At 47.0% G+C, this 144,179-nt stretch overlaps 1 protein-coding gene and 1 pseudogene across 8 annotated transcripts; both read right to left on the bottom strand.

Annotated features, from left to right (window-relative positions):
* Positions 1 to 36,609: 36,609 nt before the first annotated feature.
* BCAS1 (brain enriched myelin associated protein 1) lies at positions 36,610 to 109,460 on the bottom strand. Of its 7 annotated transcripts, none has more exons than XM_084776753.1 (12): positions 109,382 to 109,460; positions 107,585 to 107,663; positions 93,062 to 93,639; positions 75,840 to 75,992; positions 75,143 to 75,187; positions 72,997 to 73,131; positions 65,661 to 65,867; positions 57,678 to 57,719; positions 52,167 to 52,334; positions 43,824 to 43,889; positions 40,489 to 40,767; positions 36,610 to 37,589 (listed from the first exon to the last, which is right to left on the bottom strand). In XM_084776753.1, exons 1-12 carry the CDS (start codon positions 109,451 to 109,453, stop codon positions 37,515 to 37,517), a joined length of 1,899 nt encoding a protein of 632 aa, XP_084632879.1. In that variant the 5' UTR covers positions 109,454 to 109,460; the 3' UTR covers positions 36,610 to 37,514. The 7 variants fall into 7 exon arrangements, with proteins under 7 accessions (XP_084632879.1, XP_084632880.1, XP_084632883.1 ...); XM_084776754.1 differs by having other exon boundaries at positions 72,997 to 73,128; XM_084776757.1 differs by lacking the exon at positions 52,167 to 52,334.
* Positions 109,461 to 123,229: 13,769 nt separating this feature from the next.
* On the bottom strand, positions 123,230 to 123,766 carry LOC311595186 (small ribosomal subunit protein eS10-like; annotated as a pseudogene). The gene has a single exon. The product of its transcript is annotated as a small ribosomal subunit protein eS10-like (transcript).
* Between the last annotated feature and the right edge of the window lie 20,413 nt (positions 123,767 to 144,179).

Below are 144,179 nucleotides of genomic sequence, written 5' to 3'. Positions count from 1 at the left end.
TTAACACGTGGGCCCTTTGGGGAGTGCTGAAGATCTGCAGGATAGCACCACTTTCAGGAAGGGTTCCTCAAGTAGCCAGCTACACCAAAGAACTTTCCTTCTAAAGGAAAGGGCAGCCCGAGAGAGTAACGGTTCCTGGGTTTCCTTTCCTCTCTGAGGTCTCTAACCCCTGATACCCTTGACCCCTGAGTCACGTCACAGGAGGAGGGCTCCGGTTCCCATTAGCTGCTTCAGGGAAGGACCAGAGCAGTGATTCACTCTACCCGTCAGATGAGGCCAAGTTGAGTCTGGCACTTGGTGCAGCAGCGGGATGGCTCTTAATGCTTAGTCAAGTCTCTCCCTGCTCTTCCCCCCCATCCCCCCCCCCCCTCCCCCCGTTTCTTCCCTCAACAGGTGGGAGTTGCAGGACTTTCTTCACTCACCACTTTTTACTCCAAGCCTGGGTTCCAGGGTTGTCTGGGACAATAGTAACAGGGTGTGAAATTATGTCATTGATGCTTCCCCTGGAGCTGAGGGCTTTGTTTGTTTGTTTGTTTGTTGTTTTTGTTTTGTTTTTTTCAAGACAGGGTTTCTCTGTGTAGTCTTGGCTGTCCTAGTCTCACTTTGTAGACCAGGCTGGCCTCGAACTCACAGCGATCCGCCTGCCTCTGCCTCCCGGGTGCTGGGATTAAAGGCGTGCCCCACCACGCCTGGCTTGGAGCTGAGAATTTTATCACACAGCCTTCTAGCTAAGGGAGCTTGTTGAGGAAGGGCAAGCACACCCCACCCTGTCAGGGAGGAGATGCCTGGCCCTCCCTCAGGGAGGAAGTTCTCTCATGCTCCTCAAAGTTCAAGCTCTGGTACAAACTCAGTTTTTCTCCTGCCACAACATCTAACATCTAGTGTCCAGAGGAGTAGTCATCTCTGCTCAGAAGCTCATGAATTCAGCCTGGCTAACCAAGGAGCCTAGCGTCAGTGAAAGACTCTGTTTCAAATGTATGAGGTGGCAAAGCAATTAATTGGATAAGACACCTGACATTGACCTCTGGCCTATACGTGTGAACACACACACACACACACACACACACACACACACACACACACCTGTTTATGACATACCTTGAGATAAAGCAGCACTTCAGATGTCTGTAATGAGTGCAAATGGCTTTTCATAGCAGAAGTGAGAAGTCACTGTGAGGCACTGGCTGGCTGACAGCTCTCTCCCTCCCTCACATGGCTCTTCACCCATATTTGAGTTCAAGGCATGCACTCTCAACTCTGTCTTTCATGAGCCACTTTGCAATGCTCTGTCAGATGTGATGTCACCCTCCCATCCAGTGGCCCAGGTGTACTCAGGTGCCAGTTTCATATGGCTACCCACAGAGTGAGTGGTGACTTTGCCATCCATGGCTTAAGCCTTTGACTTGTTTTTCCTGCAGAGACCATGCTCCCTGCCAAGTCACCCACGGAACAGTGTGCAAACAGGGACAGGGCTGAGCTGTCAAGAGGAGCTAAAGAAAAATTTGTAAGCCGGTTGCATAACTGTCATGGTCTGTTCCAGCCTGTGCCTTTGAGGACTGTCCTTCTTCCTCAGGTTCTCAGAGAGCTAGTGGCCTGGGGAGCAGGGAACATGGGATCGAGCTCCAGAAAGACAGAAACTAAGCAGGTGCAGGGCCCTGAATGACCCAGATATTGGCAGGGTTGAAGGCATAGCAACTCCGTGAGGCTTCTGCGGTTACAGGAAACAGCTTTGCAGGGATGCCGAAACAAAAATCAAGAAGAGGCACAACGTATTTTCAGTGTTTACATTGAACAGAACCTGGGGGTGTAGCTCAGTTGGCCGAGTGCTTGCCTGGCATGCATGAATCCTGGGTTCGGTCCTCAGCACAGGATGCACCAGGCCTGGAGACAGCCGCTTGGTATCTCCATGGGCTGAGGGGGAAGGATAAGAAATTTAAGCCGGGCGTGGTGGTGCACGCCTTTAATCCCAGTACTCGGGAGGCAGAGGCAGGCGGATCGTTGTGAGTTCAAGGCCAGCCTGGTCTACAAAGGGAGTCCTGGACAGCCAAGACTACACAAAGAAACCCTGTCTCAAAAATCCAAAAAAGAAAAAAAAAAAAAAAAAAAAGAAAGAAATTTAAGATGATCCTCAGCCACACAAAACATTTGAAGTAAATGAAAAAACAAATAGATAAGAGCTGGAACACACAAATACACACACACACATGTGAGTGCACACACACATGCACATGCATACACACACACACACACACACACACACACACACACACACATACACACAAACCTCACTGCAATGACATGCTGAATCTGGAACCATAGGACTTACAGGAGTGGTAGGTGACATTGTCTGTGGATGGGTCACTTTTCCCATCCCTTTGTTGATGTCATTTACTCAGTGAGGACTCATGGGAATTCAGTGCTTGCCTTGTGGCTTTCTCCCACTTAGCCACGTGAGCCTGTGGGTACCATTTGCCGTCTCTAGGTTTCCTTGTCCATAAGAAGGTAAGTGTTGGGCCTTAGGCCCAGGCAAGCTCCTCTAGGCGTTTATGACCACGGTCAGTTGCGTAGGTATCACCTCAATCCTGGGGATGGAGATCTTACTCCTAGGGAGCTTATGTTCTATGCACAGGTGAAACAGGAAGAAGATAGAGACATGGAGAGAGGAAGGGTTGTCTGTCAGGCATGTGACATGACATGGTTGTCTACCAAGTTCAGTCATGTTTGATTTTGTTGAGATGACAGTAGCCCATGGGGCGATGGGTTAGACACATCTGAATCACTATATGTTGAGAATCAGAAAAAAAAAAGCCAGGTATATAATGCCAGGGCAGGCATATATGCAAAGAACAACTCAACAATGAAAGAAGAGTGTGCTCTACAGAGCCTCAGCCATGAGTGCCTCCCTGTGCTTTTAGCAGGACATTAGTAAGGGATGTGCCATAGAGATCATGGAGGACTTAGGGGGCAGAGAGGCCACTGAAGGATCTAATGAAGATAGGAAGTGACTCCCTGGTAAATCAAGAATAAGAGCTGGGAAAGAGGAGTCTCCAGTAGCACCCTGAGCATGTCTTCAGGAAGGTCTGGACAGGAATCTCTACTCTAGCCAGCTAGCCACACTGTGTCCCTAAGTCTCACCATCTCTGACCTTCCACTTCCTCATCTGTGGGAGGGATGTAAGTAGCAGGTCCAAGGAGGGTGACTGGAGTGGAATAGCCTTGGATGAGTTCACTTCAGGCAGGCACACAAATAAAGGCCTGACTCATAACCACCATAGGACTTAGTAATGTTGGCAGGGCACCAGCCAAGGAGCACTTGATCAGACCCATCTGCCATGCCCTGTCCCCTCCCCAGACAAGCCTAGGAAGCAGGCACTACTATGATCCCATTTCATGGATGAGGTAAGTGATTTCATCATGATACCAACGTTAGTCATTATTATGCCCTCTGGTGGCATCATGGGCTTAGCCAGAATGGGCAGAGCCTGGCAGCACCCGCGGAGTGGCTGAGTTTGTCAGGAGGAGAAAAATAAAGGATGCCATATTGGATAGGAACACAGCCACCGCCCAACATGGGAGCGTTTTATTTGGCTATCAGTTTATCTGTGCTAGGCCTTGTTTTGAGTCATTTAAACCATCGCCCCAACTGTGACACTGACCCATTTGCCCTGTCATCATGACTGTGCCTTTTCATCTGTTCTAGAGTTTCCTATAGGTGGCATCAGAGGCTCTCGCGGAATCGTGCCTGCCATTGCTGGGCAATATCTGTTGCCAAGCAGACCTGTGTACTTCATTTAGTCAAGCGATGGCCACTTGCACCCTTGCTCCCTGTTCACCCCGAATAAAGCAGTGTGGACAGCTGACTCCAAGTGCTGGTGAATAGTATGTTTTGCACATTTAGGTCTGTTGGTTCTGCCATCATTTCAAGTTCATGTTTTACTTTCAAAGCCCACTCTTCCTGTCTTTGCAGGAGGATATCCAATTGTCTCAGTTGAAAAGACTCACTAAGTTTCAAAAATTAAATTAACGGCAGAAAACTTGCCTATATTTGGGTGTCTTTTTCTGAGTTGTCTTCTGCCAGCAACACCTTGTTAGTCCCTCGTATTGGGTCTTGAACTCAAGACAAGTGAAATCTCCCCGTCCTGTCTTCCTACCCATTCACGCATCCACCTCTGCTCCTTTGTTCAGGATTGGTAGATCACCTGGGGGCCATCAGTTGGTAGAGTGCTTGCCCAGCAGGCGTAAGTGTTGGCTCTGTTTCTTAACAATTAGACTTTATTATACAACCCAGCTGTCCTACACAAGAAGGGGAAAAGGTTAAAGGGAAATAAAAGTAAACTTTCTCGTATCCGTTCCATGGGATGGATCCCTAGGTGTCGCCGGCCTGCAGGCTGGTCCGGCCTGTACACTGGTGTCTCTCCTGCTCTGAACCTGCAGCCTACTCCCGACCTCTCCACCTGCGTCTGGCTCTCTTGCCCAAGGACCGATCTCCTCCCAGGATCCCTCCGCCCATCGATATTTGATTAGAAACACAATCACCTGGCTGGAGTCTCTGGTCCATTTCCTGAATTCCAGACCTAGGATGGTTCCTCTCAGTCTTCAGTAAAGTCCATCTCAGTGGGGTATGGGTGGTGTTTCCAAGCAGCAGAGCCTCAGACAAGAACCAACCTAGGCTGCCTTCACCTGGGGTATCGTCCACAATCCTTCCACACATAAGGCCCTGGATTTGATGCCCAGAACTGAGTAAGGCATGGTGGCACATGCCTGTGCTCCCACAAGGGACATCAATGCAGGAAGATCAGAAAGTTCACAGTCCTCCTGAGCTACAGATTGAATTTCAGGCTAGCCTGGAGGATAAGAGTGATCCAGGGAAGACTCCCCAAAACAGTGAGAACAGAGGCTATGTGAGAGGAAGGGAGGGACTGGACCACTCAACACAAGTGGGGAGCAGTCCTCCAGACTGACAGAGGGGACAGGAAGTAGCCAGAACTCCAACAGATGTTTTCCAGGAGGAAGCAGCCATGGTAAAGATGTGGTGAGTGGTCCTTCCCGTTAGCACAGTAGCTAGGGGGAGCTGGGGGACTGTTCCAGCTCAGCTCCAGCTGAGCCCTAGCTGAGCCTACATGCAGAGACAGGCAGCTATGGAAGCCCAGATAAGTACTTCCAGGCCACAGAGCAGCAGATGTGAGCAGTCGGGGGCTTGGCAAGCTAGTAGGAGAGATCTTTCTATCGAAGTAATGGAAGAACTGAGATGCACTAGCTGTCCTCAGAGCCTTGTCAACTAGGGTGAAGCTTGGGCCTCCGTTCTAAGGGGCCAGGGACGCCATTGGGTGACAAGCCTGACTTCAGCGTATGTTACATAGTCAGTTCTATTATTCAGCTATTCTGTGCCACAAATGATTACTTGGTCTGTAGTTCAGAAACTTCTAGAATTGAGAGAAAACATGACATTCTGGCTGCACTAGCTGGAAACTTCCAGCCAGCTCTTGGACCTGGGGTGATTTATGCAAATACTCAGGAACAGATAAACGTCTCTCTGATCTGATGAGCTGTCTTGGATGCAAATATGAGCGCGACAAGTCACAGTGAGTCAGGAGGTGCTGTTTCCACCGTGTGACTAAGGGATGGAATGCTGACTGGAGTCCTTCTTGGCCACAGCTTTTACAATACTTTTAAATCAAAAGTAAGCTTAAAGGCATGCCAAGGTCACACGCATATAAATTGTGTGACGAAGCCGTGTACAGCCTTTCTTTATTACACACTGCCCATGTGCTCCTGGACCCTGGAGGTCTCCATTGCTGTCCACTGTCTTTTATGATAACTGACCTTTTAAAAGAATTCAGTGGTTTCCCCCTCTGTGCCTAGTGCTACCTGGATGCTCCTGATTTGGTTTCTGTGACATTTCTCTGTGACTCTGCTGCACTCCTGGATCACATGAGGACACATACGACGCCTCCATCTCTAGTGGAATCAGATGCCCTCATGCTGTTGTAGTGTTTGAGAGTGTGGCGCAGCGCAGGAGCAGAGGAAGAGGGCCAAAAGTCAAGACTCGGCTGAGCATCTGATGTGTGCCTGAGTCATCCATCCTGCCGGTTTAGCTACACAGGGTGAAAGAGGGCCACTATCAGTATACACACCCCAACACACACACACACACACACACACACACACACACACACACACACACACACACTCAGTTCTACTTTGCATTGTTTGGCTGTGGACCGACACTGCTAGGAAGCGTGTGAGAACCCTCTGGGTTTCTTCATTAAGGTTCACATGGACTTAGTGGTTCCTGGTGATCCTACAGAGCTTGGAGGGTTTCTGTAGAAAGACACAGAAGCATTGGCCTGAGTCCTGGCTGCACGTTAGCCCTGCCTACACAAACTGGGGTTTAAAAATGAGATGACCTTAATGTGAAGCCAGCAGGAGCCAACACAGAGAGGAGACCTACCTAAGCCAACAGTGTGACGTCACAAGGGATGAATGGGGCATGTACTTAGAACCCCTGTACCAGGTGTGCCTGGCGCTATCTTGCTAGCTTCTTTATTTAGCTTTGTGTGTATTAATATTTTCTGGCATGTATGTATGCACCATATATGTTCCTGGTCCCTGTGGAGGCCAGCAGAGGGCAGTGGATTTTCTGGAACCGGAGTTAGACACAGCTGGGACCCACAGTGTGGATTCTGGGACTTGAGCCTTAGTCCTCTGAGGGAGCAGCCAGTGCTCTTAACTTCTGGGCCTACTCACCAGCTCCTAGAAAGTTTACTTTCTTAGGCCATCAGGATAGAATCCAGGGCTTTGTTCAGCCAGCACTCTGTTCATGAATTTAGAAATTTATTTTTGTTGCTGGATGTTGGTGGCGTACATCTTTAATCCCAGTACTGAGGGAAGCAGAGGCAGGCAGACCTCTGTGAGTTCGAGGCCAGCCTGGTCTACAAAATGCATTCCAAGACAGTCAGGGCTACAAAGAGAAACCCTGTCTCAATATATATATATATATTACTGTTTTGAGACAGTCACATTTTATAGCTCAGGGTGGGCTTGAACTCATGGCAAACCTGTCCTAGTCTACTGGGTAATGATTACAGATGTAAGCCAGGCTTTGACAGAACTTTTAAGCCCCTGAGCCCTTCTGGATATGTGTTTTAAGAATATTAGATATATAGCCGGGCGTGGTGGTGCACGCCTTTAATCCCAGCACTCAGGAGGCAGAGGCAGGCAGATCGTTGTGAGTTCAAGGCCAGCCTGGTCTACAAAGTGAGTCCAGGATAGCCAAGGCTACACAGAGAAACCCTGTCTCGAAAAACCAAAAAAAAAAAAAAAAAAAAAAAAAAAAGAATATTAGATATATCCTTGACTTGCCTTTAATTTTCTTTTGAATTGAAATGCGATTAGCTACATGTCACCTGTATAGGTATGCGTCATCTACATATTCTTCCTCCTCTCTCTCTCTCTCTCTCTCTCTCTCTCTCTCTCTCTCTCTCTCTCTTCCTCTCTCTCCCAGGTATCTATCTTCACATCCTGTGCTGAGGGTCTTGTTGGGGGAGATAATGAGGGAAATTGACCGCTGTGGGTCTTTGGAGAGGCGCTCATGGAGATTGCCGTGTTCCTCCTTGCTCCCTGGTGTTACCTCTCTGAAAGCCACCACCATTTTGTGACCTGGCAGAAGTAAATGAGTTGTTAACCTGGTGGCAGGCCTGCCCCGGCCCCGAGGAGGACCTGTGTTTATCTGTGGGCCACAGGTGCTGCCCTGGTTGTCTCCAGCTTGACTTGAAGCTCCCTTCTTAATAAAAAGTTCTGCCAAACAGTGTCAGCAGAGTCACTGTGCCAGGTCCCCGTGCTGTGCTGGAGTGCCAGGCATGAGTTCTCTGTGAAAGAGGGCCTTGCTCGTCAAACTCCCACGGCTTACCCTTCAAACAGCCGGGGTTATCTGTCACCTTGCATTGCCATTCACATAAAAAGTATCACTGCACACACACACACACACACACACACACACACACACACACACACACGTGTGCAGTTGCCCTCTGCTGGGGAATGAGGGCTGCTGGTGGGGGGTGAGGACTTTGCTACTTGCTAGCATCCTTCCTGGCTGTGGTGCATGACAGGAACAGAAAGGCGAAACTAAAGTCAGTCCTGCTTCTGGGGAACTGACGATTCATGAATTTACTTAGATTGCTTTTTCTTTTCTTACTGCAATTGTTGTATTTGATAGATGGGAAAGGATCAGATTGGGAGGGGACAGGTCTAGAGAGAGGAGGAAGGGAGAGAGAGAGGGAGGAGGGGGCAGAAAACAGGCTACCTTTTCAACAGGTTACCAACCCAACAGACAAAGGTTTGGAGAAGGCGCACTGAGTGGCCAAGCCGAGGGAATCCCAGCACCATGCAGAGGAGAGGTCCAGAGAGAGAGAGAGAGAGAGAGAGAGAGAGAGAGAGAGAGAGAGAGACCTTTTCACTTTATTTCATTTTCCTATTTTCCTGGTGACAGTTACATTTATTTACTTTTAGACAGCCGCAGGTGCTTAGTGCAGTGGTTCTCAACCTGTGGGTTGCGACCCCTCAGCTATCCTGTATGTCACATATTTATATTATGAATCATAATGGAAGCAAAATAACAGTTATGAAGTGTCAATGAAATGACTTTATGGTTGGGGTCACCACAACATGAGGAACTGCATTAAAGGGTCACAGCATTAGAAAGGTCAAGAACACTGCTCTAGTAGCTAATGTGTTGCACTGTAGCCTTCTGGGTACATTATTAACAGTAACAAACCAGCCCCCCCCATTCCCCACCCCCACCCCACCCACCACCCCCAACACAGTGGTGAGGCCCCAGGCTTCCTGGGAGAGGCGCTTGATATGATTTCCTTATGTATTTATTTAGATTTAGATTTATGCAGTCCAAACTAGCCTCAAGCTCATGGCAGTTATCCTGCCCTTGCCTAAGTGCTGGGATTATCCGTGTGCGCCATCATGAACAGCTGAGTTTGTTGACTGAAGGAAACTCCGGTGGGTTGGGTTAATCCCGGCTACTCCGGCTGAAGTAACAGCGACGCAAGTTCAAGGCCTGCCAGAGCTGCAGAGGGAACTCAATCTTGGGACTTGGTGTTAGGATGATAACAGTCACAATAGTAAATAAAGGCTCGGGTGTAGTGTGGGGGCAGAGCCGCTGACTTGACACGACTGAGGTGTCATAGTGCACCTGCCACTCTGCAGCGGGAAGGAAGAAAGGAAAGAAAGAGAGGAAAGAGAGGAGGAAGAAAAGATAAAGAATGAGAGAGATGAAGGAAGAAAGAAAGAAAGGGGAAAAGAAGGTAGAGAATGGGAGAGGAAAGAGAGGAAGAAGGAAAGAGAAGGAGAGCTAGGACAAAGGAAAGAAGAAAAAGAAAGAGAGGACGGGAGAAAGAAAAAAAGAGAATGAGAGGAAAGAAAGGAAAAGGAAAAGAGATTGAGGGGGGAGGGGAAGGAAGACTCCTGCTGAGAGAGACGGATCCTCTTTTATCCGTCCCCTGCCATCCCCCCCCCACCCCCCATCCCCCAAGCACAGCCAAAGCCTGGTGGCATCCTCTGTGCCCTGTTTGAGATAGGGTCTGTCTTAAAGGTCTTAAAGGTCTTTGCACTGCGCTGGCCTGGGCGGTTAGGAAAGGCTATTTTTAGCTTGTTTGCAGAACTGCCTCAGTAGCGTGCTGAGTGGGCGAAAGCTTCTGCCCATTAAGGAGAAGTCTCTATTTGTGAGCTCATCATCAAAAATGCCTTTAATTGTCTCCTGGTGTTCTGGGTTTTGCATTTCTGTTTCTAAGGATACATTCCTGGGTGATGTCATGAAGTCCCCAAAAACACAGTGGGGCTGTTGTTAGACTGGAAAAGACAACATGCTGAGGATTTATCTGGAGGGTGTCACAAGGAAAGGGGAAACAGGGCCACTTGTGGAAATGTCCGCTAGCCTGCCTTCTGGCTTAGCGACCGTGGTGTGGTGGGGGAGATAAGACACGCGAAGTGGTCAGAAGGAGACATGGAGGTCCCAGGAGGACAGCAGGAGGAAGGGGAGAGCTGGGCTGACAGCATGCAGTCATCCATGAGGATGACTTCCTCTCCAGAGGAGATTACAGCATGCCTGAGTTTTCAAGGGTCCCAACAGGGACTGGGGTAGAAATTCTGCGGGTACTGAGACAACTTGACTTCAGCCAGATGGTATTTGAATAATCTGCTAGAGAGAAAACAGATACAGCAAACACGGCCACATTTAGTGACGGAACTCTCACTTTGACTGTGAGCCATGGCCAGAGGTCAGGCTGACATTCGACTCAAAAACAAGTGAGGAATTGAAGCAATTACTCAGATAGTTCCTCGGGCAGCTACTGGAAGGGCCACATCCCCAGAAACAGTGAGGTTGTTAGAAACGGTTAGAGATTGGCACAGTTCTCTTCAACGTATGGAGCAGAGGAGATTGCAGACAAATCTAGAATGTTAATGAGGATACATTCAAGTTGAGTCATCAGTGTGGGAAACCGAGAGACTCCCAACCCTTAAAAGGAACGTTTTGCTTTCAGCCAAAATGGAAATAAAAATCGAGGCTTAAATTTGGCAAATGATTCAGAACTCTGTGTAGGTTTTTTTTTTAAATAACTTTTTTTAAAAAAATAATTTTCATGTTGGAGTTTATTTAGGCTAAAAGACAGAAATGGTGAAAAGCACAGCTAAAGAATTTTGGGATACTATGAATAAAATAATATTTACAGCTACCCCTTAATTAGTACCTCCTTCTGCTTATGGTAATTTACTAGGCTAGTTGAGGAAGAAAAGATCTGCCCTCCTCCTCACCCCCTCCTCCCTCCTTCTATTTTTTCCTTCTTCCTCTCTTCCCCCACTCCACCTTTTTCCTCCTACATCTCTTCTTCTCTTTCTCTTCCCCTCCCCTCCTGTTTCTCCCTTTCTTCCCTTCTCCCCTTCCTCTTTGCCTCTTTGTTTCTTGCTTTCCGCCTCTTCTACCCACTCTTCTCCTCTCTTCACTTATTCACAGTAGCTTTGAATGCCATACAGTTTACCTGTGTAGAGCAGAAAAATACAGGTTCATGCAGCTTAGGGAAGATTTATCTCTACTGTGGAACTCAGAGGTGGGTGGCAGGGAAAGGCCAGAATCAGAGGCCCTTCCTTGATTTGGGCGTGGCACTTAAGGAGTGGGGTCGTGCCTAATCTACCCATTTGTAGCCAGTTATACAAGAGTCGCCTTCGCCTCTAAGAAGTGTTTGGGAAGCTCCCTATCAATGACTTCTGGCATGTCATTGGCCAGAGGCCTCTTAAATGGCACTCGTAGTTGCAAAGGAGGCTGGAACATGTAGTTTTAGATCCCCTCTACAAGGCAGTTGCTACTCTCCCACCAAGAAAGATGAAAGAGAGGATGTGGTTAAGTGTCAAGTAGCCTTTACCACCTTGGAAAGCCTTAATATAAATCAGATAGAGCTAGCCGGCCGAAGCCAGCCTGGTCTACAAAGTGAGTCCAGGACAGCCAAGGCTACAGAGAGAAACCCTGTCTTGAAAAACTGAAAAAATAAAAAAAATAAAAAAATAAAAATAAATAAAATAAATCAGATAGAGCCTATTTAAAACCCAGTTTAAAAATATTTTTAAGTGTGTGTGTGTGTGTGTGTGTGTGTGTGTGTGTGTGTGTGTGTGTATGCCCACTTGTCTGTATGTGCACCACATGTAACTAGTGCCAGAGCATGCCAGAAGAGGGCCCCAGATCTCCTGGGGGTAAAGATACACGAGGTAACGGGTGCTGGAATCTGAGGCCGGCAAGAGCAGCCAGGATTCTCTTAACTGATGAACCACTTCTCCAGCCGCCAAAATAATTTGGTTGTTTTGTTTGTTTGGTTGGTTTTTGGTTTTTCAAGACAGGGTTTCTCTGTGTAGTCTTGGCTGTCCTGGACTCGCTTTTGTAGACCAGGCTGGCTTTGAACTCACAGCGATCCACTTGCCTCTGCCTCCCACGTGCTGGGATTAAAGGCATGTGCCACCACACCCGGCACCCAGGCCCCAAAATAATTTTAATTGCTTATTTTAGCAGACTTTATTTATAACTAATTATCACAATGTAAAACAATGCTTATAGTCTTGTATGCATAGCAAGGATAATGGCTGAGGGGGGCACTTGTGTTCTTCCTGGGTGCATGTTCTCCAACAATGTAAGCAGGGCTTGATGGCCACTGCGTTTCTCTGCTGGGAGCTCTTGTCTTCCGCTATTGGAATCTGAGCTGAGTGAGGTGCTCCCAGGAACTAATCGAAAAGCTTGAGTGGCGTTGTCCTAAGCACAAAGGTCCTGTCCAGAGAAAGCTCAGCTTCACTCATGATCCAAGGAGAGGTCGGGTGAGCACCAGCGAAGCCCTCTCAGAACGGAGCCTGTCCATCTTGGTTTAAGTGACTCGGCCATGAGTCACGTGCAGGTCTGAATCAGTATCTCTGCCAGCCAGCTGTGGTGAGCAGTGCGAGAATGGAAGGAGAGCGAAGAGTCGGGAGTTCAAGGCCAGCCTGGACAACACGAGACCCTGGCTCTAAACAACACTGAAAAATAGATAATAGGTAAAGCCCTTTCCCCAGTGCTCACGGTCACGTCTTGGTTATAGCTGAGACTGCAGTCACTGTGCTCTTTCAGGAAAAACCTGATGCTATAAAACATGTGGCTATAAAATCGGATTTGGCAAATTCGGATAAAATTTATAATGCTGGGCCAGTCAAGTACTGAACAGAAGAGGTCACGATTGGCACTTTGGCTTTGGGGACAACGTGACACCCACCAGTAAGTCTCAACTCAGGGGAGGACTTGGGTACTTCCCCCTCGTCATTATCTTCCTTATCTTCCTCTTCCTTCACTTCCTCCTCCTCCTCCCTTCTCCTTTTCTCCCTCTTCAGTATTGCTTTTCCTTCTTCTTCCTCCTCTTCTTGATGAATGTCTAATGTCTCATTGTTTTTCTCCTTCTCTTCTTCTTCCTTCACTTCCCCCCTCCTGTCTTCTTTACTTCTCTCCCTTCCCCTTCCTCTTCCTCCAACCCTCCTGTCACAGTAGGGATGGCAGGAGTGTTCTAGAACGGAGGCGTGTCCCGTAGGCATGCAAGGAAGCCAGTTAGCTGGGTTGCTCTGTGATGGGCTGTGATTGGTGAGCGATGGCCGTAGTTCTGGTGTGGCGTGAGGATGGAAGGGCGGGCTGCGCTCTGGGGCAAGCTCTGGGCCAGAACCCGAGGCTTGCTTTCTGACTGGCAGGGCACAGTTCAGAAGAGGAAGGTCTGAGGAAGGAAGGGAGTTTGTCTGAGACAGAAGCTACGTCTAACTTCTTGGCAGCGGAGCCCCTCCCTTCCCCGCCCCTGTGTACTTTATTAATCTCGTGGGATCAAATTTTCTTTTACATTTATCTTCAACTCTTAAGACAATGTGAACTTTCACACTGGAATTTAGTTTTGTAGCTCTTATAGGGGAAAAAAATCTTAAGAAATATTAGGCACGGGTTCCTGAATTCTTCTTTTTTTGTTTGTTTGTTTATTCTAGACAGAGTTTCTCTGTGTAGCCCTGGCTGTCCTGGATTCACTTTGTAGACCAGGCTGGCCTCAAACTCACAGCGATTCACCTACCTCTGTCTCCTGAGTGCTGGGATTAAAGGCGTGTACCACCACGCCCCAGCTCTGGGTTCCCGAATTCTAAGAAAGACTTGAGAGCTGGAGCTGTGTGTGGAGTTCAGCTTGATACTGGAAGAGCAGACATTCCTGATGGCACCAGGGTTTTTTTTGTTTTTTTGTTTTTTAACTTATTATCCACTTTTCATTGTTGTTTTTGAGACAGAATCTTGTGGTGTCTAGGCTGGCCTTGAACACCTCATCTCCCAGCCTCTACGTCTCAGGTCCTGTGATTACTTAGCTCCTGAAAGTATTTCTGTTGGGCTCCCTGAAGTTATGGTTGTGCAAACTTCTCAGCCAGAGGGAGACAGGCAGCGACTGCATTTCAGGGCAGATAGAGCAAAGCACAACGGGCAGAAGGATTTAGGGATGACTGACTAGACGGTGGAAAAGCAGCAGAAGTGGGAAAAGAAAGCAGGATGCCTGCTGCCCAGTGACACTCAGGAGCCCTGCAGCAGAAGCACGGAACTGGGCTGGATGAATACATCTGTGCTACTGCTGTGTGTGTGTGTGTGTGTGTGTGTGTGTGTGTGTGTGTGTGTGTGTGGTCAATGCCTATTAATAGTGATGGGAAAATGCACATCCCACAAGTGGTCTCAGGAGCAGTTCTCAGTGTCATATGGCCCAGAGAAAGGAGTGGCCCCTACGTAAGAGACTGGGTAAACGGTGGCCTCCTGCGCATTACTGTTTATTAAAGTGAAGGAGAGATATTTTCCCAGAGGGTTTCAGGTGACTGAGCCACAGTTCATCTGTGCGTGGCGGTCCAGGGAACAGTTAAAAGGCTTAGTCACTGACAAACATCCAAAGACAACAAGGGACATGTGGTTCCTTCCTCCAGCTGGCACAGGAACAGGGGAGCACCCCACTCTCTCTGTAACCCTTCTCAGGGGGAAGACATCCAAAAGTGGGGATAAACGGTTGAAAAGGGGAGTCGCGTACCCTCCCTCGTCTTGAAATTGTTCGTTATTTTAATTGGGAAAATGCTTTTCTGTACTACAGTCCTTGTGAAACTGGAAGTTGGCCCAGGGCACACAGGACAATGGATTTGGTATTTTGCAAGGGCTGATTCAGAGCAGTGAGAAAAGGAAGAGAAGACGATTATAGTGGGGAGGGGTGGGGGTGGGGCAAGGAGGGAGAGAGAGAAGGGGAAGTTGAAATTAAGGGAAGAAGAAAAGACCACAAACAGGCCAGGGTAGGGTAGGAGGAGTCAGTGGGAGCCTTGTCAGTTTGTGCAGCAGTAAACACGGATGTGCACATATGTTTGTGGTGTGCGGGCAGGGGTAGTATAGCTGCCCTATGGTACTTTCGTTTGTTTGTTTGTTTGTTTGTTTGTTTGTTTTTGTTTGTTGAGACAAGCTTTCTCTATGTAGCCCTGGCTGTCCTGGACTCACTTTGTAGAGCAGGCCGGCCTTGAACTCACAGCGATCCACCTGCCTCTGCCTCCGCAGGGCCGGGACCTATGGTACTTCTAACCGCAGTGTTTGCAGAGTCCGTACTGTTCCACACTCCTGCCCGGAGAGCAAGCACGAGGCCTCCTCTTTGCCTTCATCCTCACCAACCTTCCTAGTTACTTGGTTCTGTGATGACAGCAGGAGAGATGAAGTCTCTGTGTTTTAACACGGTGACAATAAGCTCAACCCAGGGACATTTTGCATTCTTGGAAGGCACTGCTTTCATATAGAGCCGTGGGACCTTTCCCTAAGCTGAGGTCATCACTCTTGCCATTTGTACCCAGCTCTTCTGATGCAGAAAGGAAGTTGGTGGGAAAACAGGACCGTTTGCTTGCTGAGATGAACGCCTTCGCCACGCAAAGGCTCACCTGGGGCAAAGGCTGCTCTGCAAATCTGCAACCCTGGGTTCCTGATGTTTCTTTGTGCACTAGACCGGTCTAGAACGCATGGTCCACCTTTCTCAGCCTCCCAGCTCCTGGGATGAACCACTGAACCACCCTGCCTGCTTTTCCTCAATTTTAAGTCATGGGGAGTGGGGAGGCAGAGAATACACTTTAAAGTATTTGTCTGTGTGTATGTAGATTGAGAGCTGGATCCCGCCAAGGCCAAGGAAATGGAGATTACAGGTGGTTAATAAAGGTGCTGAGGACTGAACCTAGGTCCTCCAGAAGGTCAGCATGTGCTCTAGACCACTGAGCAGTCCACATCTCCACTCCTCATTAAAAAAAAGAAAAGTACTATAAAAGCTATGCAATTGTAGGGGGGGGGGAATGGTCATTCTAAGACCCCGAGATCCCCCTCTTTTATATATTTTTAAGCTGGGATGGGTGGTCCAGGCCTGTCTTAGGCTGCATCAACCTCATCAGACCATTCCTTACCCATCATTGAGAGGCCAACAGCTTGATGTCTTTGAAAAGTGGCTGACATCTCTTGTCTTAGGTTGGATACAGTCCCAATTGTACATAATCCCGTCATAGGCTCTGGATCCCCTGGTGCCCTCTATAACCCATCATTGGGTCCAAGGGTAGCCTTTTGACCCTTGGCCCTGTTCTAGGCGGGGTCACCCAAGGTGTGGCCTGCTATTCATCTGAATAGCCTTAGTCTACAAGCTCCAGCCTGTGAAAATGGACCTGTATAGGTTTTGCCCATATGGCATCCACTTGCTGTTTGACAAAAGCCATGAGTTTGTTAAAGAGAAAGGGTCCTGGCGATAGTAATATTAATAAGCCAAGTAAGGGACCTGAAGGGGGGGAGAAGATATGGGAGGAACCCATGGAGCCCATTCCAAAGGGGATTATGTAGGAGCTCTTTTTGCTGCTTTTCCAGGTCTTCTTGTAGCTTTTTAATCTTATCTCAAATGATCCCAGACTTGTTAGCATAGAAATAGCACTTCTCCCCCGACCTCGGGATCATTGGCAAACTCATCCATGCCAGCATCCACTTGACACACAAGCCTCTCAGGCAGCCAGCGTGCAGCGTCATGTTCCTGTAAGAAAACACAAACAGAGCCTCCACCCCATATTAATACAGGGTCGGGTCCATTCCACTGTCCAGTTAAAGGATCCTTCCATGTCACTCTAGCGAGGGATGACGGAGTATTAGTGTGTTGGAATCCATCGGCTGTAGCATTTCCTTTGGCATCAAGCAGTAAAAAAATTTAAAATAAAAAGAGCATGACTCAAAGCATTTTAGGTGATTGGGGGTAAAGTTCCCCCTTCTTTACTTTTTGTAAATAGGTTTTTAAGGAAGAATGAGCCAGTTCCACCATACCTTCTCCCTGAGTACCTAACATGCTTTATGGAAAAAGAGTCACAAAAGTTTTGAAAAGCTTTGCTGACATACCCTGATCCACTATCTGTCTTGATAGCCTTAGGCACACCAGTGTGGGAAAAGGCAGACAGACAGGGAGCAATTACATTTTTTTGTGGCTTCCCCAGATTGGAGAGAAGCAATTAAATATCCAGAATATGTGTCTATAGACACATGAACGTATTTTTACTTTCCAAATTCAGATATATGAGTAATATCCTTTTGCCAAAGTTGGTTAGGGACCAGTCTTCTGGGATTAACTCCCAGATGTGGTACAGAGAGAAACTGTCCCCAACACAATTGTGTTCAGTTGTGCAAACAAAGCAGTGTGTATGCCTGAGAAAGAGAGGTACATTTCCCCCTGGCTCTTTCTAGACCACAGGAAATTGGTATTTTATTTTTCACATGTTTCTGTTGACACCATGACTTTCTATCAAAAACATTATTGCCTTTATAGTTCCCCTAAGGAACTGTTTTTAAAACTGTACTTTGAAAATCACTGTTGAAGGAACAGAGCCAGGAAGAGGCTCCTGCTTGGCAGGGTCAGGCAGCAGGCCCTCGGCAGCCCGGCCTTGGGTTGAGACTCTTCCTCCCTCCCGCTTTTGCTCCAGTATCCAATGCCAGGCTTCCGGTGCACCTAGATGGATCTGGAGTGATTAAGTTTCTCAAGGCTGAATAGCCGAAATCAAGTCTTACCCGGTTTCTCTTCCCCGAAGAGGCTGTTGTGTGTTCTTGAGTCTGCAAGATGCTCAGCTGGGCCTGGTGATGCGGGCAGATCCTCTCAGGACATTACGCAGGAGGATGGCAAGTTTGTGGGAGGAGGAGACTGGAAGGGATGGGACTGACAAGAGAAAAGAAAGGAGAAGAGAGGAAGGCAGGGGAGAAGAGGAAAGAGAAAACAGTGCTCTGATGGTCCAGGTGGCCATCCGTGGTGGCCCAGTTGGGTTGTAATCATTGACCTTGGTACAACCTGGGAAGTGAGTCCCAGTGAGGGACTGCCTACATTTGGGTGACCTGTAGAAGACTGGAGAAATCCAGCCCTGCAGGAACAAGGGAGTGAGTGAACACTCAGGCATTCTCTCCTCTCTGTTCTTGGATGTGGGTGTGATGTGGCTAAAGATTTTAAATTCCTGCCTTGACTTCCCTGCCGTGATGGTCTGTAACTTGGAATTCTGAGCGAAAATAGACCCTGTAGCCCCTTTGTTTTCTGTCAGGATAGTTTGTCACAGTAACAGAAGCAACAGCGGGACACCTTGGTGTCCTCAGGTTAACATTTAAGAGTTTCAAAACAGGGTGAGGAAACAGATGCTCCCCCTTCTCCTCTCTCCCCTCCTCCCTCGCTCTCCAAAATGGCTGGAGGCAATGTCAGCTCACTGTTGAACTTTGAACACCTATTTTAGGAAATCTTTGTAACAGTTCTGTGGCTTCCAGCGAGTTCTAAACTTCTCTGTACTATGTTGTCTCCTGTGCACCAAGAGAATGACAATTCCCTCACCTCACTGCGACCCTCACCTCACTGCGACCCTCCGCAGATGAAATGGAATAAAGCACAGAGTGTGATACGTAATGTGCTTACCCTCAGGCCTCATGAGTTTATCCTCTTCTCACTGTACATTAATGACCAAATCTGCAGATTTTCTTTGGGCATCAAAGCCTCCAAGTCCAAGTTGGACATCATGGACTTCTCTTGTGAAGTACTCACCTCTCCCTCCATAAAGGTAAGGAGCACATTTCATGTAGACTTTCTGAGTTGGAGTCCCAGGATCCCACTGTTGAATGAGGGAGTCAGTTATGAAAAGCTGTTTCCTGTCTTCCACAGATCACACATACGCGCTCGTGGGCACACAGGCACATACACATGCACACATATGCACACACAGGCACACATTTACACACACACACACACACACACACACACACACACACACAGAGAGAGAGAGAGAGAGAGAGAGAGAGAGAGAGAGAAGAAAAACATCAAACTGCCTTCTCTATGCTAAGTGCTTGCATAAGTATGATGTGACTAATGTCAAATAACTGAAGGCATTATGCAAAACTAAGATTGCATCAGGGAGACAGGTTTGTGGTGTGCCGTTTTTCATGTCCTCCATAAAATTTAAAGAAAGCTATTATGGGGGCTGAAGAGATGACTCGGGGTTTAACAGCACTTTTTGCTTTTGCAGAGGGCCTGAGCTCAGTTCCCTGGCCACATCTGGCTGCTCAGAACCACATGACCTCCAGCTCCAGGAGGAGGCATGCTTTCTTTCTCGCCTCCACAAGCACCCATATGAATATGGCTGTACCCCCACAACATACCCACCCCACACACACACAGTTTAACATTTTAATAAAGCAAAGATTCACCCAAAACAGCATATTTGATTTAAAAACCTTACCACTAAGTTTGTGCCTAGGCCCAGCGGTGCACATAGGTGAAGGTCAGGTGACACTTTCAACAATCACGCCAGTCGCACTTTACAGACAGGACGTGGGGATAGGGCGCTGTGTGTCAAGTCCAGTGTTGTGAGGCTCGTACAATAGACCCCAGGCTCCTAGACTCCTGGAGCCATGGAAGAACCACGCCCTCAAAGGGCCTCACACCTAGATGGGCGGGGCTTTCCTTCAAGGTTCTGGGAACCGTTGGCCTCTGGTGTGGGTGCCTAACTTTGACATGGGACCATTCTCTGCTTTTGTTGTTTACAGGTCCCCAGAGCTGGACTCTTGATCAACAGTGAGTCAGTCTAAAATAAACTAATGAATTCCCTTCGTCTAACAGGAGCCAGAAATCAGCCACCTTGTCTTCTTATAGGATCCCCGTAGATGTTTTCTGCGTGCCCATCACTCCAAACTGAGGAGGACGGCAGTAAGTAGCACAGACTGAGAAGGCAACCATGAAAACAGGAAGTTACTGCTCCCTGAGAATAGTCTGTGAATGAAGTTTCTCTAATTGCTTCATGCGCAGCTGGACACAGGCTCAGCCCCAGGTTGACTCACACATGTAAACACTCATGACTAGTCTGCACTGCCTCCCACCCCTTCCTCTCCTTTCCAAAGCACCAAGTGTACAGTGTGAGGGAGTCACCCTCGGTTCAGAGCCTTGGGTCCTCCTCCTCCTCCTCCTCCTCCTCCCCAGCCTGGACTTTTCTCTCTCTCCAGCAGCCTCTGACCCCACCCTTCATTTCCTCCATCAGAAAGGCTGAGCCCCTGAGCTGCGACATGCTCACAGTCTGACCCACACTCTTTGTTTCCAATCAAAGAGCTGACTCCTGACCTGGGAAGATACTTAAGGTGCTGAAGTGCTTAACATGAGGACGTGGCTTTGATTCTAAGAACCAGAGTTGGAGGGGGCAGGGGGGGGGGGAGGGGGGGAGGAGGGAGGGAAAGGTCAGATGTGACAGCATCTGCCTGTAATCCCAGGGCTGGGGAGATAGAGATGGATGAGTGCCTGGAGCTCACTGGCTGGTCAGCCAGCCACATTCCAGGTCCTAGCAAAAAACTTTATCAAAATAATAGTAATAATAATAATAATAATAATAGTAGTAGTAGTAGTAGTAGTAGTAATACAATGACAACAACAACAAAAATAATAAACCCACACAAGGTGGGTGGTCCTTGAGGAGTGACTCATTCAAAGCTGCCAAAGCACATGCACATGTGCGGACACTTACACACATATACTGAGAGACTCTGTGTGTGTGTGTGTGTGTGTGTGTGTGTGTGTGTGTGTGTGTGTGGTGTGTGAGAGAGGGATCCAGGTAGAGAGAGGGGGGGAGGGATGGAAGGAGGGAGAGAGGTCAGAGGAGAGAGGAGAGAGGAGGGAGAGAGTCATTTCCTTTCCTATACTGTGTGCTCCAGGCCACCAGGAACTCACCCATCTTGCCTTCTGGCACAGCCCTGTCTATTGGAACGCCTCTCTCTGCGGTTCTTGAACAAACACAGGTGCATTCGTTTGTCTGTTGTCCTGTAGTAAGTTCTTACAGTCCTAATGCCCGGCAATGGCACTGGCCTGGTTTGATTTCTACCGCTGTGATAGACTATGGCCAGGAGCAACTGGGGAGGAAAGGGCTGATTTCAGCTTAGTATCCAGGTAACAAACTGTCACCATGGGAAGTCGGGGCAGGAACTCATGGCAGGAACGGAGGCAGAGGTAAATGGAGGAGTGCTGCTTCCTGGCTTGCTCCGTGGCTTCTCACTGAGCCCGCTTTCTGGGAGCCCTTCTCTTCACGTTGGCATGCTTGACTTCTGTGTGTCTGAAACTCTTTCAAATGCAGCTTCCAAAGGAGGATTTGAGCTTGCTAAGTAAGTTGGACCATGTTTCACTCTGCGTTACCTTTCTGCTGTCTTTCGTCTATCTGTATATCTGTCTATTCATCCATCCACCTACTGTTCAGTCACCTGTCATCTATCTATCTATCTGCTCAGAGACAGCATCTTACATAGCTCAGTCTGGCCTTAAACTGTGATGTCCACTTCTTCTGCCTCTCAGATTTGGGGATTGCAGGCAATTGTCATCAAGCCTGGCTTCTCTGCCTTGTTTTCAGTTAGCACCTCTCTCCCTCTCCCTCTCTCTCTCTCTCTTTTTCTTTCTGGCCTTTAATTTTAATTTGAAACATCCTGTTTCCTGACATTGTACTGAGTTGTTTAATGCATTCTGTCTTTAGTGACTTATGTGCTCTTTGAAGGCATGTATTTGCCTTTCTACCCAAGCAACCAGAACAGGCGTCATATGCAGTAGAGTCTCAATGTCGGGTGGACGAGCAAGGGGGCATGCTGCTGAGAGGGTGTGTCTCTGTGCGTTATGTTGCTTTGCTTTTCTTTCTCATGACTTTCTTTGGTTATATTGAGCACTTTCTGTTCCTACTTTGTAGATATCATTTGCTTTTCTTTCCCACATTCTGTGTGACAGACACCTAGGTCCTTGATTTTTATTTTTCTCTTCCTTTCCAATAGATGTCTTTCAATATAAAAATTTGCTTTTAAGGGTACCTTTAGGCGAATGTGTTTTGATATGACATGATTAAAGGTTCATTTAATCAGAATGCCTGTGTGTGCACCAGGATTCATGTTCGCGAAGGTCAGAGGGCAAATCTCAGGTGCTGCTCCTAGACTTGCTCACTGCAGCTGCACCAGGTTAGCTGGCCTGCCAGCTTGTGGCAACTCTTGAGGATGAGGAAGGTCTTCTGGGGGAGGTTTTCTCCTACCAGAAAGGCCTGCAGCACCCTGACTCAGATGGGAAGGAGCTAGAACCTTTCCCCCAGGGGAGCTTCAGGGTCCGGTCATTCCCGACACTTGTGTCGCCACGTCCCCTCCCAAGAGGGTTGATCTGTCAGTTTTCTTCAGTTGGGTTATTTGTTCTGTAACTAACGGCCCTTTAGCGTGATACCTGCTGCATGCCTGCCTCTGCTCCCCATCTCACTAAGAGGGGTGGCGTTACAGATGCACACTAGCTTCATGTGGGCTCTGGGGAATTCAAACTCACGTCCTTACCTTCACACAGCAAATGCGCTATCCACTGAGCCACGTCCTGTTCCCATCAAGTGGTTTCTATTTTCCACACTTGGTTTCGAAGCCGTGAGTTTTCAGAATCAGTTTGCTTCATTTCCAACTAGTTAGACATGTTCTCTTCTGCTGATATATATATATATATCTTTCTTTCTTTCTTTCTTTTTTTTAAATTTTTAGCTAATTCCACTGTGGTCAAGAAACATACTGCACTGGAGTTTCTTGAGGCCAAGTGCACACAGTGCTGATCAAAGTTTCCTCCTTCTTAGTGGCACTTGTCTTGTTGTCAGTTACAGATGGCGTGGTAGAGGCTGCCACTGTCTGTGGATTTCTTGACTTTGCCTTTTAGATTTGGCAGCGTCTCCTTCTTTCTTACTGAGGCCATGTTGATAGCTACATATAGATAGAATCGATTCATCTTTCCAGAGGGGAATGATGATTTTTTTTCTATCATAAAACATCTCTATACCTTTATTGCTTCTTTTCATATGATTTACCTCACTTGGTACTAGAATAGCTAAGGTAGCTTTCTTTGGGTCAGTGCATTCATGTAATATGTGTCCATATTAAAACATTTATTCTGTGTGTGTGTGTGTGTGTGTGTGTGTGTGTGTGTGTGTGTGTGTCGGGAGGGTGGTATAGGTGGCACCACGAACACTCATGTAGAAGTCAGAGAACAATTTGCAGGGATTTCTTTTCTCTTTCCATCATGTGGGTTCCAGGGGTCAGGGTTAGGTCATCAGGCTTGGGGACGAGTTTCTTAACCAGCTGAGCCATTTTGCAGGCTTGGGATGGCCTTAGACTCCTAGTCAGCCCGCCTCTACATCTGCAGAATATCGTACTGATGTGTGTCAACCACACTCCACAACTGCCGAGAACAGTTTTTTTTTTTCTTTTTAAGATGTATTTATTTATTATTTGTTCAGCAAGTATCCTGCCCGCATGTGCGCCAGCAGGCCAGAAGAGGGCACCAGATCTCATCACAGATGGCCATGAGCCACCCTGCGGTTGCTGGGAATTGAACTCAGGACCTTTGGAAGAACAGACAGTGCTCTTAGCCTCTGAGCCGTCTCTCCAGCCCCCACCAAGAACAGGGTTTTTTGTTTTTTTGTTTTTTTTAAGTTTTTTGAGACAGGGTTTCTCTATGTAGTCGTGGCTGTCCTGGACTCCCTTTGTAGACCAGGCTGGCCTCGAACTCATAGCGATCCGCCTGCTTCTGCCTCCCGAGTGCTGAGATTAAAGGTGTGCACCACCATGCCCGGCCCGCCAAGAACAGTTTTATCTTTTAAGTTTTCACCTTATCTGAGTATTTGTATTCAGATGCCCTGTAGAAGAATATACTTGTTTTGTTTGCTTTTATATTCAGTCTGAAATCTCTTCTTTTTACTTTCAAATCATGTGGTGTGTGTGTGTGTGTGTGTGTGTGTGTGTGCACGCGCGCATACACGCACGAGTGGGTTATGTGCATATAAGTGCAGGTGTCTGAAGAAGTGAGAAGTGTCAGGTCTTCCTGGAGCTGGAGTTACAGGCAGTCAGGCATCACATGCTGTGTGCTGGGAACTGAACCCAGGTCCTTTGCAGCAGCATTTTGTTTTCTTAACCACCGAGACATCTCCCCAGCCCCTGGGATGAAAGCTTTAAATTGAAGTATTTAGTTTGTTTCTGTGTAACGTAATTATTAGCAACACAATAGTAATGTATTATGTTAACAGTTTTCAAAAAAGATTTATTTATTTATTATTATATATACAGTGTTCTGCCTGCATGTACATCTGCATGTCAGAAGTGGGCATCAGATCACATTATAGATGGTTGTGAGCCACCATGTGGTTGCTGGGAATTGAACTCAGGACCTTTGGAAGAGCAGGTGGTGCTCTTATCCACTGAGCCATCTCTCTAGCCCCATGTTAACGGTTTTTAATTAGTTTTACCTGTTATGAGTCCATGTCCTGACAAGCACCTCCCCCCCCCCCCCTTTGGATACAGAGGCTCCCTATGTGGCACAGGCTGCCCTCCAATTCTAGATCTTTCAGTCAGCCTCCCAGTGTTTGGATTGCTGGTGAGGACTGCCATACTCAGCTCAGTCCTCTATTTACTCTTTTCTTACTTGTTAAGCTAATGAGATCTTCATTATCCTTCTGTTTTTTTTAGATCATTCAGTGTCTCCTTTTATCCCACTATTGCTACATTCTCTCGTCTTTCTTATTGGCTCATGGACTGTGATGATTAACCCTGATTATTGGAATTCAATACACTTAGCACATCTACTGTTTTTCCTGCATCTCGCAGTGGGAGAACACTCTTCATCCCTTTCTCTTCCTTCCTCCTGGGTGGCAATGCTGTGGCGGCCACGCTTTAAAACTGTGCATATCCTTCGATGTCCATGTGACATTGTCTTCTAACACTATTGGTATTCATTTAAAGTTAGTAATGGTTTGATCCCATTGCTCTTTATCTTTCTTGCACTTAGAGTCATCTCTCCAAGATCATTTGTTCCTTTCAGAGAATTTACACACACACACACACACACACACACACACACACACACACACACACACCCTATACCCCACATACTCCTGTTGTGGTGAATTTAAAGGTACCCAATAAGTGCTTATTATTAGCCCTATGATTATTATAGAGGTATTTTCTAACCCACCATCAATCAATAAAAACAGACACCTGTTATATTTTTTAAAAGCCTTGCAAGCTGGGCGTGGTGGCGCACGCCTTTAATTCCAGCACTCAGGAGGCAGAGGCTGTCAGATCACTATGAGTTCAAGGCCAGCCTGGTCTACAAAGTGAGTCCAGGACAGCCAAGGCTACACAGAGAAACCCTGTCTGGAGCAGGGCAGATATTAATCCCCTAAATACCTACCATATATCCCTGCGAAAATCCCCACCTGTTTCTAATGCTTTCTATTGAGCTACCTCCCATCCATTACCCCAAATACTTGCTAATATTTGTCATCTGGGCCAAATCCTCCATCCACGCTGGCCATGTGCTTCTCCTCCACCTAACCCATGGCGGCGGCAGCCCCTTCCTTCCTTCCCTTCCTTTCTCGGCTCCCTTTCTCCTGTCCCAAGATCTTTCACTCCTTTACCCATGAACCTTTACCACCTCTACCTTCTTCTGGCCCTTCCTAAGTATCAGCTTTTTTATTGGTTAAACAGGGAGGCAAGGGTACAAATATCATTTTGGGGTGCATGCGTGTCTGCTCATTTGGGCAGCAACCAGATCTTGGGGGATAATAGCTTCAGAACAAATTGCACCAGACCAACCCCCAACACATACCCTTGTTGGTAGTATATTAATTTGGCTTTTCTGAAAGCATATTTTGTCTTCAGTTCTCATGGGTGCATTTTATTTGATGCAGAATTTTTCAACTTTCCTCCCGTCCCCCCTCCTCCTCTTTTTTTTTTTTTTTTTGAGACAGGGTCTATCTTCCTTGGGTCTTACTCTCTGGCTCTCATCAGTTCTGCTAATAGTCCATTGTCAGCCTAGTTGTTTTCTGTTGTCCTTACTGCCAGGCCCTGGGATGCCTCCAACAACTTTCTGGGTGCATTTTTTTCTTTCTTTTTATTTAACAGGGGAAGGGATTTTTACATATTAACTGACTTTGGTTTTCCCCAGGTGATATTGGAGACTGCAGTGAGAGAGAGAGAGAGAGAGAGAGAGAGAGAGAGAGAGAGAGAGAGAGAGAGAGAGACTGTGTGTGAGAGCTTTACTTAGAGTTAGCATCAGGAGGGGACCAAGGAAGGGTGGGTGTAGGTGACAGGAGGAATGACACTCTTTAAACACCACACGTAAGAGGTGGTGGGATTTCCCTGCTTGCCAGGGAGACACTTCCTGAAGGAGACTGACTGTGAATTCTCCTTCGGGTCTGAAGAGAATTGCCCAGAATGCTGATTTCTTAAGCAAGAGTTTCCCAGAGCTGCCATGCAAAATTCTTCTGCTGCTGGGAGACAAAATAAACCTGTCGCCCCCTTTAGATGTCCTGTCCCCAGGGTTGACCAAAACCACGATGCACTGGCCCAGCTCTTTCTTGGCTAGCCCTCTGCGTGGCTCAGGAGGGCATATGACTGCGAAGAATACCGTTAAACAAATCCTGAGACCTTGGCCATAGAACCTGGATTTTCAAGACCCAAGTTTATGGGCAATTGAAGAAATTTGTCCCTCGGAAGGATTTTGCACATGAGGTTTTTCAGCCCTCACTGGGCTGAGGGCCTAATTTCCTGTTTTCATATTCTCAGAATCACTGCACACTTGCGAGGAATGGCCAGCAAAGTTAGCTAGATAGGGTAGGCGAGCGCGTGGGTCCTGTGAAGATGGACGCACAGAGAGATGAGCGTGGGCCAAGCGGGAGGAGCAGGACTCCTGGCTTTCCAGCTCCAGCCCAGCCTCTAGGGAGGGAAAAGATGCTTTCTTAAGGCTTCGAAGAAAAGTCCAGAGGCAGATCCTAGACGTGAGTAATAAAAAGGAGAAGAGACACGTTTTAGCGGATGTGTGTACGTGTGCGTGTGGGTGCATGGGTAGTGCGCGCCTGCGTGTAGAGGCTGGAGGTAGACTTTTTGAGTGTCAACGTCAATTGAGGCAGGGCCTCTCGTCGAACCTGGAGTTCACTGATTTGTCTAGACTGGCTGGCAAGCAGGCTAAAGGGGTGTGCCTTTGTTTGCCCAGTTCTGGGGGTATAGGCGGTGTCCGTACATCTAGCTTTCTATGTGCGTCCTGGGAATCGAACTCTGGTCCTTAGTGCTTGAGCAGCAAGCACTTTCCCCATTGAGCTATCCTCTCATCAGTGGCAGGGATTTCAATGGCCTGGCAGACCCTTTCATTTTCACTTTCAAACAGCTGACTTTCACCTCCAGCAGTGTTGCCATGGGCACAGCGCTTGGTTGGTACCGCAGCTCAGCTGTCACTCATCCCCTGCAAGTCATTGCAAAACTCCATGAGGTTTGGTGACAGGGCTTTGCTCAGCACCTCCATGGTGTGAAAGCCAGGCTTGAAGACCCTCAGCAGTCTGCTCAAGGCCACATGGCTAGTGAGTTGCAGAACTCAGCTCCGTGGACTCACTGCCTGTGCTCTAACCATGACCACTGTTCTTCTGTGAGTTCGAGGCCAGCTTGGTCTACAAAGTGAGTCCAGGACAGCCAACGCTACACAGAGAAACCCTGTGCCAGGAAAAAAAAAAGTATTTATCTTATTTTCAAGGGTTTAATCATTTTTAAAAATAACTTTAAGTTGGTGTACAAAATAATGGGTTTCATTATGACACTTTCATACCTGCCCTGCTGTCCTTCCCCCCTCCCTCTGCTCACATACCCTCTCCTTTGGCTCTGAGACCCGCCTCTTCCCTTACTTCCCTTTAAGTCCCTCCCCCTCCCACATGGTGGCATTTGTCCTCCCACTTACATCACTTAATGCAATGACCTCCAGTCCCCGCCATTTTCTTGACAATGTCATAATTCCATCTCTTCTTACAGACAGAGCAAGACTGCATTATTTTATACGGCGCACTCTCTCTCCACTCACCTGTGGGCGGCCTCTAGGCGGCTTCCATGGTCTCACTATTGTTAATAGCGCAGCAGCAAGGAGGGCACAAGGTGTCTCTGTGGCAAGCTGATCTGGATCTCCTGGGCATAGTCCCATCACTAACTTTGTTCTGAAGATAATTCGATAGGCATGCCATAGTGACCACTTTACACATCTTCACTGACCCTGACCCCGGTGCAGCCAGCTCTCCCAACCATGCTGCGGCGGCTCCCAGATCCTCTTACAAACTCCTGTTTGACCTGCATCTCCCAGGCTATGTTGCGGACAGCTTCCGGGTCTGTTCAGACCCGGACGGGTGTCTATTTTTCGCCATCCTTTGCAACCACAGAAAGGCCACCCTTGCTGAAGCACCCTGGCCCCAGCTGTCCTCAGCAACCTCCTGCCATGCCGTTTCTCACAGGTACACACAGCCTCGCTGTCCTCCCTACCACACGAACACCTCCTCCCCCCCTCCCTTGGTATCTGGCTTCATTCTGCTTTTATTCTCTGGAGCTCCCTGTTGCAGGCTAGCCTTCTCAGCCTTCCAGTACTTTAAAATCCCCACACATCCCCAGGTTCCACCATCAAGCTGTTGGCATAGTCTTAGCCTTCCTGAGATCCTCTAAGATAGACACATCCCCTGCCATGGAAAAGTGAGATGTTAGTGTTTTATTTGGGAAGTGTATTCCAGTTTTCTAGAGCCGCAGAATTTATGGAACGAATCTCTCTCTCACATCTATCTATCTATCTATCTATCTATCTATCTATCTATCTATCTATCTATCTATTTTCATCATCATCATTATCATCTATCTATCTATCTATCTATCTATCATCTATCTCATCTATCTATCTACCTATGTATCTGGGATTTATTGGAATGACTTACAGGCCTGCAGTCCAGCTAATCCAGCTAATCCAGCTAATCCAACAATGAATGGTAGTTGCTCAGCCCACAAGGCTGGGTGTCTCAGCTGGTCTTCTGTGTATGCTGCAATGCCAGTGAGGAAGTGGATGTACTAGCAAGGTGAGGGCAAGTAGGCCAAGAACAAGGAAGAATTCCTTCTTCCCTGTCCTTATATAGGCTCCCAGCAGAAGGTGTGGCCTGGTTTAAAGGTGTGTCTTCCTGCCTCAAGATCCAGATCATGGTGGTACCCTCTGTTTCTGTAGTTCATTCCACATAGAGTCAAGCTGACAACCAAGAACGAACAGCCACCACAGGACATGATGGGGGCAGTGTGTGGTCCAGAGCGTGTCACTCACTACTGTGGGCATCACTAAGGACCCTGAAGGAATATGGAGAGGACATTTCAAAGTTACCCCACAGAGAGATGGAAGGTTATTATGCCATCTCCCTTTTTCACTGTCGAGAGTTGCCTCTGGGGACAAAATCTCAGAGATTTCCAGAACACACTGAAGGTGGGTTGAGCAAGTTCTCATGGCCTCGGGAGAAGGCCACCAAGAAAAGGAGCAGAGGACAAGGAACTTCTGAGGTGGGAAGCCATTAGTACTTTCTGGGAATGTTGAAGTGGGCTGAAGAGATGGGACTGAGCATCTACAGCATCTGTTGCCATGGAAACATCATATTGTAGCAACCAAGGACCGTCAAAGGCAGATAGATTTCTTCTCCCCAAAAGAACAAATATACTTCAGAATGGGATGTGATCGAGGAGCTCTCCCACCCCCTCTGATGAGCCAGAAAGGGGACAGAATGGGACAGGGCAGCAACCCCAAGACTGAATGACGTCGCACAGCAGAGCACCTGTGCTCGGCCCAGGCCAGATACCATCTGCATCAGGTAATGCTTGCTGAGCATTGTTAACCCTCTGGCCATTGAGCTTGCAAGCCCAGTTTGGCTTCTCACTTCCTCTGCTTTCAACCTCCAACCGTTACCATCCAGACTCAACAGAAGAATGAGTGAAGGTCTCCAACCCACTCAAGCTTTCCAAGTCTTGTATTGTGGCTTTGAATCACCTGGGTGGATGGCTGGCCTTACTGCATTGACATCTTTTTTTTTTTTTAATTTTAAGAAATGAATTTTTTTCCAGGCAGTGGTGGTAAACACTTTTAATACCAGCACTCACAAGGCAGAGGCAGGTGGATCTCTATGAGTTTGAGGCCAGCATGGTCTACATAATGAGTTCCAGGATAGCCAGGGCTACCCAGAGACCCTGAAAATAAACAATAAATAAACAAACAAACAAAAAAAGAAAATAATGTTTTGGCAGGTGTCTTTTTAATGGTTAGATCCACTGAAAGGTTTGATCTAAGTGGGTATTTCTTTTTTATATAAAAGTTTATTTTAAATTATGTATATATGCATGTATATGGGTACATGCATACGAGTAGAGTGTCCCCAGAGGACAGAAAAAGGTTCTCAATCCCCCTGGAACTGGAGTTACAGACAGTTGTAATCTGCCCTGTGTGGGTGTTGAAAACCTGAATCATATCCTGTACAAAAACAGTATGTATTCTTAACCACAGAGCCCCCTCACCAGCCTCTCTGTGGATATTTCTTATAGTCATTACTTAAGCTTTAAAAAGTGTTGCATGTTGTAATTAATACCTAATAGGTAATTAGTCACTTGGTAAATGTTGGTTAAAGTGTATTTGTATTAGACCCTACTTGAAACCAAAACGCCAATTTAAATGTCACCCCCAGTTCATATCTCTTCTAGAGCTGCCTATTGAGAAGGAGGGAGGAAGTGAGGGAGGGAGGGAAAGAGACAGAGAGAGACACACAGAGACAGAGACAGAGAGACAGAGAAAGAGAGAGACAGAGAGAGAGAGAGGGTGCATACATGTGTGTATGTGCGTCCATGATGTTGCAGATCAGAGTCCCGCTTAGGCTTAGCACACTGTCTGCCTCAGACACCGTACTCCCGGCTTACAATAGTCTCAGATTCTCACAGTGGATGCCTTCATATCCTGGAAGATCAGTTCTGTGCTGCCTCCTGGCCTCTGGCTTCTCCAAGGCATGTAACCCCAGCCAGCCATATTGAACAACTTACCGTTCACTCTGGGGGATTCTACACTCTGGCACTTCCTGTTCCTCTGGAAACCCTTGGCTAAGCCTTCTTCATTCTTCTTGGATGAGCTCAACTGTTCCCTTTGTAAAAGGCCACCCTCCACCCAAGTGGCCTGTAGCAGTGCTGCTCTCAGACCCACAACGTCACATCCTCAGACAGTCCTCACTATCTTTTTCCTTCCTGCGTCTCCCGTGGGCTTTTAAAAGCTGGCGTTGGCTGGGCTGGGGCTGCCGCTCAGTTGGTAGAAGGCTTTCCTGCCATGCACAGAGTCCCGGGTTTGATCCTCAGTACTGTATACTGTATAAACTAGGTACAGCAGCACACACTTGTAAACCCCACACTCAGGAAGTAGAGCCAGGAAGATCAGAAGCTACATCACAAGTTCAAGGCCCAGTATGCATGAGACCCTGTCTCTGAAACATAAAAACAGTGTTTAGATTGAGGTTCAGCCTTGGACAACACCGCTTTTACTCTGTGCAGGCTTCGAGACATCTCCCATTTGTAAAATGGGAAGTAAGCAAGGCCGTTGCGTGCCACACAGCCCCTGGCTGCTAGCTCTTATTATCTTTGTCTTCAGGGCCAGACTTCAGACCACAAATTCAGTGCGCTTCGTGGTGGGGTCTCTTTCCGGGGGTTTTCAGATGGCCTCCTCCATTGGAACTGTCTGAGGTGACTTAAGAACACGGGCAGCCAGCTCCCATGCTGGGAACTTTTGGTCAGAGTGTCTGGCTTAGGCTGTGGGGGCCCTAGGTCCCTATCAAGTTTTCCCTCAATGCTGGTTCAGGACAGTCCATTGAGAGCCACTGAGCTGGTCAGGTCAAAGAGGCAGAGCTCTAGAGCCTACTCTGAGCTGTAAGCGGGGCTAGGGGCTGTGGAGCACCTGCCCACCTATCCAGCAGCTCAAATGACATTTCCTGAGTATCTGTCATGCCCAGGCATTATGCTAGGACCGCCCGACAGTGTCCACAAACACGTCAAGGTCCTGATCTGGAGAAGGTCACAGCCTCATGGCCATGCTCTGGGGGCTAAGCTCTGGCTCACACAGGTCTTGTTAACAAACGCTATAGGAATCGTTGGTTTGGGCAGTACTGTTGAATACTGCAGTCATCCCGTCCTGGCTGCTTTCTCAAGGCTGAGTTCACTCAAACACTCAGGTGGACCTGACTGTAATAACCCCACAATCCTCTTGCCTAGAATGGCACTTACCTCCTGTCACTGGTTTTAGTCCAAAGTTAACCCACAGAACAAGGCAGAGCAAAGCCTTTCGGGACCAGAGCCAGGCTGTGGCACAACACCCGCTGTACATAAGGATATATTTAATTATCACAACAGTCTCCGAGAACTAAAGCCGAGGCTGTCACATAACGCTGTGCATGCAATGGTAAATACTCTTACTGCTAGTGTTTGTAGCCGATGTGAGCAGGAGGCATCTACGGGCTCCCTATGCGAGCAGGAGGCTCCCTAAGCTGCAATGGCTGGCATTTCCTGAGCACCTTCTCTGTTAGTCACTGCACTGTTAGCTGCAACCACTGTAATCCTCCCTATGGCTTTCCCTTTATTACAGGAGGAAACAGAGATGCTAACTCATCTGGTCTCTAATTGAATGTGTGTGTGTGTGTGTGTGTGTGTGTGTGTGTGTGTGTGTGTGTGTAGCAGTGAGAGGTAATGCCAGGTCGTGGAGCTTGCAGTCAAGTCTGCTTAAGTGCTCTGCAATCGCACATTCTCCTTAAAGCTTCTTCCAAGGTGGGACAGACAGGAACAGAAAACCTGCCAGGCACATCTTGGGGATCATCGACGGCATGCTACCCATCAACCCGTCTTGTCTTAGTTCTTCCAGTTTTCCTCATGAAACCTGACTGTATTCTAGAAGTTAATCAACAGACAGACCCTTCGTTGTTCAATTTCCTGCCTAGGCAGTGGTTGAAAGCTGCTCGGTCAGTCTGCAGAACCCGCTTCATGGAGCGCCCCCATGTGGTCTGTTAGATAAAAGGCACTTGAATGACAGTCGCTCCTTAGATAGAACTTCAGAGGCAGTTAATTGCCAGACCTGCAGGCAGCTGGGGCCATTTTGTCAGGAAGCAGCTAGTTGGAAATCTGAAACAGATCCAAACAGGTTCCTGCCAATCGGCTCCTACGAAAATGTAACGGAGCGGTTACATTCAGCGCACGGGGGTGGGGGTGCGGGTAGGGGTGGGGGTAGGGGTGCCGGGGAGTGGGGGTTCACAGCTGTAAGTTAGATAATGTATTAGGAAGGCTATGTGTGGGATCCTGTCAGGCTGTGGGGCACTACCCTTATTTCTGTTAAATCACGTGGTTCGCTTCTGCCTGGCAAGCAGGAGGCCCCAGGGTGCAGAGAATCAAGGGGTAGCTTTCTGGGTGGCCAAGCAGAGGCAACGAAACAAAACAAAGCCAAAAACCGAAGGAAAAACCCTCCAACCTCCTGAGAAGCAATCCCTAGCCCTGGCCCTGTGTCTCTGCCTCCACTAAAAACCTCAATGATCAGTGTTTGGAAGTTGCTTGCTGTCTTTTTTTTTTTTTTTTTTTTAGCTTCTTGCTAACAGGCAGTCATTTTCAGTCCTGACCACTGTGCCAAACTGCTTACTTAAGGGCCCTAAAACCGACATGGAGAGTGCTTAAGGCTGAGCCCTGCCAGCAGCCCATCCCTAAGCTCGGGGGGTTTGCACCGTGGGAAAGTGGGTAACTGGTGCCCTTGCCCTTTCCTTCCTCACAGGCAAGCCAGGGAGGGATTTTCTCTACCTTTTGTGTTCATTACCACGCCGCTGCCCCCTCCACCCCTGCAATGCTGGAAAGCGGACACAAGGCCTCATTTGTGCTGGGCCAGTACTGTACTGCTGAGCTGCACCCCAGCTGATTTGATTGCGTCAGGCCCAAGACTAGCCTGGGGCTGCTGCGGGACAGACCACACCTGCAGGTGCTGGATGTTATGTGGACGCCTAGACTTCTTCTGGGTCTTTGATGGAGAGCCAGGGGGTACATTCTAGACTTTTAAAGTCTAATGAGACCTGGACTGCCTAGAGTGTCTGGACTGTTTGCGTGGTGCTTGGGTGTAGAGAGAGGGAGAGAGAAAGTGAGAGGAGAGGAAGAAAGGGAGGGGCAGGGAAGGGGTGGAAGAGGCGGGGGCAGGGAGAGACAGACAGACAGACAGACAGACAGACAGACAGAGACAGAGAGAGAAATACCTGTGTTTAAAGAGCAAAGCGCTACAAACAAAACTGCACCCTCTGGCTTTCCCCTTTCCCTCCCATTTTTGGCAGCTCTTTTGGTTTGTGACTCCCTCCCTAAGAGGAGGACTCCAAGAGTGGCCTCGGCTGCTGGGAACAACTGCTCTTTTGAGTGGATTCTTTTATGGACATCAGTCAAAAAGTTTCTGTCAGCAGGAACTGGAAGGCATCCTTGGCAGTGTGCATGCACATGTGTGCGTGCGTGTGTGTGCGTGCGTGTGTGTGTGTGTGTGTGTGTGTGTGTGTGTGCACTTGCACGGACAGTGGTAGACATTTCATCTCACTAGCTCCATTCTTGGAAAAGCCACGTCTTCTTGGCAAGGAAGAGGAGACACTTCCCTGTGCACCTATAAATAAATCAGTAAATCATTAAACGAGTCGCGATGACAACTGGGCACCTTTGTCCCCTCTCCTCCCGCGCACTTCTTAATTTTGTTCTCTTTGGGGAAGAGTATTCTGGGATGTTTTGCTGCCTGTCAGGTTTGCTTCCCACTCCACCTGCCAGAGCTTGTTAGATTCTGTGGGGTGACTTCTTTCTGCATGGATTTACCGAGTGCCTGCCCTTTTCCCCGTTACAGTAACATGAGGTTAATGTCTGCCGTGAAGGCATCAGAGATGGGATTGCAACTGAAAACACACAACTTTCACAGCAAACACAAAACGTGCTCCTTAAACTACAGCTGGCCTTAGGGTCCCTGCAATAAACCATTTGTTTGAGTTGGGGGCTTACATTTCCTGGCCTTCATAAAAACAAAAGCAAAACCACAATTTCATTAAGAGTGCCCTCTTCTTTGGCCTACGAGAAGGGAGGGGCCAGGGATAAAAGCCAGGGAAGGGCTTTGCTGAGCTTCTTCACAAAGAGCCCTTCCCCCACCCCAACCTGTGTTTGGTTTCCAGGAAGCAGGAGGGTGCCACTGCCTGGTGGCCTGAGTCATTCACTTATTACTGCCTCTGTGCCTCCCTGTCCTGCCTGGAAACATTTCCCATCTGAGCCCAAAGCGTTGGTGGTGCCCTGTAAGGTGAAACTGGCCAAGATACTGTCACCTTCCTCTATGGGCTGCACCGGCCCAGAGGCTCACCAAGGGTCACAGCAGGCAACACAACACCCCAACTCCCCTCTGGGAAGCTTTACAAAGGAATGGACAGCTGAGTGGTCTCCTTGATGTCAAATTGGAGGGCTGGGTAGTGTGGCCACTTCCTCCACCCTTCCAGCTTTCCCAAGATGCTTCTCCGCCCGCCCCCCCCCAAGCCCCCCTCTAGCATGGCATGACAGGAGCAGAGCAGGGAACGTGGGGCCTGTGAACCCTGAAAGGAACAGACAATGATTTTCAAACCAGGTCAGGAGGACCCAGGAAGCAAATTTAGCTCAAAGGAAACCACTTCTGGTCTATATTTGAAACCTAGAATCCAGTCAGGGCTCTGGCAGCCCATAGGTCAAGCTGCCTTTACTGCTTTCACTCCCTGGGGGTTTAGGGACCAAGTTCTTCTTTAGATACATTTTCCAACTTCTCAGTCAGCTTTAGGCACGGCCCCCTGTGCTCTCCTCTGTGACAGAACAGGGTAGCCAATGTTTATTTCTGACCCCTGTGAAATAGTTCTCACATACAGTGAGTTGTTGTGAAACTGTGTGTGTGTGTGTGTGTGTGTGTGTGTGTGTAAAACCTGCTTGGCAGGAATTAATATATTCTATAGGGACATCTGTGATCATCTTTGATTATCAGAATATTAAACAACTGACCCCAAGAAATTGACCCCCACCCGCCCCAGAGAAGGAAGAGGCTGAAACCCTAGGGGTGGGGGTAGGGGTGGGGGTGGGGGTGGGGGTGGGGGTAGGGGTGGGGGTGGGGGGCTGCCAGAGGGGGTTTGCTTCCTGGAGAAAAGCTTACAGCTTGACAGAAAGACTTGCCAGGGGCTCACACCACGGCTGCATATCCTGACTTTATCCAGTCTTATCCTCTTGTTAGGACCCTGACGTTGGACTGTGGGAGGTGGGAGAGACTCTTGGCTCTTTCTCCCTCTTCCTGATGTGGCCATATCGAATAAATCTCTTTTTCTGGTTTTCACTATTAAGTTGGCTCTTTTAATTGATATGAAGGTGTGTGTGTGAGTGAAGGCATATCTGAACATAAGTGGGCATCTGTAGTGGATGCTGTCTTTCACATGCATAGGAGATGAAGCCCTAGCCATCAGAGATGGGATCTATAACGTTTAGAATCAAAAGGTCTTAAAACTCAGTATTTTTTTTACATTAAATCAGAAAAAGTAAAGTACACCTTAGATGACCATCAGTCAGTCATACGCTACTTTGCATTCCCCGACATAATGGACTCATGGTCCAATTCAATTCTCTATACAAGAATTAAAAAAAAAAAAACAACCTCAAGTATTTGCATAATCTTCTGTCAATTTTTATTAACTGGGTTAGGGAGGGTTTTTATCAGAGCACATCATGAAAACATTAGGACATTACAGACAGGCGTGAGATAAGCGTCAGACGGAACAGATGAAGCAAGTCCCTCAGCCATCTGAGAAACATTAATAACGAAATATTGCAGAGACAAATCTTTGTTAGGGGTGCCGGAGGCAAAGGGAAAAGCGGAGGTCTTGGCGCCACCTTGTGTTACAAAATAAACCTGCAACTTTATTTCCTTTCACCCTGTTTTCCTTGTTCCCGTACCTGCTACCTCAGCAATAACTGTTCCTCCAAATCATCGCGAGCCCTCTCCAGCCAATCACTGCCCTTCACCCATAACCTTCAAGGACCCCAGTTGAAAAAGCGCCTCTTACCCATCTCTCTTTAGAGCCCACGCATTCCACTCCAGACAGTTGGAGCTGCCTAATGCAGGCTCCCCACCCTGAGGACTCCTTCCCCAAAGTGTGAACTGAAAAAAAAAATGGCTTTCCCTTCCCCTCTTCAGGGGTAGAGAAAGAATGGACACTTGCTCCAAGCAGACTACTCTCTTTCTCATAAGCATTTTTCTTCGGCAACTTACTGGACACTGCCATTTTTCATAACTTAGCACAAATGCCTTTATCTACCTACTCCCCCTATACCTGATGCTCACCATCTCCCCCGCATCAACTAGTTAACCTGCTAACCCATTTTAACACTCATTTGCCAGGAAAAGACTGGACCAGAGACGTAAATAATACACCTCGATCTACAACAATTTCAGGTTGAAGTCGTAGGCAGAATCTCATTGGCTGGCCAGGAGGAAAACAAATATATACACAGCGTGGGTCTGGACAGGAGATGGACTGGGACGACCCGGTGGGGGCTGGGTGGTTTGTTTACTTGGATTTTCCGACTGGTCCGATGGATACGGGGTCCGTTTGCACTTGAGCATCCAACATCCGCTTTGGTCCCTGGAGAAAAACATAAAGCAGCCAGTGTAAGACTAGCAGCAGCAAGGAGCGCTGACCACACACTTATTGTCAGCTGGGTCCTGTGTAAGCAAATACACCCTATTCATACCTAGGTGGCCAGCTTCGGCATCTGGTGACACCGCTTTCTGGTTTTGTGATTTGTGTGTGTCACATATATGATTTGATTTTTTTTTTCCTTTTAAATGAGAGTGCTCAGACCCATCTCAGAGGGTTGTTTCTGAGGCAAAGTGTGCTCAGACTGTGACACACTTAAACAGTCCTGGGGGTGGTGGTGGTGGGGGCTGGGGGTGGGGGGAGGAGGGCGATGGGGGGTTTACTTCCTGGTCTGGTTCATTCTAGACAGCTCATCCCAAGTTACTGTCATGTAACTCATTCTTTCAGTGTCTCACAAAATGATGCCCTGGCTTATTCCCCTCACTATCCAAAGTGATCTTACTATCTCTTATCTGGCATCTTTTTCTTCTGTAGATTTAGTCTGCTGCATCCTCGGGGCCGTGCAAGTGTCTGGCATGGGGAGAGTGCGCTTACTACTGTCTTGGTGTGGCAGGTGGATGCAGGCAGGTACTGTTATGACTGTACTATGGCACTCAGACCATTTCTGTCACGTGTAACTTAGACACGGTCAAAGTAGTCCTTCCTGCATACAGTTCTGTGAGCTCAGACTATTTACAAAAGGTCATGTTAGCACCACCTAAATCAAAGCGTGTACCTCCCTTGTGTCTGCCAGTCTCCCACTTACAAACCCTTACAATATCTGAACTTTCTCTATTCTACGGCTCTGGTTTTTTTTTTTCCCCTGGGATCCTGTTTCATCTGTTTGTTTGATCTTCCAGATAGCATCTCATTGGGTAGCCTAGACTGTCCTGGAACTCACTAGCTAGCTCAGGCTGGCCCTGGACTCACAGCAATCCTCCTGAGAGTTAGGACTATAGGCCTGTGCCACTATGCCTAGATTTTCCAGGATTTCATACCATGGAATACTAGAACCCTTAGCCTTCCTGTCACACGTGAGTTGAGATTCATACATGTCACATGGCTCAGAGGCACTGTCACTGGTGGCTCTTTTTGCAGTATAAAATAGAACCTTACAACACAGGACTGTGCACAGAGCACTACAAAGGAGGATATAGCACAGTTTAGTACTGTACTGTAGTAAGTTATATGTAGCATAAAAAGTACAGTATACTATAAACGGGATATGTATACTGGACTATATGATTACTATGCACAACATATAATGTATATTACACAAGGTATATACACTATCTGCCACATAGTCTAGCATAGGAAATATAACACAACATAGTTTTTTGTCTGTGTGTGTATGTGTGTTTGTGTGGTGTGCATGTGTTAGTACACACTCAACGAGTTTGGGTGCACATGTGAAGGCCACAGGCTGATGCCAGGTATCTTCCCCAACTGCTCTGACAGTGACTGAGGCTCGGTCTCTCACGTGAACCAAGAACACACTGATTTGGCTAGTCTAGTCAACCACTTTGCTCCTGAGATCTCCTGTGATTGTGGCCACGGCTTCCTGGCACTTACGTGTGTCATGGAGATCACAACGCTGATAACTTTGTGGCATGGTTGGAACAAATCTCATTGCCTTACCACTCTGCTTAAAACTGCAAGAGCAAAAGGATTCCCCCGCTCTCAGCAGTCCCACCTGCTCCTTCAGAGAAGAAGGAGCCAAGCATTTGTATCCCTGACAGGTGTAGACGCAGGAGGTCATCAGCCTGAGGCTGGCTGTTTATTAAGTTCTTATGTCAAAAAGCACAGTGTGACTGAGTGGCTAAACTCACCAAAACCCAATAGAAGAGTTATCTTTTGTGTAGCACATAGTGGGGCTTCAGCCAATCGCAAACACACACAGCATATCATACCATGCCCAAATAAGGTAAATGCCGCATCATACCACCCTGATGCCTCTTGTAGCCAATCAGTGATGACTTTGTATCTGCATTCAACCTGTCAGCTGGTGGCTTGTAGGGCGGAGCTGGGCCCTGGCATCCTCTTCTGGTTCAGAGCTCTGCCTGACTCATGGACGGGCCTACCCTCATTACTCCATATTAAATCTGTTGAGTTTTTCTTTTTAACACTCAGTGATGATATGATATGGGTCCGTGCTTGCTACTTCTTGTTAAATTGACACAGCCAGAGTCATCAGGGCAGAGGGACCGTCAACTGAGGAATAGCCTCTGATTTGACTGTAGGCAAGTCTATGGGGGCATTTTCTTGACTGCGGGTTGCTGTGGGAGGTCCCAGCCCAAAATGGATGGTGCCATCCCTTGGGCTGGTGGTCCTAGGTTGTATAAAATGGAGAGCAAGTCAGCAAGCAGCATTCCTCCATGGTCTCTCCTTCAGTTCCTGCCTTCAGGTGCCTGCCCTGACTTCCCTCCACGAGGGACTCTAATCTGTAAGTTGAAACAAATCCTTTCCTCTTCAAGTTACTTTTGGTCACAGTGTTTATCACAGCAATAGAAAACAGACAGAGACAGAACTATGGCTGTTATAACAGGGAAACTGAGGCACCGAGAGGGGTCGAGTGACTCAGTCAAGGACACAGAGCTAGGATGCAGTGAGCACTCACTCTGGGGTCATTGGCTCTTGGCCTCTGTCTTCTCCCGGTTGTCCCCTGTGCTATTTAGATTTTCCTGTCCCTACCACCTGGTATCTTTATCTTTCTTGCCCCCTGCCTCAATCTCCAGAACAGCCTGTATGACTGTTGCTCTCTGTGCCCAGCACAGTGCCTGGCACTCAGTAGGTGGACAAGAATAATTTGTTTACCAGCTTTCCTGCCAGCCCCCGCCTTGGAGATGAATACATCACCCCTTAACCAAGAACTGAGAAAGAAGCCACAAACACCCTATCTGCTTACCAGGCCCTTCAGGAAACCCCCAAGAGACTGTCGCCGCTTCTCAGACCTCTTCGGGGTCTTGTCCCCATTTTGCAGCGAATTTGCTTCCACCGTGGGCGGCTGCACGCACTGCACAGGCTCCTTGGCTTCCTGTTTGCTGCTCTTCTGCTTGTTGGTCTCAGCCACTGACTTCTTGTCCACCGATTTCTTGTCCTTCGACGAGGTCTCCTTGCTTTTCTGGGCTGTTCCCACGGGCTCTGGCTCTGGGGGCGAGGGTGTCTTCTCCGTGGAGTTTGACGTCTACAGCAATTTCAAACAAAGCCCCTGTTTACTGTCTGAAAGATGATTCTTAATAGCAGAGAGGTAAATGTGTTAAAACAGAGATGTTCAGATGTCGGAAATGAGTTTGGGTAAAATGGGGGGGGGGAATCATCAAGGCTGTGCATAGAAGGGGACACTTATTTACATATTTATATTGTATTCAATACTTAATTATATTTTCCCTGCCGGCACTCTCCGTTCATTGGCAAACTACATAAATAACTTGGCCTGAGCCATCTAAGTCCCGAGGTCCTCTATTTTCCCAACTGTAAACTGAGGAAGTAATAAGAGCTACTCCATAAAATCTAGGCAGATTAATCCTACCCCAGGCACATGGCCCAGATCAGAGCATTCACAGCAGTGTACATGATGAGGCATGTACAGCTCTGATTGGTTCAGGATAGCAGAAGACAGCTCTGACTGGGTCAGGATAACTGAAGACAGCTCTGATTGGCTCAGTGTAGCAGAAGACAGTCTGATTGGTTCATGATAGTGGGCCACAGAAGCTGATCTGATATTTGAACTTTGGTAGAATGATCGAGAGGCTTTGCTTCAGTTCTATCAGATTTGAAGCTACGAAAATGTAAACCCGGCCCTTTGAGACTTTGTTTCAAGAAATCAGTGTGATTGTTAGCGTATGTGACCCTGGATTCAGCCATTCCTGAAGCCCGAAGTCACAGGTCAGTATTGACAGGGTTTCCTGTAATTAGCGCAAGTGACTTATTTCTTGAGAGCTCATTCTGAATTCATAATTATGTGAAACTGGCCTTTTATTTCATGAAATGGTAGTTGAAAAAAAAAACACCCGATGCTTATTTTTTGGTTTGTGTGGATATCTTTCAATACCAAAATGAGATACCCTGCAGGGTATCTACAATGTAAAGGCTTTAAAAACCCAAGTCCTAGACGATTCTAGTAAGACTAGCTACATTTAGGAAAAAAAAAAACAACCAAAAAACCAAAAAACAACAAACAAACAAAACCAAAAACACCCCACAGAATCTTGCAGGATGTTGAAGTCATTTCCTCATCATGTTTTTTTTTAACTCAGATGTCCACTGGTACAGACAATATAAAAGTGGAAAAGATCCCCCCCCCACACACACCCGCACAAGCCTGCTGAGGCTCAAGTAAGGTCTGTGATGTCAGGTGGACACAGGTCTTAGCCACTCTGGCTTTGGTACAGGGGAGGCACGTTAGAGTAGCGGGAGAAATTTGATGAGCTCAGTGCCACACACAGCATCCCATGGGCTAGTGCTGCTCACATCCCAGCCAGGAGACCCCAGGACTCGACATGGCCAGCCCGAGACTCAAACTGGAGATCTTCCAGCCTCTGCCTCCCAAGTGTTGGTGTTAGAATTACGAGCCCATGCCCCAACACACACAAGGCTTCTGAGACCTTGACAATGAACTCTTTTGAAATACAATCAGTATTAGCTCGGAAAGTCACCGCAGACAACTGCTGCCCCGTGGGCCACACTCGACCCCTTGGTACAGGTCTACAAACGCTGGTTCATGAAGTCAGGGAGTCTTGATGGCAGAGCTGCAGTGTTGACCAGGAATAAAAGCAAGCGTTTTCCGCCAGTGAAGCCAGCACAGCCCTGAGAAAGATGCAGAAGGCAGGCGGACAGGCGACTCTAGACCATATTCTGAGTTATGCTAAAGAGTCATGTGATATGAGCCTCACAATACGGTGATTATTCCCCACCAACAGTTTAATAATAATGAGAAGCAGCATCTGCAATTGGCTGAATTATGCAACTCCAATTCATACCTTAAAAGTCCCTTTTGTGACTGTGTTTGGAATAAAGTAATAATTCACATTAAGTGGCATACAGATTGGCTGATGCCAAAGGCTTAGCGTCGTTACAGGAAGAGGCACCAGGGGGCGCTCTCCTCCCGTTTCCCATGCAAGGCGGAAGGCAGCCATTTGCAAGCAAGGGAGGGACCCTTCAGTAGAGACTGAACCTCACCAGTACTTAGATTTTAGCCTTTCCAGCCAACAGCAATGTGAGAAAAGAAGTTTCTGTGGTTTGAGCCCCTCAGTTTTTGGTATTTTGTTATGGCAGCCTACACTGCCAAAAACTATTTATTGAGCCCTCCACGCCAGTGCTGTAGAAAACCCTATGGTGTCTTCTTCCCCTACTTGTCCTAGGTGAGGAAACCAAGGCACTGGGAGGTTGGTGACTCTGTCAAAACACCCACAGCACTCCCCAACACACATACAAATCCCTAAACAAACAAAAAAGCCCTGCCTAAGCCAGGATCTGACCCCAGGCCCTTTGAATCTAAAATGCAGGCTTTTAAGCCTTTCTTAAAATTAACACAAGAGTGTCTGATATTTTTGTAGCGGTGCCAGATTATAAAATGGGGGGTATTTCCCTCCTTCTGCCTCTCAAGTGCTGGAGCTGCCGGCGTGTATTCCCCTGCCTGGTTTTCTGCAGTGCTGGGCTGGAACCCAGGACTTTGTGTATGTGAGAGCGACTTGAGCTACCACCCAGCCTGATGGTCCCATGTTCAAAAGAAAGATCCTGCACAGACATAAAATGGTCTGCTCATTAATAGTCAAGAAAGGAAGCAAGCGAACAACTTTCATGTAATAGTTCCTAGTCTGCACCAGACACCACACAAGGAGATAGAAAACCGGAAGCACCCACTGGCTCCACACCGTCGCGAGACAGGCATGAGAAGGATCAGGAGAGACAGATGAGAGAATCGTTACAATATCACGAAGTGAAGGAACAAGAAGGCAGCAACGCCTGAAGGGCACAGGATCTCTTTGAGGAGGAGACGTTTCTGCTAAAACCTGAGGGCCGGGAAGATATGTTCTATATGAAGAGAGAAGAGCAGGGGCGGCAGAGCTGAGGACTCTAGTTCACACCAGGTCTGCGGAGCCCAACACAGTAGGGTATACCGTGTGCTCAATCAGGAAATGTTTCCCGCGAGGCTGAGGCTTGCATGGACGGTGAGCCTGGAGAACGTGAGCGTGCACCAGGTAACCCCGCCACCAGGCTGAGCCCGCGAAGGTCACTTACTTGGCAGCTGGAGTCCTTCACATTAGTTTCTTCCGAGCGGGTGGTCCCGTCTCTCCCTTTCACTGACTAAAACAACAAACAGACAGCGTCCTTTCAGTGAGCACAACAACACGGCGGCGGCGATGAACAGATGCGAGCACTTCTTCCAAACCCGGGTTTAGAGTCAAGACACTAGAAGAGCAACTGGAAAAGGGTCCCTCAGAGAGAAGTGGGTGTTTGTGTCATTAGACTCCACCGGAATTCAAGCGTTAGCTTCCTAAAGGAGCGGCAAAAGTCCCTTACCTTGGGATTCTATGATTCTGAGATGAACGGATCAGGAGGAAAACGCCAGTGTTGAGACTGGCCCCGATGGGTACACCTGTTGTTACAGAACACTGCCTTCTGGGCGTGACAGGGCTGCCATGGAGCAGCCGTGACTGCAGTAAGAGACCCTCAACATCAGGCCTGTTGACTGTCCCTCACAGAAGTTGGGGGGGGGGATTAGACCCTCACCTGAGAGTCCAGCCCCTCTCTTCCGAGCAGTATGAGATTCTGCCCCAGCTGTTTGTCAGGGGGGTGTTAGGGCACAGTATGTGGAAGGTTAACTGGGCAGAGGGGTGCCGTTCCAAGTAGCTGGCTATGAGGAAGTCATTATCTATGCTGGGGTGAGACCTTCCAACACTACAGCTGCTTTGGGGCCACCCCAGCTCACCCAACAACCCCTAGTTCTGGAAATAAGTCCAACACACTCATCGGTTTGCAACCTAAGACCTCAGTGGAGTTTTTACTGTGCTCAGTCACTGGTCCCCTATATGGGGTGAACAGACATCTGTTCCTGCCTCTCCAGGAGAACACCTGTAATCCCAGCACTTAGGGGCTGAGGCAGCAGGACCCTAAAGTAGCCTAGGCTAAATGGGACCCTCTTTCAGAAGGGGAAGGAGAAGAAGAAAGTAATGCTGGAAGGAGGAGATAATTAAAGAAATGAATGTATGAATGAACGAATGAACAAACGAACAAATAACTAGGCATTTTAGCAGCATTCCATTGGTACTACCTGGCTGCTAACTTTTTTTTCTTTTTCTATTTTCAGCCAATTGAGAGTTGTTAGTGAGCGGTCCATTCTCCACCCTTTAGCGCCCCCTAGAGCCAGTGGCTTCCTTGACAGGGCGGCATCTAGTTGAATCTGCACTTTTGATTCCTTCGACCAGGTGAGCTGAGCTTCTAAATGTGTGGCCACAGGCACAGAGGCATTGACTCACCTGGGGACTTGGTAGAAAGATGCACCTTTTCCACACCTGGATCCGCTGAATCGTTAACTCTGGGGGTTGGCACTCAGCCACCTTGTTTAATAAGCCCCTCGGGGCTTCTGAAGGGTCTAAGTGGTCAGCGCTCTAACTAACTGGCCACGGTTGCACTCAGGCTCACCCCGGGCTGGGTGGCTTTCACTGTGCATACTATGGTGCTCAGTGCATGATGGAATCAAATACCCACATGAAGTGATGATGAACGCTTGGGTCTGGTCAGCAGCACTGGCCCAGGTCTAATGTCTGAAGGTCATTTCTTAGCATCGTCTCCTCCCCACTGTGCAGGGAAGGGGGACTAAGCAGTGTGGGACAAAGAGACTCCCAGCTGCAAGCTTATCAACTGGGCTGTTTCCTTAGCAGACAGCATACACTCACTATGCACACACAGCCAAGAACACTTAATCCTAAGAACAGGAGAGGCGGGTGGGGTGGGGGGTGGGGGTGGGGTGGGCAGCTGGCTCCTTGGTTAAAGCACCTTTTATGAAAGCGGCAGGTGTGGGGACAGAGTTCAGACCCCAGAAAGCTGGACAGGCAGGCGACCACCTATAAATTCCAGGTCACAGGAGGTAGAGGCAGAAATGCTGGAGATCAGGCTAGCTAGGCTAGTCATATCTGAGAGCTTCTGGTTCAACCAAGAGACCCTGCCTTAACACACAAGGAAGACTCCCAACACCAGCCTCAGACACACAGGCACACATATGCATGTACACTCCCCCCACATGTGTACCCATGTACAGGCAAACGTGCATAGAAGCCCACATACCAAACATGCATGACAGAGAAAACCTTACAGGTGCTCCAAGGCATTCTGCATGATGAGTGTTACAGGCTTCAGCTGTCGGAGGTATGGTGCTTAGGGTGTCAAAGAAAAGGCTAACTGTGAGTGGCCGCTGAGTGAAGGCGGTGTGCGAAGAGAGAAAAATGTGTACGGCTGGTTCACCACAGCAGAGCCTTAACAGAGGGGAATCGTCTTTTCTCATTTCCAGAGCAAGCAAAATAGAAGCTCAGAGACACTAAGAGGGCCGTGGAACTAGCCGGTTAGAGTCCCACGCTGTGACAGCGGGCAGTGAGTCCACGCACCAAAGTCTAAGCCACGCCTGCATTCTACCTCCCCAAGGAGGAGCAGGCGCCACTCAATCAACTAGCGGTGATTGACCATCTACTTGAAATTAGATTATTGGCATGAGGTAAACTGAAGTTAGATTAAGCCAGTGGATGCCGGCTTGGAGAAGACAGACACTGATGAACCTCAAGTGCAGACGTCTGTGAGACCCGCGCACTCACAGGGTGGACACTGGTCTTCTTAAGTATGACTTGGTATTGCTGACCAAACAACAAAAGCACCAACTAGGACCATCAAAAGTTTGGACAGAGCGTGAGGGTCGCTGCATCTTTCCTTATCCCTAAAGGCACATCGCCAGAGCACCCCATGCACAGAGAACAGCCTTGATGAATGTCTCCTGATTGGTTAGGAATGGAGACCAGGATGCCGCCAAGCCCCGTGAACTTGCCTTTTCTTTCTTTTTTGAGACAGGATCTGCTCCACTGCCCAAGCGGGCCTTGAACTCACCATCTGTTGGCCTCAGCCTTCTGAGTAACTGGGATTTACCAGCATGCACCACTCTGGTGGTTTAAATAAGAATGACTCCTATAGGCTCATATAGTTAAATGCTTAGTCTCTAGGGTGTGAACTCTTTAAGATGAGAAGAATTAGGAGGTATGCATGGCCTTGTTAAAGGAAGTGTATCACTTGGGGTGAGCTTTGAGGTTTCAAAAACTCATGCCAGACCCAGTCAGTCAGTCAGTCAGTCAGTCAGTCTGTTGCTGCCTGCTGCTTGTGGATGTGGCTCAGTGTCTCAGCTACATCTCCAGTACCATGCCTCCGGCGTGTCGCCATGCTCTCTGCCATGATGCTTATAGACCGATCTTCTAAAACTGTGAGCAAGCTCCCAGCCAAGTGCTCCCTTTCATACAAGGTGCCTCTGTCATGGATGGCGTCTTTTCACAGCAACAGACCACTGACTCAGATGAGCAGTGCTCCTGGCTTCCACACACACATTCTTCTTAGAGCCTTCACTGTAGTGGGAACCACAGAGGTTTCCAAGGGAACTTCGGGTGTGCCCTTCATGTGGCATTTAGATCCTTGGGCTTGGAGAGTGGCTCCTCTTTCCTCTGGGTCTTCTGAGGATCACCTGTGCTGTTCTGAGACGCTTGATCTTGCCAGAGATGTTGAGAAAAGGAATCGAGTCCTTTGGCTGTTGCTGTCGGCCGTCCTACCACCTGCTAATGCTTTGGCACTCTGGGATCTCGCTTGGTCCCCTGAGTTCAGACCGTGTAGAAAGAGCCCTTGTACTCACCCACACTCCGGCATGGCCCTCAGAATGTGGCTTCTGTCCGTATTAGTTAAACCTTGTGGACCATGTATATTTGGGCCTGTAGGTGAGTGGGAAGTGCCTTTGTGTGGCAGTGTGCATGCATGTGGCTGCCCCAGGTCAACACTGAGTGATACTTCCCAGAAAGCATGCACCTGTTGTTTTTGACACAGCCTCTCACTGAACCTGGAACTCACCAACTTAGCTGGCTGGCCAGGGAACCCCACAGATCTGCTTGTTTCTGCTTCTCCATGCTGGGACTACAACCATAGGCTACCATGCCTGGCCTTTTAAATATGGGCGCTGGGGGTGAAACTCAGGCCCCTATACTTGGAAAGCAAACAGTTTACCAAATGAGGTACCCACTCCTTCAGGGAAAACGTTTAGTTGCAGAACATAAACACATGTTTGGTGGCTTGAATGAGACTGTCCCCCATAGGCTCTGGCATTTCAACACTTGGTCCCTAGTTGGTGATACTGTCTGGGGAGGCTTGGGAGGTGTGGCCTTGTTGGAGAGAACATGTCACTGGAGGTGCTTGGGAGTTTAAGGACTCTTCTCCATTTCTGTTCTCTGTTTTCTCCTTTCAGTTGGAGATGTGACAGCTTGGCTTCCGGTTGCAACCTCATGCCTCTCTGCTTTGCCACCATGCACGCATTTCTCTCTGGAGCTATCAGCCCAAGTAAACGTCACATTGTTTTACAATAGCAATAGAAAAGTGGCCAATACAACATGAATGAACAAAATTGCTTTTGTTTGTTTGTTTTTGGTTTCTCTGTGTAGCCCCGTCTATCCTGGAACTCACTTTATAGATCAGGCTGGCCTCGAACTCAGAGATCCACCAGCCTGTGTCTCCCAAGCACTGAGATTAAAGGTGTGTCCCACCAATGAAATAGCTTTTGTTTTTGTTTGTTTGTTTGTTTTTTCAAGACAGGGTTTCTCTGTGTAGCCTTGGCTGTCCTGGACTCGCTTTATAGACCAGGCTGGCCTTGAACTCACAGCTATCTGCCTGCCTCTGCCTCCCTGAGTCAGAATTAAAGGCGTGCGCCACCACAACTGCTCAATTCCATCCATCTGCCCCAAGCCTACTGATGGCTTTTCTGGATTCATTTGGAAGCACAAGAAGCTGTATGTATGCCAAGCTGACTGACTGCTGGCTTCACACAAAGATGTCACTGAGTTCACCTGAGGCCACTTCCTTAGTAATCCTTGTCATGAGAAACAATCCCTCCCACCTACCCTCCCTCACCCCGCTTTTTTCTTCCTAACTCCGCAGAACCCTCTTTAAGCAACAACCCAGATAACCCAGCTTGGGCTTTGCAGTCCAAATGATGGTAGCCACTGAACCTTATTTTTATTTACTGTCAAAAATAGCAGTTACTGTTTGAGGATACTACAGTCCTTTCAGAGACAATTTAGTGCCCTGTAGAAAAGTTTAGAGGCTTGGAAGCCATCTTCGAGCTGTCCCTGCTGTCTGTTGAGTGCCTTGTTTCACGAGTAGTTTTATTCATGAGACTCCAGGTAAAGCGTCTCAGTTTGTAGTTTAGAAGAGACACATACTAATGATGCCAGTTTTCATTGCTTGCATGGTACAATCTGATAATTTGATGCTCTAAGGAGTATTGAGATTGCTTCCAACATGGGTCACTCAGATGGTCGACATTCGAGCAGGAGCATTTGGTGGATGTTCACATTTTGTTTGGAAAGGAGTGCAAATGGATTTTGACCCTTCAGCCAAAGAAGACAGTTAAAATGAGTGGGATAAGTGTGGTGGCACAAGCCTTTAATTCTGGCACTGGGAGACAGGGGCATGGTGGATGCATTAGTCAGGGGTCTTTAGAGTCATAGAACTTACAGAATGGATATCTATCTATCTATCTATCTATCGATCTATCTACCAATCTACCTATCTTATTTATCTATCTATCTGGGATTTATTGGAATGACTTACAGGCCTGCAGTCCAACTAATCCAACAAGTATAGGCTGTGAATGGAAAGTCCAAGAATCCAGTAGTTGCTTAGTCCCAAAAGGCTGGATGTCTCAGCTGACCTTCAGTAGATGCTGGAATCCTGAAGAAATAGGGCTGCAATGCCAGTGAAGGAATGGATGTGCCAGCGAGGCGAGGGCAGGCAGAGAGCAAAAGCTTCCTTCTTCCCTGTCCTTATATAAGCTTCCCAGCAGAAGATGTGGCCTGCATTAAAGGCGTGTCTTCTCACCTGGACTAGAAATAGATTCATCCAAGCAGCAAGGCTAGCCTGGTCTACTTAGTGAGTTCCAGGACAGCCAGGTCTACGTGGAGAATCCTTGTCTCAACAAACAAACAAACAAACAAGCAAACAGAAAACACTACCCTCTAGCCGAAGAAGAAGTAGGGTGATCTTATCTGTCTGTCTGTCTATCTATCTATCTATCTATCTATCTATCTATCTATCTATCTACCATCTACCATCTACCTACCTATCGGGTCTCATGTAGCCCAGGGTTATTATGTACCCAAAGATGACCTTGAACTTCTGATCCTCCTGCCTCCCTGTCCTGAATGCTGGGATTACAGATGTGGGCCAGCACTCTCAGTTTGGGAGTAGAATCTTAATAATGTGAAAAATAATGCAAAAAAAATAATGTTTGCTAACACAACCTCATTACCTCAGATCCAAGGAAATAAATCTACGAGAAATTCCAGGTCCACAGAGGGAATACACTGACATGTTCACTTGATAGAATTGGATGAGTCATATAAATGATCTCTCTGAAGTGACTTTCGTTGTAAGAACAAATATATTTAAGAACTCTATACCCAAGCTTAAGATAAGCCAAGCATTCATTTTCCCCTGTTGTCTTATAATTTTAAGCCAGACTATGAAAACAATGTTTGCATAGGGAACACGAATGAGAGAACCTTCGAGGAACAACACAACGTCATACTATCTCCACACGATCCTAGAAACCAGTGGCCACACAGGAAGCGGCAGTAGCACCGGGGTCAGAGGGCAGCTTTAGAAACAACAATGGACTAAAAGGAAACACATGGCTGTGAACTCTGAGTTTGCTGTAGGGTTTGGGCGAATTGCTCAGCCCCTCTTCGGTCTCTGAGTCCTGATGCTCACTTGGAACAGCAGTGTTTATTACAGCTGGGCCCTGTGTGACCTAAAAAACGTATTTTGTCTTGTCTGTCTGTGTGTCTGTCTGTCTGTGTGTCTCTCTGTGTGTGCTCCTGGATCTGGAGTTACAGGCAGTTGTAATATTAGGAACCAACGTGGGTCTTAACTGTTTCTAACCACTGGGAAATCTCCTCATCACCTCCTTATCAATATTTTAATAGCTGAAGGGAAATTTGGCCCAAAGACTTCTCTATTTTGTTATACAATTCTCATTTCAAACCACCTTCCCTTGCCTTGCAGATACTGCTTCTTGAAGTTTTATTAGCCTATTAGATTGAATGTGATTAACATAACCGGGCTTCTTGGGTGCCTCCTCACCCATGACTTTAGCTACTATTAAACCTCAGAGTCTTCCCATCAGCTTGAGGGTGCGTGCCTGCATTCTTCCGGTTCCACACAGCTTAAGAGCATGGTGAATGCACCAACCAGCTATGCACACACAGCCACTGTAAGATATTAGGTGACCACGACTGCATCCGAATGACTGAGGCCATTCATCTCTCAGATGTCACCTTTAGTCTACAGCTATGGCCTTTCTTCTGCGGTCTGAGTCTCACCCACCGTGTGGCACTGTGTGGCTTTGAACTTGGAATGTGCTCCAGTCTCTTGAGTGCTAGGATTACAGGGGTAAACCACATTGCCTGGCTATAAGTTATACAAATTAGTGTTTAATCCAGGGGGGAAAAAGCCTTATATTGTTTTTAAGGGCCTGCTTTAATTTATTTATGTAGTCTTTAAATTTTCTCTTATTTTAAAAAGGTGTGTGTGTGTGTGTGTGTGTGTGTGTGTGTGTGTGTGTGTTTGCTTGTTTGTGGATCGTATGTGTGCAGTATTCCTAGGAGGCTACAAGAGGGTATTGGCTTTCTTGGAACTGGAGTTACAGATGGTTGTGAGCCACCTGGTGTGGGCACAGGGATCAGAACCCTGGCTCTCTGCAAGAGCAGCATGTGATCTTAAGCACTGAGCACGATCTCCTTAGCTCCATCTTGACATACTCTTTTTTTTTTTCCTGGTTTTTTGAGATAGGGTTTCTCTGTGTAGCCTTGGCTGTCCTCGATTTCACTTTGTAGACCAGGCTGGCCTTGCATTCCCAGCCATCCACCTGCCTCTGCCTCTCCAGTGCTGGGGTTACAGGCCTCTTATGTTCTTTATGTAAACAATTCATTTGAATAAAAGGAAAGCTCACTTCATCACCATAAGGAGAAAGCACTATCATTTACCAACAACTGACACAAACAGTGCAAAGCCAGTAATGAAATGAACTTCCGGGTGGATACTGTTGTCAAAATTGACAACCAAAACTCCTGATTTACCAAAAAGGGAATTATCAGAGGTAAAGTATATAGCAAGAAGCAGGCCATATGATGGAATGAGGAGGGTGAGAGGGAATTTCTTACTGAGCTCATCCAAAGTCCCTATGACTCAACACAGTTACATCTCACACGTGGGGAGGACTGCCCCCTACTCTCAGAAGATGGGCAGGCACATCTGCTCTGCATGATGGACTGACAGACGGAAGTAGCTTACCATTTGTCTGAGAAAGGCCATCAGAGGGGTCCGCCGGGGTTTGCTTTCTTCCTTGACTCTGACGTCTGTGGGGTCAGGCCCGTTCTCTTCTTCATTGAGATCCACAGTTTGTAAGGTGGATTCTACTTCCTCAAACCTCACAGTCTCTACTGGCGACTCACACACCGCCTGGATTATTTTGCCAGGTAATAAGAAAACAAAACAAAACAAAACACCCCCTCCACACGCCCCCCCCCCCAAGTATTCCCCCAAAGCATGCTCTATGAAGGAGTCTTGGTTATTCTGTTTGTAGGGGATCTGTGGGTTTGAACCTAGGACTGGTCTCTATGCAGGCAAATCTTTAAGAGGCAATATTCAGGATGGAAATAATGAGCTCACAGACATGATTGCTGATCACCAGACTGACAGACGGACAGACAGACAGACAGACAGACAGACAGACAGACAGACAGACAGGACTGGAGTTGGCAAATTCCTTCCCCATGAAGGTACAAGACATAGATAAGAGTCTTTTCCACCCTTCCATTCTAATAGGCTTCTCTTTGGTCTGCCCCCCAAGAGCAATTACATCCAGCCTGTGTAGAGATCCTTTGTAGCTTAAATGAGAGTGCCCCCCTCCCCCAAGGAGTGTATGTTTGAATTGCCTGCTTGAATGCTTGGCTCCTGGTTGGTGGAACTACTTGGGAAGGATTAGGAGGTGTGGACTTGTTGGAGGAGGTGAGTCACTATGGTGAGCTTGGAGGCACCCCATTTCAGTTAGTGCACACTCTCTCTGTCTCTCTGTCTCTCTGTCTCTCTGTCTCTCTGTCTTTTGCTCATGGATCGGATGTGATCTCATGGCTACTGCCCCACCACCATGCCTACCTGCCTGCTGCCATGCTTTCTGCCATGATAGTCATGGGCTAACCCACTGAAACTACAAGCAAGATCCCAACTAAATGCTTTTTTTAAAAAAAAATTTAAGTTGCCTTCCTTCGTCAGGGTGTTTTGTCACAGCCATAGAACAGTGATTAAGAAAGGTCAGTAATAATCAGGCAACACATATCAAGTTTTAGTCCTGTAACAGGCACCATGAACACTCAGCCACTGCAACTGGTTCTTACTGGTGTGAACCTTAAACCTGTTAACTCCATGACCATGAGTGACCTGGAGCGCCCAGTGACCTATGGGTCCTTTAGAGATGGTTATATCACTAACACCACTTTCCGTGTCTGCTGTTGTACAAGGTACTTCTTACATATGACCTCGGGACGTAGTTACAATGGTAACATTGTCCCCATTGTACAATGTGGATAATGAACAGCTGGATAACTTTGCTAAAACCCATACCGGAGGGCAGCAGCCATTTTGAGGAGAACGGGGTTCCTGCTGGCAAGTGCAACAGAACCTCTGACAGCAAGATGTCCTTATATCTGTTTCAGGCTCTGCCATCCTTCCCATCCTTTGGCTCTGTCTTCCTCGGCCTTCTGGAATCATCCATACATTTGCTACCTCATGGCCACAAAAGAGCCGTTGCCCTACAGTGGACGGAAGGGTGGAGATGGCTCCTGAGTAGATAAGAACAGACTTTGACCTCCTAACCCTGGATTCAGAATTGTTGTGTCTTTGGAGCATTTTGATCCTCTGTGTACAAGGGCCTAGAGGGGGAGATCACTCCTAATGAGACAGTCTGTGCCACTGATAGGAGCTGTGTGCCAAGTCAGAATGTGAGTGGCTGTGCCACAAGCCACGACCCAGTGGATGCTTCAGGAGCCCCAGCATGGTCCACCTTAGCACTGTTTTCTCTCTGCTCCCTCACTCTGATACTAGCAGAATACCCTGGGGCCAACAGACACCAGCCTAGCAGAATGAATGATGAAACAGAGAGCATGTCACTGACCTTGGGCTGGGGCTGAGACTCCTCAGGTAGAGTGTTCACACCTAGCGTGCAAGAAGGCCTGGGTTTAGCCCTCAGCAGCATATAAATTGGATGTGACAGCTCATGCCTGTAATCCCAGCACTCAGGAGGTGGAGGCAGGGGGATCAGAGCTCAAAGCCATCCATGGCTACATAGTTTGAGGTTGGCCTGGGATACATGAGACCTTGTCTTTTATGAAGGAGGATGTAACAGGGGCACACATTAAACTTTGGGACTATTTGTTACCACAGCAAAGACTGAGTCTCCTTCCTCTAGACTAGCATGCGGCCGTGAAGCTACAACCACAAGAAGATCAGGCTGGGGCAGATAGGGAGCACAGGTCAAGCCATGTTGGAAACCAATGGCAGCCAATAATGCTGTTTTCCTTTTCATCTAGGTTATTGGGTGTTGTTTTTCATTTTTCAGGTACAGCTGACAGGTCCCTGACTAAGAAGAATCAGTCACTTTGGTTTTATAATGTTAGCAAAGAAAGGATACTTTCATTAGTTGTAACAATTCAACCAACTAAGGCAAAAACATTTTTGTGTTATACCTGAGCTATTCCAAAACTGCTATAGTCAAGGTAGATTTTATTTATTTTTCAACTTTTTATTTGTTTGTTTGTTTTATTTCGAGATAGGGTTTCTCTAAGTAGCTCTGTTGTTCTGGAACTCTCTAGACCAGGTTGGTCTTGAACTCACAGAGATCCACCTGCCTCTGCCTTCCCAAGTGCTCAGATTAAAGGTGAGCACCACTGTTTTTAATATTGTAAATGTTCCTCTATTTGTACGCGTTTGTGAGGAGGCCCACACAGGATGGACAACACTCAGGAGTCAGGTCTCTCCTTCCACGATGTGGATCTCAGAGATCAAAGCCACATTGTCAGGCTTAGCAGCAAGTGCCTTTACCTGATGATCCATCTTGCCGGCCCGGATTTTATTTCTTTATAACTTAGGCTTAGAATTAAAGTTTAGAAAAAGTTCTAAACTTTCATGGTCTTGAAGGCATAGGGCCTTCTTTTCATGAAAACATGATGTTGGCATCAGCCTCACCTTCGGCTCAGGGAACCACATGGGCCGCACACTGGCTTTGGAAAAGGGTTGGGCAGAGACATTAAACAAAGGCAAACAGTCCAACCACACTACTTCAGAAGTCAGTAGCCACAAGGCTCTTGTAACAAGGCCGATGGCCTCTATCTATCCTGCAGTGAGGGAGACCGGCCACTGTTGCCGTGAATGCTGTTGCTCCTCCAGAGAGAGAGAGAAATGAAATGAATTCCTGTTTTACGTACTCTTTCACTCCACCTGAATGCCTGACCGGCTGGAAGAAGTGTGATTTCCCTGGGAACTAAATGGTAGGAGCAGGCCTCCGTTGGTCTATCTGCCACTCACCAGCATCTGCTGCTCGGGGCAGCCAGCCTTCCCTGCAAATGGTGCTGCCTGCCTTAGTCCACCTGGAGTGGCACCCAGAGATGGTGCATAGAGGGAAATGTGGCTGACTTCTGATAAAACTGTTGACACTGACATTTGAATTTATGTGTTTTCCACATGCAATGAAATTATTATTTTTTTTTCATTTTTCCCAGCCAGTAAAAAATATAGAAGACTATTTTTAACTTGTGGGACAGATTTAAAAAAAAAAAAAAAGATAGGAGGTAGACTGGATTTGGCCTGTGAACAGTAGTTTACTGATGCCTAAATTAGCATCTCATTTCTTTCTCACCAGAGCCACGAACTTTGTTCCATCAGTATTTCCATGTAACAGATGAGTAAACTGAGGTTCAAGTGGAAATGTGACCTGGAGACGATGGTACCTAGGTCATAACTGTTTAGCCTCATTCCCTCCAAATGATGGGCAGCTAGATGGTAAATGTAGAGTCTTAACATTAGAAATGTAAGGTGTAGGGCTAAGCAAGGGGTGGGTAGGGAAGCAACGTCTAAAACACTCTTCATTTCATTAAAAAACCTCTTGCTTTTCTTCACATCTAGCTTTGTGTTATGCTTTGGTATTAGAAACGTGTCTGTTAATTCAGCCACATTCCTGTGCTAAGTGTATGGTACAAAGTGAAACACGGTTGACTTGTTTCCAATCAACTCCAGATTCTAACTCCGGACCTACAGGGACTACGTTGGTTTTCCTCCAAAAGCATAGAGAACTCGGGCTCTCCAAGCTGACTGATATTTTTCAGGTTCATAGGAGAGAAGATTCTGGGTTCCTAGAAAATATCCAGTGAATTCACAAGAACTTTCTGGAATCACGAGAGGCCTGAGTTTTGCTGAGCTAAACGTTGACTCAAGAAACAAAAGATGAAAGGAATAAATATAGAAAGAAAGAAAGAATGAATGAACAAAAGACTGTATGAAGGGAGGAAGGGAGCAACGAATAACAAAACCGACAGATTGCCAAGATTTTTCTCCTAATAAGAATCAAACACATCTAGGGGACAATGGGACTTGGCGAGAGGAGTGGGAAGAAAGAGGAGGGGAGAGAAGCATGGGGGTGGCACACTCAAAGTATACCATACCCTTGTGTGAAAATGGCCTTATGCAATTTAATACCATGTGAAGTGAATATATATATATATATATATGAAAATAAATATATAAAAGGAATCATACACAGCCATTCCAATGTTCACCCCTATTATGACTAACAGTTCAGGGGAAAATATTTGGACTTCCAACATCCACTTGGCTCCAGTAAGTAAAGAAAAATGAAGGCATGTGCTCTGTTCATGGTAAGTGAACAAGAGACTCCAGAAGGAGCCAAGCACAACTTGCTTTGGCTACATGATCATGTCCTATAGTCATCTTAAGAAGCTGTAAATTCACTCATCCCAATATGAAAATGCCCCAAGTCTGCACTGATCTCAGCATTGAGAGCTGCTGTCCTGGGCCTGAAGCTACTAGGACCACATTTATTAACTTCTCAGGATGACATTTTCAAAAGATACATTTGTGAGTACATGTATACACACAGATATACATATATACAAACATATGAAAGAAAGAGAGATATATTATATCATACCACAATCTCTTTGGACATAAATGTACTACTTTAAATATTTTGCTATCTCTAGAACATTAAAGGCCAGAAATATCTGGCCATCAGCCTATCAGGTGCAGACTCCCAGGGTCAGCTTTCTAGTGGAGTCAGCAGTCTGATTGTTGCTGTAAGACATTCTCATGCCTGGTGCAAATGAATAGACCTGAGTACCACTCCAAGTTAGCGAGAATCTGGATAACCATGGAAACGAAGGTGAAGAAGCAGTCAAGGCAGGACGAAGTGGAAGATGCAGCCCTATCCACTCCTGAAGGATGTGCAAAGCCATTACTATGTGCAGTAGACTCGTTCAGCCCCTAAAGGATGACAAGCTGGGAAAGGCAATGCTCTGATTTTGCGTTTACTTTTGCATAGATTCATTGGGAATGATAAAGAATTGGTCCCGCGTTGGTCCCCTCTTGGTCCCTGATTATGAGAAGGGATGAAAGAGTCTACAGTGGATGCGTAACACAGGATGTGCAAAACAAGGGATCCCCAAGCTGAACACCCAATGACCCAGCACACCGAGATGACAGTGGAATGATTGAAGATGGCGCTGAGTCACTTACATTCTCCTCTGCACCTGTGGGAAGTGAATCCTCTTTAACTGACTAGAGGAAGACAAAACAAAAGAAAGAGGCAGGCTGTTACCAACATGAGTCACGTGAAAGCAACAGGTTATCTGGTCTACTAGTCCAATGGGGTAGCTCTCTGATACCACTCAGAATTGTTAATGTGGACTTTGTTCTAGCAAGAACTCAAAGCAGGCTTGAACAAAGGCAAATGGCGAACAAGATAATACTAGTTGCGTATTTCAAAATGCAACGAACAAAAAATACACACGATGTCACAGGTAGGGTATCCGCAGAACAGCAAAGTCACAGAAAACAAGAGCCACAGTGTTGTGGCTGGGAGAAAGAATAGATTTGCCTCACATTTTCTGACAACCAATAAAAACATAACATTAACTATATAATAATATATAACAATAGTTATTATTAGTATTTAAGAATATCATGCATTTCGGGCAAGCTTTGAACTCATTCTACTGTCAAAGATGGCTTTCAACTTCTCATCCTCTCTCTGTGAGTTCAAGGCCAGCCTGGTCTACAAAGTATGTCCAGGACAGCCACAGCTAACACAGAGAACCCCTGTCTCAAAAATTCAAAAAAGCCTAAAGAAACAAACTTCTGATTCCCCTGCTCCCACTTTCCCAGACTGTGATTCCAAGTGTGCGCTACCTTGTGCACTACTATGCTCACTTATGTGGTGCTGGGGAGCCAATACAGGGCTCCCTGCATACTGGGCAAACATTCTACCAAACGAGCTACATCCCTAGTCCAAGAGAGAAATATAGACCCTTGACACACAGCTACTGTTAGGCAAAACAGAGAAACTTGCTGGGGAGACTCTATAAGAGAGGCAGAGAAATAAGCCCCAGGTCTTTATTGAACAAGCATGTACCCCCATCTCCCAAGAGGGTCCTCAGTCTTATCTGACCGTAGTCCTTGCTCAGCGCTGGAGGCTGCTCCTTACCTATCCTTCAGTCTGGCCTAACTCTATCCTACTCAAGTTCAACCTGACTGGAATAGTCCATGAAAGGCTAGGGCCTGGGATTCCACACACTCTAATTCAGACCTGGAGCCATCTGGCATCTAGGGTCCTGCCCCAAATAGGAGGATTCTTCCAAAAGTCCATGCCACCCTCTGTCAGTTGGCTGTGACTCTGGAGGTCCTCTTGATATCTTTCCTCCAGTGTTCATAAGATTTGGTGTGTGGGATATTGGTGGATAGACAGCTTTGAGAATTTCCTAGAAGCAAAAGAGGTTACCAAGGATACCAGCATGTTCCCAGACCTTTTGTGTCTTTTTCTTGGATCCCAGGCTAAACCCGCTTATGGAAGAGGTTTTAGTTCTGCTTAGTAACAGGGAGAGAAGAAGAGGAGGGATGTTTACACATGGATCTCAGGCACCTGCCATACCTTATCTCCCTTAATGCACCTCAAACAACACATAGATGACCACCGTCTACAGTGTAAGAAACACACAGATAGGCCCAGTCACTTGCTAAGATTAAACAACTGGAGAGAGGAAGATGCTGCTCTGAAAGCTAAGCTCCCTGTTTGGTGACTGTGAACTTGCTGGCTTCCTAGCTAGGGTCATCGGCTTGGACTCCTTGTTTCTCCTCATCTTGTTTTTATACCGATGACGTCTCGGGCACAGAATAACCCCCCGACATTTCTGGAAGCTGCTGTGGGTGAGGAAATGATGCTACAGGCAGAAGCTATTTACAAGGAATGGTGCCTTCTTGGCATGCAAGCTGGTTGGTGTTTGCCAAGTTGACACAAACCTAGACATATCTGGGAAGAGGAAATTGTAACTGAGAAAACGCCACCATAATCTCGGCGGGCAGGCATGTCTGAAGGGTATTTTCTTGATTAGTGATCAATGTGGGAGGGCACAGCCCACTGTGGGTGGTGCCACCTAGGTGGTCCTGGGTACTATAAGAAAGCAGGCTCAGCAGGCCTTGGAGAACAAGTCAGTAGGCAACGTTCCTCCATGGCCTCTGTGTCAGCTCTTGCCTCCAAGTTCCTGCCTTGAGTTCCAGCCCTGATTTCCCTTGGTGATGGAGTGCGACCTGACATAAACTCTGTCTTCCTCAAGTTGCTTTTGGTCATAGTATTTTCTCACAGCAAAAGAACGGTAGCCAAGACAGAGCCAAGGCCTCCCCGTCTCTAGGCCAATGGGAAGCTGTTTAGTATTGTACACAGGTAAAGGTGCAAATGATGCTTTTAAAAGGCAGGCTTTCTCAAGCCCAAACCACAACAGCTTCAGGAGTCAACACACTGTTTACTCTGGGTCGAGGCGATAACCCCTCTATTGAAGAGTAGAGCACTAGGGCTTGAAGTCTCTCCTTCCTGCCCCAGTCCTCTGCACTGAGGCCAGTCTGTAGTTGGATGTTCCTGTCTGCTTTCAGCATGTCAGTGTTCCCCCACTTGTCTGCCCCCCTCCACAGGTACCCATTGAAGACCCCGTGGGCCGGGTCAGTTTTGCTTAAATCTACTCAGTCAATGTTGTGTCAGCATCTTTGCTGTGTCACCTGCGGCACAAATAAGAGCAAATGAGGGAAACAAAGCTCTGAAGTTCTATTTGGAAGTATTTGCTAAAAGGGGCTGTGGAGGTCTCCTATCTTCCATCCACCCCAGACCTAAGAGCGTCCCGAGATAGCATCTGAGGCTCATACACCACTCTGCTGTGACCTGGCATTTCCACCAATGTTTTTCAAAAGCTTGCTGACTTATGACTTTCTTTGTTCTGTTAAGATGAAAATGTCATGAAACTATTGTCATACAGTGTTTCGGGTAAGCCAAATCTGTGCTTCTGGGCCATGGTCACAACAGCTCTAGAGCAAACCCTTACTCCCTTTGAGGTGAGAGCTGCGCATTTTATGTCATCAGCAGCTCAGTCAAGACCCTGCCTCAAACTAAAAAAAAATATATATGTGTGTGTGTATATACATATTTATTTTTTTGTTTTAGACTGGTAAGTGGTGGCACAGGAAAAAAAAATCCTATTACCAAGAAAAGATTTTCCTCTTTGATTGAAAGGACAGAATGAGCTAATTGCAAGATGAAGTTATAATATATAAATGCAGGTTTATTGGAAGCAGCTCTCAGCCTCCATGCAGGGGGAGGGAGAGAGAGAGAGGAGAGAGAAAAGGAGAAGGGGAAAGAGAGATACAGAAAGGAAGGAGAGCAGGGGGTGTGTATGTGTCAGGGAGCCAAAATGTCTGGTTATATAGTGAAGCCTCTGCCCCAGGCTAGAAAGTTCAGGGTAGAGGGCGAGGTATGCCAGCGTGCAGCAGGTAGGGACCAAGGAATGCTGGGGGAACCTGGGAGGCCAGGTTCACTTGGTATGGTCTGAAGACCAACAATCCTAATGTCACCATCAGAATGGAAACATGAAATAGCCTTGTACTGTGTAGTGTTGTAGTGTTAAGGCTTTGTTGTTGTTGTTGTTGTTTTGCTTTTTAGAGTTGTAAGGAAGAACCACTCAAATCTTTCTGAACTTTGTACAAATTCATGAATTCGTCTGCAGGCTCAGCCTCCCCACCAGCAGCTACTGAAGCCTCCAGTTAACATAAAGAAGCAGAAAGGCCAAGAGGCCGCTTCGAGCTACTTCTTCACACCCCAATGTAAGAGAAAAATCAGTTCTGAACACTGTGGCCACAGAGGTAGGCTCAGGCTTAGTGTTTTGTTGTGCAACCTTGCTCAAGTAACCCTTCTCTGAATTTGAGTTCATGCACCCCCCCAAGGTTGTATGCCAGCCGTGGCGTTGTCTCAAGGAATTTATAAACTAAACCAAGTGTTGGGGAAAATGTGGCGGAAACAGAGCTGAGAGCTACTGATCATGGTGCCTGTGGGGGAGTGTCCCCAGGCACCTTTTGTTAATCCCAGGAAGACTCTGATTGGGGGAAGGGAGGCTGGAAGATGTACCCAGGTGAGGAAACAGGCGGGATGGTATTTGTAGTTGTCTACAGACTCTTGGAGAAGCTGGGGTGTCGGAAGCAGAGCAGAAATGCAATGGTCAAGAAGAAAAGAGAATTCACTGGTGCAAATAAGACTCCCAGGGCAGTTTGCTGCTCTGCAGCCAGTGTACGGGAGTGGCTCTAGGTGACCTGCTGGTTCCTGGTGGTCTCAGAGCAGCTCAGCTTAAGTTACCTGTGCTCTGTGGAGAGAAGAGACTTTGCGGATGGAGAGGAAAGGCCTGATTAAATGAGGGACCCAGGAGCCCAAGAAGTGACAGGCAGAGTGAGTGAATGGCCCATGTCTCCCTCTCAATGACTCTGGTGACAGTTCTGTGGATGGGATTGATCCTAGAGATATGTGAAAGCTCAGAACAATTTATGATCATCTGTCTTAGTTTCCTAGACCCACACAGACAGGGCCAGTGGGGGTGGGACACGGATTTGTTTACATCCATCAGCCCAAGGAGATTGATGCATCACATTTGCATATGTAAAGCACCTACCGAAATTAATGAGTCGGCAATGAGCATGACCACATCTTGACCAAGACGGCTTAGCTAGGCATGCCTCTTGCCTTCTACTTAACCACGAACATCACATGGGTGGGGGGCCCAAAGATGGAGTTGGGAGTCGCTGGACCTCTTCGTTTGTTCCTCTTCCAAATGTGGCCATGTTAAATCTCTGCCCCCTTTTTCACTACGGGTGGATTGAGGGTGATTGACCAGGCCTAGCTGTAGTAGTTATAAGAACACTGACTCTGATGCTAACAATCTAAGCATTGTAAACATGGCTTCAATTACACTTGCTCCCAAGTTGGCATGGGGCAGGCAGCCTGTGTCGTAGTCGAGGGGTGCACTGACTTTTGTAAAAGAGCTCTAGGTCATATCAATCTCAGCCTGCTGTGCCGGTTTCTTGAGGTCTGTACTGTCTGATGCTCAGACTGCTGGTGACTCCACTCCTTTTACTGATAAATAAAGTAAACAGGACTGAACCCAGACTCCAGGGAGTTCCCCAAGGCAGCAGCCACAAGGGAGAAGTCACGTTGGGCGCATTCCGTTCTTCTATTGTATTCAAATATATAAGATGCAGCCACAGAGCTTAAAATACACAGGCCTACTACTGATGAAGATTAACACCGTGGTAGCAGCCCACATGGGGGCTGTTGGGCAGGCTATTAAGCACTCCATTTTTGTCCTAAGCCTTTTGTCAATTTCTACCGAGGAGCCAGAAATGTCTCTGTTCTTCTGTAAGAGCCTGTGATGATCTTGTGTTTCACCTGTATTTACCCCTGATATGGTTTCCCAGCTACACTACACACGGGCAGATGAGAGCACTCAGCAACCCCCTGCCTGTCTTCTCTGTCCTGAGGAAAAGTCTAAGGCTGAGAAACCAGAAGGACCAGATTGCAGTCCGGTTCCTTCCACAGCCTGTGAGCAGATGTGGCAGGCAACACCTGAAGAATGGCAGAGATGCCTTGATCCCTCCAGAATGTTCTGTGAGGGCAGTGCAGAGGCAAGCAGGAAAACTGGACAGAGGGGCTGAGAGACACAGGCCCAGCTGGCTGCAAACGTAGAACTTGCAGTGTTTTGAAGGCAAGCCTCGAGCTGTCCAGACTGAACATGGGATAAACAGCCCTGAGATCAGATTCCAGCACCTTCTGGGAGAGAGCGGCCTAGTGATTTAATGCCCCATTAAACTTGAAGTTCGGATCAACAAATAATTTTTCTGCCATAAATATGTTCCAAATACTGCATAGAACACACTTAAATTTATCCTAACTCTATTTCTTTCTTCTTAGTTAATTCTAATAACACATGGGGTGCTTTTCAGTTTTTTCAATCTCTTTGCCATCAGAGAATATCTGGTAAGAGAGAATCATTCAAACCTCAAAAACAGAACCACCCCAGCCTCCCCTTGCAGACCCCTGGCTCTTAATTGGTTAATCTAAGAAGTAGCCCAGCCTGTTACAACAGTAAACACTCTGGTTAAAAAGTTGGCAGGATCCCATTGCAGATTTGTATGTTGCTAAGGGCCAGATCAAATTCCAACATGCAGAGGGGAGGTGGGCAGGAAGTCCCACCCCTAGCCAAGGAGCTGTTGGTAACTGACAGCAGCTGGGAGGCTGGGAGTCAGTTTTCTTCAGAAGAGTAGGCCCTGCCTGGCAAGCTGGCCACTCTCCAGCGGATGGCCACACATCCAGGAATAAATTAGCAGCACAAATTGGACTTGAAAAGCGAGAAAGTTTTAAAAAGGCAGATACAGCTGGGGGGAGGGGTGGATCTGGGAGGAGTTGGGGGAGAGGTTGAATGAGATCAAAGACACCCCCCAGAATTCTCAGAGACCTAATAAAAAACATTAAAAAAAAATGTATAAAGAGCTACACAGCATGTAACTTATCTATGTCAGCCTTATCCACAAGGGCTCTTTTGTTTAAAAGAACGTGTTCAACTCCTAAAAAAAAGTGCCTTCAAGATAGAAGATGGCCCATTTTGATCATGTGATAGCTAGTCAGAGCTCATGGATGTCACACGAACCCTCCAGACCTTTCCCACAAAGCCTGGATGCTTCCTCTCATCTCCAGTGTTTCTGGGAGCGTCCAGCCTTTTGCCAGGGTTTACTAGTCAGCACAGGAAGGTGGGATAGTCTGTGAGAGACAAACAGCCCAGATGGCTCAGGACGATGCACTGGAGGTGTGTCCGACTTACTGCAAGGACAGATTCCACCTGTCACAGTTTCAGCTCTACTGTGCTTTCTCTGGTGACTCTGTCACTGACAGGACATGAAGGGGTCCTGGGTCATGGATTCCTGTCCAGCGTTTGACTTTCACCATGAACAATCTATGTTAGCCTCAAGTTTTAATATGTTAATATACTTTGAGACCAGGTGTCTCTATTTAGTCCTGCTGCCCTGGAACTTGCTATATAGACCAGGCTAGCCTCGAAAGCACAGAGATCCTCTTGCCACTGGCTCCTGAGTGGTGGGATTAAACCCATATACCACCAAGCTGAATATATGTATAATTATCATATGTCCTTGTATATGCAGTATATAGCTATATAGATGATTTGCATATAATACATGTAAGTCTCATATATATGAATATATAATAATAATTCCTTAAATGTAAATATTTAAATATGGGCCACTAAAGTCATCTCCTGTGCCACCAATATGTGCTTGTAAATCATTTGGAAATTGTTTCCTATATTACACTGCCAGCAAAATATTTCTAGATGTGTAAGCGTAGGCAGAAAGGATTAAGACAGGATCAGCTGGCATGTTCCAATGTGTTCATAATCGGAATCAGTGTTCTGGGAAGAATCTAGAAAAATAACTTTCTGCACATCAAGAAATAAATGTGGCTCGGAGGTCCAGCTAGGTGAAATGGACAGGGCAGTATCATCTGGATCTGCCACTGTTTTGTGCAGCACCAAGTGGCAGGGGTTTTGAGGAAGTGACTGAGTTAGGTGCTTCCAGCTGTGTGGGTCCACCGGGCTTCTCATTCGTCTTTTGGAGAAATTTAAAGCAGGTCAGAGTTCTAAACATGTGTTACAGAGGGGTTTGCACTGCACCAATGCAAAACTGCAGCCCTGTCACCATGTCTGTGCATGGTGCACTTCCATCACCTTTGTTGTAGACCACAGACCACGCCCCCTGCTGGTGTTATGGCGGCCACTCAGCTCAGGAGGTTGTATCCGGACAGGGAGGGGCGGAGACAAAGAGAGTGCTGAGGGAACCCAGGTTACAGAGGGACAGTACAGTCACACCACCGTCATCTGTCACTAACCCAGTCATTCAAAGAATGAAATTGTTACTCGTTCGTCTCCCTTTCCCCCGACAAAGCACCCACATACAGCCTGACGGGCGTTGTATTCCATGCAGGAGTACGTTAGGAGCCATCAACTCAATGGCAAGTTGAATTATGGCAGAGGAGGAACATCATCTCTGAGAATCTTCACTGCTGGAAATCATTGCTGAGTCACCAGAGCCCCGAGGACCCGACAGACACCTCACAAACAGGCTCACCTTCTTCCGGAACAATTTCCCCAGGGGGAGCGAGGTGGGCCCTGACTTCTCCTTGTCACCTTCTTTCGTTGCGCCACTGGCAGGTGGCGTGTGACCTGGTGGGCTGCAGCCTTTTGAGCTCTTGGTTGCCCCTTGAGTCTCCTGGGGTGTGAAGTTGGCTTTGTCTGACTTGACATTGGCTGAAGTTGTGGGTGAATTTTCAGTATCCTATAAAGTTTTATTTTTAAAAAGAAAAGTGCAAAATGAAAAAAATAATTTCATGGTTTTAAAAGTAAAAGATCTTCTGTTAAAATAAACGTGGGCTGGGGTCATGCATAATGTTAGTTTTTTTCTTTAATTTTCTGTTTTATGTTAATTTCCATTATGAAGGTAGCTTTATGTTAAAATCTCCTTTATTTTCCATATATTTTTTTCCTTTTGAGAAGGAAAAAAGGGGAGACTTGTTAGTCTTATGTTATGCGTATGTAAGTAACTTAGGTGGGTGGGTTTTGGGGAAAGGCGATGCTGTTAGAAAGTGGATTCTGGGCTGCCTCTTGGCTTAGTGGGTGAAGGAACTGTTCTCCAAGCCTGATGGCCTGAGTCCAATGCCTGGGACGCGCTTGGTGGAAGGAGAGGACTGACTCCTGCAAGTTGTTCTCTGGCCTGCACATGTGCTACATGTACTATGGCTTGCATGTGTCTGCACACACACACACACACACACACACACACACACACACACATACACACACACACACACACACACACACACACGTACACACACATATACACCCACACATACACCCACATAGACACACACACAGACACACATACACACACACATACACATACATACAGACACACAGACACACACACTCATACACACACATACATACACACATACACACATACACACACATACACACATACACACACATACACACATACACACACACACACATACACACACACACACAAACACACACACACATACACACCAATCAATCAGTCAATGTAAAAAGAAAGAAAAGAAAGAAGATAGGAAGGAAGGAAGGAAGGAAGGAAGAAAGGAAGGAAGGAAGGAGAGAAAAAAAGAAAGGAAAGCAAAGAAAGAAAAAGAAAGAAAGAAAAAACTTTTACCAAGGCCCTTTGTCTCCAGTTTTGGCCAGGCTCCCACCAGCGGACACGTTCTCACTGGGCACACAGCCATGCATGCTGGCTTGTCTCTATTTTAATAAACACCATCACTTTACTAAGCCAATCTGGAAACTAAGGAAGAGTGGAGATAATACGACGACCACAGGAGTTCTGAAGAATGGTAGCGAGAGGCTGCATGCTAGTAAAGACCCACAGACTGTACCCCTACACTTTCAGATGCAACACCCGCACCCCACTTCAGAAGGTGATCATTTGTCCCAGCTCACTCGCCCTCTTCCTTCCTTGTCCTCTGCACCCCACCCCTCCTCCCCCTCCCCCTACAGCTGTGCTGAGGTCCGGCTCCAAGGTATCTGATGTTTCTTTCCCTCCTCTCCCCCTTTTTCTTTTCTCTTTTCTTTCCCCTTCTATTTTTTCTTCTCTCTCCCTACCCTGAAAGGGCCTCATGTAGCCCAGGCTGGCCTCAGCGGCCAAGGATGACCTTGAACCTCTGATCCTCCTGTTTCTACCACCACCATCCAAAGTGCCGGGAACACAGCTTTGTATCAACACACTTGTGCCAATACAACAGTTTTTCCTTCAGTGAATTACTGTTAGTTCCTAGTCTCGGCTCCCACAGAGTCGCTGGATAAAGACTCTTAAAGTCCAAATACACGTGGACGTGAGTGAGTCTTGACATTCAGGTTTTAGCATCAGGGACTTCTAAGCTGACTTCATTAACGTAAGCATCTTCATTTTATGACTTTTTCTCTGGACACAGAAACAGAGTGCCTTTAAATTCCCACACAATGTCTAACTAAAAGCTAAATATATGACAATCAAGATGGGATTGAGATAAATTCAGGGAATTTCAAATATTTTTGGTTCTGGATTCTTTCTGGTTGTCGTTTTGTTTTCGAAAGAAGGCTTTTCTCTGTAGCTTTGATTGGGTTACAGGCAAACTGCCGCCCCAGGTTCCCGAGTGCTGGGATTACAGGTGTGCACCATGACACTGTAAGTGATGAGGGTCTTAAAGCAATCTTTCCAATGTTTACATTTTCAGATAAGGAAACTGGGGCCTGTGATATGCCTGACTCTTAAACTGGGAGAGGTGGAGAAAGAACAAGAGAGGGAGAGATAGAGATAGAGATAGAGATAGAGATAGAGATAGAGAGAGAGAGAGAGAGAGAGAGAGAGAGAGAGAGAGAGAGAGAGAGAGAGGCCAGCTCCTGCCATGGCTGGTTTCCATGTACCCCTTGGTTCCTGCAATGAGCCCCAGCCAAGCTTCCCTTCCATTTGCATTCCCCGACAGCCCCTCTACTCACTCCCCCTGCAATGGTATTCCACCAGCATTAAATAATATCCTTTCTGTGGATTCTGTAGGAGACAGTAAAGATTCCAGCCTGACTCAGAGGCAAGACGCTCTAGAAGGTTATCAGACTGCAATGGAAAATGACAATATAGGAAAGATGGCTCAGTGGTTAGGGCAGCATCCTGCTCTCACAAAGGGCCTAACTGTGGTTCCCAGACCCACATGGGGCAGCGCACCACCACCTGTAACTCCACCTCCAGGGAACCAGATGCTCCCTCCTGGACTCCTCAGACACCTGCACTCACATGTGTACATACCCCCCCACACACATATGTAATTGTTAAAAAAGGAATGCCTCATTAAATTTGAACTTCAAATCAAAATAATAACTTCTCTAGTATAAGTTTGTCCCAAACTTATCTATACTTAGATTTATACTAAAATTACTTCTTTTATATTAATAATTTAAAGATACGATATAAAGAGTGGGTTTCATGACCACATAAAATTACTTCATGTGTACCTGAAGTCTGAATTTCACTGTTCATGCTATATTCTCTCTGGTGACCCTATCCTTGGGTCTCTATTGGCTCAGGGACTACCTTCTTAAACTATCATCCCCTTGTTTTTATTTCTGGATGTGGGACACAAGGAAGGATCATCAGTAAGGTACAAACATCATAATAAGAATCCAAAGCAATGGGTATGTGGAAAGCCGAAGAGTCCCAAGGGTTGGACCAGCTTCTAATTAAAAGCTGCAGCTGCCTCACCGAGGGGATGGGCCCTGGGTAAATCCTTTTAAGCCATGTCTGGCCTCGGGTATGTATGAGTTGTCGGTGAACATCGGAAGACACGAGACGGCATTTGATTCTGAAGCATCTTATGTCCTAACCCCAAGGGACAAAGATGCAGGGTGAGGAGGGCAAGGTGATGAGTCTTGCTTCTTCCAACAGTAACCCGGGTGGGGCTGGAGCTCAGGGGTAGAGCACTTGCCTTACATGGAGGATCACCCTAGGATCATCCCTAGACTTTACTGCATTTACTAATTCTAGCAAAAATAATACACGTCTCAGTGAGGGTTTCTATTGCTGCAATGAAACTCCACAAGCAAAGAGCAAGCTGGGGAGGAAAGGGTTTACTTGGCTTACACTTCCATATTGCTGTTCATTATTAAAGGAAGTCAGGGCAGGAACTCACACAGGGTAGGAACCCAGAGGCAGGAGGTAACTCGGAGGCCACGGAGGGGTGCTGCTTTCTGGCTTGCTCCCTGTAGCTTGCTCCGCCTGCTTTCTTATAGAACTCAGGACCACCAGCCCAGAGATGACACCACCCACAATGGGCTGGGCCCTTCTTGCCCATCACTCACTAAGAAAAATGCCTTGGAGCTGGATCTCATGGAAGCATTTTTTCAACTAAGGTTCCTTCCTTTCAGATAACTCTAGTTTGTGTGTCAAGTTGACATAAGACCAAAGAGCACAATACATTTATCTTTTTATTTATGCGTGTATGCCTGTGGGTATGTGTATGTACAGGGGTGGTGTGTGTGTGTCTGTGTGTGTGTCTGTGTGCATGTGTGAAGGTGTGCATAGCCAGAAGAAGGCATCAGATCCCCTGGAGTTAGAGTTACAGGAAGTTATAAATTGCCTAATATGGATGCTGGTAGTCAAAATCTGGTCCTTTAAAAGAACAGTAAGTGTTTTTAACTTCTGGACTGTCTCTCTAGCTCCCTCATTTTATCTTTAACTAAGGAAATCTACTTGTTTATTTATTTGCCTTAAAGAAGGGGTCTAACAAGCCAGACGGTGGTACACACTTTTAATCCCAGCACTTTGGAGGCAGAGGTGGGAGAATCTCTGTGAGTTCCAGGCCAGCCTGGTCTACAAAACAAAACAAAACAAAACAAAACAACAACAACAACAGTGAAGGAAAGAAAGAAAGAAAGAAAGAAAGAAAGAAAGAAAAAAAGAAAAAAAGAAAGAAAAGAAAAAGGAGGTCTTACTGTAGCCATGGCTACTTGGATGCGGCCCAGGCTGGCCTCAGATTTGTTAAGTGGCCAAGGGAGATCTAGTGTTGGTGAGGGTGGAGTAAGCACACAGTAGCACACTTGGCTCAACTTCGCATTGCTTGACTTTCCCCTTTCTGACCTAGAGGGCAGCCTCTTGGAGAGCCCTCTGGGGAGGATGGATGTCTCCTACAGATGAGACACAGAGCACTGGATAGGATCTGGTTCAACCTTTTAATGCCCCTGGTTTGTTTTGTTTTGTTTTCTCTCTAAGGACAACAGAATAATCAACAGAGAGGAAAGAGATAGTTCTCAACACAGGGAAAAGCTAATGACCTCCATGTAGCAAACTGTCGTGTAAGTGAGAACATGAACCTTTGAGAGCGTTTCCCTACTTTAATTAACATCTGCATGGGGAACACATCATATGTGAACCAAGGCACAGCCCTGACGCTTGTGTGTCCGTGTAGTGAGAATTCTGGAATTCTGGTTTCTTTAAAAGACACAGAAATATTATTACAAACATGTTTCTGTTTTAATCCCAGGTGTGGGGCTATGAGGCTGATTTGCAGCAGCTGACTATGATTTGCCTCGTGCTCTAGCAGAGGCATGGCTTTGCCAGCTGCAGATAATTTCTACAACTGTGTGATGTTTGGAATTCTGGGAAAATTTCAGAGGGTATATAAATGTTAGGGCCCACGACAGGTGGGGTTGGTGGTTGTTCAAGGGGGTTGGCTGCAGTTTGTTAGGAGTCATGCTCAAAGAAGAAATTAGGTTCAAAGTTCTCTCTCTCTCTCTCTCTCTCTCTCTCTCTCTCTCTCCTCTATCATTTTTTCTCTCCTCTCTAGTGAGAGGGGGTAAAACCAGGAGGGGGGGTGGGTAAAAGGTGAGAAAAAGAACAACCCACACAGTAGAAAAGTCCAGCAAATGTCCAGGTTACAGAATCCCAAGGAGAGGGCACTTTGTTTCATTTTTTAAGAGTCCAGATGCCATCCTTCTCCCAAACATCCCTGGCTAGCAGGAATAGAGCCATTGGTACTAGGAAGTCGCAGGAATGACATGGACCTTGGGAGGGCCAGCCGTGGTGGGAAGAGCAGCTACAGAGTGAAACTTTGTGACTCGTGAAATGAATTTCCTGATGCAAGGCAGAGGTGGGGTGGAGAGAGTCACACACTTCCACAGACGCTTCTCAGACATTCGAGGCCTCCCCTCCTCACATAAGCCCCAAGTGGAAGTTAGACCAGATTCCTCTGCGTTGAAGTCTTTCATACGCCTCATTAGCTGCCACTAAATTGTATCCCACGCACCCAAGTGGCCATAGAATTATTATTATTTATGTATTTATTGGTCTTTTTAGAGACAGGGTCTTGCTGTGTAACCTCTACCTATTCTGGAACATGACAAATAGCCCAGGCTGGTTTCTAACTTGGGGTGATCCTCCTGCCTCTGTTTCATAGGTTCTGGGATTATAGGTATGCATTACTATGTCCACCTACCTATGCTACTTTTTAATGATTTAAAAAAAATTAGTGTGTGTATGTGTGTGCAAGCACAGGTGCACACTTGAGTCCAGTAACCTCGAAGGTCAGAAGAGGGTGTTGGATCTCCTGAGCTGAAGCTCCAGGCAGCTGTGAGCGGTGGATGCTGGGAACTGAACTCTGGTCCTCTGAAAGAGCAGCAAGCTCTCTTAACCACTGAACCATTTCTCCAGACCCCAAGACCACCTTATAGTGTTCCTTTCTTTCTTATTGCAGAATCTATCTTCCTCTCTTTACAGAACAAAATAAACCTTCATGGAAATTGAAAGTGACCTGGTGTTATTTGCATATGCAAATATAGATTCTGCTTTGTGGGTGTGCTGTGGAAACTCCCATTTGTATACACAATCCTGGGACCACAAAACGGAGCTGGGAACTTTTAAAAAAAGCAGGTTCACTAAATTGGTAGACAATGGCTAATATTTTTAAAAGGAAATTAAAAAAAAAAAAAAAGGAATTTCAAGCATGTGGCCCCCAACTCAGAGATCCTTTGAATTGGTGGTTTTAGATGCCTACTGTATCTTCCTTCATGTATGAAGAGCTTGTCTCCAGAGCTGAGTCCCTGTCACCTAATGCCATTGTCTCTGCTTTCATTCACTACTTTCTTCTGCTTGGCATCTATGTGGGCTCGGTATAAACTCAGTCAGCAGAGGGAACAGGTGAGGCGGATGACAGAAAGGAAATACTGTTATCTTGAGGTTAGAAGAGAATTTCCCAAAGAGTGGCGGCATACCACAACTTTACAGTCTGGAAACGAAGCAAAACTCAAATAGGATACTTTTCCTTTTCTACCTCTCAGTCATTAAAGAACATTCTGCAGGGAAGCTCAGGCTGCTGCCAGGATGGCTCTGGCAGTCTCCGCCGGCTAATTCCTTTCTAGTAAAAGCCTGCAGGACACTGGATTCAGAGCTCTACAGAAATGAGCAAGACTGTGACTCTTAATTAGCCACATTAACGATCATTTTTCTGTTAGGAAAAATGATCATGGGTTTTCACTTATGGATGGTGGAATATGAATTTTTTAAAGGCACATATAAATAGGAATAACTATTCCTATTTTAGTGTAAACTATCAAGTGATTATAGTATACGTAAGTAAAGTGGTGAAGGGTATGCCAACGACTGACATTTGGGAAACACTGGGTGAGAACTTCAGAACCCTGCTCCACACTTGGAAGGAGCCAATCTGGTGTTGACAGCTATGGGGACTTAAATGCCTGAAGTTTAGGCCTCAGTGTCTTCTGTTCCCCCTCACTAATTGCAGCCACCCGAGGCTGGGGAATCCCATGATGGGGAGCTGAGAGGCACTGGATCCCAGACACCAGAGTGAAGAACAGGGTCCTTTTTCCTCCTAGTATGAGGAGATACAGACCTTATGCCTAAAGAACTTTCTAAAGGTGAGTCCTAGCCTGGGGCTGTCCAGGCGTTTCTTCTTGCTCTTAGTCTGCGACTCCAGCATCTTCTGGCCAGCGTGTCCATCGCAGACACTGTCTACCTTGGTTGCCTTCTGGACAACAGCAGGCACGGCTTAGAGATGTGCTTTTAAACAAACCCACTTTTCTTTTCTGTTTCAAAGTATATTTAGACACTGTGACAAGGAGTTCCTGGCATGTCACTCGCATCTCCCAACCACAAAGCATCATGGGAATGCTTACCTTTTTAAAGTCCTCAAGAAAAATGGTTCACTAAACAGTATATTCACAATCTCAGGCACACGTAGTTTTTAACAGGGTCACCTATATACATGATCCAACTCAACATGTCTCAGGACCCCATCCCCCAATACAACCCAAACCGAGCCCTTTATCCCTATTCGCTTCAGACAGTGTCAGGCCACTTAAACTGTGACTATGTGACTTAAAACATCAAATGAAGCATAACCAAATCCAACAAGATAACACTACAGTCCGGGCTAACAGCTTTAACTATGTAACCGCCACCGTCCCCTAGGAAAGGAAAAAAATAAACCACCTGCCGACAAATGATCTTTTGAGTCTTCTTGATATCGTTTTATTGGCTAAATTGTCACCACAAAATGGCCTTTCATCCTCAAGCCAATGTCCTTTGACTCTGTATTTGAACCTTCATGGAAGTAACACGAACATCTTTGAGTGACTTCTACATGGGCAGATTTCCCAGGCAAGGACATTTCTGTCGTGAACCAATTCATTGAGCCAAAAACGGGAGGGGATAGGAATCAAAATAACTCAGCTACAATCACTACACACTGTTGACTCAAGTTACAAACGCTGTGAGGCTTTTCAGGAAACATTAGTAATCAGCTAGAGGCTTGGAGAGATGGCTCAGCACTTAAGCTCTTCCAGAGGACCCAGGCTCAGTTCCCAGCAACCACATGGCAGCTCGCAGCCTCCTATAAGACTAGTTCCAGAGGATTAGATGGCTTCTTCTGACCTCCAAGGGCACTACACACATGTGGTACATTTACATACATGTAGGCAAAACACCCATACACATAACACACACACACTCTCTCTATATATATATACATATGGAAATAAAATTATATATAAATGACTTAGGACCCAGTGGGACAGAGATGACAATATCTCAAAAGCACTCTGGGAATTTCAGAATAAAAAGATGCTCCAAGGGCAAACACAGAACCAGAGAGGCTGGTTCCTGGGCACCACAAACAACCTATAGTTATAATTCCTCATCTGAAATCTAGGCTTTTAATAGGGACTTCTCAGCCCTGTGGGTGGGACATTGAAACTCTATCAACAAAGTATGCCCAGTGGGGACCACATCTGCATTGTGATGGGTCTTAGTGCATGGACCAGCTAAATAGAAAGAGTGCATCAGGTCACTTTGGAAGCCACATCTCCTACTGCTGACAGGCCACTGTGCACAGTATGGAGTTTCAAGAATTGAAAAACACAGAAACAAAAGAGAAACATTTTAACCCAACCATTCATTGAATTTGACCTTAGGTGCCTCATAGCAACTGAGTAATTTTAAGGAATCGATTTTTTTAATGGAAGAAGAAAATTCTAGAAGAATTGATCAATCTAGCACGCGATTTTGGAAATAGGGTTGACTACATTCAAACAGAGCTCTGCAGTTCACAAGGCATTGTGGCACCTCCCCTCTCATCCCTGGGTCTGTAGACAGAATCTACAGCTTTACAGGTGTGAAGACTTGGGTTTGGGTAAGTTATGATCACAACGACAGCATGTCAAAAAGCACAAGCTAAAATTTTCATTAGAATACCATTAGGGCAAGGGGATGGAGCTAAGTGGGTAGAGGGCTTGCCTACCAGGCAAGAGACCCTGGATCTAATCCTCAGCACTGCAGAATCCAAGCAAACGAAACAACAGTCTTAACCTAAAATGCCCTAAGGATAATCCATCAGCGTCCTGACTTTCTGAGAAGATTCATGTATGTGCATATATATAGCACACGCAATTCATGATATGTACATCATCCAACACACAAACACAAACCGAAACCAAATTCTTTGCATGAACCCGGACATATATACACTTCAGGATACCCACCGTGTCTTCTGGATCCTTTTTTGTTTCAGTTTTGTTAGGCGAAACCTGAAAAGTTTGAGAGACGCAAATGTTACAACCCATGGCTCTTGAGGGCCTTTTGTGTCATAGAGACATGACTTTCACTTCATAGAGCCGTAAGGTCTAGCTCGTCCCACCATAAAGTGGGACGTGAGCAGCAGCACCTTTGACTGACTAGAGACCTGAGCATCTGTAGGTAATAAACGGATTACAAAATCAGAATTTTATTCTGAAATTATTTAGAGTTCATATAGTCACCAAGGGTCTGACGACATTCAACGTCGCCTCCCAGAAGGCCACAGCTGTCCCATAAGCCCTACCACCCTTAGTCCAAACACAGCATCTGTGACACGTCCTGTCAGCTTTTTTTTCTTCACTCTACCTTTTGCGTACAACCTAAACACATCTGGGGCGATTACTGGTAGATTCCATCACAGCTCAGCTCATACCCCTCAGTTAAGACCTTTCCCTCACCCCCCACCCCCACACCCCCACTGTTACCATGGCTTCCCACTCTAAACCTTTGTCACTGAAGGACAGATGGACACAGTTCCTGTAGAAGGAACTTCATTTCTTGGCCCCGATGAGAATGCTGGTAGCCCAACATTCAAGCACGATTGATTCTTAGACTTAAACACCCGGACAATGAAACTGCAGAAGAACGGAGAACACTACTTACTAGTGTCTTGAGGAAGCTCATGATGGTACTGTTCTCAGTGGTGTCTACCACCTGGGGGTCCTCCTTTGTGCTCCCCAGCACCTCTGGATCCCCAGGGACAGAACAACTCAGGGTGTCAACTTCTTGTCCTCTCTCCTCGCTGTCGGCTATGTCCTGGGAACAAAACAGAGTTTTCACAGTTGCAGTTCCCTGGATGTGGACTCTCAGAGTCTCCCTTTTATTCCACACCCTTTTCTTCCTTATCCCTTAATTCCAGCCATAGCTCTTCCGCCCACGGCCATGCAGGACAATCGGGAGTTTATGAGAGCCTTTCTCTTTTCCCTCCCCCCTGTTGCTAACGCATTCATCCATCTCGGTTGGTAGGAGGGACATTGTTTGGGGCCACAGGGTAACAAACTGGGCGGCACATATCCCGTCCAATACAAAATCCTTTTTCCCTCAAGTGTGCAAGGAGGTTGTGGGAGAAGCCAAGGTTTTTCCATCATTATGGTCTTGGTATCTGATGATCTGTATGTTAGGCCAGAGATGGCTCTGTGGGACTTCCCATAATCCCCACACAGTCAAATCAGGCCAACAACAGTAACATAATAGGTCATTTCCTCAATATCCACTCAGCTTCAGGGCCTGGGGTTAGTTGGTACCTGGTATGTGCTTGGGAACGGATTTCCTTCCCTTTCCCATTTTTAACATGACCCTGAGCCAGACACTGTCACCACTCCACTCCCTGACAGCCATGACTCTTGCCCTGTTGACTGGTGTCCTGGAAGCCTCACTCACTCTGCAGATTTATGCCTCACATTCTACCAGTGCCCTCCCATGGCTTTTGAGTCAAGTCCAAGCTCTGACATAGCACTGCTAGTGTTGTTTCTGGTGTGCCTCTGTTTTTCCTCTCTCTCTCTCTCTCTCTCTCTCTCTCTCTCTCTCTCTCTCTCTCTCTCTCTCTCTCTCTCTCTCTCTCTCCTCTGTTCTTCCTGGCTGTTTTCTTTGAGTTTCTCAAACACACTACACCACAAATTATCTCCAACTTCATGACTCTGGAATCTTCTGTCCCTCTGGGTGCCTAGAGGTAATTCTCTTTCATCCTCCACATCATTTTTTAAAGTGTGTGTGTGTGTGTGTGTGTGTGTGTGTGTGTGTGTGTGTCTGTCTGTCTGTCTGTCTGTCTGTCTGTATTGTGTGCAGTGCCCATGGAGGCCAGAAGAGGGTGCCAGATCACCTGGAGCTGGAGTTCCAGGTGGTTGTGAGCTACCTGATGTTGTTGACTGCTGGGAGCCCAACTGGGGTCTGCTCCAAGAGAGTATGAGCTGTTACGGGCTTAGCCATTTCTCCAGGCCCCACCCTCCCAGTCATCAGTGGTACCCCATTCCAAGGGCCCATCCCTAGAGCTCCAGCAAAGCTCTCCTCCCACATCTCCTCCCTTTCTACCTTTAATGTCCCAGCATCTTCATTAACTTCATCCATCCCAGCCTCTGTCCTCAGACCCCCACAAGACCAGCATCTCCACAAAGATAGAGGCTGCATTTCTTTTGCCCTGTGCTGTTTCTTAAGTATCAAGGGCAGTGATGCCACAAAAGGCATGAAACAACTCTGTACTGTTTAAACGCTTGGCAGATGAGTGGAGGGAATCAAAACTTCACACGGGGCTGGAGAGAGGGAGCAGCATCAAGAATGCTTACTGGTCTTGCAGAGGACCTTGGTTCAGCTCCCAGCACACACACCACGTGTCTCACAACCACCTGTGACTCTCACACCAGGGGATCCAACACCCTCTTCTGTGGATACCTGCATGCATGCGGTACACATAAACTCACATAGCATCATAAATAAATAAATAAAGCTTCACTTTAGAACTTTATATGAACAAGACAAGGCCTTAACTTGCTTTTCTTGTATATTACCAAGCAGACCCTGCCACTTTGGGTGCTTCTCGTGATATTTATTCTGTTTCCCCAATGTATTTATTTATTGTCCGGTATCCTTAATTATGATGTTTGTGGTTGTACATTTTGGATGCTCTAAGCATCTCACAGTTTTGCTTTTGAGTGTTTGGGGTGGGGTGATGGTGGTGGTGTAGGTATGGGTGTGAGCGTGGTTGTGTATGTGCCTTGGTGGTGTGCACTGGGAGGTCAAAAGGACAACCTTCAGGACTTGGTCCTCACGTGCCACCTTGTTTCTGAGGCAGTCTCACATTGTTGTTTCTGTGGCTGCACACCCTAGGCTAGCTGGCCCATCAACTTCTGGGCAACTATCTTGTCCTCGCCTGTCATTTCTCACAGGAGTGTGAGAGCATAGACACGTGCTACAAAATTCAGCTTTTACATAGATCTGGGAATTGAATTCAGGCCGATATGATCCCTCGGAAAGCACTATTATCTTCTGAACCATCCCCTCAGCCCACGCTTTTATTTTTAAGTCCCATTATGTTGCTCTGTTTCCTTTGGCAAATTACCAGAGTGAAATTTACAGGTCGAAAGTTAAGCAAATTTTATAAACTGATATTCCTGCCAGACAGTAGAAGGTTACACTGGGCTTCCTGCTGTTCTGATCATGCAGGCAGGCCTGTGCATCTGCGTGTTGGTAGAGCAGGTGATTCATGTAACCGTATCCGGGACAGGCAGGACAGAGAGGGACTGTCCTCCAGAGGCTTAGTTTGCAGAAGCAGGCACACAGAAGTGTGAGTCTAAGCTTACACTTACCTGGCCTAAGCATCATCTCCCTTTGTCACCATCCCTTTCACACACACACACACACACACACACACACACACACACACACACACATACACACACACACACACACATACACACACACACACATACACACACACACACTATACACACACTCACCCCTCCACATGCATGCATGCACATGCACACACACATATACACACACTTACACCCACATTCACAAATACTCCCACCCCCTCATCCCAAGGGTTGCGGGTCTTTCTGAACTTCCCAGGTGGTCTCCCCACTCCCAGTGCTGTCAGCTTCCAGTTGAGGGAGGGAAGGAAGGGGGAGCCCCTTTACTATCTCTGCCCAGGGTGGGAGCTTCCAGGAGCCCCACAGGAGACTTGTGATTTCTACCTATTTTGATTGCTTCCTCCACAGCGCCAGTGAGCATAAGCAGTGAAAGTCAACACTATGTAAACACACCCCAGGGGTTGGGAAACCAATAGTGCCACAAAGACTCAAGCTGTTCCCTTAGAATTAATTTGTCTAAGACGTATCCCTTTTATTTCTTCAACACAGCGTCTTTATGCTGTAGATAGTCTCCCAGTTATCAGGACTTTCAGGAACCCTCATCTTGATCTCACAGAAACTGTCACAGCGTTTTACAGGAAAGGAAAGCGAGGCCCAAGAGGCACATCATGTTTTGAGGTCACGCGATGACCAAGTGTCATCACCAGCGCTGGTTCAATCTGTCTAGTATTCACGTCTCCTTGTGACAAAAGGACCCAAATGTCCCTCATGTGTCCTGGTCTCGTTCTCTTCTGACACTTTTGTGTTTTAATAATTTCCCCTTCCGTCACCTCTCTATTGCAGCCTTAGTAGTCTTTTTGAAGCTCCTGGAACGTGTCGGCCAGGTTCCTGCCCCATTTTGCTGAACACGAACCTTTACTGCTTTCAGGTCTTTGCCAAATGTTAGACTTTCACTGAACTCTTTCCTTACTGTCCTGCTTTAAATTGCCACAACCAGATCCAGGACACCCTGTGTTCTAATTTCCTTATTTTTTTTTTTTCTAGGACATTTCACTCTATCATTGGTCCTCCCATTAAGGACTCATAGCAATGATGTCCAGAGATAGTTTTGATTTTCGTGATGGAGGGTCCAACTGGCATCTGATACGTAGACACAGGAAACACTACCAAAACATATCCTCCAATAGACCAAAGGGAGAATTTTCCAGTCTAGGCATCAAGCAAGAGCAAGGAGATGGACAAATCCCTAATTGTATTAAAAATGCTATTCATTCATTTCTTTTTGTCCCTTTCACCCTAGAATAGGAAGGAAGCTTTGTTCTTTTTCTCCAGTGTCCATCACCTACACCTGGACTTGTGCCCATAGCAGAAGCTCAAAATGAACGATGAGTGAACAAATGAATGATTTGATCCAAGCAAGACCAGCATCATTTGTTTTACTAAGGAGTGTGCTGGCTACTTTCCAAAGCCTACTCATCGGGCCTCACCAAAACTGGAAGCTCTCATCTTAGTTTCTTTTCCTGTAGTTGTGAGAAAATACTCTAACAAAAGCAGCTTAAGGGAGGCAGGGCGTCTGCAGCTGGCAGTTCCAGGTCACAGCCTATCACGGCAGGGCAGTCAAGGCACCAGGAGTCTGAACCAGCTGATCCCACTAAACATAAAGTCAGAAAAAGAGAGCAATGAATGCATACAAGCTGGAGCTCACCTGGCTCATCTGCCTAGGGAATGGAGCCACCCACACTGGGCAGGTCCTCCCACCTCAAGTAACACAATCAAGGAAATTCCTATCAGACATGCCCAGAGGCTCATCTCCCAAGTGACTTGAACTTTTGTTAATGTCATAACTCTGCCTTAGTCACTGTTTTATTGCTGTGAAGAGACACCACGACCAAGGCAACTCATATAAAAGACAGCATTTAACTAGGGTTGGCTTACAGTTGCAGAAGTTTAGTCTATTATCATCATGGTGGGGCAGCGTACAGACAAACATGGTATTGGAAAAGCAGCTGAGAGTTCTACATCCTGAACCATTAGCAGCAGAAAGAGAAAGATTGAGTGGGCCTGGCATGGGCTTTTGAACCATCAAAGCCCACCCACAGTGACACACTTCCTCCAACAAAGCCACACCTCCTAATCCTTCCAATCATTTCAAACAGCTCCACTCCCCGGTGACCAAGATTTCAAATACTTGGACCTATGGAGAGCATTCTTATTGAAGCCACCACAGAGACTATCTCAGCTCTGTCCTGTGAAATATCCAGAATACGTGAGAAACTCTTAACATGGTTCAGAGTACTGGCTACTCTTCCAGAGGACCTAGATTTGGTTCCCAGCACCCACATGACAGCTCATAACCATCCTTAACTCCAGTTCTAGGGGATCTGATGTCCTCCTCTGGCCTCTGCAGCAGAACACTCATATACACAGAATAGAAATATAAATAAAAAAACAAGTGAACAAACAGAGATGGTTCCGTGGGTAAAAGCACATGCTGCTAAGCCCAATGACTTAAGTTCAATTCTTGGGATGCATGTGACAGAAGGAGAGAACTACCCATTCTTCACACGCTCCATGGCAAATACATGTGCACGCACAAGTATATATATAAAACCCACAATGAGACAGTTCAGTGTCCCCACCAGAATGGCTAAAGTAAAAGACAGTGATGATACCAGCTGCTGACAAGGATGCAGAGAAACTAGGTGCTCATGTGTGGCCGATAGAAATGCAAAACAATACAGCCATGATGGAAGGCATCTCTTAGCAACTTCTTTCTTTCTTTCTTTCTTTCTTTCTTCCTTCCTTCCTTCCTTCCTTCCTTTCTTTCTTTGTTTTTCTTTCTTCCTTTTCTTTTGTTCTTCAAGACAGCGTTTTTCTGTGTAGCCTTGGCTGTCCTGGACTTGCTTTGTAGACCAGGTTGGCTTCGAACTCACAGCGATCCACTTGCCTCTGCTTCCCCAAATGCTGGGATTAAAGGTGTGCTCCACCACGCCCAGCTTGTTGGTGATTTCTTTAAGATGGCAGAAAAGCATTCAACTTCAGTGCTGCCAGCACCAACAAGTGCAGCCAGCAACTCTGTTCCTCTACCAGCTTCCCCTCTCTTCTTTCCTTCCTCCCTTTCTCTCTCCCTGTCCCCCTACGACCCCATCTTTTTAAGAATACCTTTTATTGGGCCAGCAAGGTGGCTCAGTGGGTAAAGCCATTTGCCACCAAGCTGTCAACCTGAATTTAATCCCCAGCACCCCCACATGGTAGAAGAAAAGAACTGGCTGACCTACACATACACGCATGTGGGTATACACATATACACAAATGTCATTTTAAAAATTATATCTCTTATTTATTGTTTTTTAAAAAAATATTTATTTATTTATTTATTTATTTATTTATTTATTATGTATACAATGCTCTCCCTGCATGTGCACCTACAGGCCAGAAGAGGGCATCAGATCACATCATAGATGGTTGTGAGCCACCATATGGTTGCTGGGAATTGAACTCAGGACCTCTGGAAGAGCAGTCAGTGCTCTTAACAGCTGAGCCATCTCTCCAGCCCCTCTTATTTATTCTTTAATGGCTTCATACATCTATACAATATACTGTGAGCATATCAAGCCCAAGGCCCCTACTCACTCCCAGTACTGACCCCCAATACGCACCCCCTCCATCTTCGTGGTCTCTGAGTCCACTGAGTACGGCTGCCTGCCGTAAGGTTCACGGAGCTTGCTGGCTCGACGTCCTGAAGGTCTGGTGCGAGGAGCCACAGTTCCAGTGAGTTTGTGAGGGCGATGGCCAGGTCACATCCGGAACACAGAACCTCGCAGCAGGCCTCCCCATCCTCAGTTCTTACATTCTCTCTGTCCCCTCTTCTTTGATGTTCCCTGAGACTTGGGGTGGGGGGTGGAAGTGTCCCATTTAGGGCTGATCACTCAACAGTCACTCACAGACTTAGATCTGTCCTGAGTCTCTGCACTAACCGCCGTCGGCTGCAGAAAGAAGCTTCTCAGAGGACCAAGGCTGAGGGCCGTGCTAGCTAGACTCCTGGACATTCCTTCTGGAGAAACAAATCCTATATTCACAAAACCTTGTATATTAATGACCATAGTATCTTTATTAATAACAGTTCCAAACCGGCGGGGGGTTGGGGGGAGTTTAAATGATTAAACAATTTTCTTTTTCTTTTTTAAAAAAATTAATTAATTAATTATTTTGTATACAGTGCTCTGCCTATATGTACACTTGTAGGCCAGACAAGGGCATCCGATCTCATTATAGATGGTTTTGAGCCGCCATATGGTTGCTGGGAATTGAACTCAGGACCTCTGGAAGAGCAGTCAGTGCTCTTAACCTCTGAGCCATCTCTCCAGCCCAACAATTTTCTTAAGTGGTTAAACAAACTGGCAGATCCACAGCATAGAGTATTGCTCAGCAGCGAAACAGGAAGCAAAGGGCAGGTCTGTTGACACAGACAATGGCCCGCACTGATCTGTGGCAAAGCCTATTAGGGAAAATGTCTATCAAAAGCTAGTCAGAGCATATGACCTGCTTCTATAACAGCCTGGACATGGGGGGAACGCAACAAGAGTGGGAGGAGGACATGTCGATTAGTGGCCGCTACGAGAGAGGAATGGAGGGGACCTGAGGCACAGGCCAGCGATCCCAGCCCACAGGAGGCTGGGGCTGGAGGCTTGTGAGTTTGAGATCAGCCTGAGCTACATAGAGGTTCCAGTCATCTAGCCTGAGCTACATATAGAGGTTCCAGTCTAGCCTGAGCTACACAGAGGTTCCAGTCTAGCCTGAGCTACATAGAGGTTTCAGTTGTCTAGCCTGAGCTACAAATAGAAGTTTCAGTCTAGCCTGAGCTACATAGAGGTTCCAGTCTAGCCTGAGCTACATAGAGGTTTTAGTTGTCTAGCCTGAGCTACAAATAGAAGTTCCAGTCTAGCCTGAGCTACATAGAGGTTCCCGTCTAGCCTGAGCTACAAATAGAAGTTCCAGTCTAGCCTGAGCTACATAGAGGTTCCAGTCTAGCCTGAGCCGCTCAGTGAGACACTCTTAGGAGTTGGGAGAGGAGGTGGGATGGATGCCAATCTGTGGGGATGGAAATATTCTGTGTCCACATCAATGCCAGCACCTGGCTGTGACACTGCACAGTCGGTTTGTAAGATGCCACTGTGGGGGTGCTACCAGGTTAGGGGGTTCTCTCTAATCCTCTCACTGCCTGTGAAACTGCTTCAAGAGTCAGAAGAGAAAGAAACTTCATGGGGCAGGGGGACCTGCTGGAGGAGTGACAGGGAGCCTCTCCAGAATCCTGATGACCCTAGGAAAGTGAAATGAATTGTCATGTGGCATTAACATATGGTGTCAGACGACAGCCATGGGATAGATATTATGCGGCCACACATGTTACTGAGGGGCGTGTAAAGAGAAGGAAATGCGCACTGTCATTCTAGCAGTCTGGCTCGGGCGACACTAGTTCTCTGGAGGGCTGATGATGGATGCTCTACTTGTAATTCCAGTTTTGCAGATGCAGAGATTAATCTATGAAAAGAATAAAGACTTGCCTGTGATCAAAGAGTTGGGGTTGATGCTTGTTCTACATAACCCCACAGTGAAAGGCTTGCAGGCACGACACTGCCTCAGCCGCCTCATCTCTCTCCTCCAGGTTTGCTCGCATGTCTCTCAGCAGTGGATTTGAACTTAAGTCTACCATTCACTGCTGTTTATCTTCCCATGTTTCCAAAAGCCACGCAGTCTATTTCTCCTAAAGACGTACGGGACTTGAGTCTGTGACATGCAGGACATTGCAAGGCCATGAAGGTGAAGAACATGTTGAAACATGAAGGGACAAACCACACCCGATTTGTGTGTGTGTGTGTGTGTGTGTGTATGTGTGTGTATATGTGTGTATGTATGTACGTGTATCTGTATATGTGTGTGTGTTTATGTATGTACGTGTGTGTGTGTGTGTGTGTGTGTGTGTGTGTGTGTGTGTGTGTAGCTTGGAATCACAGCTCCACCCAAGCTCAGGGAATAATCCAAATGGTTAAAAACACTAGAAGAAAACATGAGGAAAATCTTGCAGTTCTGGGCTTAAAGCTGTATCTATAACATGAAACCTAGAAGTCATGAAAAGAGGGTGGAAAGTATAAATTGCAAGCGTTCGTACAACCCTTTGTCGGGCAGGCTGTGGTAACAGGTGCCCAGGCATTGCTGATGAAATACAACTTAATCCAGTCTGGATGGGGGCAGGTTGGTCCTGCTTACCAAAAAATAAAAAATAAAATTGCCTAGCAGTTTCCTAAGCCTAACACCACACAGGCTAAATGGCAAATGGAAGAAGGTGCTTGCTTTGGGAGGGTGACAACAAAAGTTGGAGAAACAGGCAAAGATCATGAGTAGGTCATGGCTAAATACATCACGGTACGCCTGTCGATTCAGTAGAAGACACCGCAGGCATGATGGGTGAGAAAGCTCTCTATGTGCAGACAAAGAAAATATTAATGGATTCAAAAGTGTGGACTAGACAGTGTGGATACCAGATCACCATTTCTGGAAGAGTAAGAAATAAGAATTCAGATTTTATTTTTTGTCCAAAGAAAGGATAGAAGGATACACTAAAATGCAAATGATAATTATTTGGTCAGTGGCATGACAGACAAATGCATCAATTGAAATGCCTTGCTTTGAGCCTGGATAGCTTTGCTGTGTTGGTTGGATAGTCTTCATGAGAAATGTCTAGCTCTATGGCCTTTGAACATGTCTGTGGGGGGTTATTTTGATTGTTGATTGATGACTTGGTGTGGGCAGTACCATTCTCTAGGCTTAAGACTAGAGACTTAAGGGACTGTTTAAGACTAAAAAACTATGCCAGCACTTGGGAGGCAGAGGCAGGCGGATCGCTGTGAGTTCGAGGCCAGCCTGGTCTACAAAGCGAGTCCAGGCGAGTCAAGGCTCCACAGAGAAACAAACAAACAAACAAAGACTAAAGAACTCTTTTAAACCAGTAACTACCTCACTGAGCTGGCACTCTGACTTGCTGTAAATGATGGGCTATAATCCAGAACTGGGAACTACAATAAATCTTTTTTTTTCTCCTAAATTGCTTTTTTTTCCCCTCCAGAACATTTTAACACAGCACAGAAATGCAGCTAAGACAGTCTATAAAATGAGAAGGTAAATAACTTGCATGACTAGTGAAAACACAATGATCATCTCTAGGGTCAACATAAACGAGGCTGGGGTCTTGGCTCCAGCCCTCGGGAAGCCAGTTTCCAGCTCAATCCGTCTGTGTGTTTCTTGCCGGCACCATCTTAGTCCTTAACCTCAGCTGTGCCCTCACCACAATTAATACCGGTAGTAAGGCTCCCAGGTCGCTCCAGAAGTGTTGTTCGTTCAGGAAATACCCGGGAAACTCCTTTTAAGCTAACAGGTGTTAGTAATTACATGATTTCCTCCCGGTCTGTTGGCTTCAAAGAACACACAGGAAGGAGCTCTAATACGCCATGCTAATTTCGTTGGGTTGAGAGATGCTGCTGCCTCCCAGCAAGCAGGTTTTCGTTGATGGAACCGGTATGGGATTCCTAGCCTTCCTCCCTCTGAGAAGTGCCAGCCAATCCTCAGGCCCCTTGACAGCAGGACCACAGCGCCCAAAAGCTTGATTAGAGTTGGCTCCGTTTCGAATCTTTAAACCAGGAACCAGGACAGAAAGCACGGGAGCTTCTGAACGGAGGCAGAGGCAAGCGCAGGAAGGGTCCTCGGCTCCTTTCCCTTCTTCCAATCTCTTAGAAATTGGAGCCACCGGTGCCACCTTGGGATCAAAGGAAATCGAGGAAGACGGCTTTCCTCCTCCTTGAGGGGTTTTCATCTGCCAGGCAACGCAAGGCTCTCAATCTCTTTTCTTCTCTCCAAAGCAGAGGCACCTACCCAGAGCCATTAGATTCAAGAAGAAAAATGTCGTTTGCTTCATTCTTGGAGATACAACTTAGATGCTAAGTTGCCTAGTAAATTAGCAAGCAGGAATAAGCTACTAAAATAATTTCACGCGCTTTCATTGGGATGCGACTGCGATTCTCCCTGACCCCCACACCTATATAACCACAGAGCTCAGAGTTACTAAGGTAATCAAAGATGTATTATTAATGTAGGGACATTTTACTTTTATTTTTCCCACGATTCGCACCACGACTCACACAAACTATTAAAAATGCATTCTCAGGTTTTAAGCCTGGGGAGGGACCGGAAAAGAATGCAATGGAATCAAGCCAGGAAACGCCAAGCAGGAAAGGGCGCCAAAAGCTGCCACTGATCGACAGCGCTGGAGACAGGTTTGTTTCAGAGCAAGGAATTGTCACACGACGACGTCTGGATCGCTGAGTTTGGGAACTGAGAGAGAAAAATCATGGCTTGCGGTGCCGCTGTGACCAGCTGGGAGAGATCAAGCCGGCCAGTGTGACTGGGGACACGCCAGACCCAGAGCGCCACCTACTGAAAGAACCGGGGAAATGATTGATGTGTGGGGTTTCTGTTTTGTGTTTTTCTTGGGTGAATGACTACATTGTTATTTTTGTGAAGTAGACAGACAAACCAGGCTTTGCAGCTCACGCCCGTGCCTGTAATCCCACATTCGAAAGGCTGATACAGGAGGATTGCCTCGATCTTGGGGCCAGTTTAGGCTATATTACAATACCCTTTTCACACACCCTCGAACCTCTAAAAACAGTAAAATACAGAGGAATAAACAAATCAGGGGAGGGCGACCCATATCGATTGAGCCATTATGGAAAAGAAGTCACTACTAATAATTTCAATATTTTTCGTTCCCCCTTTACTGTGGAAGAGTGGAGGGGAAAGTGCATGAGGAGGTTGGTAAAGAGTTAAAACCTGGTGGGTCTTTCTCAACTCTCAACTTTTCTCTTGCAAAGGATGTGAGAATTAAAAGAAAAAAATTCTTGCACTGGGAATTGAGCACTCAAAATAGAGTGCGTATCTAGCATACACAAAGCTGGGGATTCCACAGATAAAAAGTAAATAAGTAAAATGTTGCTCAATGCTTCAATAAATATTTCATTATAAAGTGGGTCATTTGAAAGGCAAGTGTCCTTGAAAAAAAATTTTTTTTTTCAATTTGTGCTGTCACCACACAGGGGTGGTGACTGCTACCTAGAAACCCATGTAGTTTAGCTGGGAAATGATCAGATTTTAAATGGAAATAAAACAGACCTTAAGTTATAAAACTCTAAAGGCTGAAGAAATGGCTCAACAGTTAGGAGCACACTTGCCCCACCAGCAGAGGGTGCGGCCCCCACATGGCAGCTCACGAACACCCATAACTCCAGCTCCAGGGGGATCCGACACTCTCTTCTAGCTGCTGAGGGCATGCATGCCTGTGATACACAGACATCTGAGCAGGCAACACACACACACACACACACATGTATATGTATTTCTTTCTATGTGTCTATGTACGCATGTATGTATGTGTGTATGTATGTGTGTGTGTATGTATGTATGTATGTATGTATCTATCTATCTATCTATCTATCTATCTATCTATCCCTATCTATCTCCACTCTCCTCTGTCTATTTCCCAAGAGAGAGGAAGAAAGAGGCAATCCTGCCACTTTCATTTGTTTCTTCTAGGTGAGCTGAGTGAAGCATCCATGTAGAGTCACCATGCTGGAAATGTCTTCGCTCCTCTGCAGACAAACTTTAGTGTGAGTAAAGCTTGTCTGCATCTCCCCAGAGAAGTCTCCCCAGGGCCACAGGCCTTGGGTTTACATCTCTCAATGATGGTGGCTCAGTGGGGGAATGCATTTCTTACATTAACCACACTGGCTGTTTGTGGCTGGAGGTGGAGGGTAGAAAAAACTTAGAGAAGGCCATTGGTCCCTCCTTGCTTCCCATAGGCAAGAGTCTTCCTTCCTTCCTTCCTTCCTTCCTTCCTTCCTTCCTTCCTTCCTTCCCAGCACCTCCTCTCCTTGACTGGAAGGCTAGTTTTTCAGTTTGATTCCCATTGGCCTAGACAGACTAGAGCTTTCTAGGCTAATGGGATGTTTCCCTTGGCTGTGTTTTTGTTTTGAGACAAAGTCTTATGTAGCCCAGGCTGGACTCAAACTCACTAAATGGCTGAGGATGACTTTGGATTTCAGGTCCTCCTGCCTTCCATCTTCTTGGTGCTGGGATCTCAGTGACACCAGGTAACACTCTACCAGCCGAGCTACACCCCCCAGGCCCTGGCTTTTATTTTCGGCATCAGTAGTTACTTTGGGGCTGCACTTAGGGGCACGAGTGAGCTCATTCTTACCTAGGGCTTGAAATGGGATATTAGTTTTGCTGCTGGCACAGTGTGGACACACACACACATGCTGACAGGGTAGAGGGCAACGAGGCCTCACAGGAGGCGCCTCTGTCACACGTGTCCCTCTAGACTGGTAGCTGCATTTCACATTTATTAGAGGGAAAACCCCAGCATTAATAACTGCCTCAAACTATCACAAACTCGTAACCCACTGTCTAGAACAGATATGTTGTGCGTTTCACAAACCTTCCCAAGAGTGAGAAACATTTTTAGTGTTGCTGAAATTGGGCAGCAGATGTTCTAAGAATTGGCTGCTGTTCTGCAAAGAACATACACACACAGACACACACACACACAGACACACACACAGACACACACACACTGACATACACACAAACACAGACACACACACAGACACACACACAGACACACACAGACACAGACACACACACAGACACACAGACACAGACAGACAGACAGACAGACACAGACAGACAGACAGACACAGACAGACAGACAGACAGACACACACACACACACACACACACACCTTCTTGTCTTTTTAGATAACACTTTGCAAATTCTCCTCCCAGTCATGTTCATCATTGCTCTCCTCTCCATTTTCCATCCCAATTTACCCACAGTTTTTGTACTTTGGAACTCTTTGCTCGTGTGTGTGTGTGTGTGTGTGTGTGTGTGTGTGTGTGTGTGTGTATGTGTGTGTTTTGAGACAGGATCTTGTGTAGTCCAGGCTGGCCTCCTGCTGACTATGTAGCAGAGGATAACCCTGAACACCCAATTCTCCTGCTTTCACGTCCCAACACTGGGGTTACAGGCACACGCCATCACGTGGGGTTTATCTTTTCATTGTAGAGTTAATCTTCTCACAGATGAGCACTTCCGAGTACAGTGCGGGGAGAAAGGGGAGCAGGTGGTGAAAACAGCAAGCTTGCTCTTCAGATGAGCGTGACCTTGCAGACGTGCAAGCTTGCTCTTCAGATGAGCGTGACCTTGCAGACGTGCAAGCTTGCTCTTCAGGTGTTCAGGCCCGCATGACCTGAAGGCTCAGTGTTGGCATTCCTTAAGAAAGTCTACTAGCAGCCGGGCAGTGGTGGTGCATGCCTTTAATCTCAGCACTTGGGAGGCAGAGGCAGAGACAGAGGCAGAGGCAGGTGAATCTCTGAGTTCAAGGCCAGCCTGGACTACAGAGCAAGTTCCAGGACAGCCAGAGCTGTTATATAGAAAAACTCTCTCTGTCTCAAAAAACCCAAACAAACAAACAAAAAACACAAAACAAAACCAAAGAAAGAGAAAAAATCTACCAGGGCTGGTGAGCCGGCTCTGCAAGTCAACGTGCTTGCTGCCAAACCTGATAACCAAAGATCGAACTCAGAGACCTACACGGTGGAAAGAAAGAATTCCCAACAGGTTGTTCTCTGACCTACATGCATGCACACACACTGATTAAATAAGTAGATAATAAACATAGTGAAAAGCTTAGAGGGAAAAGAAAAGAACCTCCCTAGATGAGACTGTGCGAGGACTAGGGACACCAACCATCTTCCTCTTCTTGTACAAGGCTCATGTTTAAATAACCAGTGTAGAACTTGAATGAATTTATAAGCAAAAAGAAGCATTTTTAAATCTTAAGAAGCCATTCCTGGCAACCATTGCTCATCCTTGAGCCTACCCTCTACCACAGAGAGCGAAGGAACATGGAAGGACCACGGGGGTAACAGAAACCCAGTGTTTTCTTTTATAAGCAGTAAGGCCAGATTTCCATTATAGGGTCATTTTGTGCACGTGCGATGACATCTATTAAATGTTTATCTTAGAACCCTGCTTCAGTTAGGGAGAGAGAGGAAAAAAGAAGAAGGGAAAAAAAAAAAAGCCCCATCCCTGCCAACCAGTTGGTTTATGTGAATCACGCTCAGTCAGCTTTCAGGCCTATAATTTATCTTTTCTTTGGCCTATGTGGTAAATGTTCCACTTGTTTATGAATTCTTGCCTTGTTTTAATTATGCTATGGTCTGAATGTAGTTTTATAAGGCACACAAATAAGATTGTCATTCTGAAAACACAGATTTGTGTGTGTGTGCCGCCCCCCCCCCCAGGATGAGATGGGGTGGGGGTGGGGGGACAGCTATCTCTTTCCTAATTCACATCTTGTAGGTTTGTGGCTGGATTTCCAAACCCAGCTAGGAGCACACAGTGACAGTGTGGCTGGAGACACAGAACCGTGGGGGATGGGACAGAGGGCGGGATAGCTGACGTGGCAAAACCCGAGGCATAATTTACCCTAAGGACTCTGAATCGATGTATCCAGTGTTCAAATTTGCATCGTGGTGGTACCAGCTCCAAGAATGCTATTGATTGGATGCTTTATTCATGTTCTTTCCTGAGGGCTGTATTTTCTTACTATACTTAAAAAACAATTGGTTTTCCCCTAAATGTAGACGTAGGCCACCGGGGCCAATGAGAAACCTTTACAACTCAGAAGAGTACTGATCTTTCTTTCTTCTCTTCCTTCCTTCCTTTCCTTTTTTCTTTTTCTGTTCAGTTTTTAAAAATCCTTGTGCATATATGCAATCAAATATCCACATATTTGTTAGCTGAAGGAGAAACAGCTATCTCATAATATGCAAAAAATACTTTATGCTTATGTGGTACATGGTGAGCACTCAGTATTTCAAGTTTCAATGATACTACCACCACCAAAAACAACAAAAAATGGAAAATTTGAAGTATAACACAATTAAGCACACACATTTCCTTTGGCAAGTGTAAGCAAGAGACGTCTTTTATCCACGAAGAAAGACACGGCGGTGGGCTACTCTGAAAGATGAGTTGGACTCTGGGCATCCCCAGGGCTGGACTGCATCCTTACTTGACATGTTTTTTTTTTTTTTTTAAACACAGATTGTGTCTTGAAGCCACTCTCACCTGGGAACCCACTGTAATTAAATGTAGCTTCTGTCTCTATGTCCCTCATCCCTGCCCAGTAGAGGAGGCCGACATAGCAGAGCGCCAAGAGTGGACTGAGGGTGCCGGGGTGTGTGACTCAACACCTTTAAGAGCTAGCTGGTGGGTACCGGCTTGGTTTGTTTAATTAAGAATGAGGATTTGGCTGAGTCACTAGGCAAATGAGCAAAGATGCGCAGAGCACAGCTCTTCTTCCTCTCTCTATAAATAGCTCTTATTTCTTCCTAATTCAGGCTATGGATCCCTACACCTTAAAAACCCATGACTGTTTTAAAAAAAAAAGCCACCACCTGTGAATGGCCCTAGATGCCCATGGGCGATCAGGCAAACCCAGCCTGAGGGTCTCTGCTCAGGCAAAGTGTAATAGTCGCCTACAATCGTCATCAATATCAGTCCATAGGCCCTCGAAGAACAACTTAGGGCTCTTGGCTTGTGCATATGACAGGATGTTTGCTGCGGCAAGGTTGACAGCTGTGGGTCCAGACCGCGTCCCACGTGATGCTCACTGGACTGTCCATCAAACTAGTACAGTTGGGTGTAGACATGTGAAAGAACATTTTAAAATAAACTCCATGTCCAAAGTTATGGGCTTAGGAAAAATATCGATAGCAAGAGGCCTCAATATGTTACTCTTATTGTCTTTTTCCAGTTTCGACCATCTAGAAATTTTGGCTGGTACCTAATAGTCACAGTATAGTTAATTTTTCTTTCTTTCTTTCTTTCTTTCTTTCTTTTTTTTTTTTTTTGAGACAAGAACTCAAAGCAGCCAAGAATGTCCTTGAACTTTAAATTTTCTTGTTTCTACCTCCCAAGAGCTGGGATTAAAAGCCTGAGCCTACACACTGGGTATATGAGCACTGGGGATCAAAGCCAGTGTTTCAAGCATGCTGGGCAAACACTCACTGTCTTCTTCCCCTGCCTGGTATTTAGGCTTAGTAGAAATCATATTTTTTTCCCATAGTGCCTTTCTTTCTGGGCTCATAAACACAGGCCCTGTACCCTAGGCTTGGATAAGGAGGCCAGATTCATTTCTAATTAGTCACCTGCCACCTTTTTCTTTACATAAAACAGAGCTTACTGATGCTTTGCTCTTCAGATGTTTCTGCCTACACAAACCTACAGGAGAAGCTAATCTTACCTTCTTTAGGACCTTGGGTGACTGCAGTGGTCTCACCTGATCCGCGTCCCCCACAGAAGCAACCATTGAAGAGGAAGCAGGTAAATTTTCACTCACTTACCTCGCCTGCAGAGACACCATGGGAATTCCCTGGGTCAGCAGGAGCCTCTGGGGCCTGGGCTTGGTCTTCTGCTCCCTTGGCTTCTTTAGGCTGGCTGTCAACTGGCACACTTTCTCTTCCCCTGTCCAGTTTAAAGAATCTGTTCAAAAAGCTGAAATCCTTGGGTCTGGACTGGCCTTCTGCCTGGGACTCAGGTGGTGAGGGTGGCGGAGGCGGGCAGGTGGCAGGGAGGGCCTGCTGCTTGGCCTCAGTGCACCCTGGGGTTTTATCTGCAGCCGGCCCTGGTGCAGCTGCCATCGGAAGCGCCCCGTGTTCACTTGGGTCTTTGTTCGCAGGCACTGTGCCGGGGCTGACATCAAGCCTCCCCGAAGCAGCCGATGAATCCGTGCCTTGGTCCCCGGGACGTCCTGGTACAGGCCGAGAGAGTGTCAAGAAAAAACGCGATCTAGCAGCTGGTGCCTCGGGCTTGGCTCCCTTCCCAAGATTCTTTCCGCTGGCATCGGCCACAGCATGGGCCTCCGTTGTCTTGGGGGAAGAAGCAGCCACATTATCCTTGAAGATGCTTATTCCCAAGTCGACTGTAAACACAAACATAAACAGTGGTCATTCAACAAGCCAGGAAATTCAAGGGTGAATAATGGACTCCCAACTTTTGATACACAACGTCCCCTCCGCAGACTGGGGTGGCCTTGTTCCCTGCTGGTAGAGCAGTGAACATCCCCTGACCCTGCTCTTCCTAGCAGAGAGACCCCTCCAAGGCTGATGAGGCAGAAAAAGCCAAAGACGAAGAAGTCATTCCCTGCCAGGCACTGTGTGAATGACACCCAATGTCTGCTTTCATCTTTTACCTTCCCAGCAACCCAGAGAAACATAAGAGTTAATTTTCCCCCATAAGAGCTGGGCATGGTGGCGCATGCCTTTAATCCCAGCACTGGAGGAGGCAGAGGCAAGCAGATCTCTGTGAGTTCGAGGCCAGCCTAGTCCAGGACAGCCAGGACTACACAGAGGAACTCTGTCTCAAGGCCCCCTGCCCCAAATATTTCCTAGTAGGCAACCATAGCAGGTTAGAACTTGGGCTCCTTCAGCACTCTAGATGTCTGAGCTTGTGCTGTTGTTTCTCATGGGAGTAAGGTCTAGCAGCCCCATCGGCCCCAACCTCTTGAATGCCCCTCACACCCCAATGTTGTGGTAGTCAAATATATTTTATAAATGTCTCCTAGGAGAGAAAAAGCACTCACATTTGAGGACCACTGAGTGAGGCTGTTGCTATCAGGGAATGGTGGTGCTACCCTTTAACCCCAGCACCATGGGGACAGAAACAGGTGGATCTCTGTGAGTTCCAGGCCAGCCAGAGCAACACAGTGAGACCTTGTCTCCAAAACAAACAAACAAACAAAAAAAGCAACAAAACAAAACAAAACAAAAACAAAACAAAAAACAAAAAACCTTTTTTAATCCAAGGGCTTTAGTTTTTCTCCAAAACAGTAGAAGTTCCCCCATCATTTTCTCAGGAGCTGCCACTAGTTAATATGCTTAAAGTCTACAGAAAAGTAGCTTAGATGTACTCAATACACACCATGAAATTCAGCTGTTGTCATCACTGATAAGGGGGAACATTTTCACCAGAGCTCAAGCCACCTTCCCGCCAGTCCCCAGTGAGAAGGCTCAACCGAAGCCAACTTCTGAGCTCATGCTCTCCCGTGCTAACGTGAGGCATCTACTAGCACAGACCCTGGGGCATGCACGTCCAAGACTAAAACAGCAGTGCTCAGAAAGTCCAGACTCGACTGGTGTGTACAGGAAGGCTGCGGCAGCACTGCAGATGTGGCCAGCTCATGTGTTCTGTGTGTGTAGTTGGCAGTTGCCACACTCCCAAACAACCCCCCCCCCCCCCCCGCCGCCCCGCCCTGCCCCACTTCCTGCCTTGAGCCAACTGAATTGCCTTCTTTTAAGAACCTTTCATAGCAAAGCAATGGCGAAGAAGTTTGGGATCATATTTGATTCTGAAGATCCTCTACTGACAAGCGTTGAGAGCCTGGGAAAAGCCCCAAACAAGCTTGAGTTTCCCTCACTTATAAAATGGGAACATTGGGCTGAGGCGATGCCTTGCTAACATCAGAGCCTGAGTTCCATCCCCCCAAACCCATGTAGAGAGAAAGCTGAGCTGGTCACACTTGTAATTCAAGCCCTGGGGAGGTGGAAGCAGGTGGGTTTGGGGCACACCGTCCACCCAACCTCACCTGACTGGTGAGTTCCAGGCTGCTGAGACAGTGAGAAACCCTGCCTCATTTTTCAAAAAATGTGTATAACCCCTGAGGAGCAATACTTAAGGTTATCCTCTGGCCTCCATCACATGCATACATGTGTGCATATGTATCCCAACCCATATACACATGTGCATACACAAGCATGTGTGTGCGTGCACACACATACACACACGGAGTAGAATAGTTCCTCAGTATGGCTGTTATGATGCCTCAGGGAAGGTGACCCAGGGTCTGGCTTGATGCTGCTCCCCTCAGCAGGTCCGTAATGACTGACAGATACTATGATAATGTCAAAGACCTCTCCCCACCCTTGCCAACTCTGCACTTTGTTTAGTAGAGATTTAGGCAGACACATCTCGGGATCTGTTTGCAAGAAATCCAAGAGCAGGGAAACGCAGAGAGAGTATCAGAGATTGCTCTGTTCTGTCTCCATTACATTGGACGATAAACACATGGCCACACATACACACGTTCGTCCGCAGTTGCTCTGGCAAACTCCAGTATCTTACAGAGCCTAAAGTCAGCCGTCCTCTTGTGTGCCTCAGTGACCTTTTAGGAACACAGAAGGCAGAGAAGTGACACAAGATGAGGCCAGGGATTGGTGCACTGGCTAGCCCCTCTCCAGCACTGTTCTCCTGCGCTCTGGAAGCAAATACACTGCAGGAGGGAGGGAAGGAGAGAGGGAGCAGCAGGCAGAGCAGGCACCAAACAAGCAAGGGATGCCTTTGGCTTGTCAGAGTGAGCAGAAATGGATTGTGGGTCTGGTCCATGCCAAAGGGAGAGGAAACAGTTGACAAAAAGAGAGAGTTTGAGATTGAAAAAACAAACAAACAAATAAACAAACAAAAACAACAAGGAGGTGGCCTTTGCAAAGCACTGAAAGCATGGCTTTATTTCCCCTCTTCACATCCTGGCTGGGAACTAAAGGAGCTAAGAGGTGTTACAGCAAAGAAAAACAACACAACAGTTTCCCCGGGGGCGGGGGTGGGGGGGAAGAGTGCCAGCCAGTATTTTGCTTTGAAAAGTCTCATTGCCGAATATGACATAACACACATTAAGCCAACAACAGAAAGAAACAAGAACCCTTGTTGCCAGAGATCAGGTGAAGCCACTCAGGGACTTGTAGGAGCCACAGGCTTTAAGTGGGCCCCCTTCACGGCAGCTGAAGCTCTACGCTGTAAGCTGGGTGGTCCATATTGTTACCAGGGTTGTTAGGGTCGGAGCCTGGATTGTGGAGGCCCTGACAACCGGGCTTGGCCAACCATCCTCAACAGGCTGAGTGAAAGACAACGAGTAGTGAAAGCAGAGAAAGGGGATTAAGTCAGCATAGTCACGCTTGGAAGAAGAACAAATGAAGAGGTTCAGTGATGTTCACCCCGTCCCCCAGTCCATCTTCAGGGTCCAGCCTCTTATGGTCACGAGTGTTTACTTTATGAAATTGGTGCATATATATTTATAATTGTTATATCTTCTTGGTGAATTGATTTGTGTCTTTATTAGTATGTAGTGTTCTTTCTAGCTGACTTTAAGGGATACTGGGCTATCTCTGGCAGTTTGTCTTTCTGGCTCCCATTGGCTGTAGAAGTTGTTTTTCATCCTCTGCCTCTCCGTCTGTGGGAGTCTTTACTAGTGCAATGTGTTTCTCAGAGACAGCACACAGCTGGCTGTCGCTTTGTCATCTAGTCTGTTTCTTTATGGATGGGGAGAGACTGTTTATACTACGAACCTCCTTCTCCCTCTCTGCATTTCTTTCTTCTGCTTAGTGGCATCTGTTGGCAACACTGTGTGTGAGTATTTTTTTAAAAAATATTATCCACTAAATTTTTATTCCCAACATTTCTATTTACCCTTTTTTTTTTTTTTAATCCTCGGCTCCTTTGCTGGTGTTTCCCTGTGTTGCTGACTTTCTCATCCATTTTGCTAACTGTCCCTCTTCGTTGCTGACCTTCCTCCCCTGGGACTGAATCCAGCTGCTTCTTTGTGTGTTCTTTCAGGTCATCAATCATCTTTAAAAGAAAGCTTTTGAAATCTTCCTGGCATTTTACCCGGAGTCAGCGTCTTTGAGCTTAGAAGTCAGGAGCTCTGGATTTTCAGAAGTCCTGTTGCTTTTCTTTTCTTTCATTTTTAAACTTTTTTTTTTTTTTTTGCATTTCTGTGTCACAGCTTGTGCACCTGTTAGTTTGGATTTTGCTTCTAGTTTTGGGGTGGCTCTTCTTATTAAACCTTCCTCTTATTTATTATGGATGCAGCACTGGGGGCAAGTGCCAGGGCTTATGTGTAGAGGTCAGAGGACAACGTGCAGGACTCTGTTCTCCCCTTCCACCATATGGCTTCCAGGCACTGTGCCTAGGTCATCAGCTTGCCAAGCATATGCTATAGCATTTTATCAGCCCATTAGCATTATCATAGGCACAAATGGTGTCCAGCACTTTAGGACACCACTAGGGGGCGCTAGAGTGGACCCCCCACATGGAAAGAGGGAACTATTGAAACCCTTTGTTTCTTCATACATCATACACACACACACACACACACACACACACACACACCCTGAGTGAACACAATCCTAGGATGTCTAGTTACAGCCCTGAATGTCTTTACGAATGCCTGGTGGTCAGGCCAAGTCAGATGACACAGGTAAGGCAAAGAGCAGAGCCCTGAGGTGAAGCCGGGAAAGATGTCAGTGCTTACAGGAGAACAGCCACACTGTAACAAGCTGCTGGGGACAGGCTCCTCTGTTTCTGAGATTTACTGTCCCAGTTCTCCCAGAGGCTATCAAAGGGAAAGCCGAGTCTTGTCATCTTTGCTCTGCCAATAAAGCATCCATTTCTGAACACCTAGTCCATAGGTTCATGTGCCTGTTCTCTACATGGCACCATTTTGCATATGTGTGTGGTATGTGCGTGTGTTCACATGTGTGTGTGCACGTGTATGGGAGTACATGTACACGTGGGTACCCATAAAGCTGCTCCACTTTATTTTCTTGCTTTTTGAGATAGGGTCTCTCACTGAACCTCGAGCGTGCTGATTTGGCTAGACTGATTGTTTCCCAAGTCTCGAAAGTCCTCCTGTCTCAGCACTAGAATTACAGATGCGCTGCTAGGTTTGGCTATTTTATTTTCGTGCTGGGGATCCAAACCCATGTCCTCGTGTTTGCACGGTGAGCACTTCACCATCTCTCCAGCCCCTCCCCCGCCATTCCCTGCACAACCTGGTCTTCTGTGTTGATATCCTGATCGAGCAGGCTAAGTCGCAGAGCAGACATACAATGCTGGGCAGTCACCTAGGGGACCTGCTCCGAATCTTGCAGATGCGATGGGGGTTTGTAGAACAATGGGAGTTAACATTTGGGTGGAGTACTAGGATCAGACACACGGCGATTGTGGCATCAGGATTCAAATGCAGAGGACACAGGGCAAGGCAGTGCATTGCAGAGGGAGGGAGGGAGATGTTGAGCTCTTCAAAAGACACATCTATTTAAATATCAAAGGACTCTGGGAAGCCCTTGGGAAAAGAAAGGATGAAGACCTCAGAGAGTACATGAAAATGACCCTCGGAGGGTTGGGTCGGGGTCGTATAGAGTCAAATGACACTTCAAACAACTGTGGCTTTTGGTGCTGGGCGGTTTGTTGTTCTGAAGTGTCAGGGTTGGTGGGGCAGATGCTTATGGCTTGGAGGAAGATGGGAGATTTGGAAACTTCACTGACCGATCACGTTTCAGGCTTTTCATCTCCGTTCTGAAGAGCCAGGATGTCTTGGCCAGGAAACCCTTGCACAAATAACGGAGGGAGTTTTTGGATCTTGGGGACGGAGTCTTGATTTTCAGCTTGAGTTGCCTGGACATTGAGTAATGTCACGGGAGTCAAGTGGACTATTAACCCTGTGATACCCAGAACACATCTTCAGGAGGCCACAGCGTTGGTCTGTTCTCATGGGTAAGACTCGGGCAGTGACGTCACATTTTTCCATTCTTGTCTTTCCTCACCACCTTCCTAGTGCTTGCATGCTTTGCAAAATTGTGGAGGTATGCAGGGTTACTCCAAGTGCAAAGCCAACTGCTCCAATACTGCCTGTCACTGAAAGACGCAGCAGATGTTTGAGCGAGTCTTGGGGGTTTTGTTTGTTTGGGTTTTGCTTTTGTTTTTCCTTCTTAAGTCAGGTGATAATATCCATCTGATGTGCCGTGTCTCTACCACCAAACTCGAAGGCTCGCCCAGTCCTTCTTCCTATTCCTGCCTTCCACCCAATTTGCAACCAACCTCCGCAACATGACGTGGCTCCTCCAGCAGTCTGCACACTCGTGCATGGTGGCTGCACTTATCATTGTGAGTGTGTGGAAGGCAGAGAAGACCGTCTCAGGTGACACTCATGGTCTTTGTTCGATGTTTAAGTTAGAGTCTCCCACTGGCCTGGAAGGTTGGCTGCCAGTGAGCTCCCGGGACCCATCCATCTCCACCATGCTGAGATGCAGGCTCACGCCACTACTCCCTGTTTTGGTTTTTAAGGCAGGGTCTCGTTGTTTAGCCCTGGCTAGCCTAGAACTGATTATGTAGACCAGGCTGGTCTTAAATGTACAGGGATCTACCTGCCTCCGCCTCCTGAGTGCTGGGATTAAAGTGAGACACACACACACACACACACACACACACACACACACACACCACACACTTTTTTTTTTTTTTTAAAATAAAGACTTCTGGGCATCAAACCCAGGGCCTCTCACTTGCAAGGCAATCACTTTATAACTGAGCTATCTCCCAAGCCCTAAATTAGAAATATTTTTGATGATTTTTATATAAAAATGTTGTCAATCATAGTCAAAATATCCAAATATATCTCCTTTCTTTCTAAAGGAGTTACAAAGTCTATCTTCTTTCTTCCTTCCTTTCTTCCTTCCTTCCTTTCTTTCCTTCTCTCTTTTGGTTTCTCTCTGTAATATCCCTGGCTTTTCTGGACTCTCTTTGTATACCAGGCCGGCCTTGAACTGATATTTCTTAATATAGATATTGTAAAAGATATATGTTAGGTGGTGGTGGTGGATGCATTTATTTTTTATTTTTATTATTATTATTATTATTATTATTATTATTATTTTTTGAAACAGGGTTTCTCTGTGTAGCCTTGGCTATCCTAGACTTGCTTTGTAGACCAGGCTGGCCTTGAACTCAGTGATCTGCCTGCCTCTGCCTCCCAAGTGCTGGTATTAAAGGCATGTGCCACCACACCTGGCAGAGGTAGGTACATCTCTGAGTGTACAAGGTCAGCCTAGTCTACAGAGGAAGTTCCGGGACAGCCAACCCTATACAAAGAAACGGTATTTAAAAAAAAAAAACCTGAAACATATAAACCATTGCCTAATCCATAAATATTCTAGAAATTTCTACATTGTTTCTTTCATCTCCCCTTCAAACAACTCTGCCCTAAACTAGTGGTTTTCTTTCTACTTTAGACTAGAAGAGCAAATATGGAGTCGCTGCCCCAAACCAATGAATATGCAAAAAAAAAAAAAAAAAAAAAAAAGCTTCTGCCAGATTGCTTCCCAAAAAGAGTCTAGAGATTCAGAGCAGCAATGTGATATAGCAACATCCCCATACCATGGGGGGGGGGGGGGAATTGATCAGATACTTGTATGTTAAGTGCTTGCCAAAGAAGGTGGTGCCTCACCCTCCTTATGCCCACAGCTGTTAGTATAACAAGGAGTGGGATGGGGTAAGAAATCACGTTCTCTGCCAAAGGCTGGTTAATATTGGTCTGGGATTCTGGGAAAATTATCGAGGAGATGGTATGAGGCAAGGGACCCAGGGGAGCAGGAGGCAGGAAAGCTATCAAATTAAGTTGGCATCACTCTTCCAAATGTAGATGGTCATTGGGCACATCCAAGGATGCTTAGTGTCATTGTCTCTGTGGAAATACAGTCAACAGCACAGCACAGCTCCACTCCACACCCACTGGGATGGCTGTAATAAAACAGGCAGCCAGTAGCGAGTGTCGGTGAGGATGCAGAGCAACTGGGATCTATGTGCGCCACTGGTGGGGGTTCGCCTTGGAAAGCAGGTAAGGAGGTCCTCAGAAAGGTGAACATTGAGCCACCATATGCACAGACATGGAAGGAAGAGAAAGCAAAAGCAAAATAAATGGACTAGTAATGAAAAGAAATAGGCAATGAAAGGAGAAGAGGGTTATAGAAAAGAGATACAGGATTCAAAGCAGATGAACGAAATAGTTGATAATGGTGGTGATTATTGTGATGATGGTGATGATGCTGGCTGATAAAGGTGGTGATGTTGGTGATTAGGATAATGCTGGTTGATGACGATGGCTGCTGCTGCTCGTAATGGTGACGATGGTTGATGATGGTGACAAGTAGGATGACGGTTATGAAAATTTTTTGAAAGCTATCTTTTGAGACATATGATGTAGTGATGTAAACATAATGCCAGAGGTGGCCAGCTCTGGGGTCTGCTGTGTAGTGTGTTTGGCCAGGACACTGTTGCAGATGTTCTGAGCTGAGGTGGTTCTAAGTGAAAACCCTAACCTCAGGCTGTCACTTGAGTACCACGGATCTCTTAATTGGTTTCCTTCCAGGAGCCACACATAGAGAGCTGTGGAGACAGGGGAGCATTTCTAGCTCCTTGCAACTTCTGTGCCTCACAGAGCCTCAAGCTGCCCCTCAGCCATCTGCCCATCTGTGCTGGTCCAGGCCTTGAGCGCATTGCATGTGCTGAGCTCTGGGTGTGTTTTAACAGATGACAACCAGCCCTTTGCTCTCAGAAACTTCTAACATTTAAATTGCTTAGGTAATCTCATCTAGGTGTACGTGTCTGCTCACGTGTGTCCAGGTGTGTGTGAGGTGGTGTGTGTGTGTGGTGTGAGAACAACACTGTGTGTCGTTTACCTGGCATTATCTATCTTGTTGCTTTTGAAACAGGATCTCTTCCTGGTCTGAGACTTGTCAACTAGACTAGACTGGCTGGCCACTGAGGCCCAGAGATCTGTTTCTCTCCACTTCCCCAGGACTGGGATTATAAACACATGATGCCATGCCAGCCTTTTTTTTTTTTAAACAGGATTCTGAGCATCAACTTTACTGACCCCCCTGTACTTTACTGACTGAGCCTCAACTCCCTATCAGACTTTCGTCTAAGTCATGGAAGCATTTTTTTAAAAGCCTGGCACTGTGTTAAGGTCGGTAACCCCAGCTACTGTAGAATGAGAGAAGACGATTGTGACTTCAAGGTCAGAAGGAGCAACAACAAACAACAACAACAACAACAAAACCCCAAACAAAAGCAGACAGGGTAGCTAGGAACAATGGCTGCTAACAGAATACACATGTTAGCTGCTGCCCAGGACCCATACTTTTTTCCCACTGCCAGGCAGCTATGAGTCGAGGGACTGTCAGAGACAGTGCCTCAAGGATCATTCATTGTCTTATCAGTAGACACCTCTTTTTAACAAGACTAGGGAATTTGCAGTTCATTAAACGGATTCCACATATGTGTGTCTAGACACACACACACACACACACACACACACACACACACACACACACACACACACATATTTTAAAGATGCAAAACTAGGCCATTCCTTCTTTAAGAACAGTTGACAATGGTCTTATACGGAGAAAAAACTAGGTGAAAGGCAGAGATGTCTCTCTTTTCCTTTATCTTGCATACGTAGGTAAGGAGATAGGAGCTGAAAGGAAAGGAAGGGTGATAAAGGAACATAGAGGGAGGATAGAACAAAAGCTTGATGATTGAACTTACTCCTTAACTCAAGGCCTTAATTGTTACTCATAATGAAGGTTATGTCTAAGTCATTGCTATAGAATTTAGTATATTGATACAAGGCCTGGGCATGTCAAATACTTGTTGGGTGGATATGACTCTATCCATATATGAGGTAAAATAGTTGAATAAGTTCTTCAAAAGCCTCAGAGACACATAGAATATGGGTTTTTTTTTTTTTTTTTTGAGACAGGGTTTCTCTGTGAAGCCTTGGCTATCCTGGACTTGCTTTATAGACCAGGCTGGCCTCAAACTCACATCAATCTGCCTGCGTCTGCCTCCCGAGTGCTGGGATTAAAGGTGTGCACCACCACCGCCCGGCAGAATATGGCATTTAAAGTTGTTCTTATAATCCTAAATTTCTTTGACAATAAGACAAGTTAACTCCTGACAACACCCAGCCTACCTCAAAGAAGATGATGAGTATCAAAGAACCTCCTTATGGAGATGGTTTCAAATGTGGCAAACCAGCCACTGGACAAAATGTCCTCATTCCTGCCACAAACAGAATCTGCCTAAAAATGGGCAGCTTAGATGTAGGCAGAGTTGACGGCTGCACTCTGTCAAGTCAGGGTAAGCAAGTCCTCAATAGTTCCTTCCCTGCGAACAAGTCTAGCAGAGATACTGGGGAAGATGAGGCTCCAACGTTATAGAGAGTGTTGGGTGACTGTTCGGGCAGCAAACCATCTAAGTCAATTTGTACATTTTGTAAGCTGCTAACCTGCACTGCTGGTTCACTCAGGAATTTAAGTTTTATTCCTTTTCAAGTCCCTGGGGGGCATTGAAGGCCAGATACTATAGTTTTACAACCAAGTTTAGTTGGTTAGGGGACAAGATCATTTTAGATCAAGATAAAGAAGTTATTAGAGTTGAGATAGGATAGATATTTAATTTCATTCAGAAATTTAGACCCAACAAGACAGAAAAGACACTTACTTCAAACTGGACAAATACAAATAGCCAAACCACTATGAGTGTAACATTTATAGAACTCATGATTCTCATGATTGTCACATGGTTCTCTCTGCTGTATGTAGTTTGCTTTATACATGTGTAATAAAATAAATGTATTTTTTAAAAAAAGAACAGTGGGCGAGGGATTAAAAGGAATACATTAATTCTAAGGAACCTCTTATCCGTGGGCAACAGACAGGTGTCATGTCTGGGAAACGGTGTGTTCTGACAGACCAGTCACGTGTTGGGCTCTGTCACACATCAGCTGTGAGGATGGAGACTTTTGGGTTTTTTTTTTACACAGGATAAGTTCACTAGGCAGAATCAAAGAAAGAGAGAGATGGGAGAATTTTCATGTCCCCAAAGATTTGTGAAGTTTTAGAAATAAATACACAAGAAAGAAAATCCAATCAGGTGAGATTGGTTCACCGGGGCAGCCAGTGACAAAGGTGGGCACCTCAGTCTACTTTGTCTATAGCTGGCCTCTCCTCCTTCATTTCCTCAAGTTCATCCTTCATAGCCTCTGCCCACAGCCCCCTTATGGCTGGACAGAGCTGCATGACTCCCATCTTACAGGTGGATCTTGGGCATCCCACCATTATACAGAGAGCAAGTGGCAGAGCTGACACCATCTACCAAGTCAAGTTGCTTAGCCTGCAATACGTGCATGCAATATGGGACCAAGTGACTAGCAAGCTTGGGGCCTTAACACAACATGGGTATCTCAGAGCTTAGAAGGTCACATGTTAAAAGTGGGTCAGCTTCTAGAAATTTCCATGCCTGTTCTGAGGCTTATGGTCCCCTTTCCACAGTTAAGCCTACAGTATTCATCTTTAAGCATCCCCTTGCCTCATTTTTCCCTCCCTCCTTTCACTTTCCTCCCTCTAACGCATGCTCTCAATTGTTAAATTATCATTATTATTAGGCCTACCATGTTGAGCGCCAATTGTTGTGGTTAAAATATCAGTGAGACTTAATAATGTTTATTATCAGGCCTATCATTATTATTACAGTAGTATAACCCACTAGCAATCAAACAAGACACAGACATCTGTTATATTTTTAAATAGCCTTAGTTAACCTGGGGCAGGGCAGATATCAATCTTCTAAACTACTTCTCATAGAGGGGCAGGTATGGGATCCAGGCCCCAAGCCCATGCCATCCGCTTCTAATAATTTCTATCAAGCTACCTCCCATCCATAATCCCAAATACTTGCTAATATTCCTCATCTAGGCCAAATCTCCATCCACGTCAGCCATATGCTTCTCTTCCATCTAACCCATGGCAGCCTTCTTCTCCTCTCATCTCCACTGGTCACTCTTCTTCCTCCCAAGATTCTCTCTGTCTTGCCATGCCCAGGAACCTTAGCCATGCCCATCTCATTTGCCCTGCCTAAGTGCGATGACCTTTTATTAATTAACATCAACCTCTAACACTCAATGTTACCTCTTTTTTTTTCCAGCCCTAATGTTCTTGCTTCTTTCTTTACAATGACCTTTCGGGTGACATTAGGCTTCCATGAATAGCTCAGGACCATCTTTCCATCTCACCCATTCACAAAGCCTTCTTTTTGTCACCCACAGGTAAGGTAATGTGCTCACAGGTTCCAGGGTGACACAATCTTGGAGAAGTAGCAACGCTATTTTGCGCCTCACCCTCCCTCACTTGCAATGCTCTATGGCTTCCTGACTGCATACCTTGCAGCTATACGTTGCATCCCGAAGCAAACATTCTCATGTTGTTGACAATAAAGGTCCGCTTATTCTTTTTACATGAACCCACACAAGCCACACACACACGTATGAGTCAACGTCTCTATGGTACAACAACACGGAAGATGAGATCCTCGCAGTGATTTGCTGAGTCACCTACAGAATCCCAGCAGCCACCTGTGAGCCCAGCGCATCCTCCCACTCACCCTACCCCGCTGTCCTTCGTTGCCTCCAATGCTCACTTTCTGTCTCCTTTGGCTTCTGCCCCAAACTTCAAGTCTGTTTCAGTGTGACTCAGGCACCTCTCTGGAGAATAGATGTATCTTTTTAAAGCGTGTGTGTGTGTGTGTGTGTGTGTGTGTGTGTGTGTGTGTGTGTGTGTGTGAGAGAGAGAGAGAGAGAGAGAGAGAGAGAGAGAGAGAGAGAGAGAGAGAGAGGCAGAATGTTAATTACGTGGCAGCTGCAGTATCTCCACTCACACAGCTTAGCCTTTTGTGAATCCTTGTTCTACAGTCCCTAAGGGGGACGTGCAGTGGAGTTTGCAAAGCCAAAAACAAACCAGAGAACAATTATCTTCCATGATGGGTAAAAGCCCCTTTGGCTTTTCTTCCTGGCATCTCTGGGCTTAGTGCCATCTCTCTCTTCTTGCTTTTCGTGACAAAGTAAGTTGGGCAGCCGACTTCCTCCTGCCTTACCAGATGAAAGGGATTGCCAAATATCAGTGGGACTGTAGCATTTCTGTAACCGGCAACTTATAAAGTGGAAAGGTATAATGATCTTTTTAAAAAGTGTGTGTGTGTGTGTGTGTGTGTGTGTGTGTGTGTGTGTGTGTTATGTATACTACAGGCACACAGGAGCTCATGGAGGCCAGAAGAAAGCATCTAATTTTAGGAACTGGCACTATAGATGGTTGTGAGCCGCCATGTGTGTGCTGGGCATGGACTCCACATCCTATGGAAGAACAGCAGGTGTTCTTAACCACTGAGCCATCCAGCCATAGACTAGTGCATCTTCTTGTAAGGATTATTGATTAGGTCTGGCCTGAAAGTATGTGGAAGAGTTCGTGCTCTCCAAGTGTGTGATCTCTGGGAAGTCTGAGGTTTTGCTTTTTCCAGTTCTCCAAAGTCACAGGGAAGATGAGATTGGGTCACTCATCAAAGGGTCATCAACTGCAATAGACCCACACCTCGCTTGTGCCAAAGCACATAGCTGATGAGCTGCCAAGCGGGGCTTCTAAAATCCCCAGAATCCAGATGCTTGGGGCTCTCTATTATTTGTTCTTGTCTGCTGCTGCAAAGCCCTGCCCAGCTGCCATGTGTATTCACATGAGTGTTGTCATGGCCTGAATTCTATCTCCCCAAAGATGCTGAGGTTCTTAACCACTGTGAAGGTTTGGAAACAGTCTTTCAGATGGCCAAGATGTGGTTGTCAAGGTAGGCCCTGACACAGTTGACCTGTTTCCTTATGGCAGCAGGACTGCAGGTCTACAGACAGACTCACACACGTGGAGACACAGGGAGAAGCTAGTCATCTTTGAGTCGAAACATCCTGAATTAGGTTTTCCCAGAACTCAGAGGAGACCGATGTGATGGCACCCAGATTCTGGCTCTAAGGCCATAGGACGGGCAGCGTCCAGTGTGTAAGCACCCAGTGTGGGCCCAGTGTATCTGCCACCCCAGGGAATGAATATGTGAGCTTTTGAGGAAAAATCCTGTGGCCCTGCCCTTACTCTGCTCACTGTAAATAGGGCCAGAGGCCCCTTACACTCCACAGAGTGGTCTTCACACACAGCACTCACCTTCATCATAGTGTTGAATCACGTGAGTGGACACCAGCACTGGGTTCCCATTCTGAACACACTCATTGTCTGACATCACCTGCAATGGAACAGATGGTTTCAGTGGCCAAGTGATCAGAGGGAGAGAGACTCACGGAAGAGCTGCAAGGCTACAGGAGCATCTTCCGGAGTCAAATTTAAAGGCTGTCTTTGTAGAAACATCCAGCTTCCTAGTTGGCCTTGTAATAGCAAAATGACTCACTCGGGCCAGATTCGTGTCATCCTCTGAGCACCCCGGGGTTCACGTTTCATCTCACCAGCCTCATACAGGGAAGCCAATCCCCTGGCAACACAGATGGGATGTTGAGGCCCCAAAGGGGCAGTGTCTAACAAGGAACTGTGCAGGAACTTAACACGGCAGTTCAGGGGCCTGCCAGGCTAATTTCACCTGGCCATCCTGGCTGCGCAGATGAACACCCCTGCCAAATACAGGAAGTTTACTCTGTGTGTGTGTGTGTAGATGCACATGTATGTTTGTGCATGTGTAAGCATGTGCATGTTTGTGGAGATAAAAGGACAATTTCAGGTGTTGTTCCTCTGGCTATATCCACCTGTTCTGAGACAGTAGCTTGGAGCTCACCTGTCCTGCGAGCTCCATGGATCTTTCTGTCTTCACCTACTCAGAATCAGTTATACAAGTCTGGAGATATATATATATATATTTAATGTGGGCTCTCTGAGAATCAAACTCAGGTCTTTATGCTTGTAAGGCAAGTACTCTTCCAACTTATCCAACTCCCTAACCCCTTGGCCTCAGATCTGGACAGACATTTTTTTTTTTAGGAGCTTTTCCTAACTGGTGACTCTCCACTAGTGTTGTATGTCCCATTATCAAAAGCTTTGACAACACTCCCCACCCCCCATCCACTCTGATTTCCATGTAGTTTCTGTTTAGATAGTCCTATGGAGAAAGTCAGATACTGTGATATTAGAGGTTTCCCAGAGGTTCAATGTATATACGAGGTCTCGGACCACTGAAACACACCTAGGATTGTCAGCCTTGGCACTATGGGCATTTGGACTTAGTAATTTTTGTTTCTCTGTGTGTGCGTATGTGTATGTGTGCATGTGTGTATGTGTGCGTGTATACGTGGGCATGTGTTCTGTGCACTGTAGGTCAGTCAGGGACAACTGTGGCCTCTATACACCTGATGGCAGAAGCAGCCCCATCCCAAGTTAACTATCAAAGACATCTCCAGGCTTTGTCCTGTGTCACTAGGGAGAACACAACCAAGAAACAAAAGCCTGCGTTTGGAAGCCGCCGACCTTGAAGCGCCTACTAAGTGGGCTCTTTGGGAATCACCTGTGGAGGTCGTTGAAGACAAAGGCCCGTAGACTGACATCTCTCACACTGCTTCTGTCTGACGTGGCATCTCAGAGTCTGTATTTTGAGGGGGAGGTGAACTCGTACGTGCCCATTCTCGTGTGTGTGTGTGTGTGTGTGTGTGTGTGTGTGTGTGTGTGTGTGTGTAGGTCAGAGGTCTACCCTGGGATCCTCATGTGTCTGTGCTGCCATGCCCAACTTTTTACACGGGTGTTGGGGATCAGAGCTCAGGTTCTCATGGACGCACCCAGTGAGCCCGCGCCCGTCCCACACAGAACCTGCATTTTAACCAGCTCCTTGGTGGACTCTGGGACTTCAGTGACCACTGGCCAACAGTGACAGGAGCAGGCCTCACGCCTCATCTCTCTTAGGTGAGGGGGGGGTAGGCAGAGTAGAGCCTTTTGGACCCCACTTTCTGGAATCCAGTGTGCTACCTTGTAAGTGTCTGCTTCCGGGTCATTCTCCTGGTCGTCAGTTCTTAGTGGGATGCTCATTTGGTTTCCCATTGTTCCTCTGATAGAGAAAAGGGAGAAAAAGAAATCAAAACACAAAGCTTAGCTGGGAATATGATCTTAAATCCTCATGCTCGTGTGCAAGCATTTTCCCTACCAAACCATCTCCCTAGGTCCTTAAGGGGTGACTCCCTTCAATACACATTTAAGTGTGAGCTATATTATAGGGCTGGGAGACGTGTGGAACCTACAGTCAGGTGACAAGCCTTTTTCCTATCACAGAGCTGAGGTTCCCTGACCCTTTCACTGAACACTCTTTTTATTTTATATTTTTAAAGATTCATTTATTTATTATGTATACAGTGTTCTGCCTGCACGCCAGAGCCAGAAGAGGGCACCGGATCTCATTATATAGATGGTTGTGAGCTACCATGTGGTTGCTGGGAATTGAACTCAGGACCTTTGGAAGAGCAGCCAGTGCTCTGAACCTCTGAGCCATCTCTCCAGCCCCTCACTGAACACTCTAAACAGCCTTTCTGCAACTTCAAGGCCAGGGTGGGTGAACAGTGGGAAAACGCAGGACCTGTGTTTTGCTGAGATCATTTGGAATCTGATAACACTGCTTTCTTGGGCAATCAGAATGTTCCCCCTGAACCTGTCTATTAACTCAATACTTAAATCAAACCAAAGGAAAAAGGCTTACTGCCACCTACTGGCAGATATAAGAACAACAAAACAAATTCCTGGAGCCAAGGGACTAAGTTCCAATGACCCAGAGGTTGAAAAGAGCACTTGGATGGTTGGGAATGAAGAACTACAAACAGCTGACAGGAGGGAAACCAGACCAACAGTGCTGAGACTAAGAAAGCAAGAATGACAGCCATGCCTGACGACGGGTCTGGAGAGTTCACACAAGGCTGGTGCAGAAAGCTCTAGGCCAGTGGTTCTCAACCTCTGGGTCATGACCCCCAGAAACATCAGGAAATGCAGATGTTTACATTATGATTCATAAATGCAGCAACGTTACAGTTATGAAGTAGCAACAGAAGTAATTTATGGTTGGCGGGGTGGTCACCACAACACGAGGAACTATATGTATCAGGAAGGTTGAGGACCACTGCTCTCGGCGAACGCAGTGGACCAAGAGATTGCAAAGTGGCCACTAGAGTTTACACTCAGCTCCTGCTCGCCACACACTGCAGAACGTGACCCTAAGCCTCAGCCTCCTCATCCGTGTGATGAGGACGATGCAGAGCTTTTAACTTACATGTCCCGGCGGTTTTTAAAAGAATGGGTGCACATCTTTTGTGTGGATGTGCATTGTGTGAATGCCTGGTGTGCAAGGAAATTAGAAGATGGTATCGAATCCCCCTGGATCTGGAGTGATAGGCAGTGGTGAGCTGCCGTGTGGGAACTGGGAGCCAAACCCAGGTCCTCTGCAGCTAGTGCTCTTAACCAGGGAGCCACCTCTCCAGCCCTGAGCACTAAAAAAAAAAAAGCTTATTTGTGTTTCTTCTCATGAGAACTTTCTATTTATCTCACTAGCTCATCTTCAGATTGTCAGTATTGGTACATGTGGGGTTTTCTTTTCTGGTGTTTAATTTGTGCAAACTTTTATATATTCTAGCTATTAACCCCTCTGTCTGGGTATGCCTGGCAAAGATTCTTCTCCCATTCCATAGAGGCTGTCCGTGTACTCTGTGACAGTCTCCTTTGCTATGCAGTGACTTTTAAGCCCCGTGTGGTCATATCTGCTAATTCTTGGGACTATTTTCTATGCTACTGGAGTCCAGTTCAGTAAGTTCTTGCTTATTGCATAGAATCAGACTGGGAGCTACTGGGAGTGGGAAAGTATGAGGGAGAAGAGAAGGTGGGAGAAACAGCAACAACACAATGTTTGGTGATGGTCATACTGAAACCTAACACTTCTGTGCTAACTTAAAAATAAATTAATTGGGCTGGAGAGATGGTTCAGAGCTTAAAAGTACTGACTGCTCCTCCAGAGGTCCTGAGTTCAATTTCCAGAAACCACATGATAGCTCACAGCTATCTATAATGTGATCTGATGCTCTCTTCTGGCCTACAGTTATACAAGCAAGGCAGAGCACTGTATACATAATAAATAAATAAATAAATCTTAAAAATTAATTAATTAATTAAAGTTAGTTAATTCACTAAGGACAATAGGCCCATCTCAAGAGACCACTGTGAGAATTAATTGAGTGAATATATTCAAGGCGCTCTGCACAGGGCCTGGCACATCAAGTGCCACCTAAATGGTAGCCGCAAACAGGACCATCTTTGATACTGTCCTTGGTATTTCTGATCAGTTTCCCTCAAAGGTGTCTGGTGATAAGAACGCGCCAAGGAGTCTGTGTTTGGGTCCCAGTCACATGGACTGTGAGAAGGTACGTGTCCATCATGAAGGCCCCTCATTCCTGTGCTTTTGTTCCTGCAGCCTAAGCAGACTCAAGGGTTTGGGAGATGGCTGTGCGGGTAAAACGCTTGCTGCACAAACTTGAGCCTCAGGTGGGTCTTTGGTTCTTCTGTATGCAGCTGACCGCAGTGGTGCGTACCTCCAGCCCAAACACTGAGGAGGCAGCTGACTGCAGTGGTGCATACCTCCAACCCTAACACTGAGGAGGCAGCTGACTGCAGTGGTGCGTACCTCCAACCCTAACACTGAGGAGGCAGCCAAAGGCATATGGGACTCACCGGTTAGCCAGCCTAGCCTACACTACGCTTGTGAGATCCAGATCAGTGAGACACTCATCTCAAAAAACCCTCTTGCAGAGGAACTTGGTTCAGCTTCTGGCACTCACGAGATGGCTCACAACCATCTGTAACGCCAGTCCTGGGGGATCCAGCACCCTTGGCTAGCCTCTAAGGGCCTCAGGCACACACAGTTAAAAGCAAACAAACAAACAAACAAAAAAACAATGTGGAAAATATCTGAGGAGTGACATCTGAGATTGGTCTCTGGCCTTCATACACATGTACACACACACACACACACACGCACACGTACATGCACACACATACATGCACACACACATACACACATGCACATACACATACACACACACACACACACACACACACACACACACACACACACACACACAATCATAAAGCCTCCATACAGGTCTTGACCTCAACATGACTCAGGCGCATAAATATGTAAATGCCAGTTATTTCCAATGTCAGTAACATTACTAGCGCATGCTAGTTATCTTATATCTTGAATAATATCTATTTCTTGACATGACACCTTGAGCTCCCCCCCCCCTGGGTTCTGACTTATGCAAATGTGCCACTCTGAGTGTTGCTAAGGAATGCCTCTTGATTGACAGCCATGGCAATACCTCTGCCCCTCCTTTCAAGTGTGGATTAGCAGGGAACCGGCTCCTGCCACAGCAAAAGAGCATTTCTGAGAACTTCCTCCCAGCAGGCAGCTAAATGACTGTTAGGTGCAAAGGGGGAAGGGGAGGGGCTGCACGGGAGGAATGGTGACAGAATTAGTCACCCAGCAAACAAGAAACACCTTTGATCAATGCAGTGGAATGCAGGCAAGCCATAAGCCACTCGCCACCCCGGCCAGAGTGATGCCCACATAGCCAGGCTGGCACACTGGGCAGCTCTCTCCAAGCCCCCAAGGCAAGGTCAGTACTGCTGGTCAGTGATGGGAGTAGACCCACTGTGCTCAGGCTACCATCTAGATCCACCAGAAGGCTGCCTGGATGGGGTGGCTACCATCAGGGGTCATACAGAGTGATGCAGGGGGGCTCAGGACAGAAATCCACCCTCCTTGAATTCCTCACCCCAGCCCTGTGCAGGATTCTAGCTGGGTGTTTAGGAGTGTTTGCTGACATGTGTCCTGTTTCTGAAACACTCCATTGCTTTGTTAGTTTGTTTGGGTTTTGTTGTTTTTTTTTGAAACAGGGTCTCTCTGTGTATCCTTGGCTGTCCTGAACTCACTTTGTAGACCAGGCTGGCCTCGAACTCACAGAGATCCGCTTGCCTCCGCCTCCCAAGTGCTAGGACTAAAGGCGTGCACCACCACTGCCTGGCTTGCCTGGCCTGCTTTTGCTTATAGAATGACTGGCTCTGGGAGATGCACAGCTTACTAGTTTTTTTTGTTTGTTTGTTTTAGTTTCTCTCTCTTTTTTTCAGTACTGGGGATTGAACCCAGGACCCCAAGAATGTTAGGCAAGTGCTTTCCAACTAAGCTACATCCCAGTCTTCCAGTTTAGTTTCAGGGAGTCTCACTAAGTTATCGAGGTTACCCTTGAGTTTATCCTGTAACCCAAGAAGGCCTTGTACTTGCAATCCTCCTGCCTCAACTGAGAGGACAGGGCTGCACCACCAGGCCCAGAGTTAACTCTTCCTGTTCTGAGGACCAAACCGAGCATCTTTAAATGAACGGTAGGGGCAGTGACAACACGCCGGAGGCATCTGTGCACTGTGCAGGGCCCAGCACTGGTCTACCTGGGTACGCATGCGTGCAGAGACCCTTCTTGGTGCCTGGGCCACAATATGAGTGGTGAAGGGCCTGCCTCCCCATGGTTCACTCAGTTCCGCTCACCTCACACAGCCTGGTCCCATTACCAGGTACTTGCCTTCCTTCCAAAAGTTCTTATTATCTGTTCTGTAGAAAACAAAAAACAAAAAAACAAAACAAAACAAAAAAACCCACAAAAAACAAAACAAAACAAAACAACAACCCCCCCTCCCCCCAATGTGCTTGGTTCTGCAGTTCCTCTCCATAGGCATGTGATCTCCAAGAAGGCCACACCTTGTCTGTCCTTCCTGCATCTTCCGGGCCTCACTTCCTGCTTGTTGGCTAAGTGGAGAAGAAGGAGGCTACAGAGAGGTATAGGCAGGATTTGAACCTAGGTGTGTGAGGACTCAGTACAGACCTCAGCACCTGACTGCACAGTGCTACGCTGACTTATACGAGCTACCACCACCTACAGGCACTATGTAGGATGCCGGCAGGGCAGGAAGAAGCCTGAGTGAGGGAGGTGGCCCTCAGGAGAGCTGTCTGTCCCTCTCTCCTTGGATCTCTTGACACAAACCAGCCAGGATCAGACTTGGCACACCCATTGCTTCCTAGAATACATACCCTCTTCCTTAAAGAGAACACACACCCAGGAAACCAGGCTTCATGGTACATGCCTGCCTAAAAAGCTAAGGTGAGGGAACGGTGAGTTTGTAACCAGTCTGGGTTTCATAGTGAGACTCCGTCAAAACACTAAAACCAAACAAAGCCAAATATGTTCCTGAGGGTCTCCTACTTCTTTGGGGGTGGGGTGGGGGGGGGAAGGTAAAACAGAATTATCTGTGGTTCAGAGCCTGGTTCCTCATGCCTCTCTCCCTATGGTGGAAGCCACTGCTGTGTTCACACCCTCTCAAAAGAGATACACGCCCCAGGGCCGAGGGCAGCACATCACAGCCTGGAGGAAACTGGGTGAGGTGGCTTCAGCTATGAGGAAAGGCAAGGCAAGAGTCTCAGGCATCAAGATGTAGCAGAATTAAAATTTTTCTTTTCTTTTCTGAGAAGGGGGTCTCATGCTACTGGGTAGGTTGGAATTCACCACATGATACGACCTGGCCTCCAACTCAAATCTGTCTTCCTGCCTCAGTCTCCCTTTTTCCCAGGCAAGTGTTCTACCACTGAGCTACATCCCCTGCCACATTAACACAATCTTTAAACATCAAGATGAATTCTGTCACTGATCTTATTTTTACTGAGTTGAGATTGTGTGAATCAAGGATGTCTCGACATTAAATTTCTCTCTGTGAATTTTGTCTTAAAATGTAATTGGTCTTTTTATGCTTTTTATCGGCTTCACGTTTTTAAAAAAACATTTATTTTTATTTTATGTGAATGAGTGTTTGCCTGTGTGTGTGTGTGTGTGTGTGTGTGTGTGTGTGTGTGTGTGTACAGTGCTCACAGAGGCCAGAAGAGGATCTATATCATAGAGATGGTTGTGAGCTGTCACATGGGTAGTGTGAACAGAACTCAAGTCCTCTGTAGGAGCGACAAGTAATCTGAACTGCGTGGCCACCTCTCCAGCCCCTTATTTATTTGTTTGTTGGCAACAAGGTCTTACTATATCCCACTGGTTGGCCTAGAACCTGCCATGTAGACCAGGCTGGCCTTAAACTTGTGGTGATCCTCCTGCGCCTGCCTCCTGAGTGCCACCACTCCTGGCTTTAGCTGATCTTGGGGACTGAGTCTTTTGGTGACCCTTGTGAACCAGCTCCAATGGCGCCCACCCTACAGCATTAGGACCATTACCCCTGCGTCCTCCCGCCCCTGCCCCCAGCCTCACCCTCTCCATTGGAAAGTGGATATGATGTGACACCGAGGGCTGACCCACAGCTGACCTTTTGTGTTCAGAGTTGTGGTGGGCCCCCATTTTATAAATGAGGAAGTGGAGGCCCACAAGGCTGAAGGAACCTGTCCCCAGGGTACCTGGCCAGCTTGTGATAAGGTGGGGGACACTCTCTGAATATTATGGCTCTTCCAGGCAGGAGAGAGGTTCAAAAGTGATGCAAAGACCCAGGGGGTTAGCACATGTCTTTCTCTCTAGTCACAAATACCAGATAGAAGAGAGCCAGATTTACAGACAACATTTAAAGAGCCCCTTTCCCCCTGTCTCCTTGGGTCCTTAAACCATGCCCCTGGTTTAAGGGATTTGAAGATTTGAAGTCTGCTTGGCTGTGACATTCTCACCCTGCCACTGGTCCTTAGTTTGTGCTGCCCACGCTCCCCACGGTCCACACAGGCCACTCCATACCCAGTACAGCCCACAAGGCATGACACTTCTCAGGAAGAGCAATCTAAGTCATTTCACAGACAGTAAAACCAAAGCTCTCACATGCCGGAGACCAAACAACAACCTGGTGAGAGATCGGGGTCAGATTCAACCCTCGGACCCCCAGCCTCTATCTCAGGCCCACCCCAAGCAGTAGAAAGTAGCAGAGCGCCAAGGCTCTGGAGGTGGGTGCGGGGAGGCGGGTACCTGGTGAGCCGCTGGTGGGAGTATCTTGGGTCCTCCGCTGTTTCCAGCAGTTGTTTCTGCTCAGGATCTTGCACCCCTCCAGCTGTTGCTGCCCAGTACCAGACTATCTGCAGAGCCTGGCCCTCTGCCCTTTGCTTCCTGCTGGCTGAATACACACACAAGGCAAACACAAGCTGGGAGGAGCCCTCCCCGCCCCTGCCAGCCCTGTGGAAACGAGCGTCTCTTCCTGGACTCAGGTGCCTTCTCCTCCTAATAAAAAACAGAGCACCTGAATTCTCTTACACTCGTGCCTCCTAGGCACTCTGAGCATCCTGTGTAGTGAGTGCCCTTTGCCCTGTGTGGCTGTGCAGGTGGACCTGGGATGCAGTGCCTCTGTGTGACAACCGTGGGTCAGAGTCAGAGCAGAGATGCTCTGTAAGGATCTGTAGCTTGGTCTTGCCGTTTAACTCGCATTGATTCCAGGGTGCCATCTCTGCCATGACCAGGCCAAGTAGCTAGGAGACACCTTCCCCCACATGACACCTAGTCCCCTAAAAGCTCTGAACACAGGAAAGCAATTACACAGAGAGTGGCTTCTTGCTGTACAAAAACATGTGCTGTTGCTCAGTGTTATTTTCCTCTGCTGACCAGAAGTTTGTTTGTTTGTTTGATTGATTGATTCATTCATTTGTTTGCTTGCAACTGGGTCTCACATAGCCCAGGCTAGCCTTGATCATACTATGGAGTTGAAGGAGTCCTCCTCAAAGCTGGGATTCTAGGCATGTACCTGCAGGTCCAACTTATGTGATTCAAGAGATGGAACTCAATGTGCACACTGGGCAAGCAGCTTTACCAATGGAGTTACATCTCAGGCCAAGGCAGTTAAAGTGTCCAACAAGTTAAAGGATCTTGTAAGGATGTATGTGAAATACGAGATAGCATAAAATCAAGCCAAAGAAGACACACACAAAAAAAGAGGAATCAAAAAAAAAAGTGTGCAAGTGCCAGGTGTGGTGGCCTGTGATCCCAGCACTCGGGAGGCAGAGGCAGAAGCAGAGTTTGAAGCCAGCCTGGTCTACAGAGTGAGTTCCAGAACAGCCAGGGCTACACAAGGCTATCCTGTCCTTAAAAAGAAAGAAAGAAAGAAAGAAAAGTGTGCATGTGCGTGTTATTTATAGACTTGCTGAGACTCACATGACTCTGAGCCTCCTGACATCCAGTGCAAAAGAGAAATGTGTTAAGGGGCACTCCTGGGAAAACATTCGAGAGAACGCAAACCAGTAATTACCGCGGCTTCAGTCAGTAATGCGCTCATCCCAGGTGCTCATCGTGACTATTTGCCGAGCATCAGGCTATATATAGGCCTGGGGGGTGGGGCCTCTCCCCACCCGGGGCTCATTGTGACCGGACACGGAGTCCTAACCTAAGCCGGACTCACAGAACACACACGTCTGGCTGGCAAAGAATAGCTGCAGCAGTTGAGAGCGCGGAAGTCAGCGTCAGAGAGAGTCAAACAAGATTTAAGTAAACTGAATTCCCAACTGCGCTCCGCTCCGCTCTGGACTCCGCCCCTAAAGCTGGCGCGCAAGACCCATTGCAATGTCAGTGCAAGCCCCCAGCTTGGTCCTGCCTCAGACCGTGATTCTTACAGACCAGCTGGGTGATTGTGAAAGCCCTGTGTTCACTTGACACCTGACTTCGTATTCCTGATTCCTGATTCACCATAAAGGGCAGACGGTGGTCAAGCCTCCAAGTGCGAGGTTCTACCCACAGCTAAGAGCTGACTGACACTTCACCCTCAAAGTAGCCTCCGCGTCTGCTTATCCCCCTTCTCCTTGCAATTCACTTATGTTTGTTCACACTGGAGTAGGATTTTGGCTGAAGACACTCACTGAGACGAGGCGCTCGGGAAGTGCCAGCGGGCTGCAAACTTGCAGTCAATGCTCACTGCTGAAGTCTGCAGCCCTACTGTGTGCTGCACCGCTGTGCTACCAGTTTCCTGTCACTACAGTGAAATGCTCGAGGCGGGCTGCTTATAGAGAGAAGAGGTCCAGTTTGGATCATGATTGATGGTTCCAGTCCGTGATCAGCTGGGCCCAGAGCTTGATCAACGTGTCGCAGTGGGAAGGAGTGGCAGAGCAGAGCAGCTCACCTCCTGGGCACAGGAAGTGAAGAGCAAGAGGAAGACACAGGGGGTCCCATAATCCCCCTTGCAGATGGGTTCCTGCAAAGTAAAAAACAAAATAACAACAACAACAACAACAACAACAACAACAACAACAAACCAGTAAGGCTCCATCTCAAGGCCAGAGAACCTCCAATAACACCAGCAGGGAGGGGGGTGGGGTGGGGTGGGGACAAGCCTGTACTGTGTACCTTTCCAGGGGACCCTTATCCAAACCATAGCAACAGGCTGTGGAGTTCCCAGGGCAAAGAGAAAACAGTGCAGGCTCATTCTAAAAGCATCAAAAAGTACTGTGGAAGGAAGGAAAACAGGATTTTCCCTTCCTTCTACATTCTCCTATTCCACCATTCATGAGTTATACTGGTTGCTCAAGTCATTGCAATTAAAATTTTAAACCATTAGTGTGGATTTCACCTTCTCTTTTACATTGCGCAGAGCTGTCTTGAAAGTCAAGGAACTCTGGTGTGGAAGGCCAGAAGCCACACAACTGCTTTCCCAGCAATGTGTGTGTGTGTGTGTGTGTGTGTGTGTGTGTGTGTGTGTGTGTGTGTGTGTGTGTGTAAATGATGGGCTGGAGATATGCCTCGGTGGTTAAGAGCATTTGTTGCTCTTACAGAAGACGGAGGTTGAGTTCCGAGCACCCACATGGCCACTCACAACCACCTGGAACTCCAGTTCCAGTGGATTCTGCTCCCTCCTGTGGCCTCTGTGGGTACTGCACACACTTGGTGCACACAGCCATGCAGGCAAAACACATATACACGAAATAAATAAATCTTTAAAAGCTGAGTCGTGCTTCCTAGGACTAGCATAGGGACCATGCTCCCTTCATATTGGGACACATGTTCTGGCCTTGAATTACTGAGACAAGAATGGGGGAAGGAAAAGAAGCTTTAGGTCACTTCTTTCTCTCTGAGCTATTATTAAATGGGCCTACAGGCTGACAGAGCAGGCTTAGGCATGTGTGTATGTGTGTGTGTGTGTGTGTGTGTGTGTGTGTGTGTGTGTGTGTGTGTGTATCACTGTGCATGTGTGTTTGTGTATATGCAGACACATTGCCCCATGTGTATGCATGTACACAGAGACCAGAAGTCAACCTTAGCTTCTGTTTCTTAAAAGCTTTCCTCTTCTCCCTTTGAGAGTCTCTCTGAGCCTGAAATTCCCTGATTAGGGTAGACCAGGTGACTCAAGAGCTCCAGGGCTCCTCCTGTCTCCACCTCTACAGCACTGGGGTTACAAGTGTGTAGCACCATGCTTGGCATTTTCATATGAGTTCTGGGGATTGAATTTACTCTACTGATTGAATTTTTTCTCCAGTTGATATTTGCAGTTCTTACAACGTGCCCCCCCCCCCGGACTTGGCATCATGCCGACTTGCACAGCAAGCAGACTAAAACTCAGATCACATATACTGGGTTATAGATGCAACTTGCAGCTTTTGTGCCAGGCTTGTCTAACACCCCTACACGGACAGTGGCACCCTGAGTGTATGTGTGAAAGGGCAGTAAGAACAGCAGTTGTGCACACACCCCATGTAACAAATACCCTTCATTCACCATGTCTGGAGAGTCACTACTGCCTGTGTAACTCCAGCTCCTGGGGATCTGGCACCCTCTTCATCTTCCTGAGACCCCTGCACTCAGGTACACACACACACACACACACACACACACACACACACACACACACACACATACCCGCAACACACATATATAATTAAAAATACAATAAATAGTTTAAAAGCAAGAGGAATTTCAAGGTGCTAAGGAGGTGGCTCAGCCATGCGAGAGGTGAGGTCTGGAGTTCATGTCCCCATGACATGTGAAAGAGGTGGGTGTGGTCGGCCACCTGCAAACCTAGTATGTGGGAGGCAGAGGCAAGGTGTCCCCAGAGCAACCCGGGAGTCAGACTAGCCTGAAACAGTGAGCTCTGGGTCCACACGAGAGACCATGCCTCAAGGTATAAAAGTGGAGACACCCAGTGCCAACCTTGCACCTTGTCTTAAATATCATGTTTAATAAAACACCATGACTAAAAGCAACTTTGGGAGGAAAGGGTTTATTCAGCTTACACTTCCACACTGCTGTCCATCACTGACGGAAGTCAGGACAGGAACTCAAGCAGGGCAGGAACCTGGAGGCAGGAGCTGATGCAGAGGCCATGGAGGAGTGCTGCTTACTGGCTTGCTTCCCCATGGCTTGCTCAGCCTGCTTTCTTATAGAGCCCAGGACCACCAGCCCAGGGATGACACCACCTACAATGGGCCGCACCTTCCCCCATCAATTGCTAATTAAGAAAATGGCTTACAGGCTTGCCTGCAGCCCAATCTTACAGAGGCACTTTCTCCTTTTAGGTCCTTACTTCTCATATGACTATAGCGTGTGTCAAGTTGACATAAAGTTAATTGGCACAGATATTCATATGCATGTGCAGCTATGCATGTGTATCCACAGACATGTGAATACTCAAATATACATTCACACACACACACACACACACACACACACACACACACACACACACACACACTACCTACATGAATATATGCAGAAAAGGGGGGGATTTCAAGGTTGTGACCATAGAACATTAAGCGGAGCGGAATGCCATGGGTGGAGATAGTATCGAGCTGCTGGATCAGAGACTTCCTGGTGAAGGCTTGGCCTCCCAGTGGGGACACTCTGGGCACTGAGCAGAGCCACTCTGCATACGGACTTGAGGTTCTCACTGGCACACTCCCTGACATGATTCACCTCCTAATCCTCTCTCCCTAGGGTCTCCACCCCCTCTTCCAATATTGACTGACCCACAGAATTGTCAACTTCTGTCTCTGGAATCTGGGCAGAGCTGGTTGCAGACTAGTTGCTGGGAATCCGACATATCCTAGTGAGACAGGGTCTCTCACTAGCCTGAGCTTACCAAGTGGGCTAGGCTGCCTGCCTGCCAGCAAGCCTCCTCCTCATTGGTCGGAATCTTACCATGCTGGGGTCACAAGTGTGCGCTATACTGTGCCGCAGGTGTTGTGTTGTGTTTTGTTTTTTTAAACATAATTTCTGGAGCTCAAACTCAGGTCTTAGTGCTTGCAAAAACAACACTTTACTGAAGGAGCTGTCTCTCCAGCCCCTCTCCTATATAGCTTTAAGGATCTGAGCTGGAGTGGGCATAAATCATTACGTTACGGCCATGCGTACTTAACCGGCTGGTGGCAGGCAGTCTCCTGCCTGCGTGAGTTGGCTAGTCTGCTCCAGCTGAGACAGTAGACTTGTCTTCTTGTCCCACTTGTCGCTTGGTGGTTCCCCTACTGTATCTCATGCTCTGGGGAGCTGGGAATGGAGGCTCAGAGAAGACCCAAGTGGTCCTCAGTTCAACCAGTGGTCTGGCATTGGCTTCAGAGCTCTCACGAGACGCAGGGCTCACTCTCACGTGCCCACCTGGCATCTGGAGTTAACTCATGTGACAAAAACTCTAGTTCTATGGGCTGAGCGAGTATGTGACCGTGGGAGGTTGTTGCCCCCTCGGTGCTTTGGTTATCACATGCTTAAGTATTGATGCTTCATTACCTATATACAGTACTATGTATTGAGAGGCACCCACTGCAGAGTCCCTGTGAGCACTAAAGGGATAATTCACAGGAAATGATTAACAAAGTTAAATTATCATGACCATGAAGGGACTAGTACTGAGGTTTCTCCTACACATAATCTGTCTTTAGAAGTGTCATTTTTTTTTTAGAAGCTGAAGGTCCAGTACACATTTGTAAATATATAATATGTTCACACCTGAATAAACAAAGCCCCACAAATAGTAAAGAAAAAAAAAGGTAGAAGATTCACCTTCTGAAAGCCATGCATGGACCACACTGGCTTCTGAGCATTCAGATCGGCAGGGTGACAGACAGCAAACATGATGCAGAGGCCATGGAGGTCGTGGGGGAGGGTTGTGGGGGAGGGTCCTAGAGGAGGGTGACCCAGGAAAGAAGATACCAACTAATTCCCTGTTATCTTCCCATCTGGCTCTAAGACATGATTTTTGGAGATTTAGGGCGAAACAGGGCTGTATACACACTGTGGCACGGCCATGCCATCTCTGGGAAGACAAGTCAGAAAGCTGCTCTCACGGTTCTCCTTTGAGACAGCAACACTACATAACCCAGGTTCAGTTCTAAAGCTACTGCCTTCCTATTTCAGTCTCCTGAGTGCTGCAATTACAGGTGTAAACCGCCACATCCGGTCAGAAGACGGCTTTGGTTTAGACATCTCTGTAGATAATTTAAATGGAGTAAGAAATCTATTACTAAGAGCCTCTAATGATTTCCCACATCAAATGAATTGTTGGGTGATTTTTTTAAAAAAGATTTTACTTATTTATGTTATGTATGCAGTTCTTTATCTGCATGTACACCTGTACACCAGAAGAGGGCATCAGATCTCATTATAGACGATTGTGAGCCTCCATGTGGTTGCTGGGAATTGAATGCAGGACCTTTGGAAGAACAGTCAGTGCTCTTAACCGCTGAGCTGTCTCTCCAGCCCGCATCAAGGATTCTTTCTTTCTTCCTTCTTTCTTCTTTCTTTTTCTTCTTCTTCTTCTTCTTCTTCTCCTCTTCCTCCTTCTCCTTCTCCTCCTCCTCCTCTTCCCTCTTCAAGTTTATTCACTACCACACATTCTCTGACTCCACTGTGATAGCTGACCACATCCACGACCGAAGCCGCCTCTAAACTGGAATTCCGTTGCTGAGCCAGGCCCAGCCTCGGCTTTCTTGTCAGCACCAGGAGGCACAGCGCTCCTTCTGTAGGTGTCTCTGTCTGCCTCCCCTCTTGTGAATCTTGCAGGTCGCTCACCCTCTGGACCTTTGGGCAGAGGCCTGCCATTCTCGGGACGACTGCAGTGCAGGGTGGCGGGCACGATCTCAGGAGGTAGGTGGAGGTAATCTCGGAGATACTGGATGCCCTTGTTAGCAAGGTACCAATAGACATGTCTCCAGGCAAACTGCTCCTTCAGGCAGCCTTGAGACTTGAGAGACTGCATGGCCTTCATTACGTGAAGGTTGGGCACATTCTTGTCTGCCAGATCCGGGTGTTTGGGCATGTGGACATGTTTCTTGGCAACCATCACTCCTTACTTAAAAAAAAGGAGTTCACAGATGGCATTCCAGTTCTTCTTGGGCGTCAACATCGTGGCGGCTGCAGGGTTCGAAGCAGAGGCTGGAAAGGCATGCTCAGTGCGGCATCTCTCACAGGAAGTATTCTTAAGAGTAATTTATAACTTTCCATTTTTCCATAATTGTTTTCTTTTCTTAAAAAAAGGTTTTATCATGTTTTTGAAAGTCTCAAAGAATTAGTTAAAATATTATACTAAAAAAGCAAACAAAACAAAAAAACACCAGGAAACAGTAACTATTAGAAAGAGTCAATAGAAAAAAAAACAATATTGTATTTGTGTGTGTGTGTATATGTGTGTGTGTGTGTGTGTGTGTGTGTGTGTGTGTGTGTGTGTATGGCACACGTGTGCAATGCCCACAGTGGCTAGACAAGGACACGTGGCCCCTGGAGCTAGGCTTACTGGCCATGAGAGCCACACACTAAACTGTGGCCCTCCAACAAGCATGACATACTCTCAACTGCTAAGTCATTTCACCAGCCCCGTGTTTTCTCAATAAGTAAAATAAAATAAATCAAATGAGACATGATCACTCTCAGTTTTGGCATAACTGTTCCATATGTCTTCCTCGGCTGCACGCTGAGGAATCCTTAACCAAAGCAGCTGCCGCAGCAGCAGAAGCCAGAGAAGGCTCCACTCTCTTTTACCAGGACAGGCTCCCCAAAACCTAAAATCATACTTTTTTTTTTTGCCTTTTCAAAATTTGTAAAACAACTAGTTTTCTTGGAAGACTATTGGGAAAAATAGTTATATTTCATACTAATGTTCTTTTCTTTTCTTTTCTTTCTTTTTTTTTATTTTAAAGATTTATTTATTTACTATGTATAGTGTATGTTATTCTGCCTACATGTGCAGCTGCAGGCCAGAAGAGGGCAGCAGATCTCATTATAGATGGTTATGAGCCACCATGTGGTTGCTCAGGACCTCTGGAAGAACACAGCCAGTGCTTTTAACCTCTGAGCCATCTCTCCAGCCCACTGATGTCATTTTCACTCACATTGAATGGGTGTGTTATACTTTTAAAGAACTTATGAATGTTTAAAACTTGTTAGTTCTGATTTCCAATGTGGCAAATGTAGGAAGATCTCATGTAAATAACATGAAAACTCCTTTCAGTCCTCGGTTGCTTCTGATGGTGTCAAGGTGTGAATCTGTACTGTCCTCACGGGTCATGTTCTGAACATGTTGTCCCCTGCAGGCAGCAATACTTTGGAAGTGGAGGAAGTGGGTGACTAGGGGCTAGCCCTTGAAGGTAGCAGCCACTCCGAGTTTAGTCCTGTGTCCTCAGATTCCTGTATGCTGCTATGATGTGAGATGCCCACCCCTGCCTCCTCCCACCTCCCCCATGGGTTACCACGCCCCCTCCTCCTCTTCTGTGTTGTCTCTGTCTTCATGTGAAAAGGCAGCTAATGCAGCCCCAGGGGGCACAATTTTTAAATTAATTTTTCCGTAATTCTAGAAGAAGTAAATTTTCATGATAAAACACACAGGAAGCGTTTTATAATGAAAATGTAAATGTAAAATTTTCATGATAAAGCCGAGGGTGTAGCTCAGTGGCAGAAAGGATTCAACATGCCCTGGTTCAAAACCCCATTGTGACTCAGAAAATGGGGAGAAAAGCGTGCAAAGGAAAATGGAAAAACAACAACAACAACAACAACAACAACAACAACAAAAATCTATGAGTCTGTCTCGTGAAGACCTTCTTTGATACTTGCCCCATTCTATCTATCTATCTATATCTATATCTATATCTATATCTATATCTATATCTATATATTACACACAGACCACTTATTCCAAAACACTGCCTCGCTTTTGTTTGGGGACAAGGTCTTCTCCGTCATGACCACTCCATTTTTGTAAAGCTCCCCGTTTCGGGTTAAACGGTGACTATGGATGAAACTAAAGTAATTTGGGGGCTGGAACTAAAGCAACTCGCTTTTCTAGATTCTTCGTTCCCTGCTCACTGAGCACCCCCACACACCCTTCACCGCCCCCACACCCCCATCTCCCCCACCCAGGAATGGCTGGCCAGGAGAGGTGGCTATGAATAATCACTGTGCATTCTTTAACTGGCTCCTTGGCTACCCGCTGGCAAGAAGCAGCCACAGAAGAGAACTTCTCAATCTCTCTCCCCTCGTCTTCCCTAGACTCCCAGCTGTAAGCAGGCGTAGGCTCTGGTTCTCACACCAGAGACACCTCAGGAAGGTTTTCCTCTCAAACGAACCACATGGCATGTCGAGGCGTGGCTCGTTTGTCTGTCTGTCTGTCTGTCTTCTTGTCAGCCTTACACTTGGTGGCCCCACAGGGAGTCGGGAGTTCCTCTTCCCAAGGGAGCTCCCTTCGCCTCCTGTCTCCTTTCCCTCACCAACTGCCTGGTTCCTTAGATCCCTTCTCCTCTCCTTCAGTGACTCCCTGCTTTGGAACTCTTCTCCCTGACTAACTAACTATCTGCCGCCCTGACTTCATAGACACAGACGCCCTCAGGCAGAGTTTTCCCTGGTGGAGGTGATCCTCTCCCTCCCAGTGGGCTCCTAGTAAATGGATCCTTGCATTTGGGTACTTCAGAAGGAGCAAGCCAGTAAGCAGCATTCCTTCATGGTTTCTGTTTCCTATTCCTGTCTTGAGCTCCTGCCCAGCTCCTGTCAGTGACAGACAACATGCTGTATGATGAAATAAAACCTCTCTTCCCCAAGTTGCTTTTGGTCTAGGTGTTTGTTACAGGAGCACAAAGCAGAGTAGAACAGTCTTGTTATGTTAAAAACAAACCTAATTAAGAGATACAGCTACAACATAAAGTGAGTGCCCATGGATATAACCATTCCTATCTCATTTAAGATGTGCTGTGTGTGGGTGTGAGTGTGTACACGAATATAAACATGTTTACGATGGTATAATTTTTAAATTACATAACCTACTTACACATAGCTCTCTTTTAGAACGCATTTAAAGTGATTGCTTTGCTCCTCCTGTGTTTACGATTCTAGGATTCTTGGGATACAGCACACATGTTTTGTGTTTAAAATGTCATTATTAAGTTTTAATTTAAGATATACGTATTTCAGGATCTTACAAACAAAATTAGGTATAAAAAGGCCATTCACATTAAGAAAGGCATACAGGAGTTATAATGAAAATAAAACCTCAGCTCCTAGGATACTCCCTCCCCTGCCAGCTGCTCTCTGACTCTTCCATTTACCCCTCTGCCGGTCGCAGCTGAGGTCACAGCCACCTGCACCTTCCCACCCGTTTCTCTTCACATCCTGCCAGGGTGGCCGTGACCCCTCCAGGCTGGGCCTTACTGTTGGGAGTCTGATGTTCTCTTCTCTTTTCCTGACTTTCCACTCTACTCGTTTCTTTCTGGGCTTCGGCCCTTGAATGAATTTTTGTCTCTCTTCCATTTTTTCCAGGACCCGTGTACACAGGGACAAAATCCCCGATACTGAGTTGACTGTCCCTAGTGGGTTTGCGTCTGAGCCCACTGTTGAGTCTCAGCTGTGTTCTTCTAGCCTGTCCATCATTTCCAAAGGGGAAACTGGGGCTCGCAAAAACATTTGTCTGCTCTCCGCCTCGCTTGGACTCACGAGACTTACCTGACGAAGATTCCCTCTCCGGTGGGCACCGTTCCATCTTGCCCTCCCAAGAATTTACGCTATCCTTGACCTATCCGTGATCTTAAACTAACCTCTAGGATAAAGTTCTCTGTTGTAATCTCTTCTGACATAAGACCCTTGATAAATTAAATCAGAGTCCAGACACCCTGCACGCCTCATGGCCCACGCATTCTTTCATGGGCTCCTGCCCACGGCAGCTTGTCTGACCCGTGACCGGAAGCAAAGGGGCGGGTACATAAGGATCACAAGGTTTCCGGTGGAAGCTCTTGTTTCTTTAAGGACTGTGGATCTGAAACGCCTTGATTGGACAAGCAATGGGCTCTCGACACCCAGTTTCCTTCTTCTTCTAGCATTGGAGCTCTTTGCTTTCAGGATGTGGCCTGCGGGAGAGTGATTGTCCAAAGCGAGGATTAGTAACTAGGGGAACTTACATGAAATCGGAACAAAACAGGAGAGGTTGACAATGTCCTCACAAATCCGAGAATTTGCTGCCTTCTTAAGGGGCACTACTGTTCAAGGTGCCCCTGGTCCGTCTTCTCAAGGTAAATTCGAAAGCATCAAAGCAGTTTCTTCTTCTTCTTCTTCTTCTTCTTCTTCTTCTTCTTCTTCTCCTCCTCCTCCTCCTCCTCCTTCTTCTCCTTCTTCTTTTCTTTTTTGTCTTTTTGTTTTGTTTTGTTTTGTTTTTCAAGACAGGGTTTCTCTATGTAGCTTTGGCTGTCCTGGACTCGCTTTGTAGACCAGGCTGGCCTTAAACTCCCAGAGATCAGCCTGCCTCTGCCTCCCAAGTGCTGGGACTAAAGGCGTGTGCCCCGACACCTCGCTTCAAAGCAATTTCTTACCCCTTGTTTTTATCAAAAGTTTGAAAAGGGAGGAGAAAGTGTTTGTAGGGGAAATACCTTACGTATTTCACATTTCTACTTAATCTAATACAATAACTATACAGTTTGGAATACATATATACATAAATACACACACATAAAGATGCAAAGAATGTTAATGTTTGGAACAATAATCATGATTTCTTTTTACCCAATGCTTAGATATTCTGGTGATTTTAAAGCGAGCTTTAGAATGTGCTGAGGTAACCAGGCCTTTAGAGCCCTTGAGTCTATGTGGGGGTATTAATCAGGGACCCTGTGCCACCTTCCTGATTTCCATGTCTGAGTGCATGCATGCCTCTGTGTGAGTGTGCACATGTGTGTGGAAGCCAGCAGTCAACCTCAGGCATCATCCTCAGGATGCTGCTCACTTGGTTTTTTGAATCAGGAGGATGCTGTCCACTTGGTTTTCTGAAACAGGAGAATGCTGTCCACTTGGTTTCTGAGTCAGGAGGATGCTGTCCATTTGGTTTCTGAGTCAGGAGGATGCTGTCCACTTGGTTTCTGAATCAGGAGGATGCTGTCCACTTGGTTTCTGAATCAGGAGGATGCTGTCCACTTGGTTTTCTGAGTCAGGAGGATGCTGTCCACTTGGTTTCTGAGTCAGGAGGATGCTGTCCACTTGGTTTTCTGAATCAGGAGGATGCTGTCCACTTGGTTTTTTGAATCAGGAGGATGCTGTCCACTTGGTTTTCTGAAACAGGAGAATGCTGTCTACTTGGTTTCTGAGTCAGGAGGATGCTGTCCACTTGGTTTCTGAGTCAGGAGGATGCTGTCCACTTGGTTTTCTGAATCAGGAGGATGCTGTCCACTTGGTTTTGAAGCAGGCTCTCTCGTTGGGCTGGAGCTTGCTGATTAGGCGAGCTTGGGTGGAGAGTTAGCACAGGGATCCGTCTATCTCTGCCACCCTCAGCTGAGATGAAAAGGACTCTGTCCCTCACATCCCGTGAGCCCCTGGGATCAAACTCAGGCCCTCAGGCTTGTATGCAGGTGTTTGACTGAGGGAGCCATCTACTGGGCCTTATCTTTCCGATTCCTATGGTCATCTGAGCCAGCAGGGTACCTGTGTACCTCCATGGTGTGCTTTGGAGAGAGTTCCAAACTGAAAATTTTGAGTGACGGGTCTTTCCCTCCCTTCAGAAGATGACTTCAGCTCTTCGCCACATCGGGGTCATTTTTATCTTTCCAGAGCTATGGGTGAGCACATGAGACAACGTCCCGAAGAGCAGTGGAGGGCTGCTCAGAACACCAAAGAAGCAGAAACCAAGGAAACACACGAGAGGTCTCCGTAGCTGGATGCAGGTGTTGACTATGCAGCTGCGTCTGTGTTTTTTTCCTCATACTCTTATCCCTAAACTTGATTTATCCAGTCTCCGTCCTGTCCCTCACCTTTCCTGTGAAGTGGCACAATTCACCTAGGGAATTTAAAGAGGAAATCATCAGGACCAGCGAGATGGGTCTGCAGGTGAAGGGTGTCTCCTTGGTGGGGGAAACAAATACCTGTTTCCCACCCAGAAGCTTAGGAGTGGAGTTGTTAATGACACAGTGGCCTCTGCCATCTGTAAAGCCGGACCACATCCAAATCCCCTTAACGTTTGTCCTAGACTCTCCCTCCCTAGACCTTTAGCTTTGGCTCCCAGTTAATAGAACTCGTCCTGAGGGGAGAGGCCACAGGTATTTTATAGCCTGTTGACCGCTGTGCTGTCTCGGTGAGAGACCGCGCCAGATCCTAGGCCTGTAAGCTGTGGAACCCGTCTTCGTGGTAGCATGAACTTTGCAAAGGAGTTCCTGTGTAGCCTTATCTGCACCTGGAACTGCAATGATTGTTGCCTGGAAACCTCTTCCCAAATGTGTTTTAAATACGCTTCCAATAAACCACTTGGTGTCAAACTCTCTAAGAGTTTGATCCAGCCTGGCTGACTAAGTCCAGCTGAATGGAGTTTTTTATTCTTGTTTCCCTGGCAGCCATGATGATTACAGGGGCCTCCCCACAACTTAAGATGAACACGTAAAACCTTCTTGGCCGCTATTGGCAAGTATCTTTCATGGTTTGCGGAACCTGTTGCGAGTTATCACTGTTACCTGGATTGAAAAATGCTTTGGTCATCATTTGGTTATTATACCTACTAGCTACCATAGCCATGTTTTACCAGTTGAACTACTACACAACTTAATTTTGTTGCCACCTGATAAAATTCTTAGCAGTAATTATTTATACAATTTTAAGACAATTTTTAAGATGTACTTATTTTATGTGTATGAGTTTTTAGCCTGTATGCCTATGTGCAGTTCCCAAGGAAGCCAGAAGAGGGCGCCAGATCCCTTGGAAGTGGAGTTACAGATTCTTGTGAACCATCACGTAGATGCTGGGAACTGAACCCAGGTCCTCTAGAAGAGCAGCCAGTGCTCTTAACCACTGAGCAATCTGTCCAGCCTCTATATTACTATTTTAAAATATTTTACTCCTCATCTTTAAGTAAAAGCCAAGGTTTATAGAAGTAAAGAAACTGTGTTTCCTCAACTAGTACCTGACAGAGCTAAAAATTCAAACCCAGATCTGATGGCTCGAGGGGCCATGACTCCTTCAGACAAATTACCATGCTCTGATCTTGCTTCTAGACCTGAGCTTCCATAGGGACTTCTCAGCACTCAAGTATCGCTCGCTCCCTAGAAAGAGGTATGGGTCAAGGGTCAAGATGCTTAGATTGAATCCCAAGTGGGTCCTGCACCTGGCTGCATTCTGAAGCGAGGATACAGTTTATTCCCCAGCCATGGATTTTTAAAATTGCATGGGCCAATTATAGCTGGGGAAGTGCAGGTTTCTTCAGGGCCCAGACTGGCGAGGCTCTTGTCACTGTTCATCACTGATCTCATAGAAACGTCCATCCAACCAACCATTCATCTGCCCGCCTACCTGATATTATTCAGCTATCAGCCTGTTCTTCTACCCACCCGTCAAGCCACACACTCATGCATGCGTGCACACACCCATCCCTTTAGCCTTCCTTAAGCACTCATCATGTGCCTGGCAGCTAAGCTTCCAATGGAGAGAAAGTGGCAAAGAGCACCGTTTCTGTCTGCCTCACAAGGGAGCACTGTCTAGAGAGGCATGTGTAGAACTAGGAATGTTTAAAGACTAGTAAACCAAGGGGGAAACTGAGGCTGAGAGGAGATTCTCTACCCAGCCTATGGTTGAAACAAACGCTTTATAAACTGAGAATCAAGTTTCAGAAACACTGGTTGGCATTGGTTGGGGGAAACACACAGGGAGGGAGGGATGGAGAGGCCGTGTCTATTATACAGAGCATCTGTGCAGATGGTATTTCTAGTGGTCCAGTGTTGGACAGAGGCCTCCCGCGTTGGGTCCCGAGGGGACTGAGTCAATCCTTGGTCAATCCTCCTGGGTGTTAAGACTCTTGGGATCAAGCAGTTGGATTTTCATTTGTGTTTGCATTCTGATGTTGGCTGGGCCTGCGTCAATATTGGCCAAGTTTGTCTGGCACCAGGATCCGATGCAGAGTCGCCCTCAGAGTAATTAACCTTTGGTGCTCTGCCCATGGAGGCCCAGCGAGCAGCCGGCGGGGGTGTGGGGGTGTGGGGGATGGGGGGTGTGCGTGGGGGTGGATCAAAGGGGCTTTCTTGCAGCTCATTTCTCCAGTTCTGAGTTGCATGGTTGCTCTGTCCACAGAGGGAGCAGAGCTTTTAGCAGAAGTCTGAGGTTAGACCAGGTCAGGGTTTGGTTTACGAATCTTCTTGGTGTCCCCAAGGAGGCTATTATCGACTATGAGATGTTTTTACAGTGCGGCTGGCAGCTGAGAGCCAGGATCTAGTTAGTCTGCTTTTGTAAACTCACAGGGTGACAGCACGGTGACACTTCATTCCCATTAACAACGGTGTGGGCAGTTCTGTCCTGTCACCCTTAAAACACTGTGACCCTGATATCAATACGAGCAAAACTGGGCTTGGATTGGAAAGGCTGTGCCACCTCGGAACATTACTTAACATCTCTGTTCCTGAATACTCTCTCTGCTTGTATCTTTAGGCAATGCTAACTGTAGCAATATTGGACATTTTCATGCAGTGTATACAACTAGTATTTGAAGTGTCCAGAACAGCTGTGGGCTTTTATTTTTATTTTTTATTTTTGTAAAGCAAAAGGGATAGAAATGTTTGTGAAACACTCGCACAAAATAGGGAATACGTTCAGGGAAGTGGTTAAGAGAGACTGTGTGAGCCGGGCGTGGTGGTGCACGCCTTTAATCCCAGCACTCGGGAGGCAGAGGCAGGCGGATCGCTGGGAGTTCTAGGCCAGCCTGGTCTACAAAGCGAGTCCAGGACAGACAAGGCTAACACAGAGAAACCCTGTCTTGAAACATCCCGCCCCCCCCCCCCAAAGAGAGGGAAAGAGCGGGGGCGTGGGGGACTGTGTTTGAGCCAGGCAGACACACGAGACATTCTTTTCTGCTTCCTTTTAGCTGGGTACCCTCGGATGAGTTAATACTATCTGTGATACTCACTCTCTGCTAAAGGTGTGTGTGTTGGGGCAGGTGTCAGAGCATGGGACAGAGGAGATGCTCAGGCTGTGAAGTGTTGGCTGTATAAGCACGAAGACCCGGGTTTGAATCCCCAGCATCCAGATAAAGAGCCAGTAGGATGCTGTGTGCCTGTGAAAGAGCCAGTAAGATGCTGCGTGCATGTGACGCTATCCAGATAAAGAGCCAGTAGGATGCTGCATGCCTGTGAAAGAGCCAGTAGGATGCTGCGTGCATGTGACGCTATCCAGATAAAGAGCCAGTAGGATGCTGCGTGCCTGTGACGCTATCCAGATAAAGAGCCAGTAGGATGCTGTGTGCCTGTGACGCTATCCAGATAAAGAGCCAGTAGGATGCTGCGTGCCTGTGACGCTATCCAGATAAAGAGCCAGTAGGATGCTGCGTGCATGTGACGCTATCCAGATAAAGAGCCAGTAGGATGCTGCGTGCCTGTGACGCTATCCAGATAAAGAGCCAGTAGGATGCTGCGTGCCTGTGACGCTATCCAGATAAAGAGCCAGTAGGATGCTGCGTGCCTGTGACGCTATCCAGATAAAGAGCCAGTGGGATGCTGTGTGCCTGTGATGCTATCCAGATAAAGAGCCAGTAGGATGCTGCGTGCATGTGACGCTATCCAGATAAAGAGCCAGTAGGATGCTGCGTGCATGTGACGCTATCCAGATAAAGAGCCAGTAGGATGCTGCGTGCCTGTGACGCTATCCAGATAAAGAGCCAGTAGGATGCTGTGTGCCTGTGACGCTATCCAGATAAAGAGCCAGTAGGATGCTGCGTGCCTGTGACGCTATCCAGATAAAGAGCCAGTAGGATGCTGTGTGCCTGTGACGCTATCCAGATAAAGAGCCAGTAGGATGCTGCGTGCCTGTAATGCTAGCCACAGGGGAAGGGAGCACAAACAAGTGGATCCTTGAGGCTCACAGCTAGTCAGTCCAGCATGGCAACAGGCTCCAGGTTCAGTGAGAAAAAGTGCCTCAAAAAATAAGACACACACACACAAACACACACATACCACATCTACATGCACAGATCCACATGAATGCATATCCACATGAACACTGCATGCACACATACACCACGCACATAAGACAATAAGGGCTCCCCACGCCTTACTCCTTCCAGGGTTGTTGGGAGTGGAGGTGAGGTAACCCGTGTCCTCTCCTGGCATTGTTTGCTCGAGATTATTCTTCTTCAATTTACACTCCAGCTGAGCTGGAGAAAATAAAACATCTTATTACCCGGACTTGGAGAGATGGCTCACCAGGTTAGCGCGCTTGTTGCTCTTACAGAGGGCCTGGATTTGGCTCCCAGCAGCCTCATGGGAGCTCAGCTCTATTAGTAATGGCATTTTTAGTGGATCTAGTGCCCTCTTCAGGTCTCCATGGGCACTGGACTTACATGTAGGCAAACACTCATGCCCATAAAATAAAATAAATCGCTGGGCAGTGGTGGTGTACACCTTTAATCCCAGCACTTGGGAGGCAGAGATGGGTGGATTGCTGTGAGTTCAAGGCTAGCCTGGTCTATGAAAGGGAGTCTAGGACAACCAGGACTGTTACACAGAGAACCCCTGTCTCAAAAAACCTAAAAATAAATAAATAAATAAATAAATAAATAAATAAATCTATAAAAAGGAATTCTAGGGCTGGAGAAATGGCTCAGAGGTGAAGAGCACTAGCTGGTCTTCCAGAGGTCCTGAGTTCAATTCCCGCAACCACATGGTGGCTCTTGACCATCTATAATAAGAGCTGGTGCCCTCTTCTGGAGTGCAGGCAGAATACTGTGTAAGTAATAAATAAATAAATCTTAAAAAAAAAAAATAATACTATAACCAGATGCACGAGAGAAAAGGGAGCCTCTGGACCCTGGCATTCCCTGCTTCCTGAAAAAATTCTTGAATGTCCATTGAGTTATGGGGCCACTCAGGGGAAAGGGCCTTCAGTGAATGCTGGTGACATACCTGTGATACACCTGGTGACACACCTGCTGACACACCTGTGACACTTGCTTCAATTGATCAGTGTGGGACGCTGGTGCATGGTGTGCCCAAGGTGACACAAATGAAAAGGAACAAAGACAGTAATTTAGATTCTTTTTTAAAATTTTATTTTTGAGAATTTCATGCTTGTACATGATGAAATATGAGCACTTTTACCCCTATCTCCCTAACTCACCCCACATCTTCTCCAACATGCTCCACTCTCAACTTCATGCCATGTCTTTTCTTTTTGATATCACAGTAAATACAGTTAGTGTTTCCCGTTTGTGAATGAGAAACCAGCCAGTCTCTACATCTTAAAAAAAAAATTCTCCCTTTCTCAGTAGTGATCGATTTCCCCATAGCTCCTGGAGAGTATCTGTCCCTGCTGTCCCAGGATCCTGGCTGACTTGAGATCGTGCAGGTCACCACAGCTGTTGGAAGTTCACCAGTGTGATAGCCATGTTGTGTCTGGACAATTACATTTCTCAGCACCCACCCCCCCTGTAGCCTCCAGCTTTTACACTCCCCCCACTCCCCTGAAGGATCCTAAGCCCTGGTGACACCTGGTGACACTGGAGTTGACCAATATGTCCATTCTGGAGCTGAACACTCTGTGTCTTAAAAAAAAAAAAAAAAGAATTTATTTATTGTTTTGTATACAGTGTTCTGCCTGCATGTACACCTGTAGGCCAGAAGAGGGCATCAGATCACATTGCAGATGGTTGTGAACCATCATGTAGTTTCTGGGAATTGAACTCAGGACCTTTGGAAGAGCAGGCAGAGCTCTTAACCACTGAGCCATGTCTGTCCAGCAACAACATTGTGTGTCTTACTCAATACTTTGAGTCTCTATGCTGGCTATGGTCCACTCTCTGACCAAGCTTGAGACTATCCCAGGGCTTACGAGTATAAACCTAAATTTTTAGAAGGCATTTTTTGGCAGCGCATCCTTTAGCAAGATGACATTAACAGGTTCTGCCCTAGGCTTATGGCCTCCCCAGCCACAGGCTTTCAGTCAGGAATCAGGCATGGCAATCCCTCCTGTGCAGTAGACCTCAAATTCAACCAGCGAGTGCTTAGTTATCCCGTAACAGCCATGTTGCTGTTATACCAGTGACCACATCTGTCTGCACACTCAGTAATGCAGCGTGGGTAAGATTATGGGCAACTCTCCTCCCCAGCCACCTGCACTGGGAAAGCAGGGCAGCACTGAGGAAGCCTCCCAGTGGGTTTGACATCTGTGTCGAGGACAGTATGTGGACCTCTGTGGACGCCTGGTCCTCCCTGTTGCCCTCATCCCCAAGCACAGATCTGAGCTGAACACTAGCTCTGCTGCCTGCTGGCTGGTGATGGATCATGGGTCATGCTGGCCACCATCATAGCCAGTCTGAGGGTCTTCCTGAAGGCAGGCCAAGTGCAGCAGGGCCTGGCCCACAGTAGGTGCTTTATCAGTGTGTGCAGGCCCACTTTACTTTTTTTTTTTTTTAACCACTCATGGGATCCAGCTCGGTGTGTTTTTCAACATCCCTCCTCTAGACTTCCAAAAAAAAAAAAAAAAGATGTTTGTCAAACTTGAGGATTCTTGGCCCCGTAAGTCCTCCACAAAGACCTATTTATGGCTGCCCGTTTCCAGGGAACTTTGTGTTTGTCTTGTCTGAGCTACAGTGTACCAACTTTCGAGAGGGCCTGGCCTGTGGAAACAGCTGTTCAGGTACAGGTGTGGTAGGGAGTTTTGCAAATAACAGCACGCCCTCACCACCAACCTGTTTCCTGAAAGGTGGCTTTGGATCTCTGACACCTACCACTAAAAGGAATGCATCTCAGTTTGCTCCACCCACCCTGTTCCCCACTACCATTCATAACTATGAGTTAGCCAAGAGAGCCATGGAGCCATCCATGGGAAGGGTCAAAAGGAAACGGGTGACATGACCAATATGCAGCCGATTCAAGGAAGGGAGGTCTCCAGAGAGACTCATGGCAAGGTGTGTGCGCAGCAGGGAAGGATTGTGTAGGAGCTCGTGGGTAACAGCCATGTCCCCAGGATAGAGGGCAGACTGGAGCCGGTGGCTTTAAACCTGATCTATTGAAACCTGGTCTCAACACGGTAGCACAGGCTGGACCGCCTCTCATGATACAGCTTGGGCTTGATTTGAAATCTAAGTTTTGTTTTTTTGTTTTGTTTTTTTTTTTTAGCCTCCGGAGTTCTAGAACCACAGCCCTGAGCTACTGTGCCCAGCACACGAGCAGTAACATTGTTGAAGAATGTTTCAAGTGGAGGTTCTGTCTCTCACTCCCGGCTCTGCTTTCTTGGCTGATATCTACCTCAGCCAAAGCAAGTAGGAGCCTGGGGGCAGGGAAGCGCACTACTGGGCTCATCTGGGTGGCCACAGGAGGCCAGGCCTGGAAGAAGGTGGAAAGAGAAGCCAGCTGGACAAACTAGAGCAAGAGAGTCGAGGCCAATGAGCTGGCTGGGTTACATGGCCCCAGAGGTGCCGGTCCTGCTATCAGTCCTCTGGCCGATCAATTCTCCTGCCTAACCCGCAGCTCCACTCTCTGCCAGAACTGAGGAAATCCTCACGCTGCCCTGTAATCCAAGAAACAAGGTGTTTGTGAGGAAGTCAGTTACAAAGGCCCAGAGAAGCTAAATAGCTCTTGTTACTCACCCTCCTTCTCGAACCACTGGGCTCACATTTCTTCTACACGAGCCTTGTAAATAAATCTTTTGTTTGGGCACAGTGGCCTGTTTAAAAAAAAAAAAAAACTGCCCAGGTGATCCCGGCAGCTGGCGAATCCGAGGTCTGTGCTTCTTTGTTCTCGTCTGCTGAATTTTCTGTGTCCTAGGATGAGGTTGGTTTTTCTGACTTGCTTACACCGAAAGCACTTGCCAGCAGCCGGTAAAATAAATCCCAGAGAGCCTAATACACTACTACAAGATTGAAACGAAATTGATATATCAATTAACTTCCCTGAGGGCAGGGACAAAAAAAAAAAATCAACAGAGGACCAGAACCCAAGGTTGTCTTCTGAGCTCTACAGATATGCTGTGGTGTGCGTGTGCCCACACTCATATGTGTGCGTGCTCACATACACACACACACACACACACACACACACACACACGCTGTTAAGGGAGATATGGAAACGTATGTCTGTAACACCAACGCTTGGGAGACTGAGGCAAAGGGACTGTGTGTTTGAGACCAGCCTGAGCTCCGCGTTGAGACCCTATCTAAAAAGAAACTGAACCATAAGCGTCGCCGTCAGATTCACTGTGACACTAAACGATAGGGAAATTGTAGCACTCTGGGGATTCTGTTTGTAGTCCACAGCTGTCAATCATGCATAGTTCCCGTGTCCCCCCACTTAGGGCTATTGGCACCTGAGCCAGACCTTGAACATCCTGAGGGTTTTCCAGGACGGGAGAAACTGTTTTCAGGGTGACCGCTTAAACTGAGTGGAGAACCCCAAGTTTCACTAATCTTCTGGGAACTTTCCCATCTCTTTCCTTTCATCCCAAGATTTACTCCTCTTCCCCTTTTGTGCCTCAGGGTACTTGGGACAAACTTTCCTTTGTCCCTTTAGTTTTTTCAATGGTGGGACACACCCCTGGCTTCCTACCACGTCTGCTCTGTGCCCACATCCCCAGAGGCAACTGAGAGAGCCCGGTGAGTAGCTTTCTGTCCGCTCTAGTCTCTTGGAGCTTCCTTCACTTCCTCATCTGTGTTTGAGGCTGCTCTTTCCGCTAGACAGACAGCATGCCCATGGCCTTCCGAACACATTGCACACATCTTACCTCCCACATTACCCAGAAGCCTTTGCTTCATTCAAAGCCACCAAGAAAGGCTGTGCGTTCTTTCGAAGTTTTGTAGCATATTCTGGGAGACACCCCCTTTGAGCACTGTTCAAGGCGTTCAAATTAGAAAGAGTCTGTTTGGGGGCTAAGCTTGTTGAGGGCCATAATTGCATAAGCAAATCACCAGAGACAGAAAAGTATGGAATGTTTATAGGGGGCTGGAGAGTTAGTTCAATGGTTAGGAGAGTTTACTGCTTTTTTTAGAAGACCCAAGTTTAGTGCCCTGCCACCCACATCAGTGTCTCCCTGTGACTCCAGTGGACCTGATGTCTTCCGTTGGCCACCATGTGCGGCTTCAGTCACTTGCACAGACACATAAATAGGAAATGAAAGTAAATCTTCACAAAAATGTATTTCTGGATCAAGATAGACTGCACTTTGAGCTTTGTTCACTTCTTGTTTTTTAATTACTTACGTCTTTTCTTTGGCAAATTTATGCATTTTTAGGGAATTCTTTTGGCTCCAAGAAGCAAAATGACAGAACACCGTGGTTTAAACATTTTGGTTTTGTTTTGTTTTTCGAGACAGCATTTCTCTCTGTAGCCTTGGTTGTCCTGGACTTGCTGGACTCGCTTTGTAGACCAGGTTGTCCTCGAACTCACAGAGATCTGCCGGCCTTTGCCTCCCTAGTGCTGGGATTAAAGGCGTGCACCACCACGCCAGGCTACATTGGTGGTTCAAATTTAAACCCACTTATTTATTGCTTAACAAGTTCATAGACTAGCAGCCCAGGGTGATGCAGAGGCTTGCTCACACTGAAAAGGGAAACGTATCCTTCCATCTCTCCATGGAGCTATATTCTGAGCACAGGCTTTTGCTTCCAGCCCTGCCATATCCCAAGGTGGCCACTGACACAAAGGTCATACCAACACTGGAAAGGGATGGATGGCAAAGAAGGGTGTCTCTCCCACATGGCCCATCTGGATATGAGCAGGGAATTATTCCTAGAAACCCTAGCCAGATTGTTTTCTCGTTTCTGTCCTATGTGAGCCAATGAAGCTAACTGCTCACCTCAGACAGCCTGCTCGCTGGCAGCTGCAGTGCCTCGGCATGCCACTGCCTGCCAGAGATGGCTTGAAGCAAGCTCCACCCTCCCTTCTGGCAGATGCATTGCTGTCTGGAAAAATAAGCAGGGGTCCGCCTGCAAAGAGGTAGAGGAGGGGCATGCGTGTGCCGCCCCAAGTTCTTACCTCAGTGAAGACATGTGTTGAGATATTTGGTTTTAATGTCAGAATTATTATAGATTAACGCGCCGTCAAGAAGGCTACCACGTTCTCTGTGTCCAGAGTCTGCATGTCCCTGGATAAGATTTTACATCACAAGGACCAAAGAGGACTTTCTGGATATCCTAAGGACAACAGGCTGCTTTTCGTGAAAGGCAGAGGTGCCTTTTGAGTTAGTGGCTCGCAATGCCTGCCGCATGGAGCAGCGGAGCAGCGAGCAGTCCTCCCATGGACTAAGGGTCTGGCCAGCCGTATTCTTGTCTCCAGGGGCTTTCTGTGTGTGTCCAAGGCCAGGAATCTCTGGGAGAATGGGCCGTATCAGCTCTTCCTTCTTCGTCGGCTGGTTCCGGGACCGGATTGCAGAACAGGCTAGCTAATCTGCTGGGGGCGGGTGTTACCCAAGATTAGATCATTGGCAAGAACAGGACGCGGGGTGTGTTATTAAAGCAAGCGCGGTAGAAACCAGTCTTGGCTCACAGGTACAGAACCCCATGGTGTAACAAGCCAGAGAGAAAAACAGGAAGTGCCATTTCTAGATATGACCCGGGCGGACCCCTTAGACTTTCACTTCTCATCTTTCCAGGGAGGAGGGAACAACGCCCGCCCTCGTTGAGGAGGTTTGTGGCTTGAACTTGAGCTGGCTTTAAGTAGCTCCTGCTTTCTGTTGGCGTGCAATTACTTGAACTTCCTGGGGTCACGAAGTCTGCCTTGAAATCAAGGCTTGCCTTCTCCTATCTGTGGCATTAAAAGCCCGAAGAACATATCCAAACTAGATTTCCTTTCTTGAACGGATGGGGGAACTTACGAATTCTAAACAGTTTCTCGACATGAACAATGGATTCCCGGAGCCACGTGACTGCCCTTGACGAATGGTGGAGAGAGGATGGCCCGGAGGGGAGTTCACCCCTTAGGAAGCCCCATTAGGAGGCCGCGTTCTGTTTAACCCTTCACCTGGAAGGAAATAATTTACTTCCCAGGACTCACTACCCATTCAGTTCAAAAGTCTCAGCCTGATTTCTAGGCATAGAGCTGTAACCCTATAGTTTTGAGCTTGGCAAAGAAATAGGACAGAAAATTCGCGTATAAAAGCATCTTTTAGGGCTAACCATCCTGGAAGATTGGGTTAAGTAAAAAATTATTTAGAAGGGAAATTTTAAAGTAGCTTTTTTTTTAATAGATTGAACAGTACGGTGATTTATAGCAGGGTCTGTGGGCGAATTCCTTGAGCCTAGATTCCCCAGTGGAAGTAGGGAGCAGCAGGATCCATGTCTCAAACATCCCTGCAGAAATACCTGGTGCATTACAGGTATTAAGTGTCAGCTAATTCGGTTTATTTGTTCATACATTCATTTATTCTGTGTGTGTGTGTGTGTGTGTGTGTGTGTGTGTGTGTGTGTGTGTGTGTGTGTAGGAGGTGGGCGCCCACGCTACCATGATGCAGGATGGGGAAGCTAAGGACAATTTGTGGGAATCGTCCTCTCCCTCCACCATGTGGGGTCCTGGCCTCAAACTCAGGTTTGGAGGCAACCGCCTTTACCCACTCACTGGAAGAACAAGCTGATTAAAAAACAAAAATAAAAAAACCTACCCAGTAAGATCCTCAGGGAACAGAACGAACAGCCTGCCCTCTATGCCCAGGCATTTATTTACCATTCTTAAACATGATCCAGATGCTATCTGTACTTCCTGACATTGTCAGCAGGTGGCACCATTGGATCACATTTTTAGATGGCCTGGGGCTGGAGCATTCTACCCTGAGGTTAATGAACAACAAATCCCTCCGGACTGTGTCTGTACTTAGAAACAGTCAGAGGAAATGTTCTGGCCACTGCCCTGGTTCTAAGATGTCAGCATCCCAACTTCACACTTAAGATATAATCCCAATAGTTTAAATTCCTGACAGTCGAATGTTCTCTCACTCTCACAAGTGGTTGAGTGTCCTAATGGGCAAGCCTGTGTCTTGTTAGTACACTTAAGGAAGGTGGGATAAGCCAGCAGGTCGATCTCTGTGAGTTCGAGGCCAGCCTGGTCTACAAAGTGAGTCCAGAACAGTCAAGGCTGCACAGAGAAACTCTGTCTTGAAAAACAAAACAAGAAGAAGAAGGAGGAGGAGGAGGAAAGAAAAAGAAAGAAAGAAAGGTGGGATAATAGTTACCGCCTGGCTTGAAATCAGAGAATTCAAATCTCTTGATGCCTTCAATGTATTAGCAAGCTTTCCTCTGTCTACACTGAGTTGTTGACTTACCTACCTCACAGCACCTATAGTCCCAGCGCTGTGAGCTAGGAAGGGGAGACAGGAGGTCTGGACTGGGCAACAACTTCCAGGCCAATGGGAGACCACTTGTCAAATAAAAGGTAGAGGCTACCCAAGGACCAATGCATGAGGTTTTTGGCTAACCTGGACATGCTCACCTGTACCCCTGTACCCTTCTGTACACCCCCAAATATTCCCCCTCCTACACAAGCCAAAGCGTGGGCCAAGATGACCTCACCCCAAGCCTTGTACAAATTGCTAGGCTCCAAGGGCCTTAGTTTAAGGTTACCTGTGATAAAGGAGTGGCAGGTCAGGCCACGTGAGGGTAGATGTGTATGTTCCAGGTCTAGACACTTGTCCAGCACGTGGCTTGTCACCGTCCGCCTACCTCACCCCACTGCTCTCAGGTCAGCCCTCAGCCCCTCCTCCTGTGCCAGCATCCTCCTCTCCAGACAGTTGTCAGGTGTGAGGTAGGACTCAGCTTAAGCCTTTCCAGGCTGGAAGCTTTGGTGTCCTTGGCTTTTCTTCCTCTCTCTGGGTCCCCAGTGGCCCCTCATTCATAGGGACTAACTATAATGGAGGTGTGCTTCTGGACAGACTGCATAGCGCTAATCCCAAGACATGCTCCTCAAATCAAAGAAAGATATGTCCACCCTCCCTGTATGCCCATTGGAACCTTGAACTTGCTATGAATAAAAGAAGAAGAAGGAGAAGGAGAAGGAGAAGGAGAAGGAGAAGAAGAAGAAGAAGAAGAAGAAGAAGAAGAAGAAGAAGAAGAAGAAGAAGAAGAAAAAGAAGAAGAAGAAGAAGAAAGAAAGAAAAAAGAGGAGTGTTTGAGGTGCCACTAGACTCCCCCCATCCCGCCTGTCTCGAGAAGGAGTCTGCTCCAGTGCAGATGAAAGCATTGCTATATATCGGGAGGACTTTGTATGCCATGCTCCATCTCATGGAATCCTCAAACTGTCACCCCCTTCCCAGCAAAAAGGACAAGGACTGAGAGACTGAGCCTCTGGCTGCTCAGCAAAGAGGATGTAGACACGGAACTCCATGGCCTGGTCTGGGGAGGCCATCTTGATGGGTGACCTCTACCCAGAGGCTCAAGTGAAGCGATGTGCGGGAGGCAGCTACCAGGCAAAGGCAGCATGGAGCACAAGGAACTGGAGTGAGCTTGTGTGGCCAGGGCTGGGAAGACCACACTGGTCCACGGAGTAGGTTGAGGAGAAGAAGATGCAGGGTAAAGGTGATGGGGTCAATGAGCAGGTTCCCTGTCGTCACCCACTGTCAACGAGCTGTCAGGACTCTCAGCTTGTTGCTCCTGTCACTGGTTCCACCTGCTCTGTGTTGAGAGGTGCACCCTGCAGAGTGAAAATGACCTCTGCATACCTGTCCTCAAGCCACTGCAGATCCCTCCCCCTACCCCACCCATCTCTCCCCCTGCCCCACCCATCTCTCCCCCACCCCTTGTCTTCTCTCTCATCTTGTATCAGAGCTCTTTAGACTTCCTTCTCGCAGGCCTTGGAGAACTAGGTAACTCTCTGTGGTGCTTTGAATGACAGTGCCTCCTCCCATAGGTTCATATGTTTGATTATTTGGTCCCAGCTAGTGGAACTGTTTGAGAAGGATTAGGAGGTGTGGTCTTGTTGGAAGAAGTGTGTCATTGGGAGGGTGGGCTTTGAGCTTTCAAAAGCCCATGTCATTTCCAGTTAGCTTGCTCTCTCTGTCTCTCTGTCTCTGTTTCTGTCTCTCTCTGTCTCTGTCTGTCTGTCTGTCTGTCTTTCTCTCTCTCTCTCTCTCTCTCTCTCTCTCTCTCTCTCTCTCTCTCTCTCTCCCCCTTGTTCTTATCTCAAGATGTAAGCTCTGAGCTACTGCTCCAGGCCATGTATGCCTGCCAGCTGTCAGGTTCCCTGACATGGTGACCATGGACTCGCTCTTTAAAACCATACACCCCTAACAAAACCCTTCTTTTGTAAACTGCCTAGGCTGTGACAATCTCTCTCAGAAATTTGAAAAGTAACTAAGAGAGACAGTGAAGGGAAAATGGTGGCCCCCTAGTATGCTAGTGTGGGAGGGAACAA

This window comes from Acomys minous (assembly GCF_964271855.1).
Source record: "Acomys minous genome assembly, chromosome: 3".
Lineage (NCBI taxonomy): Eukaryota > Metazoa > Chordata > Mammalia > Rodentia > Muridae > Acomys > Acomys minous.
Note: the sequence above shows the minus strand (reverse complement) of the source record. Positions and strands in the feature narration are given on the sequence as shown.

Excerpts from the sequence above, each read along its gene's own strand:
- BCAS1 (XM_084776753.1), bottom strand. The coding sequence starts at position 109,453 with ATGGGAAACCAAATGAGCATCCCACTAAGAACTGACGACCAGGAGAAT. Across the intron at positions 73,132-75,142 it reads AAAAGGATCCAGAAGACACG|AAGGCAACCAAGGTAGACAG; the intron begins GTGGGTATCCTG and ends GCTGTTGTCCAG. Across the intron at positions 40,768-43,823 it reads TGAAGGACTCCAGCTGCCAA|ACGTCAAACTCCACGGAGAA; the intron begins GTAAGTGACCTT and ends AAATTGCTGTAG.